Source organism: Centroberyx affinis, unplaced genomic scaffold (assembly GCF_046629955.1).
Source record: "Centroberyx affinis isolate AG114_WGS23_722 - 3 ecotype Tasmania unplaced genomic scaffold, CSIRO-AGI_Caff_v1 ptg002503l_1, whole genome shotgun sequence".
Taxonomy (NCBI): domain Eukaryota; kingdom Metazoa; phylum Chordata; class Actinopteri; order Beryciformes; family Berycidae; genus Centroberyx; species Centroberyx affinis.
The window spans coordinates 1-144179 of NW_027280725.1; the positions used below are offsets into that span (position 1 = coordinate 1).

Below are 144179 nucleotides of genomic sequence, written 5' to 3' on the forward strand. Positions count from 1 at the left end.
GTTAATCTCAGTCCTCTTAAACAGCTACTATCATTCACCTGCTTCAGAACATAACTTTTCAAATCACTTTGATTCATTGTAACATAGAAAAGACATTGGCTGGTTTAACTCCCTCCCTTGGCAGATATATTATCCTTTGGCTAATTTAAAAGGTAGCTTCTGAGTAAGCTCAATTGGCGGGGCAACTGTCTACGGTTTTGGCAGGCACAGGACCTGTGGGTTGGAGAATGGGTAGAGTCTTAGGAATGATCCCAAATTAGCAGCATACAGGAATTCAAGTATACTGCTTCAGAGTGAGGATGAGGAACAAGATATTGGTTTCTGAAAATGATTTTTTTTTTTTGTAGTTCATAATTGTTCATGGCTATGTTTGTTTGTTGATGTGTTTATTGGCAGTGCTACTGATATTAAAAGCCTAATAGCCACTCAATGTGTAGTGGAATTTGAAACCTGATGACTTTGGCGATCCCTTGAGTCCCTTGGTGGCAGTGTTTTACATCACTGTCACAAGGACAACAGTCATTTATGCAGGTGAATATTTTAGTTACAACTAGACTGGGCTAGCAAAGCAGTTTTGCATAACAGATGTGGAATTTATTAGGCTTGGGAAATGCTAACGAAACATTTTGGCTAACAGCCTACTATGATACTGAACGACAGCTAAGTGTAGTATAGTAGAGTGGATTAATCCTTCTTGAATGATGTGGTTATCCTGATTATTCCAGGAGTGTAGCAACTTAAATTGCAGCAACAGTCTTGTTGCAGCAATTTAACTTGTCTGTGTATGTTTTTGTACAAACAAGTAGAGCAATTCAAAGCGAGCCCTCTTCCTGTTTGGGCTGACGGTCTATCTTTGTGCCGCAAGTCAATCCTGCACATTTTGCTCCAAAATCGTACTTGGGGACAAATAGACTAAACACATAGAGAACAACACAAAGAATAAACCAATTTACATGGTGATGGTCTCATTTTTCTGCAACCACTAGACTATGCTACCAAAATTAATTTGAGAATGATATATTGAGGTATATTGAGGTCACTATTATTGATAAGTCATTGTAAACCCATGAGTTTAATATCAGTAGCACTGGCAATGATTACAATGCTAAAATTCAGGAATTGATGGATTTTTTTTATGTAGGGTTACTTCTGTACTCTCACAGTTCTTATCTGAATACAAATACAAACACCAATGATCTCAGTGATTAATGAACAAATATACGTACAAATACAAGTTGCAGCATCTCCACACACCCCTTGTTGAGACTCAGCTCAAGTAAAAACTGTCACCCTTGCAAACATGAATGGTATTACTGTAACCCCTGTCTCTCTTTCAGTTTTCTGCCCATGTTGTAACACTTACTTTGCAACAAGTTTAACATGATTCATGACCCCCCAGTACCATTACAGCAGTTCACCCCAGGTTACGAACCAAGAGTACCAAACAGTATAGTCAGTACAGTGTTCATCGCATGATGTATTGCAAATATCAGTGTACATCATCAACCCTTCTACACCATTCAAAGAATACTTGATACTTGATACTATCTTCTCACTCCCTCAATCATTCTTCTTCACCAACTCTATTTTTTCTAATTCTCATTCTTTCCTTCCTACATCCTTCTCCCTCTATATTTCTCTTTTTCTACCTGTCTTCACTGACTTGTCTTGTATTTCTTTCATTGTCCATCTCCCTCTGTCTCTTGCTGTACCTCTCTCTCCCCTTCTGTTTGTGTGTGTGTGTGTGTGTGGTTTGTGTTGTCAATTACTGCAGTCAGGGCTGTTTGTAATAACATTGATTGTCTTTAAGTTCCTGCAACTGCTAATCTGTTTTAGTGGCTGTGTGTATGACCACTGCTAAATACTGTTTTGTTTTGGGGTTTTTTGTATCTCAAAGTCTATAAAGTAAAGTAGGCTATCTTTAACTGGCTTTGGGGTGCTTTGATTACATATTGTTTGTGACTAAAGAGTTCAGGCTTAATCAGAAGTGAGTTTAATTGAAAGGAGTTCACTATTTCTCTAAATGGCATAGGGTAAATTGCATCCCAGTCTGCTATATTTACAATAAACACATTAGCAAAAACACCTCATTATTTCTATTGATTGGTCGAGAAACACAGTGAAGAAAAAGAGACTGTGTGAAAATGGAGCACAGGGGTTTGACCTGTGACGGCAACATTTTGCCTTTGAAAACTGGAGGTGCGAGGTGTATTGTTGTGGTGTGTGTTGCTAATTACTGCTTGTGTCAGAACTCTCAAGTATCACTTAAGCGAGAGCATTGAAAACATTGCTGCTGTTTTTCATTTTCTACTAAGCAATGGTACCTTAAATTTTCTTTGGAGTATTTGTGTTCCCACAGCTAATGGTCATTCTTTTCCAAAGAGTACATTCCAATCCCAGTGTTTTTAACACGCGTAGCAAAGTAGCTTTCCAGTCTGCTACAGTATCTGCCCTAAACACATTGAGAAATACTCTGCCTGGGAGCTGTTGATTGATTCACAAATGCAAAGCTGAGATCATACTGTCAAGAAAAACAAAGAGACTGTCAGTGTGTGTTGGTGCCTTACTTTGTGAAAACATAAAAACAGAAACATTTGTCACTGCTGGAGACATCCCCAATGTTCTGCTGGCAGCTTTGTAACAGTCACTGGTAGAAAATGAATATGAATGCAGAGCTCTCCAGTGTAATTACAACAGAATGATGCTGGATGTTTTGTCTGTTACCTCTGCCTTTTAGACACAAAGAAACATAATAAGCAATTTTAATGATTTGACATTTAGCACAATGAAATGCCATGCATGTTCCTAGTGATGATATATGTCTCAAAATGTCTTCAGAAACATGCAGGTGGCACTTTTTGGTGTTCATGGATGAATGCTGGTGGTTTTATCTGAATATGGTCTGGCATCTACTGGTATGGTCTTGCCTGGTGTGAGCTGGTCTGATTTACCAGCTTGGCCTGGACTGGTCTGTTCTGCTTTCCTCTAATATAGTCTGCTACCTCAATAGCTTACCAGAGTCAGCAGGTAGGTCTGGTACCTAGAGTTGTTCCGATACCGATACAAGTATCGGAAATGCCTCCGATACAGCCTAAAATGCTGGATCGGGTATCGGCGAGTACGTGAGTCTATGCACCGATCCGATATCACGTAATTTATTAGCCCCGAAAAAGTTAAAGTAGACTAAACCTAAAATAGTTTCACCGGGATAAAACGTCCGTTTTCCCAGAAATCTGTACTTATATACTACATTTATACTGTTACTGTGCTATTTAAAATTTTAAATGTGTTTTATTTTACTAAATTGTGGCTGCACTTTAACAGTTTTTTTTAAAGGAATTGTTATTTATTCCTAGATTTATTTATTTATGTTCTTTTTCAGTTATGACTGACTGTCAAACTAGATTATAAAGTTCTATGGCATTCATTCTCTGTATGTATTTGTTCATGTTTTACAAAGGGTTTAACCTGAGCCAGGCCATACAACAATGATAGCAATCATATCACATCCATACAGGGTTAGTAGTATACAGCTGTTAAAAAATAATAATAATATATATATATTATTTTTAACTCATTGGTATCGGATCGGTACTCGGTATCGGCCGATACACAAGTTCAGGTATCGGAATCGGTATCGGGAAGGAAAAAATGGTATCGGAACATCTCTACTGGTACCTACTAGTCTTTATATTTTTTATTATTTTTATTAAATTAAATGAAAAAGATGTGCAAATATAGCATGTTAAACATAAAAATTGCCCGATGCCGCCCTGATGCACAAGTTACAGTAATATTAAATGACGTGTTCAATCAGGCCACAAGATGCACATACAGTATAATATAATTCAGTGAATGATTTCCTCCCACACTCCAAAGACATGCAGGTCAGGTGGACTGAAGACTCTGAAATTGGCCATAGGTGTGCATGTGAGTGTGAGTGTGTTTGTCTGTCTGTGTGTTCGCTCTGTGATAGACTGGTGACTATAGTTTCTTCTGTCCAATGCATGCAGGAATATATCGCAGGCCCCCCTGTGACCCTGAATAGAAATACGCAGGTATAGAAAATGGATGGATGGATGAATTACAACTCTAAAGAATGAAACAAAGAAAAAACACTGGCACTGCCTGCTTACCCCCACCCTGTTCGCACCCTCCTCTAACGAGATATAGCTGATGTAGTTAAAGCACTAGTTTAATTACATGTAGTGAAATTACTCCTCAACACTGTCTATAAATGTGGTCTTTTCTGGAATCTGCTGGCCTGCTCTGGTCTGCAACTAATACAGTTTTTTGTAATAAAAACACTTTTGTGTATAGGCCTGAATGCAGGATAGATGCAGGATTGGGGATTTATACTATGACCACCATTTTAGCACTAAAGGAGGAAAGACGCAGGATAGATGAATTCTGGAGTGCTTCTATGACGGCTTCCAGGCTAACACATGACTCATCTATCTTGCATCAAGCTTTTTTCTGGTGACCCATATATCCAATTGTTTGGGGCTAATATGGAGGATCCCCTGACCAAATCGACCCTTGTTTCCTTCTACAGTATTCAGCCTGTCTTGCATTATGAAACTTTGGAGGCAGTAATAAGATAGCCAGTAATAATTACATGGGGAAATTCAGCCCAACCCAAACCCAGTTGAGACCCATTGGGTTGGGATGTAAGTGTGGAGCTCTAGCCTGCACCCAATATGCCTGCACACTAGATTGTCATTCCAACCATTGCCAATGACTGATAACCCAATCTGAGAGGTAATAAGGGCCGACAGCTTGGATCTGTTTTCACTACTGTTATTAAGTCCCTGTAGCTGAACAAGCACAGCAGAGAGTAATGGTGGGTGACTGATCGTTATCATCCTTCCCGAATTACTCAGAAAACCCCCTACGTCCATAATTGAATAGCCTCAAAAATACATAAACAAGCTGGATGAGTGGGTGAAGCAAGTGAGGGATGTGTGAACGTTTAAAATTGCCATAATGGAGGAGCTTCGTAAATACACATACTAGCTAGATGAGTGGGTGGAACGAGTGAGGGGCGTGTGCATTTAAAATCACCTCTGGTACCAAATCCGCACCATAAATGCATTAAAGACACATTGCAATAAACACATCATAACAGTGAGTGAGAGAAAGAGAGAGGGATGGACGATGGGAAAGATATGAAGCGAGCATGGACAGCCTGGAAAGAGGGAAAGATTGAGGGAGGGGGAGGGAGAGATAGATGATAATGTGAAAAAAGAGGGAGTGGAGATGAAAGGAAGAGGAATGGAGAGAGTGACTGGGCATGAGAATTACATCCTCCGTACAAAACACGCTATATAAATAAAGATTAGAGATAAGAGGGAGAAATGGAAGGAGGGAGGGGATATAGTAGAGGGAATGATGAAAAGAGGGAGGTAAAATGATAGAAATAGAGAAGGGGTAGAGAAAATTACAGAGGGCGAGGAAAATACAGTTGAATGCAGATAAGGATAGACAGATAGAAGGATGGACAGATAGAGGAAATGATAGAATGTGAAGGATGGATGGAGTGATATGAAGAAAAATCGGAAGCGAGGGATGTGTACAGTGAGGGGGAGGGAGATCGAGGAAATGCTAGCAACTTGTATTACATCTTTTGTACAAAATGTGATGTACACAAGGTTAAAAATAGGGATGGATGGAATGAGCGAAAGGCAAGGCAGAAAGAAATGGGAGGAGAGGAGTGGAACTGAAGGAAGGATAGAAAAGGGAAGGATTGGGCATGGGCAGAGTGATGGAGAGTGATGGAGGAATGGAGTGAGACAGAGGAAACAACAGGTGAAAGGAGGGATGTTGAGAGGAGAGACGGAGTGGTACAGAGGCTGGAGGAATGGAGATGGGGTAGAGTAGAGTGAATAATAGAGAGTAATGGAGAGAGATACATTAAACGGAAATGTGTAAATGGAGGAAAATGGACAGAGTGACGAACAGGACCTGAAGTGTTTATGTGCGGATGCACTGTATGTTCTAGCTATCCATGGTTTCTGCTCTGTGTCTTACACTGTGGGAGGATGGAGAACATAAAATATACAAATTACAGCATAGCTATTCTTAGCAATCTCATGAGATTGCATGCATTTTCATTTTTGGGTTTGTTTGCCTTTTAATATTGCTTGGCATCTTTGCTTTATTGGACAATACACAGGAAAATGCAAGATAGAAATAATAGCAATACATTTGAATGCCAATTTGAATTTGATAGAGAGAATAGCATGCATCAAAGGAGAGCCGGCTGACACGCCCTGTATTTTTCTAGCAATTGGACGCATCAGCATAAAACCAAGTGCCGTGGTACACTGTTGTTGAGATTTTACTTAGATGGAAAGAGTATCAAAGTCATGGAGGAGCAGGGGAGGAGCAGAGGGGAGAGGAGAGGCCAGGGGAGGAGCAGCAGAGGAGTAGAAGACAGGCCCCCCGCCTAATAGAGGTTCAAAGCTATTGATCAGCCTGGTACTCAGACTGGGCAGGCTAATACACTGCTGCCCACTGGTCCGAACACACACACACAAACACACACAAACACACAGAATGGGTTTTCAGTTGTGTCTCTCTCGCAAACACACATCTACACACACGTGTTCTAAAGTGGAAATGGTTCAATATTGAGCTGCCTGGTTAAATAAGGTTTTAATCAAATGGACACAAAGAGCAGATTTACAGTGTGCTCCTATACTTCTCTATCTGTCTGCCCATTTCTCTTTCTGCACAACTCTGCAGTATGTTAGAAATTATAATGGCGGACATCCTGGAGCACATATCATGTACTCACAGTAATATGTTAGTCCGCCTCTACAGCTGTGTCACCCATGATCCCTTTTTCACTGATATCTCTCCTGGCTCTCTCCTCTCTTCACTGTCAGGCTGAAGAGGAGTACTTCGACGAGTAAAAAAAAGACCATTGTGCTCAATAGGAATTTTGTTGTAAATGTGTCAGTCAATCAATACAGAAAGCAGAAATCCCAGAATAATGTCTATAAAAATATAGTGCTAATGGGATTCATCTCCTTTGTTGTTAGACTGGCAGTTGGTTATTACATGGCTTGTTAAAGGTCACATCAGCCGAATTTATGAATGGGAGAGGGGCATTATCAGCTAATCAGTGACGCTGTTCTCGGCATACTTTCTGTTTTGCCCTTGTCATATCCCATTTGTTGTACTTGAAAGAGTTATATGACAGTGTTCACTCTGAATCTGAATCAGTTTAGTTGTTAAAAAGTAAGTAAGTAAGTTTGCAGTTGCAGATTCACCAGCAGTGTCTTAACTTTCAGGCTTAACTGAGAAGTTTTGAAAAATCTGTGTGGCAGTGCAGTTGGTTCTGCCTACATTTTTGTAAATGCTCATATGGCTGTAGGGCGAGTGTGTCATCGTTCATGACATATCATTATCTGGATTTAGTAGGGGGGCAGTAGGGGTGGCCAGTCAATTTTCTCTGGGGGTTGGTGACACGCCCCTGGTTTGTTTGTCTCTTCCTCCCAATTGCCCGTTCCAAAAGAAGTGCTATTTTTATCCATTCTAATTCAATGTTTGTTTCTCTTTGTCTTCTAGTTGCCCTGATCCCAGTGGAGGATGATGGAACGGCTGTGGTTCTCTCTACTGTTGCTGGCAGCAGCCTGCAGGGGGCAGCCGTGTCCGAAGCGCTGTATGTGCCAAAGCCTCTCTCCATCGCTCGCCATCCTCTGCTCCAAGACAGGCTTGCTGTTTGTTCCGGCTGCCATCGACCGACGCACCGTGGAGCTACGGCTCCAAGAGAACTTCATCACTGGTAACATAACCGTGTGTCCGCCCTTCATTCCGTTTATCTATCAATCCACAGATGGAATATAAAAACTTTTGCATGGGCCCAAGACAGAGTTGTGTCTCCTTTCTTTATATGTCCATAACTCTACACACTTTACACTCAAATAGAATTCAGGCAAAATGGAATGGAAGTGAAATTTACTCAAACTGCCCCTCTATCCATCCATCCATCCATCCATCCATTCATCCATCCATCCATCCATCCATCCATCCAACCAACCAACCAACCAACATTTGTCAACACATTGGCTCAAGAAGATACCTGCTCCATGGATGCTGCTATGTTACTGACCTGACCTCAAGCATTCAAGCAAAAAGGGAATTTCCCTACGGGTATCAGTATTATCACAGCTTGTGAGGTGTGCTAATTTAGGTCCTAAATTAAAAAAAAGATGCAGCCCAGTATAGCCAAATCACATCCTTGATTCATCTTCTCTTTATACCAAATAATCCCTTTTGATACTTTGAGCCATACACACTGAAGTGTTGATTTATCCCTTAATTATTTGAATCTGGATTCTCATTGGCTCCCACCAAGGCAACCACATAATCTGCCTGGGCTTAAAATACATTCAATTCCATAGCTCACGAAAACCAAAGGAAGACTGCTTTCACAAGGTACAAAAAGTGAAAATGATGCACCACTAACAACTTTACACAGCAGTATTCTTTGAAGTCATGGGGCTCTATTTTAATGAACCAATGGCAACAAACGGCACAAAGCACAGTCAAAGACACATGGCATGAGCACACATGGCATGAGTGCACAGGGCGTGGCAACTGATTTCATGGCCAGAAGCGTGTGGCACAACTGCGGCGCAGTTGGAAGTGAGGTGGGATTAGAAGGAATACATGTTCAGTAGGTGTGGTAGGGGCTGGCTTCAGTCATGACCAATCAAATCTTTACCTTTGCGCTCTGACAATTTGGTGATGGAGAGAACAAAACTTATCCCAACAGGAAACTGATATCCATTAAATTCTGTTTCATTTTGTTCTTGAAAGAATATTTATTTTAGCTTGTCACTGTGCAAAACTGAACTCTGTATCTCATCTTGCGGCATACCTGATTCTCTCAGCTTTCACCTGAGGTTCATACTGTGTATTGCCAAAAATCAAATTTTACAGGAATTAATAAAAGCGTACTTATTTTCAGATTGTAAGCTATGCAAATTATGAAATGGGGTTGATCAGGTCTCATAGTCTCTAGGCTCATGAAGCTCATTCAGCATGACTATACAAATTTAAATTTGATGAACACCAAACTGTAGTTACAAAGCTTTCATGTGACAGCAGTCGAATAATTTCCTTGGCAAACATGATCATGGCTGTCTGTGAGATCAGCAACAAAAAAAAGTGTTAATATATCATATACATACTTACTTTATCTTCTACCACTCAGCTCAGGATGACCTTTATAAAATGCTATAGAACATTACAGTTACAGTTATAATTACAGTTGAGTCCAACCATTTCTGTGACAGCAACTTAGTGTAGCTCCTCACTTTCTCTCCATGGTCAAGAACTTCTGTTTATCCCTTGCTTCCTTTGTACTGTAAGGGAACGCTTAAGGGAACTTGTGTTCAGCTCAAGTTCGTAGTCACACAGTCTTTCCTTGTGTTTCTCCCCTTGCTCCTAGCGGTCCGAAGGAAGGACTTCGCCAACATGACCAGCCTGTTGCATCTGACTCTGTCCAGAAACACCATCAGTCAGATCCTCCCTTCCGCTTTCAGTGACCTCCGACGACTCAGAGCCCTCCACCTAGACTCCAATAGATTAACTGTGATCAAGGTAAGATTGCGGGATGGGTGGATGATTGACAGAAGGGAAGGGAGGGGGAAGAAGAGAGGGATAGATAGATAGATAGATAGATAGATAGATAGATAGATTATTATCCACATGCCATTTGTGATATTTCTCCCAACATATCCTCTTTCCTCTCCTCTTCTTTCACTAACCAGGATGACCATTTCAAAGGCCTGACCAACCTTCGCCACCTGATCCTGGCCAACAACCAGCTCCACTCCATTTCTCCCCATGCCTTTGACGACTTCCTGTCCACGCTGGAGGATCTGGACCTCAGTTACAACAACCTTGCCCAGGTGCCCTGGGACACGATCGGACGCCTGACCAACGTCAATACCCTCAATATGGATCATAACCTCATAGAAAACGTTCCTCAAGGGGTCTTCACAAACCTACACAAACTGGCCAGGTAAATAGATGGAAAGAGGGAAGGATGGAGAGATGAGTGGATGATGTGGGGAGGGATTGATACTGTATATACTATAGTCTTAAAGCGATCCCAATATATAATATATATAATGAAACATTGATCAACATGACTGTTCCCCACGTGCTCACTAACACACTCACCAACAAAACTAGCCAGAATAATCAAGGATTATTGACTGCTTCATTGACTGACTAGCTGCTGATGCTCTAGCTGGCTTACCGATTGACTGAACGACTGGTTGTTGATCCACTGTTGATCTCTCTCTCTCTCTCTCTCTCTCTCCACCCCCCTGCTCTGACAGGCTAGATATGACGTCCAACAAGCTGAAGAAAATCCCCCCAGACCCGCTCTTCCTGAGAATCCCAGTTTATGCCAAGTCCAAAGGCTCTCCCCTCTCCTCCCTGGTGTTGAGCTTTGGTGGGAACCCCCTCCACTGTAACTGTGAACTCCTCTGGTTGAGGAGGCTGACCAGGGAGGATGACCTAGAGACGTGCGCCTCCCCTCCTGACCTCAGTGCCAAGTACTTCTGGACCATTCCCGAAGAGGTGAACCACTGATTTTTTGTTTGTCATGCAGAAAACCAATGATGACTTCCACTATAGAAAATGTTTCATGACTTCGGAACCAAGCCAAACCTTTGATCATGTAAATAATAGAGAAAAAATTATCCTCAATGAGAGAATGAAGACAGTATTTTTGTTTCCCGTAGGAGTTTATTTGTGACCCACCAGTGCTGACCCGTAAGTCGCCCCGTACGGTGGCCCTGGAAGGCCAGCCTGCTGGCCTGAAGTGCAAAGCCAACGGTGACCCGGAGCCTGAAGTTCATTGGATCAGCCCTGAAGGACGACTAATTTCCAACAGCTCCAGGTTCTAACATTGTCCATATATATAAAATTTGCTTTTATTTATCCAGGATATAGCCCAATATGGCCACAGTCCTCTACTGAAACCTGCGGAGCGCCACCATTGGAGCAGTTGAGGGTTAAGTGCCTTGTTATAATGGCACCTCATATTCAGAGTTGAGATAAGCACACGTAGTTCAGATTTATCGACAGAATTGTGGGTGTTGGTATTCAGACTTCAGCCTTGTCTGTGCACCAAAGCTCTTACTGTGCACCAAAGCTCTTACTATGCGGCTCTGGAGCAGCTATGCGTGCGTGGTGGGGTTTCCCCAAAAAGATGTGTTCTCCAACATCTCCAGGACTCTGACTTCTAATAAGTCAGATCTGCTACTCGGTGTCTGCTCTGGTGGTGTAAGTACAGCAGCCACTGTGTGTTTTTGAATAGGCTTGCATCTAATACCCATTAAGACAACAGCTTCTTTTTATTTAGCCTAAGTGGTATTTTATTCAATATAGACAACCTCTTAAGCCTCAAGCCATTTCCAAATTACAGCACTTGATATCCAATTAAATAAAAAAAAACATACAGTATGAACCTATAATAGGCCTATAATGGAGCTGTATCACAATTCCATAATAGGCCTATAATAGGCTAATATTAGTTATCATAACTGGAAATATGGCTCAGCTTTTAGGCCTTTTTGATCTATGCTATGTTTCTATTTAGGCTTATAGAATTTTCAGTTTTTCAAAATTAAAGTGCTTCTCTTACTGTAAAGCGAATGTGATTGGCCGCCTGAGTGCGCCAATCCGCAAAAACCTACTAATGTCAGAAACCTGGCAACCCAGTTGGCAGGTGCGAGACTGGGGTATTTTAAATATTCTCCTCTGCACCGCCCTAACTCAGAGCTATGCACCCATGTGGCACGAGTCAGAATACGAGTATCTTGTCTCACATAGTTTCTGTCTTGGCTGAAGGACGTAGGCGCATGACTTATGTGCACCAACTCTGAATCAGAGCCTTGGATAGTAGTTTTTGAGGTCAGGAGAGTGATGTTCAATGTCCTCCCCCACCAAGCTTTCCTCAGCTGTTAAAGGTTTTCCATTTGGTGACCTATTGGGCACAAGTCCACAATATTTACGTTACCAGTTATTTTTTGCATATACAGCGTGAACCATAAAAAATGTTCATAATATTTTGAATTACACTGCCTTGTGCCGCAACATACCTCTGTAAGCAGGATGAAAACCTTTTTTCTGCAACATGATGTGCCACAATTTCCCCCCGCTGTGATGTGTACTTTATTGTTGGTATGTGTTGAAGATCTATTTAATTATATTTGCTATTCTGGTTTTGGATTCACACATTCATTTCAAGTAAATGATTGAATCAATTAGTATATCACTGTTGGCCTGTGGAAACATGACATGCTCCTCAGAGGGTTGAGAAAATGCTCCGACCTCTTTGGGCTTATGAAACCAAAAGAAAATCCACAGGATAAAGTCAAACATGCATTGTAATCAAGCTAAAACAAGGCTGTTTTTCTTAGTTCCTGAAAAGCTGACATTTTGGAGATACAGGGTTTTCACCTGACAGCGACAAAACCATATATCTGCATTATCATTGGTTCCAGAACCTTGGTTTTCCCAAACGGAAGCCTGGAGATCAATGTGACGGCCCTGAAGGATTCTGGGAACTTCACCTGCATTGCCTCCAATGCCGCAGGCGAATCCACAGGCAGGGTGGAGCTAGTTGTCACGGCGATGCCCCATCTGGCCAACAGCACGAGCCGCAGCCGCGACCCGTCCTCTGAACCCGCCCCCTCCGACATCCTAACTTCCTCTAAGGTGGCGTTGCCTAACAATGAGACAAGAGGGGCGGACCGGAGAGTTTCATTGGTGGAGCTGACAGGAAACTCTGCCCTCATCAGATGGACCAGTCAGAGTCCTTCATCAGGAGTCAGGATGTTCCAGGTCCAGTACAACAGCTCTGGGGATGACACACTGGTTTACAGGTCTGTCTATCACATTATCTGTCTCTCCATTTAACTCTGTCTGTCTGTCTGTCTGCCTGTCTGTCTATCTGTCTATCTATCTATATATCTATTATTCAGTTGCTCCATTGTTCTATCCGTCTATAGTATCTATGGTACCATCTCACTAATTCCATATACTAGCAAAATGTGATTGCATTGCAAGTGAACCGCTATTATGTGAATGCTTTGAGAAGAGTATTAATTAGCAGTTCTGTGTGTGTGTGTGTGTGTGTGTGTGAGAGAGTGAATCAGCAGCCATCAGCAGCTGCTATGAGCATGAAAACTGTTGACAGATGATACCAGTGGAGATTAGCCAGTCGTCCAGTCGTAAAAATCTAATCATCTGGAATGATAAAGACTTTAGCAGTGGAACAGAGCCATTGTCGGGTTAGCCAACGGATGAGAAGCCATGACAACATGCGGGGAGCATACTGTAACTGTCAAAAATATTTTTAATGCTTAAAACACAGAGCTTCAGTCGGTTTAATAAAGGAAGAGGGAATACAAATGTCTAATTTGATAGATTTCTGAAACAATCTGGTATGTTGTCTGATTTAAGTGGGCAAAACATGGTGCTGCACAAACAGCATGCTGTCACCCCAGTTCTAACTAAACTGGGAAGGAACACCCATAGAATTACAATGCATAGAAACAGCAGTTTATGGCATTATGGTAATCCCTTTTGATACTGTTAAGATTGCTACCATAGAAGTCTAATAATGTTATCATAGAAATGAGCCTCATTCCATGCACAGAATTTAAATGTGTAGAAAGGTCATTTTGTGGTAAATCATGGTAATCTCCTTCAGCACATTTAAGGAGGCTACCATAGAACTTTGCTAATGTTGCCATATTAAAGAGTCAGTTTGTGTGGACAGTGCATGAGATTTGGAGAGCTTGAATGAATTAAATAATTGGTGCCTTTGCCATAACAACAAATGACTTTCCGAGTGTCATGTATCAAAATAATGTCCATTGCAGCAGTAATAAACATTCAGTGGCAGAGATCAGGCTGGAAGTGATGAGAACACAAGGCCTATCGTTCCACAGCACTAGCTAGTGAGCAGATTACCTAACATTTCTTGCTAAGTTGCCATGTAGCATTATGCGGTATGCCATGCCAAAATGTTACATGTTGAAGCTGTTCAACTTGGACCGCGTTCAACACCCCTGCTGCTTGTGAGGAGTGTTGGGTAGGCTCTGAAATAATAAAATACAGTGGGGGAAAGTGTGCTAGTGCTTCTGCATCCGTTTGCCAGTGTCTCATCTTTCAAGAATGTTGATTTTAATTGCCCATTCTACGCATCCATAATCTTTGACTTAAAATATAAACAGGAGATGTCCTTGATTTGGGTTATGTTAGATGTTTCCTCCTCTGACTCTATTTAAAAGTCTGGTCAGATATGAAGGGTTTCTTTCCAAATGCTATACATCCATATTGGATAAAAAATGCTTCTTGAAATTCATGAGGCAATATTGACTCCTAGCTTCAATACTAACCCATAATGTGCTTAACTTTACGTAATGCCAGCAGTCAATATGGGAGAGAAGGTGTCATTGTTTTTAAATATAAAGCACACCTAGTGGTTTAAATATTTGAAACAATAAGCCTGTATGGACTTGATCTCATTCAGATCATCATTATTGATTCTCTTATATTGTTGGGTAGAGAGGTGCTATATAATATTTATAAATACACAATGCTTTGATTAGTCTCAGTGTGCCATCTACCAGTATGATTGGTTGATGGACCGATTTCTCTTCTTTTTAAAGAGTATGTACAGGAACATTTAGGTGCATGTCAATAGGGAACATGACCTTTTCTCTTTCAAGTCCTTCTAACCAATTCTCCAGCTTTTTCTTGTTGACTTTACAGCTGCAGTGGCATGCACAAAGAGCAGTTTGCATGTAATTGCGAGAGAACTGGCTGCACTGACTACCACAGAGAGCTTGAATGTGTTCCAATAGCATTACGTTTTCTCCTAAATCTTTGTGCTCTTGGGGAGTCTTCAAACTTCTCTCTCGGTTTGACACCCAAAGCACTGGCAACATTATCACCTAAATCTCTCCAAAAGCCTGGGAAAGCCCTGTTTATTTTCAGTTCTGTGGAGTTTTCATCTGTTGTGGAGTTGTCATAGCAACAGGTTGGGAAAATCTCTTAGATCCTGTTTTGAGTGACAGGTGGCTTCAATAGTATTGTGGGCAATACTGTTTTGGAGTACAGATGTACTCCAAATGAAACTGCCTAAAATCACATGCTATCTTCATTGACAGTCTTTGACTGTTCCCATGTTAAGTGAGTGATTTAATTGAAAATGTGATCACTGTGCATCAAATGACCTAGATGTGAATGATTTAGATATTTATTCTGATTGACAGCCGAGATTATCTCTCACTTAAAGAAAATCTTGAAAGCAAAACCAGTAATAACATATTATAAAATGTCAAATATCCATCAATGTCGACAGGAGAATCATCCACTTTTTCTTAATTCATGAAAAGTTTTGAGATATGGAAATAGAGGTTTCCACCGAACACTGATTATGTGATTACTTCTATGGTAGAGGACACTTGTTTATTCAGACAGTTCAGCTACCCATAGGAGACAAGTAGCCTTTTACAATTCTAAACATGGCAACCGTTCTCCTGCATAGCAACCGTCCATCTGTAACTGCTCATTCAACATCACAACTCATTAGTGAGCACAGTGGTCCCACACCCACAAAATATACTCCTTACTGGTCAGGTGCAGGACTGTCTGTGTGTGTGTGTGTGTGTGTGTGTGTGTGTGTGTGTGTGTGTGTGTGTGTGTGTGTGTGTGTGTGTGTGTGTGTGTGGGGGAGTGTGTCGGTGTCTGCGTATGTGTGTGTGGGTGGGTGTGAATCTGTAAATGAGCCTAATGTTACGTTAACCAGCTGTTTGTCTAGACTGTTAATTACTTTAAAACACACACACACACACACACACACACACACACAGAGTTATATAAGCATTTGCAATACTGATTATGTATCCTCGTCTTTGAGTGCACTCCCACCTAAGGTTCAGAACAATGTGGCAAGGCCCTGAACACTCTCACACAAAGTACTTAAAAGACATAAGACATAGCACACCCACTCAATCGACATTCATCACACACATACACGCATACACACACTTGTAGATGTGGAGATAGCAGTCATTCTCAACCTGGTTATTGAAGTAACCCAGTTTCCAATGCATTTAAATGTCATAACTTGGTTTGAATAACCTGGTTAAGCTTAACTCCAATAATGAGAAACCCGCTTAAAATCCCTGGTTTACTCCGATATTAAACAGGTTACTGGAGAATTGAAATATCTTACTACTTTCACTTTTGCTTTACGCCATCTGCATGAAATCCAACTCGCACAATGTTACATTCTGATGCCACCTAAGAAACATGGATGGTGGTGAGCTGTACTTACCCCTATGTATTAGAAGTAACTTACTGGGGAGCTGGCGGCCATATCTTCTCCTAAATTTTACTGGCAGACCATTCTGTCTGTGGGCAGGACACCACGGGTCGACAGGAATATTCTGTTAACGGGTGTATTCATGGCAACAGGGAAACTCAATTGCAGGGTATTAAAGGTTCATGTAAACAGCTTCATCCGATGTAGACCCTAACCGGAGTATGGCCAATTGGTGTATGTAGATGCAGCCACTGTTCAACAAAAGAACAGAGGTCATCATTTTTTATACCAGCTCTGCTCTGAGTGAAGAGATACGCTGTGTGTGTGTGTGTGTGTGTGTGTGTGTGTGTGTGTGTGTGTGTCTGTGTCTGTGTCTGTGTGTCTGTGTGTGCATGTGTGCATGGTTCTTCCCCTCTGACTTTCCTTGGTCAATATCCATTAGCAGGGGTGAAGAGAGAATTGAAGAAGAAGGAGAAAAGAGGAGAGGATACAAAGTGTTGAGGAGCAGAGGAACCAAGAAACAGGGAAAGAAAAAAAAAGTAAGGAGAGGCCACGTGAGCTTAGAATTTTACTTCTGCTCTGTAATGGTTATTTTACATTTGTTATACAGCAATCCTGCAATGCTGATCCCTATCACTCTCAGTCTCTAAATGGGTTGTGCATTTCAATAGGCTGCATCTGTAGCCAGTGCATCTTGATCTTTTTGTCAGAGGACCAGGGAAACTGTATGTGTGCTACAGCTGTGGCTGTTGTAGAAGTCCCACATTCTGCTGCATGCTTGCTGCACTTCTGCTGCACTGTTACTCTGAGACTCTGAGAGGAACTGCTCAGAAAATTTAAATTGTGTTCCCTTTTCTGCCATTGTAGTCCATATTTTTAAATTCATAGTGCAGTAGTACTATCACTTTATACAAGAGACAAGAGGATTTATTTGGCAAATCCAGCAGTATACTAATGCAGAATAGATACCATTTGTATCAGAAAGAGGGGGCTTCCACATAAGCTACCACTGTGTTTGAATTGTGTTTTTGAACACACCTTCAAAGCAAAAGATATCAACGATACCTTATTTATTTTGAATAATATTGTGATTCTTATGTGAGAACCTTGAAAAAGGTGTTTTGGATATTAATTTTAGCTATTATGCTGTAATCTTTAATGTAATAATGTTGTGAGAAAACCTTATAACTTTTTTTTGTGTTAATAATTTAGTTTGCTTTAATTAAACGTTTTTGCAGTCCTTTATGTGCTGAATAGTTCAAGCATCAAAATCCTCAGGCATCTGAAATCCATTCAGAATCTACTGCATACTAATTCCTAAAAGTATTACATGTATTTCTAGTAAATGGCTCCAGCCACAGCGTCTTGAAGATTAGTGATCCATACCCTGCCCTTTGTACCCATTTTATTTAACCTTTATTTAAGCAAGCAGCTCAATTTAGAAACATTTCCACTGTACAAAGACCGCCAATAGTCCAGAGATTTTCTGTGGAGTTCAGAGCATAAAGAGGGCTCTCCGACGCAGTCTCCAAACCCCCTGACTACATACAATCAATGCCGTTATTGCACCAAGGGTATGTGTGTGTGAGTGTGTGTGTGTGTATGTGAGTGTGTGAATGCATGTGCACATGTGAACCAGTGGGTAGTGGTGTATTAGTAGTGTGTGAAGCATCCTTGACACCTCCGGACTACATATGATGAATGCCTAAGTACATATGATGAAGTGTTTGTGTGTGTGTGTGTGTGTCTGTGTGTGTGTGTGTGTCTTTCTGTGTGAACCACTGGTTGGCAGTGTATCAGTTAACCAGTGTGTGAGACAATCCCCTGACTACATATAATCAATGTCTATTCAAGTGTGTTTGTATGTGTATGTGTGTGTGTGTTTATGCATGTGTGTACATGCATGTGTGTGCGTGTGTGTGTGTGTGTGTGTGTGTGTATGTGTGTGTTGATTGGTGTGTATTAGCTGTCCCAGTCTCAGTATACCAGACACATCAATGGCATCGAACCTCTGCCAGGCAGGAGGCTTCTCTTCTTAAGTCTTCTCTTTGTTCCTCTCCTTTCCTTTCCTCCCATACCCCCCCCCCCCCCCCTCTCACACACACACACACACACACACACACACACACAAACACCAAATACATCCTCTCTGTCCCTAAGTGAGTGCAGGAAGAAACTTGTACCTCTCTGCCAGTTACTAATTATGGTAATATTGCATGCATGCTGCTTTTTCTACTCTACATGTTATTGATGTTGAATATCACAGCACTTTTCGGTCCATTTACAAATGCCAAAATGATTCTACACAGACATATTACAAATGCCAAGCTTTGCACTCACCACTGCACATTGTATCAACAAATTGATGCTCTTTATTTAGTTGCAAGTTTAATTGCATGTTTTTTGTAATACTACAAAAGCACACACCCAATCTCACCTCCCTTCTTACCTGGAACATAACTACATTTAGTGCAAAATCTCAAAAGTTATGCAAAATCGCAAAACGTAATACCAAACCTTAAAAGTAAAATTCAAGGATTTAATTGTGGGCATTTTCACAGATGACCTCTTTTAAATTGTTACCTTAGTCACTCATATTACACTGTTTGTTCCTGTTGCATGTACGATGTGTGTAGTCTGGTGGTAATTTGGTGATAAACATTCATGTTATTGGACAGGTCTCGCTTGAAAAGAAGGTACGAAATTCAATGACATGTATCTGTATTAATAAAGAGATTATAATGTCTCTTCCTCCTTGTTGTCTCCTTGCTTCTCCTCTCTCCTTTGTTCTCCTTTCCTCTTGTTAAGCTTCCATTCATCTCCCCTTCCCACCCTTCCTTCCCCCCTTTCTCCCTCCTTTACTCTTCTCTCCTGTATTTTCTCCCCTAATCTCCTTTTGTCTTTTTTTTTTTATCTTCTATTGGTGTGCATGCATGTGTGTGTGTGTTGTATGTATAGATTGTAAAGGATGTCTATAAATGTATGACTGTTTATCTACTGTATGTGTTAATGTGTTTTCAGGAAAGACTGTGCGTGTGTTTACACAATGTCTGTGTGTCCCTCTTTTCTCTCCTTTTTTTCTCTCTTTTTTTGTTTTTATATTTTTAGCTACACCACATAGAGTTATTTTAGTGGTGGATAGAGTGAGAGAGAGAGACAAGAGGGGGGCAAGAGTGATTGACAGATAGAGAGACCATTGTATTGATGTTTCTTTATAATGGTCTCTAATGGACTTTTCCCTAGTGGTTTTAAATTGGTTTAACATGTTGCTGTAGTTTGCTGACATGTATGTTAAATTTGGTGTCCTTTTGTGTGTGTGTGTGTGTGTGTGTATGTGTGTGCATGTGTGTGTGTGTGTGTGTGTGTCTGTAGCTGGTTGATCTGTGTGTTAGATGAGCTTTTGTAACAAGAGACCACTCTGTATTAGCATGCTGATCTGTGATCAGTCAGAGGTCAGGCAGGATCAATAGCTGAGATTCCACCACAGGGTCAAAGAGGCCCCAGCAGGGAAAACACATCCTCAAGCCAAACAAGACTGCTATTGGCTTGGCTTGCATTGTATAGCCAAACACGGTTAGACCGAGCCAGAGCTATGTGGCTAAAATTACACTTGTCATTTCAGTATGATTTTTCAGATCCAATCATAAAGATCTGATGTCATGAAGCGTCTGCATTACATTTTCCCACTCTATTACTTTATACTGCTTGTGTACTCGTGATTGTAATACATCCAAGCTCTGTAGAATTCCGGTCATGATGCAAGCCTGACCTTGCCTGATATTCAGACTGCATGGCCATTTTGTTTTCAACTTTATTATTCTAGCAAGAGCGATTCAGGGGCTGATGCCAGGCAAAGCCTGACCACCTAAGGGACGTGGTCTGGCTCGCCGGACTGCAGTGTGAGCAGAATCTGACTTGGGAGTGGCGAGATCTGCCAATCAATGCCTCCTGTTAGAATGATAACAATCCCAAAAAATTGTGTTTTTAGTAAAACATTTTGGCCCTAAGGAATATGAATATAATCCAATAAAGAACATTCATTTTAACCCTCCTGTTGTGTTCCCATCGAATTGGACCGACTTAGTTTTCTCTCTGAAAAATGTAGTTCATTTAATCTGATTGTCATAAGGTTCCATGACTTTGTCCACACAGGGCATCTGAACACACAAAATAAATTTTGATAATTTTCATTAAATTTTGGGTGTTTTTTTGTACACCTGTGGTGTTCCCGGACAAAAATGACCGGTCATTAGAAATGAATGGGAGACTACAATTAGTGTATATAATTGAGTTCAGGCACATGCCCATTCATCAGATGGACACCCTTCCTCTCCCAGACCCCCACATGCATGTGTGTTTGAGCACACACACACACACACACACACACACACACACACACACACACACACACACACACACACACACCTCACTCCCCTTCTTGGCTTCCATGGCAACTCCCACAGGAACCTATCCCCAATAGAATCTTTCCCCCACAGGAACCACACCTGTTGGCATTCTCACAAACAATCGCAACATTGTTTCAATAATATATGGAACTTTTCTTGCAGCTCTGGTATATAAAGCTTTTTTGAGGCCTTGCTCACAATTCATTCTGTGGCAGCACAATGACCAAACAATATACTGTATGTGAGGCTATTGATCTTATCTTTGATCATGACACTGGTGAGGAGGAGAGAGGCCAGGAAACTGACAGTGAAGATGCAGTTAAGTTTTCATGTGTAGTTTTGGGCCTATGTCCTTTCTTTACTAATAAAATCATACCGGTCAGTTTTGACCGGGAACACAACAGATGTTATTTTGTGCCACTATTTAAAAATTTTAAATGGTTTCAAAACAAATGTCCTTGTTAAACTTTGACACAAAGTAGTCTGTGATAAATAGCACAATATGTTTCATCTGAGTATTTGTTATAGTCAAAATAATCCATACATTATGCTTTTTTTACTCAAAAACAAGTTGTATGAGCTCAGGTCAATGAGGCCTACAGGCCATAAATAGCAAATATAAGTTAAAAACTTGTAATGTTCACAAGAACTTAAGTTGATAAAAAGATCTAACACAACATTAGGTGATAATATATGTATTATTATGGATTTATAAGCAGCTATAATAGGGCGGCCATTTTGGACCGGGAACACAGAATTAATTAAAATGAAACGAACACAACAGGAGGGTTAAGAGATTAATTTTAAGTCTTTGGAAATGTTTAGGCCTTAGTTAGGCCTGAGGTGGATAGCTTTAAGGTACAGTCACTGTTCCATCAGTTATGCATTAAGAAATCCAGTGGACTGGATGGGATTTCTGCCCGCCTACTAAAAAGAGAAGAGCTTACCCTAGCTTGGTGTCCACTCTTTCAGCGCTCACTGGACTCGCACACTGTTCCTGCACTATGGAAAAAAAAACTGTTATCACTCCAGTTCCAAAGAAGTCCTGCCCATTTGAGAACAATGATTACAGGCCTGTAGCATTGACCTCAATTGTGATGGAATGTTTTGAGAAATATATTGTGTCTTTACTGAAAACTGAGGTAAACCCAGAGTTAAACCCTTGGCAGTTTGCTTATAGACAAGGAAGGAGCACAGATGATGCAGTCAGCAGTACCACCCACTTAGTCCTTAAACACTTGGAGGACACTAAGGCATATGCACGCTTACTTTGTATTGATTTTAGTTCAGCTTTTAATACTCTTCAGCCATATTTATTACTGGACAAATTGAAACAGATGAATGTAAATTATTTTATTATCAAATAGTATTTTTCTTTTTTAACTAACAGAGTCCAACATATAAAGGTAAATAAGGCAATATCTGACCCTAAATCTATTAGTACAGGGGCCCCACAAGGGTGTGTGAGCTCCCCAGTTCTCTTCACATTATACACGAATGGGTGTATAATGATGACACCGCCATTCTTGGCTTATTATACAGAGATCAAGACACATCACTTTACCACTCCGAAATCAAACAGTTTGTGGATTGATGTGATGCTCACCACCTTATTGTGAATGTGAAAAAAACTGAGGAGATAATATTCGACCCAAAGTCAATTGGTGACCACAGTCCAGTACTCATTCACAGTGTATCCATAAATCAGGTTCCTTCATATAAATATCTTGGTGTCCACATTGACAGTTCGCTCACATGGCATGTTCATGTTGAAAACCTTTGTTCGAGGCTACAACAGAGGATGTACTTTTTGAGAAGGCTTGGACTCTATGGTGTAAATAGTAAACTTATGTACTTGTTTTATCAAATGATTTTAGAGAGTATAATTCGATATGGCATACAAGTATGGCATGGTAACCTGTCAGCACAGTTAAAGTCTAAGCTCGCACGTCTCATCCAAACGGCCATGAAGATCATAGGGAAAAAAGAACATCACTATCTTCAGTCTTTATATGAAAAATCTGTGCTCAGGGAGGCACAGAAGATTCTGAATGACCCAACACACATCCTGAACCCAGAATTCGAGGTGTTGCCCTCAGGCCGACGGTTCAGGATGCCAAACTGCAGACTGAACAGGTACAATAATTAATTTATTCCATCCTCCATCAAGATATTAAATAGCAACAAGTAGGGGTACTATATTATTTTATTATTTTAAAGAACCACTGGTTGATTATACCTGGTTTTATTATTTGAAACTATTGTCTTTTTTATTACCTTTTATTATTTTAAAGAACTACTGTCTCACACTCAACATGTGAATTGAAGCATGTTTTGCATGCGTTTGTATGTATGATCTATGCGTGCATGTGCGTAGTGATGTTGACAAATGTGCCGTGTGATGCAGTGGCTTGGAGCCCAAGACAAGTTTCCCTGCGGGACAATAAAGTATATCTTATCTTATCTTATCTTATCTTATCTTAGTTGCTTCCACTTCTACTAACCCTTTGTAAACGTATGTCCTATGCTGGACTGAGAAATGTTGTGCCAGAAGATCCCTAATAACTATATCTGCATCAAAACATCATTATTATTGCACTCATTGGCGGTGTGGGAGTAGTTTTTCTTTCATTTTACATTTTATTGTTTAAGTGTGTGTGTGTGTGTGTGTGTGTGTGTGTGTCTGTGTGTGCAACTTTCAGATGTAAATGATAAAATAAACAAATTGTGACTTACACTAATTATTGTATTTACTCAGAACAAGGTTTAACACTTTCACTTACAAGAGAAATCATTAAAGGCTTGATATGCATACTATTTTTAAATGATGATATTCAGCCCCACCACCGCTGCTGCCGCACACGTGCATGCACACACCCGCCAGCCTCGGTGAATCATGGCTCCCCCACATCACAAATCCCAATTTTACCCCTGATCTTGTCAGTTGGGCCCTGATGTGGGAAAACGTTTGTTGACAAACACGCTTAGAAAGGATGTAACATATCTGTGAATGTCATTCATGACAACACATATTTCACCACAACTGGTGGCATATAGAGAAGGTGCCATGCACCCCCACACACACACACGCACGCACGCGCGCACGCACACACACACACACACACACACACACACACACACACAAGCCCTGCAGTACATACACACTCTTCCCTTTAAATAGATGTCTCTGCAAGATCTACTCTAAAGCTCACAGCTTAGATTCTCCTTTCAATGCGCACCACCTTGTCTGTCTGGACCAGGTGTGGTTGTGAATGCCAGAGTCGTTCATTGTTGAGCGTATGTGTATGTGTATGAGTCTGAGTGCTTGTACATTTCTGCGTATGTGTAAGTGTGTTGGCAGATGTGTAAGTGAGTGTGTGAGTGAGTGTGTGTGTGTCCAGGTTGATAGAAATAATTTAATTCGCCTCACGTTTGCCTCACCATGCAAGGGCAGGGAGAGGTCGATGTGAACCTTTTTTCAATCACACACACACACACACACACACACACGCACGCACGTACCATGCGCACACGTCAACCCAGACATGAACCCAACTGTCTGTGAAACCATCTCTCTCTCTCTCTCTCTCTCTCTCTCTCTCTCTCTCTCTCTCTCTCTCTCTCTCTCTCTTTCCACATTGTCCATGGTTTGTGGTTCTTGGGATAATGGACTTTGTTACATGGTCTCACAGAAAGATAAAACCTGTCCAGACGGGTACACTCTCCAGTCAGGTATATAATGAATGGAAACGTGCATTATGGACTGTTAGGGGCCCAAGCAATAGACGGCTGCTCTCATACCTATTTTGGTAACACATTACTTAAGGTGCTTTGTGAGATACCACCAGTGCATTATAAGAGTATAGCAAGTGTAACTGCACTATTTTTACATTATCATCACATGCCTGATAACAAGCTTTGACACTCATGTTTTGTTTTATTTGCCAGACTCAAGCGTCAGCCTTCTCTGATAGGCAGGGCTATTTTTTTTGCCCCACAGCCTTCCCTGTTTGCTATAATTAGTTTTGTCTCTCAAACTGTTCATGCTTTATTATATGAAAAATGATCATGCTCGATGTTTGCTCTATGCTCGCTTGTGTTTTTGGAAAAATTGGGTTAAACCATAGTGTCATTTCATTTACTATTCCACATCCTCTGGGATTAGAACCAACCGCTATTGCATGAATATAGAATAGACTTGGTACATGTGGTATGCAGTGCTGAAGCACATTAGAGTGCTTGGTATGATATTAATTATGTGAATCGTCAAGCATCATTAAGTTGTAATGTGAATGAGTAGTAATGTGCCTGTGTGTGTGTGTGTGTGTGTGTGTGTGTGTGTGTGTGTGGTGGGGGTAATAGCATTGGCGCAGGTGGTGGTAGCAGCTGGAGCAAAGCTGGGTGGGCTGAGGTGTGCCTGCATGTGTATGACTACGTGTTGAGGGGGTGGACAGGGAGAGTGTGCTTGCGTGTGTGTGGGTGTATGTAGCTTACAGTATGTGAAGCATACACAAGTTTGTCCATGTGTGACATGCATTTGACAATTAGTTAACATGTCAGGATTGTACTGGACAGCCTCAGATGATGACTTAGATGAAAACTGAGATTTGGTAAGAGAAATAAACAAGCGTCAGAGTGGTCCACTAACTGACTGATGTTAGAGGAGTAAATTATAATACCTTAGTTTTTAGTTTTAGTTTTTAGTTTTTGTAATGTTCATTATTCCATTTATGCAATGGCTTATTAACACAAAACATTCTTATAGTAAATTTGTAGTTTGGGATTCGGTTTTGTTAATTTTTGCAAAAACATAGCTTTTCAAATAAAGCTTTACATACATTTTTTATTGCTAGAAATATCTCTATTTCCCTTGTAACACCCACAGACCCAACTAATACCTTGAGCACAATTACTCCCGTCCCTTAACATGAGATTCTTTTGCAATAGCAATGCTATTTAGTAATAAGACAAGTCTTAGGAACGACCTGTTGACTTAGCTGTTGAGTGAATGTGAAACTGGGTAAGCTGCCTTGTCACTAACGTTGGCCATGGTTAGCAATCTGTGAATATGGTCTAACTTATTAACCATAGTGTGCTGCTAAACATGACATACTCCCCAAAATAGTCCCTGCTAGACAGCTCAGGCCACATGTGCATCATTGCGTGCTGGGAAGGCAGATTGTGTGATCACTCGTGTGCTGTGGAAAATAACTTGATATCAGGTACACAGAACTGTGACCACAAGAGTTTATCAAACATGTCAAACAAGTCAAACATTATTTTATTGTGCTCTATAACTGCTTGTGTGCTACTGCAGGGCAGTGGCAGCTTGCAAAGGTGGCTCTTGATAAGATGAGACCGGATACTATAACTTAAGGTAAGATGAATATTTAATGTTCCCCATGGGGAAATTGAGTCATGACCATTGACAGATTAACAGCAGATATTTACAATTTACAGGTTTGCCAATTTAAAGTCCATGCTTAATGCTAGCAAGCTAACGTTTATATGACTAACATGGGCAAACAAGGCTTGCTGTAAACGCTGAAATAGACCACAGCAAAACAAGATGCAAAGCTATTGAACTACATTGTATCAAGTTCACAGAATACACTGTGGTATAAGCTTTTGAGGCTTGCCTTTATAAAGCTGCTATACATTACACATTCAATTCAGTGAAATTAATTACTGCAGCTGGTAAGGAGGACTAAAAGGGTGGAACATAGTATGGTAATATTGAGTACTGTCCTATACTATGGATCGTCTCCTTCCATTTGTTCATCTGATTGTCCGTCCATCACACATGGTATTGCAGACGCTGCTGATTGGATTTTGACGAAACTTGGGGGAATGATGCATCTCACCATTAAATTTCGGGGGGGACTGCATAATTTGTGAGGGATGACATTTACTGTTGCCTTGTTAAACTTTACTTCAGAGCTAGGCATTTTCGGCCAGGTTTTTCAAGCTCCGCTGTTCAACAGGGCTGCTGGGTAATGAAACTTTTTCTTGTCACAGTAAAAAGACAGGACAGGCACTAACTTCTAAAAGGGAAAGGGAAAGCATTTCAAATCAAGCAAACATACTTTTCTATCTGTGTGCTGCTACAGATAGAAAAGGAGTGAAGGAATGGAGCGAGGGAAGAGGCTCTCGCCATCACCAGAAATGTTAAGGAGTCCACTTTCCGTCACCTCTAACTCAGTCTGTCATCACTTATTTTGAGTTTCAATAAAGCAAGCTGGTAACATTCAGAGTCTCCTTGGTTCATCCAATTTTGAAAATACCAAGAGTTGCCATGCACCTTTCTGCACTATAAATACACAAAACTCTCCAACAACAGAGTAGGAAAATATACACTTACATCACAATATGTGTATAGAGGACAAGACAAACATTGTGTTTACTATCAAAATACAGGAAAGGTTGTTGTAACCTTTCCAGTAGAAAGAGATACAAACTTTTAACTTTGGATTTAATGAGAAGTCTCCTTATATGGTGTCTGCCTTGCCTTTCTGTCAGTCACATCCACATCTTCTTTTTCTATGCATCTGTTATGGACACTGTATCTTCTCTCATCAGTATTCATTATAATCTGTGTTTTATACCCTGCAACAACGGTTATTGCTATGCCAATGTTTTTCATATTAAATATTAAATTGACTACTGCTCTAGGAGGCAACGAAACAGTGAGTGTACTTTCTTCTGTTTGATTCAGCATTAAATTACCTTGTTAGTAGTCAAGAACTTAATTTAATTGTGTTGCTACTTCCATTTAAATATGTTGCTACAACAGAGGAAGTTCAAGAGGGAAACACAAAAGCCAGCAGAGAGAACAGGCAGAGTTTCATTAATCTGATCTGCATTAGGCTGGGTCATAAATAGCCTATGAGAACTCAAATATGTAGATTATTGATAACATTTTTAACACAAATAAAGTCTGTACTAAACACAATTTCCTTCTGTCAATGCATGCATAATTCAGTGCGTAGCCAAACATAAACTGCCAGGGCCAATTTTTATTTTGTTTTTGTTTGTTTGTTTTTGGCAGTCAGGCACTACGGCCAAATCAGCATGTTTACCACACAAGATCAAAAGCACCATCTGTTCATTTGAAACTATAGGTTAACCAGTAAATCAACTCTGTTGACAACAGGATGCAAAAGGAATCACAGAAATGTTGTTCTGCGGTAAATTGAATGATATGGATAATGACTTAGTCTTGACTAACCCCGTTTAGCCCTGAATTAGAAGTTAATGAGTGAGCCCCGGCCAGCTGTGTGTGACCCTGGAATGGAAAGCAACATATTACCTTATGAAAACAAGAAGAGCAGAGCAACACGTTTTACTGTGTGGTAAAAGCTTAGTAGAAAACCAGAACTCCTAGACACAGTGGAGAGAAACATTGCCGGAGTTTGGTGGGTTTGGTCCCGTACACTCTACATCACTCAGTTATGAACTCACACTATAAATTTATTGTTTACAGTGGGTGTTTCGATGGCTACTTATGACGCAGCCCCATACAGATGCATACATGCATTTACACACATGCACACACATGACGGTTCGATTGATATGGGGGTTTGAAGGCTGACGCCGATACCACTATTTTTTTACTGAAGCTGCTAATAACTGTTATTTTGTACTGAGTATCGTCACATTTGACCATTTGCATAAAAATAACACAATTGCTTGTTTACCCCAGAAATGTGTTCTTGACAGGGTCTCTAACACAACATTGAATCCATGGGATACTAAATTTCTCCATTGAATTCCAGGATACTACTACTACTACTACTACTACTTATATATAAATAGTAATAATGCATACTTGTGTGGAATCCAAAATATGGCATGAGAATCAATTCAAACTTCATATCCATCATAATGGTGGTGGACAACACTGAAGGGCTGATGTATCGGTCCAAATCTAAAGCACACACACACACACACACACACACACATAAACAGGCCCAAACCCACTGGTGGCAATGAGTAGTATTTTTGCTGTGGGTCATTGTCATTTAATTGAATGACTCAGTATGTCTGAACTAATGAGCTTAAGGGCCTAATGACAAATGACTGTCCACACAAACACACACACACACACACACACACACACACACACACACACACACACACACACACACACACACACACACACACACGCACACACGCACACACACGGCTCGTACCTGCTGGATTTGTGCCAATTAAGAACGCAGAACTAATGAGTTAGATCACAGAGGCAAGCTCAAAGACACTGAAGACATGGTCTATTTAGTCATCTCTCCCTCTTTATCCCTCTCTCCCACCCTCTCACTCTCTTCCTCTCTCTTTCTTCTCCATGTGTTTCTTAAGTCTCTTTACCTCCTTTACAGTATGTTTCCTTCTTTCCTTCTATTTCACTCTCCCCTCCCTCTCTGTTCCTCTTCACTTTTCTCCTATTTTTCCTCTTTACCTCTCTCCCTCCCGTTTTTTTTTTACAATCTGTTTCTTTCTCCTTTCACCCCTTCCCCTTCCACTCTATCACTTCCTCTATCTCTCTTTGCTCTATCTCTGTCCTTTTCTCTCTGCCTCATTCATTGTTTTGCCTTCCTCTCTTTCCACCTCTTTCTCCTTTCTATCTCTGCATTTCTCCTCTCTTTTTCCTCTCCATTTCCTCTTATTTGCCCTCTCTCCTCTCCGTTCCTCCCTCCCTCCATCTCTTTCCTGCTCTGCCTCCCTTTCCTCTCCTCTGCCAGATATTTGCGGAGCTCAGCAGAACGCCGTCGGCTGTCCGACCCATAATCCCCTTGTTTGGCGTCTTGTTGGCGTTTTCATCATCGTCCCAAATCGATGTTTAATTATCCCGCGACACGCCCCCCACCCCCACTTCCCCCCAGTCTTCTCTTCCCCTCGTCATCCGTCCACTAGCCCCCCGCCACCCACCCACCCTCCAGATCTCTGTGGATCGAGGGAGTAATTAAAAAGACGGCATGACATACGGCGAGCGAGAGGGAGAGCGAGGGGAGAGGAGCGAAGGAAATGAGAGGAGAGGAAGGGACAAGAGAGAGAGGAGGGGGAGAGGATGGAAGGAAGGAAAGAGGCGGGGCAGGAGGCTAGAGGAGGAGAGGGCAGGGCAGGAGAAGAGGGGATTTGGATGGTAAGTAGGGATAAGAGATGAGAGCTGGTAGATGGTTTGCATCCCATAACACTTCATGTAATACGAGTAAACATCCTCATCATTAATGGTTGTCCAACCTTCTTTCTGTATCTAGGTTTAAGCTACCTACTAGTGTTTTATTCAGACTACCTTACGTGACAGCGGCTGTGGGGTTTTGTGAAAACATGACATAGCTGATAACTTTGGAAATGATTATTCAGGAAGAAGGGCTCATTGTCTTTCATGCATTCAACCTTAAGCTTTATGAATTGCAAAAGTGAACAAACACACAGAGCCCGGCTCTTATGTAGATGCTCCTCCTAAGCATCTGATAATACTGCTTATATGTAGTGTAAGTACTTACAGAAAATACATGACATTCCTTCTCTGTTTTGATTTTAATATGGCACTTTGATTGCAGAAAAATACAGCAGGCTGAGCACATCAATGCAAGGATCAATAGAGAACATGTCCAATCCATTCCAATCAGTGTAACCCAATCGATTATATTGCAGTCCAATTTAGATCTCTAGGAAGGTTGGATCGGATCAACAAAGTAGTAAGCTGTTTTTTTCCTTGACCTGTTTGCATCTGCTTTGCACCTGACATATAGTGAAGTTGCATCCATTTTCAGAGTGGTGTACCTTGATTAGAAAAGTCACTATTCAGTAAAGTCTGCTTTAATGATCACCGTTTTTAGGTTACCTGTATACAGACACATTTTATCCTGTGATTTCATTGACAATGATTTTATCCTATTTCTTCATCTCCATTCCTGTTGAACTCAGTATTACTCATTTCCATTACCTCATGAATTTTCTTATGCTTCATTAAGGCTAAGTGAGATTAAGGTGCAGTGAAAATACAGCTGCAGAGAGGAGAAAACATTACTGAGATAACTGCTACAAGTCATTGACTTCATTCAGACTGGTCTGTATGTAAGTGTGTGTGTATGGGCGGGTGAGCGGGCTTGGTTGGGGTCAGGGTGAAGGTTAAAGTTGGGTAGTTAGTGGTTATGTTTAAGGTTGGGGATAAGAAGTTATTGTAAATCAAAGCAATATCCTTGCAAATTTGGTAATACAGACTTGTTTGTGTTTCAGTGTGTGCATGTTTGATATACAGCAAGGACAGGATATATGAACTCATGACATAATGAGAAACATGACTTTAGTTGTGGGTCATATGAAACATGATTATAACACAGTATCGATGTTATGCTCTGTGGATGTATTGGATATCATGGAAAGACATTCATTTCCCATTGGCATAGACTTGAAATATAACACTCTCATTGCCTCTCTCTCTCTCTCTTGCTTCTTCGCTCCATTGCTCCTTCTCTCCTTTTCTCTCCTTCTGCATCAATTGCTCTTCTAATCCAAGATTCCTTCTCTCTCACACACACAAATGCATGTGCGTGCACACACACACACACACACACACACACACACACAGCAATCCAGTATTATCTTGTATTATGTCATACCTTTCTATTTTTCAAACTGTGCACTTTGTTACATCGATCAATACTATTGGCTGTTAGAGGCTATTGTTCGCATTGAGAGCCTCTCTCTCTCTCTCTCTCTCTCTCTCTCTCTCTCTGTCTGTCTGTCTGTCTGTCTGTCTGTCTGTCTACCTGTCTCTCTCTCTGTCTGTCTTTCTTTCTCTCTCTCTCTCTCTATCTCTCTCTGTCTGTCTGTCTGTCTGTCTGTCTGTCTTTCTCTCTCTGTCTCTCTCTCTCTCTATCTCTCTCTGTCTGTCTGTCTTTCTCTCTCTGGCTCTGTCTCTGTCTATCTCTATGTATTGCTTTTCTATTCCATTGACCCCATTAAGATTCCATTGTTGTGTAGTTGAACCCCTCAGAGGTTAAGCCGTGTAACATCTGTATACTAAAGAGTTTGATTTGTATAGTTGTTGTGTATTCTACCTCACAGTATTACAACACAATGGAATCATTGTTAGAGTCCATTCTCCTCGTACATTCTAAGCTCATAATGGACAAGATATACGAACATATAAGAAATATTCGGACCCACAGATACTAAGTGATTGTTTGGGATCGCATTGAAATGTTGCTGTATGAGCCCACTTATTTAATACCAATATGTTATTGTTTAAAGTGCCTAATTGCCATATGTGAAGACAAGTTTTTTCCGGCTTAGAAAAAGCGTGAGTTGTGTCCCTTACTCAAAACACAACATGTCTTGTGGCTACATTGAATTATGGACTATTGAAGCGACTGTGGATGGAGAAATTGGTCTCTCTGTCTCTTCTATGATGGATTTTTTTCTGTGTGATTGTTGAACATCGGTGCAAAATGGTGAGTCTAGAAAGAAACCTTTACTTGTTGATTGTGAGGGACTGACACCAAAACCTGATGTTTACTGTTGATGTGTTAGATACTTGAAAATGTTCTGCTATTTAACTCCATTGGAGCTGCACTGGAAATATTTTAATGTGACATCATGTCGTCATATTGGCAAATTACAGGCCGGCTTGACAAAAATACACCACCAAACAACAAATTTGACCCAGAAATGCAAGATTCAAGATTTTTTTAACAGGGCTACAGTGTTTTAGGGTGGATTTTTCCTTTAAATATTCAGACCCTAATTTAATGAGTCATTATTTAGGCCCCTACATGATTCATGCCAATATTTTAAAGTACTTGAACTTTCTTATCGAAATATATTTTAGAAGACTTAGGTCATTGCTCATATTAAACATTCTTAACCCCTAGATATTTAAGTAATCTAGCAATACCCAGGACATTAATGTTTCATCAATGTTTCTACTTAATTTCCATATTGTAGAGAGCCAATATATTATTTACAACATTTGCCTAACTCCTATATCATGACTGCATGGAGGTTAAGGTAGCCATAGGCATTGAATTGTTTGAGATCTAGCTACAGGAGCCTGTATGTGAAATGACAATGCATTCATGTATTTAACTGACATGTAGTATAGCTGAACTTGTCTTAATTATAGACATTATATCAATGTTTTAAAGTGTACAATTTTTACGTTGAGAATAAGTTGATTGAGGACTGCTGGTTCTGATGAAACTTAGAGGGATTGACATTATCTTCTGTTATTTTTCATCACCAGCCACTTGTGGGGAATGTTGAAGAAAAAATTCTGTATTGGTACCTCAATTAACCAAAAACAGCATGTTAGCACTCCTAATTGAAACCATTCTGTATGTCTGGTCAAAACTGGCATATTAGATTTCAACCAGTGATGATCATTTCAAATCATTTTAACTTCTGAAAAAGTAGGCTATTCTGCTCATAAAATATATTTTTGTTCCAACTCCATGAAGCTGGTTTAGGACAATCTTGTTAGTCTGAAGAATTATCACAGCACAATAATTCTTCCATTCAGTTTTATTCTGCACTCCACAGACGTCATTCATTATATTCAAAATTACGTCAGCCTAGACAGATATAGCTTCCAATGGAGTGTTCTGCCCATAAAATCCAGTGATTAGAACAGCTTAGCCAGCCACAACAGCTTCACAGATGTCCAGAGCACTAACGTTTTCTTCGACTCATCAATGATACATTTTAGATAGTTATACTGTATTTGACCTTTTCATCTCTGTAAAGTTGATTCAGGACAGTCTCTTGTAGCCTGGCATCTCTGCTACAAATGTCAGGTCTGCTACCTGAAATTAAGATGTAATTTTGACCTGTATTCCCTGGATGTCACCTCTCTTTAGAAAATAACATCAGGGAGACAAATAGCTTCAATGTAGAGCTCCTGTCCTTAATTCTCATTTCCATAAACATTTTTACGCATTTAGCTGGTGCTCTCATCCAGAGTGAATTACAATAACTTCAAAGAGATGCATACATTCATTCAACTTTTATTCATTAATTTTCACTTAGGACAGCAAGGGGAAATAGGGCAGAGGGAAGACCGAGAAGTAAGCGGTAAGAGCAAGACAGGAAGATAGAGTTAGACTTAGGGGTTAGAGTTGAGCGCAGATGAAAGAGGAGGGAGAGAGAGGAGATGGATAGAAGGAGGACAGAAGGGGAGAAGCATGAAGATTGGGAGGAAATGAAAAGGAAAAAAGAAAACGGAAGGAATGTAAAGGAATGGAGCAATTCTGATGATGAAAAGAGAGAGAGGAGGGGCAAAGGAAAAGGGGGAGACCGAAGGTGGAAGATAGTGAAAGATAAGAGAAGAAAGATGAAATAAAGGTGCAAAGGGGAGGAAGGAGGGACCGAGGACAGAGAGAGAGAAGCCTCATTAGGAGTGAAGACCTTGGCTGAGCTCCACACAGAAGACCAGCTGTCAGGGGTTCTCACAAGGGGTCCTATAAAACAGGCTGGGAACCACTGGCCTACTATCCTGCTCTGTGAATGAGTATGAGCGTTAAGACTCATCCTCTCAAACACACAACCGCCACTCCATCTCTTATTCATTCAGAGAGGAAAAGAGAGAGCGAGAGAGAGAGACGGAATAAACTCAGATGAATAATTGATGAGGAAAAAAAGCTTGTTTATAATAATCCACACAACAAAGAATACACACACACAAATGTCTACACATAGACACTCATGTATGACAGGCCTCATTTTGAACTTTAGAAGACACTTACCTGGATGGGGTGCTGTCAGTAGTAGGTCAAAGCTAATCAAATACGAGACAACCACAGGTCACTGAGTGTTTAGTTTGTTTCAGCACTAGAATTTCAATGTATTTCAGTGGTTCATATTTGTGTCTGGGTGTTATTGTTAAAAGGTGGATAGCTGGTTATATGTTTTTGTCTCGTATTAGTGCCTGTTCTGTCTGTGAAGCTGACCAATATAACAGCTTAAAGTGTCAAAAAAGCCTCAACAAACTCTCTCTATCTCTGTCTCTCTTGCACACACACACTCAGACATACACACATACATACAGCTCCTCTTGAATGTCTCTCCACTGTTATTTCAAGCCTTACTGCCACAATAAGTGGCTCACTTAAAAATAGGAAGATGTGCTGCAACACCTCCCCATGAGCTGAAAACAGCAGCTTACTTGTAGCCAAAAAAGCTCCAGTCAATACCCAAGTAGCCTCGTCTTTGGCTTCTCTCCCTGTGGTGGCTCTGGCTGAGGTGAAGCGACAATTATGGTATGTTCACGTTACGGGCTACAATAGCTACAAAAGAGTCTGGCTTACCAAGCTACATTGTCGCCAATGGAGATGACAGCGTTGCCCATGTGGTCGTGGATGTTCATATTGTTCATATAGTCATCATATTGGGTTCAGCAACTAATAATGTTATGCTGTCATAGCTGTGTTTTTGTCTTGTTTTTATTGTATTTGGCAAATAATTGTTCTTCTTGATTGAAATAATGAATCAGGTACATAATAATAATACATACAGTACATATATAATAATGCTGGGCTACTCTATCTCCCCTCTATTCAGATTTGTTTGCGCTTCACCGCATCATCAGAGCGTGGAAAACAGTTGAAGCCAGCTGAACTTTGTGTTGCCGGCTTCCATTGAAAATTAATGACTTCCTGTTGTTCCTGTTGTTGTTGCTGCTTAAGTTAAATTAACTGGACGGACGTTATGACAAGGAAATAAACTGTTCAAACTGGGACCGACAAAGAGAAAGGACTCTGCTACACCAAACCCAACATATAGAAGCATGTTATAAGTGGTTTGCTTAAAAAAGGTTTGGTTAAAGCCCCTATGTGTAAAAAAAATAGTTAATTTGACACCCTTACTGGTATTTCACTTAGCCTACATGTGTAAGAGAAAGAAAGCCAGCTGTATGTCGGTCTGAAAACCCTTCAGCTTCTGTCTAGCTCTCCGATGAGTGAACCCCTGGCCACTCTGGTCAGTCTGATGCCGTGCTTTGTCACGCTTCTTCGTAGCTCTTTTAGCCTCTTATAGAACTAGTGCTGGGCGCCGATGGGTCCGTCGGTCTCCCGGAGTTTGGTGACCAGAGTCTCCGGTCTGCCGTGTTGCGGGGGGCTGGGGAACAGGCACTTCAAGCCGATCAATCCATGGGGCTACCGGGAGCTCTGGGTCTCGCGCTCCCCTCCCTCTCCTTTTTAGCTCTTTTAGCCTCTTCTGTTATATGTTTTTTGTTTTGTTTTGTTGCAGAGGGTCCAGCAGTCAGAGACCTGTTACCACTATCTATCGATTAGCTTCACGCTGTTCAATTTAAGCAACTAGGCTGCATTCAATGTTTTCTTCCTGGTTTGGTTTGACTTTCTGCCATATCCGCCAGTTTGTATCCGCGGACACAGAGAGTGAAAGGGCCCTATCTTACACCCGGCGCAAAGCGCAGCGCAAGTGTCATTGCTAGTTTCTGACCGACGCAGTTGTCATTTTCACGCCCAGCGCCCACGTTGTTTAAATAGCAAATGTACTTGTGCCCATCTTTGTGCCCATGGGCGTGTTGGTCTTAAAATGAGGTGTGGTCAGGCGCATTGTTGGCGCATTGCTATCTTGAGGCAGCGGAAAGCGATTGCGCCATTGACCAACAAAAACCTGGTCTAAAGTCTGGCGCAGTATTTTCCTGCTATTTAAAGGCCGCATTATTCAGATAGTAAGATGCGTCTCTCTCTCTCTCTCTCTCTCTCTCTCTCTCTCTCTCTCTATCTCTCTATGAAAATTTGCACTTTACTTCGTTCCTGACATGTATTTTGTTGCCAAATTGACATATGCTTTCACCATTACGCAGTGCCAAATGCGCAACGTACATCACACATTGCCAATTGCTAAATATGCAACCTACAACCAAGAAAAACAACACAGTAAATATGTAAAAAGCACAGCCCAACAAAAAGTCATGAAAATAAACTGCAAAGGCATCTTACCTTCACCCGATGCACAACATAGGCCTACCCGACGCACACACACATTGCCATCGCGCACGAGCAGATCCGTTTCCTCAGCAGAAAACCGTTTCTCCAACTTGCCGAATCCGCCATTTAAATAGCAATGCACCAAGGTGCAAGCGCACCTGGCTCTTAAAGGGAATGGGAGATGACACTCTGATTTGTTGAGTTCATGTTATGCCCAAAACACACCTATGATCAATTAAGGGCCTTAGTACAACCCCTTTGCGCCTTGCGCCTTACTTTGCGCCCACATTGTGCGTCGTTTAACTAACAATTTGGATTTGGACATGCCCTAAATGCACTTGCGCCATGCGCTTTAGACCATGCGCCATGGATCATTTAAATAGGGCCCATAGACTAAACCAATTTTTCTACTGACAAACTTTTATGGTATCAAAATTAATCGGAGGATGATATAATCAGATGCAAATTCTACATAGGTGCTTTAAGATTATGGGAGATATTTGGGTTTTATCTTGTTGAAAAGCAATATTTCTGCCACAGGGCTTCAAACAGGTGCCTTTGGTGCTGTGGGCATTGTTTCCAACCATCTGACCATGCTTGACAACCACCCTCTAAAGGCACTTTACACTCAGGTTTTGTAATGAATTTTTGTTTACAAGGCCAGGGTGCAATGTTCTGCATGACTTCCTATGAATTACCATTACATTAGGCCATCTAGTTGATTCTGATTTGTTTCACAGCTACAGTACAGTGAGCAGCGTGTGCCTCAGTATCATTGGTAAAAGTTGGATATGTAGTGAAAATATATTGGTGTTAATAGGTTAAATGTCTATATGGGGTTATTAATAAATCTCAATTGCAGCGTCAGTGTGACATTAGTGGTTGAGTCATGGTAGAGGGTTTTAATTATTATTATTCTAATTTTTTTCATAATTCCTTTTTTTTTTCAGTTCCACCACTGCACTTGATTAATTGCATTTTACAAAAGGTAACTCATAAAAACACTGTGGTGGAAAATACCACCTGCTCCTGCTTGTTTTAGCCTGACAGAAGATTACTGCTGTGTTGAAAAGGAACATTAAATATGAAGTTTTAATGCTTCAACAATTTATGTTACAAGGTGTCTTAGGGAGTCAGCCTGTCATCAGCTTCTTTAGTAACATGACAATTTCTTGCCACCTCTTCTCTTAAAATACTGTAGGTGAGAACTTTTCTTGTCTTTGACATTCTGTCATGCCCTGTATGCGCCTTATTGCATGTGCACGCTGGCTAGTAATGAATATATTAAACATTTAAAATTAAAAGATAAATATAAATTAAATATGTAAAAAACTGAATTCACATAATTATTTAATTGACTATACCTTGCACCACTGCTCCTATAGGGCCATCTGACTTTATGAATTAGTTCTAATTTACGAGCCATACATGTTGCACATCAGACTACAGTTCCCATTGTTTAACCCCTCATATGTTTTAGCTGCTAGTTGATTCTGATAATCTGTTGTCTCACTGCATTATTTGTATTATTAGTAGCATTGTTATTATTATAGTATTATTAAAATCATAGTAAAATTATGTAAAGATACATTGTATTTTGCAGTCTGGGTGTGTTTAGCTGCTACTTGATTGTGATAATCTGCTTCATAGCTAAATGCCTTGCTTCTCTGTAGCCTTAATGATAAAATATATTTTCTAGTATTGCTGCTGAAAGGGATGGGAATATACAGTATATTTAGTGTTTGTGTCACTCGGTCCAGAAACTACATGTCAGGGGCAAGTTGATTTTGATTGTGTTGTTTAACAGCTAAACACTTTATGTCCCTCTAGTGTCCAATGCTAATGGCCTCACATGGGTACTGAGCAATCACTGTTAATTGGTGGAAACAGTGTTCCGTCTCTGCTAATAGGCTGATGTCTCAGTAGTGGTCTTTTTTAATAGGCTGATTTGAGCTTGTTGTACTCTGCTGGTGTGTGTGTGTGTGTGTGTGTGTGTGTGTGTGTGTGTGTATATATAAATTCATGTATGCTTGTGTATGGGATCTGTCGTTTATTTTCTTAGGCTAATAGTTTGGCAGATGTGTTAAGTATTCCTCTCTCACTTTCTTTCTTCCTCTCTCTCTATCTCTCACTGCATGTCTGTTTTTCCATATTTCCAACTTTGTCTCTCTCTCTCTCTCTATCTCTCTTTTCCTTTCTCTATCATTCTGTCTCTTTCCTCTCTTATCTCTCTCTGTCCCCATGTCAGTCTCTCCCTCCCCGTCTCTCGCCGCTCTCCTTTCGTGCAGCAAGAAGCCACAGTAATGAGCAGCTTTCAAATAATCACCACACACACACACACACACATACACACATCTACAGACACTTGCATACAGTCACATGCACTCATCACACATACTCTCTCAAATGCACACGTAGCAAGGTGTCAATGCTTATTATGAGGCTCATAAACAAGAAGATGGAGAGAGCAGGACAGAAAGAGGGGTGAGAGAGAAAAGCAGAAGAGAGAGAAATGAAAGAGAAGAGAGCTGGAGAGGAGAATAACAACTGCCTACTAACTCACAACTGCACTGCCTGCATGTCCGCAAATTCATAAATCTGTGAATGTGTGTATGTGTGCACATTTATAAATATGTGAATATTTAGTAGAAATATGTATGCGTTTATCTTCGTGTGCATATGTGTTCATGTGTATTATTGTGTTTATACTGTACTTACAGAACTGCATCTCCCTGTATTATTTTCCTCTCGTGCTTAGTTTATTAAAAGAAAACTAAACGAGTAGAATTTTCATAACAGATTAATCGTCATAAATCATCATAATCATAAATGAAGTCATTTATGAAGTAAAAATACCAAACATTTGCTGGTCACAGCTTCATTAATGCTAAGATTTGCTGCTTCTCTCTTTTCGCCGTTTCATGTCATTATAAAATTAATGTTTTGGGGTTTTTTTTGGCTGCTGGTCAGAATAAATCAGCAATTTAATCACTTTGGGCTCTGGTAACTTATGATGGGTATATGCCATTGTTTTAAAGACTAATGATGAATTGATTAGTCAATACATTCATTGATAATGAATATAATTGTTAGTTGCAGCCCTACTTTCCTCACAGATATGGCTCTACTTGGAATCACATTCATTGTGATCACCTGTGGGATGGTCTATCCTGACCCTCTTTTCCTTCTACTGCTTATCTGATGAAGGTCACTGGACCGAAACATCATGTTTTTGACAAACAAATAGAGATTATTTTTGGTGCTTTCTCATTATGCATTTTTATATTTAACGTTGCACCTCTTCTGCTGTTGCTCGAGCGTGGATTCCCTCACCACTAGAACTGCATGCAACCAAATAATGGTTGAATAAATAATCAAATATACAAGTTTTGTGTTTGTGCAAGCTCACTGTATGTGTTCAAGTATGCATGAGTGCCTGTTTGTGTGTATGCGTGTGTGTATATGCATTAATTCTATTTAGTTTGGTGTGCTTGTGGGTGCGTGTGTATATGTGCTGTATGTATGTATGAGGGTGTCCATATGTGTGGGTGTCTGTGTGTGACTATAGGCATGTCTATATGGATGCATTTTGTTTTTATAGCATGTTATCACTTCTGCTGACACGGTATTTACATAATCCAAGTAGATGACTTACAAGCATTGTGTGTGTGAGGGTGTAAGCATGTAACAAAGCCAGCTCCTGTCAGTACAGAACATCAATATTAATATGTTTCTCCCAGCTGAAACATCTAGCTAGGCCAACCGTCTGACTCTCCCACATTTTACTCCAATATCTTTGTCTCTGCTCTTTACCTGTCTGTTTCTCTTCCTCTGTGTCTCTCTCCTCTCTCTGGTTGTCTACTTCTCACCTTCTCTACCTCTTTCCTTTGCTATCTGTCTCTCTATCTGTTCTTTTCTACTCTATCTCTATGTCTTCTTTCTCTCTCGCTTATTACTTATGTAGAAGCCATGTGAATTCATGGTATTATCATGCATAAATTACAAATTAGGCCAATGATGGATAATCCTTAGGCATGTGTCTCCCAGTATGGAGTTCTTAGAGCTTTGAAAAAGATAATATTTTCTATTTACAGTAACAGCAAAGCCCATGGCTTTTTAAATAGATAATGTCTTTTGAATGGGTTTTGCAGGGCCTAGGGTCATGGAACTTACTCAGCACTTAAGGGACTATGGAAACTTTTGGTTCTGGTGAGAAAACAAAATTTTATCCAAATTAGAGTTACGCAGTTTTCATTTCACAGCAGCACTATAATTAAAACTAAAACATTTAGCAAGCCCGGATCTTCTGCTTGACAGTGTTTAACTGAAAACATGTTTTTTTTTCCCGAGCCCCTAAAACCTCTAGCATGCATCAAGTACTCGTTGTCATTGAACTCAAAGTCTATCCCAGCCCTTACAAGACTCCTAAGCCATTAACAAGCATCAGCCTCAGCCCCACTCTCTCCCCCTATGGCCCACTTAGATGGATGTAAAATTAGGCTTTAATCCACCAGCTGAACTAAATACATGCTCCCCAGTGTCAACACCATAATATTTCATCTCTCTCTTCTCCCACATTTATCCCCCCTCCCCCCTTCTGAAGCACAAACTTCCGCTTCTTTCACTCTCTCCCTCTACCTTTCTGTAACCTATGTCTGATAGATGTGCTGGACTTACACATACACCCACTGTCAACACCACACCGCACATTAAATAAATTTCATCTCCTCCCCCCCCTCTCTCTCTCTCTCTCTCTCTCGCTCTCTCTCTCTCTCTTTCCCTCGCTGTCTCTCTCTCTCTCTGTAGTTGATGGGCCTTGGGCGGTTTGCGGATCAATAGTTTTGATAAATGGGAGGAAATCTGGAGTAGTGGCTCTTGAAAATCTAACCTATTACAGCAGGGTTAGGAGCTAACTGGTTAACTGTATGTGTGTGTGTGTGTGTGTGTGTGTGTGTGTGTGTGTGTGTGTGTGTGTGTGTCTGTGTGTGTTACAGTGAAAAAGAGCCAAGTAAATGGCAAAATTCAATTTGTGCCAAAATTACTAGACTACAGACAGAAATGCAAATCGACAAATAGACAAGCAGCTAGACAGGCAGGCGGTGGGAAAGTCAGAGAATTAGACACACAGAGGGAAGCAGACAGAGGGACAGACAGAGACGAACAGAGAAATAGAGATTGCCTCAGTCTCAATTACAATCAAGGCATTTAGTAGGGTTAGGCGATATTGATTTTTTCATATCACAATATTGTCTCCATATTTTACCAGGATATACAATTTTACCATTGTATTGGGAAAATAATGTCCTGGGGTTGTGAGTCGAAGATAGTGCTATGTTTCTATCATTGTAGATGCCGAATGCCTGCTACCTCAGTCACAATAAGAACATAAATAGAATTCTAATAAATTTACAGTGCGTCTAGTCAGCCAAAACAGGCTCGGATGCAACATCATTGCTGACATCACACAGAAATAAGGTTGGTGGAATTTCCTCTCTTTAAGATGTAAGATGGAAATAGGCTGGGCAAGTCTAGACATGCCCGTAATATAAGTGTGTTTCTGGCCAAGTAGTCTTATTAGTCCAACAAAAAAAACATAAACACATAAAACAGTCTAATAATTGTTGCTATACCTCCAAGTTTCTGGCCAAAAAGACAAGCATGTTTACTTTGTCTGGCTTAATCTGCGTGGAAATTGGGTCAGTATATTCCCCGCCATAGCGAGGCGGCGCCTGTTGCATAAGCATTTTTGTGCAACTCTGGACATCAATGGAAAGCACTCACACATTTGGCATTTATATTTTTGTGCTTTGCTAAAATGTTTTTCATGCAATCTTGCCTAAAACTACATCCAAATCAGCTGGCTTTCCAACATCATCCTACATGAATCTGAAGAACTCCCAAACAGCTGCAGTGGCCATCTTTCTCATTTTTCTCAGCTTCCCCTCAGAGTGGCTGTTTCAGAGATAGTTGACAATTGCCTGAGGGGATAAAAGTGAATGTGTTGCACTCCAGCCGCGACTAGTGGCACTGTTATATATGTGAGACTTAATATACAGTATATAAAGTATAATGTGGAGTTTTAATAGAAAACAGATTGTGAATAATGATACCTTGAGCATTTCCAAATACAATAATAGTAGCCTATACAATAATATATGATAATACACCTCTTTAGCATTTAGCTAACATGGTCATCCAGAGTAGTGCCTGAATTTTAAATGAGACATATGTATGAAACTAACTAGTGTAGAAATAGAAATACGTCAAAACAGACATACCTGATTCTCAGACATTAGCTGCCAATTGCAGCTAGCCATCAGCCTCATGCATCATCAAAGACACACCAACATGTATGAGTTTAATGTGATATTTTACAGCACTAATATAATGGTTGAATGCCATTTTGCCTTGTCAGTCTAAAAACAATGTAATTTCCAACTTCTTGTGAATAGGATTGTGAATGGGATATCGTCAAACTGACCTAGTTTTGCATTCAAGACAACATTCCTCTCCATAGCTTGTAAGAAGCATTTTCCAAATATCAACCTGTCCACCACAGAGCCAAAGGCACTAGATTGGATGTAACAGATCTACAAGACTACAAGCCAATGGATGATGACTTCATTATTTGCCCTGTCAAGTTTAATAAATATGAAATCTATGAATTGGAAAAAAAACACTGACTGGTGTTAATCGCATAAATCCAAGCAGCCTAGTAATGAACAAGCACAATGGACAACAATACAGTGTGAAGAACTAGAAAAGAGGAAGGATTATTTTATTCGTCATGAAAACCACATGCACCTTCGCAGCTGCACAGCAAACAGGTACATGGCCTCATTAGTGGCTGTGGCCATCTGTTTGGTCAAGGGGGCGATAAGGGAGGACCCAGAGGTCATCCAATAGACACTCCTAGCCCTGTTTCTATTAACATGGTCTTAACCTTTAGCACCATGACCTCAACTTAATCCCTGTGTTAGGATTTTTAAGTTTGTCTTCATCCCGCTGGTCCAGAAGTGACTACTTTACATAAATTGATAAATGGGGCTCTGTCAGGCTCTGCCATGTAATTGGAATAGAAGTTAAAGAATATGTCATTGGATTGACTTGACTTGGCTGGTAGCATCATGGTTAGATACCTACAAGCTACAGCTACTCTTCATTGTTTCCAAATGCAAAATGGCTTTTCAAAGATGCTGCACTAGAGCCAATATAAAATTTGATCATTGTAAACAAAATGTCTCGTGTCTCCAGTCTGCCAGGTAGTTAGTCCTGAAGTACGGGCTTGTCAGGTTCATTCTCCCGTTTAGCTTGATTTGTTCGGGCTGCATAAAAACGATTTCCCTCCACATGAAACGCTATTATTTTGAACTTGAGACATTTCCCTTAAATCTGAGAAAATGTGCTTAAAAATTATATTTTGAATGTGTACTTCTATATATTTTAGTAATGTGTATAGTAGACTCCCCAGCCATTCAGAATGGATTAGGCATTTCCACAGCATAATGATCTTTGTTACTACAGCTACAGTATGATGTAGTATGTAAAAATATCAGCTTTCTAGCTGAAGATAAGAGGTGAAATCATTTGCTTCTTAAAATGTTATGCTTAAGGGTAAGTTTCCATATCTAACAAAAAACAAAAGCAGCTTATCATTAAGTTGTGCTAATATTGTGAGTGACTGAAATATATAGAGGCACAATCTTTGATTAAATGTAGCTCATTGGTTTTTTTTGCATTGGATCAGTTTTCTTTTACAGTAAAGAGACAGATTGTAGGCTATATCATGTATTGCCTGTGTCTGTTTATATTTTTATGAATAAGAGAGAGAAGAGGACAGAGACAGAGAGAGAGGAGGGGAGGAGAGAAATAAGAGAAGAATTCATAAGGGGAAGAGTGAGGAGAGACACAGCAACAGATAAGACAGACGGCAGACTACAATACATCACTGTAGGCCTCTACAGACAGCTGTTCAAAGTGTTTACCATGCTGCTTCCTTTACACCTTTCACCTGATGGATGCATTGTGAAATGTTAAAATTTCTCCCAGGGAGGATGCCCCCTGACCCCCCTACTATGGTTCTCTTAACTGCCTCTGGGCTGAACCCTTGAAATCCTAACAACGCCCCTGCCGATGGCAATGATTTTCATTTTTTTTGTAAGACTGATAGAAATATCTCTTTTTTGCTAGAGCTTTCCTGCTAATGTTAATACGGCCTATGAATCCATGGTATTGATACTAAAGCTGCTCTTTGAACTATGGACTCTGTGTGTGGTTTGGTGGGTAGGGTTGAAGAGGGGATTAGATTTTGAATGTGTGTGTGTGTGTGCGTGTGTGTGTGTGTGTGTAAATCCCTAACAGAGCTAGCTGACCTCGGGGTGGAAAAGAATGAGTTCATCCTGAAGATAAACACACACACTCTCTCTGTGTAACACACACAAATACAAATTCTCTCTCTCTCTCTCTCTCTCTCTCTCTCTCTCTCTCTCTCTCTCTCTCTCTCTCTGTCACACACACACACACACACACACACAGCTTGGTTGAATAATGGCACAGCGAGCGGTGTGCCTATGGGGAAAGCTGTCAGTTTAATTGAATCCAGTATTCTCCATCCTCCCTGCCCGCTAATTGATTCTGTCAAGCTCCTCTGCTTGACAAAGAGACTGACATTTTCCCCTGCGTGATTATGACTGTCATTGTGTGTGTGTGTGTGTGTGTGTGTGTGTGTGTGTTTGTTTGTTTGTTTCCAGCACATTATTTACTTAGAGGCACAGGCCACAGTGTGTGCGTGTGTGTGTGTGAGTGTGTGTGTGTATGGATTGGTGTGTTTCAAGCACATTATTAATTTAGATGGACAGGGCACTCCAGTTGGGCTAGTACATATCAACTCAGCTAGGAAGGCGACAGACCAAATCTACTGAGATCAATAAAAACACAATTCCTTCAAATTCAAATCCAGTTCTCAAACAATGATTCCGGTATGTTTCTCTTTCTGTCTCTTTGCTTCTCTGTCTCTTTCTGTTGAGCTGTCTATCATTATGACTAGGGGAGCATTTTACAAAAGTGTCTACAGCACCTAGACCATCTTTATTTCATTACATGTCAATGGGTGATGTATTGCATTCACTTCATTCCAATCTCCAGCCACTCTTTACCATCTCAAAAGATCCAAGCTTGCAGGATTGGCAGTGCTGAAAACACAAACACACACACACACACACACACACACACACACACACACATGCACACACACACCCACTCACAAAGTTTTGTCCAATATGCAACCTGGAACTGGCAGTTCAGCAGGTGGTGCAAAAGAGGGTGGGGGGAGGGAATTGCTGAATACTTTTTGAAAAACAAATTTTTATCTTCATCTCTGTCGCAGATGAACTCAGACTATGGAACTCGCTAGTGCTGTCATGTTCAAGGTCTTTCCGAAATTGTCAAGTCAAGACAACGACTTTATGACAATCAATTTTTCTTGAAGTCATTTCTGCTGATGACCAAGGGCCAGAATTAATTCTCACTGCCGGGAGAAGTTGAACTGCCTTGATTGATACATCAACGAAACAGAGAAGGGAGAACGCACAGTGCATGTGAATTCAGCTAGCATCCAGGGCGCCTGTCCCATGTTAGTATAGCTGTTTACTGACTTGTAATTCCCAAGGATGTGCTCTTTATTGTGATAGTTGGGTGGACAGTGCTGCGGCAAGGCATGAGACACTGGTGATGAGCACTGTTGGCTGAAGTATTCACTAATCACAGTGAGGGCCAAGCTTGTGTATGATGGGTTTTATACAGAGGTGTGACCAAGTCAACTTTGCTCAAGTCCCAAGTTAGTCTCAAATCTTGAGGCACAAGTCTCAAGTCAAGTCTCAAGTCTACATGTAGATTACCAAGTCAAGTCCAAGTCATTTATGCCAAGTCTCAAGACAAGTCTCAAGTCTAAATGTAGAACAGCAAGTCAAGTCAGAACAAATCGAGAGTCCAGTATCACTTTAATAGTAATAATAATAATAATAATAATAAACTTTATTTGTATAGCACCTTTCATACAAGAAATGCAGCTCAAAGTGCTTTACAACAAAGACATTTCATACATGAAAATAGACATAGAATGAGCATAACATAAGATGGAAAATAAAACCCACTGAATAATAATAAAAATAAAGTTAAGAAATAGAGTACATAGATATCAAGTAAAATACAACATTTTAAAAGAAGTGCAGCAGTGCATAAGTGCGAAGCAAAGTGTAAAAAAAAAAAGTTTAAGACCTGTATCAGGAAAGTCGTAGCTAGTTAAAGGCTAAAGGGAAGAGATACGTTTTTAGCTTTCTTTTAAAAATATTTAGTGAGCTGGCTTCCCTGATATCTATAGGCAGTGTGTTCCATAGCTTTGGGGCGTAATTGACAAAGGCTGCGTCCCCGATTTTCTTTCAGCTGTTGCTGGGAACCTCCAATAAACCAGCAGCAGATGATCGCAGTGTTCTTGAAGGCAAGTAGTGAACAAGGGAGTTAGAAATGTAGCTTGGTCCTAGCCCATTAAGGGCTTTGTACATAAGGAGGAGGACCTTAAAATCTATTCTAAATGTTACAGGAACCCAGTAAAGAGCAGCTAAAACTGGACTAATGTGCTCTCTCCTCTTGGTTCTGGTTAATAGCCGAGCTGCAGAGTTTTGAATGAGCTGAAGTCTCTCAGTGGTTTTTCGGGAGACCAGTAAAAAGTGCGTTACAGTAATCGAGTCGGCTTGAAATAAAGGCATGAATACATTTTTCAGCATCTTTTTGATTTATAAATGGTCGTACTTTAGCTATGTTTCTAAGGTGGAAAAATTATGTTTTTGTCACCTTGTTAATGTGGGACTTGAAGCTTAGATCTGAATCTAGGATAACACCAAGACTTGTAACCTCAGATTTAATCCAGGGAGTCAATGTTCCCAGATTATTAAACACATTTCCCTTTTTGTTTTAGGGCCGACTAGTAGGATTTCAGTTTTGTCCTCGTTTAACTTTAAAAAATTTTTGCTCATCCATTTATTTATTGCCAAAAGACATGTAGTAATGGAGTTTATAGCTGCAGCATCATTTGGTTCAGCAGAGATGTACAGTTGCGTGTCATCCGCATAACTATGGAAACATACATTGTGCTCTCTAATGATGTCACCAAGTGGCAGCATGTATAGTGAGAATAATAATGGACCAAGGCAGCTCCCTTGTGCAACCCCAAAGCAGATGTCATTTTTCTCAGACACATGATCTCCAAGACTGACGTAAAACTTTCTCCCTTTGATGCAAGTTTTGAACCAGTTTAACACACAGTCAGAAAGACCAACCAACTTTTGAAGACGATTGATTAAGATATCATGGTCAATCGTATCAAATGCTGCACTTAGGTCTAAGAGGACAAGAATTGAGACCTTATTTTCATTAGAGTTTAGTCTGAGGTCGCTGATTATTCTAGTAAGAGCAGTTTCAGTGCTGTGGTATGTTCTAAAGCCTGATTGAAATTCCTCCAGGATATTATTTTCTTTAAGAAAGGAGTTTATTTGCACTGAAACTACCTTTTCAAGTATCTTACTAATGAATGGAAGGTTGGATATCGGCCTGTAGTTGGTCAGTGCATTACCATCTAGGTTGGGTTTCTTTAGTAAGGGTTTTACAACAGCTGTTTTGAAGGCATCTGGGAAGATGCCTGTTTGAAGGGATGTATTTATAATCTTCAGGACATGACTTGAAACACTGTCGAACACCCGCTTAAAAAATGCTGTAGGTACAGGGTCAATACATGAGGTGGAGGAGTTACACTCGGTGACAGTCTTGCAAAGCTCAGTTAATGTAATACAAGTGAATTTTCCCATGGTTACATCTTTTTTACAGGGTTTGCTGAGGTCATCTGTGTTTACATCAGCAGCAATGCTGGTTCTAATTGAAGTTATTTTGTTATTGAAGAACAATGCAAGTTCTTCACAATTTGATGCAGAGAACTGCGGACAGGTGGGGGCAGTGTTGAGTAGCTGGTCAATAGTGGAGAATAATATTCTAGAGTTTCCAGCATTCTCTGTAATAATCTTGGAAAAGTAATATTTTCTTGCTAGACGTATTGCTTTGTTATAGACAGTCATGGCTTCTTTGTATATATTACAGTGAACTGTGAGCCTGGTTTTCCTCCATTTTCTTTCGGCTGCTCGACAGATTCTCTTAATCTCATTAACACTGTTATTGTTTAACCATGGGGAGATTCTGTCAGTCGACCTCTTTTTAACCTTTAGTGGAGCAACAGTATTTAAAGCAGATGACAAGGTATTGTTGAAATTTTCAACCATGTCATTTAAAGAGCAGTCAGTGCTGTATGACTCAAATGATTTCATAATATTAGAGAACTTTGCTTCAGCCTTGCTATCTAGGAATCTCTTAATATCTTAAAGAAAACGAAATATCTAGGACTTTTCAATGCAATGGTGGTGAATATGGTTTTAATAGGATAAAAACTTGGTAAGAGCATCATGAGTTTGATTTCTATAATCAGTTTCAACTTCAGTAAATTCAATCATTCCATACAAATTGAGAAAACATAATTTAAATTCAGTCGTCTGCTGGAACAAATCTCATCACATTCAATCTAAGTCATTTACACAAACACAAGGGCCCGGATCTACTAACATGTCACAATTCCAGGCGCAGCACAAAAGCAATAGCGGGTGAAATTTGTACCGCCAGCGCATGGTATCTATAAAGCAAGGAATCTCTGTCTGTATGTGTGTCCTTCGCATATCTCGAGAACCGTTCGTCCGATCTACTTCATACTTGGCGGGTGTATTGCTGGGGACCCAAGGACGTGCAGTGTCGGATTGGACACGCAACACGTTCAATATTAATAAACTTTGAATAAACAAGCGAACAGCACGCTGTGCAGCAACAGGGCTCAAAGCAAGTGACTGATAGCCTATGCGTATTTTGAACGGGCACTGCACTAGTAGTAGCGCACGCAAATCAGCAGAGGCACAGATAATTAATTATAATTGTGACTGCACAAATATAAGGGCCAAACAATGCGCACAATAGCCTATTTGCCGCAACGTAATGATGGACAAAAGAAGCGCAAATTTCTCTCCAGTGGAGCAGGAAGTGTTGGTGGCAGAGAAAACCACAAAGAGCTGCAAAGAAGAGATGCTTTACCCGCACGTAAAAAGTCACTCTGGAACGATATAACAAATAAAGTGAATGCATTTGGGCACCACAAGCACGATTTAGCGGAGGTAAAACCGCTGGTATGATATGAGGAGGTGAACCAAAATGCTTAGCACAAATAAAGCCAAAGAAGAGCCTTAACTCCCTTGGAGGAGCAGCAGGAGAGCCTGACTGAGACACAGGTGCCAGTGTGGGAGGGATGGAGACCTGTTGAAGGTATGAAGAACACACCTCTCTCCACGGAGAGGTTATTACGCACACATGTTTTAGCTGCATTGTTTACATCAAGGCTCTGCCGCTCAGATATTAAGTGTCAGCAAATCCAGAGAAGAGTGTGCGAGCGTGCGTTTTCCTTTTTGTATATTTAGGTAATAGTCTGGATATTGAGTGCGCGTTCTGCTACTCTGCCAATGACGTGTAAATGGTGTATTTTTAAATCAGCATACCCATTTAAACCTGATTGGAATTATACTAGGGATGCGATCTAATGTCTACATGTTATGATGTGTAGATGACTGTGTCACCTTGATCTTAGAGCCGGTTCCAGAGCCAGTCTCGTTGGAGCCATTCTGTGTGCAAAATGATAAGACATGCTTTTCCTGGGCCTTAAATTCCATGCCCTTGATAAATCACGTCCTCTGCCAATTTCCATAAAACCCTCCCTTAATTTTGTGCTTCATCCTTGGAACACCCACAAATGCATATGCAATTATATCAAACCGCAAAAAAGATCAGATCAACCCATGATTTCAGGCGCAAAATGTGCTGTGCAGAGAACTTTTAGCACCTGCAATGCAATCTGCACTGGCGCAAACATTTAGTAGATCCGGCAAGATCTTTTGTCAGGACTTTAGAAATCTTTTCAAGTCATCAAAGCAGAAGTCAAAGTCAAGTCCCAAGTCAGCAGAACCCAAGTCAAGTCAAGTCTCAAGGCTTCTCTTCATGCATCAAGTCAAGTCTCAAGCAATTACAACTGTGACTCGAGTCTGACTCGAGTCCAAGTCATGTGACTCGAGTCCCCACCTCTGGTTTTATAAAATAGGTACCAACATATGCACTGTTTTGCTTTATTTAAACACACTGTACTATACATGCATAGGGGTTACAAATAGGATAAAGCAAAATAAATGGTCAGCAACCTGATTTTTTGGCTAGAACTACCAATACTTGCAAACTTGACAACCTCTCAACCTAATTCCACTGGGGCCACATGTCTTAGGGTGCGATCACACCTACAGTTTGTTTTCTTTGGTCCAAATCATATTTGAATAGTTTACTTTGTATTGCTTTTTATTTAGTTCGTTTAGGTTCACACTGGCCAAATACAAGCAAACCAGGGCTTATAAACAAAATTCACATGGACAAACAAGTAGCTTGTTTACTGGACAGAGTTTTGGTAACCTGTCATCCCGTGTGATTAAAGATTTTGGCTGCAAATCCGAAACTAACTACAGACTTATCTGTGTTCTTTGCCATAGTTTACCATCTCTGGTCTTCACACTAGGTAACCACAGATGTCAATATCCATCCTTATACCCATAAAATCATATGGATCAATGGTCGAACAACAAATAACATCCTTATAAAACCAGATGTTTTGGGGTCGTTTCCTGTAATTGGTAATATTACGCTCTCACTTGTAACTAACTGCACTACAGTCCTCTTGGAAACAGACCGAGACCCGCCTTTCCAGAAGGAAACGCATCGGAGTTCGATTGAACTGGTCCAAACATGCTGGGTGTGAACGCACCCTTAGTCTTTTCTATCTGTCTGCCTTCCTGTCTATTTGTTGCTCTATGTCTGCCTGTCAGATTGCCTGACTTTCTGTGTTTGACTGTGGATCTGTGCACTTTATCTCTTTATGTCTCTTTATCTTCCTACATCCGTTCTACCTTTCCTCCATCTGACTAGGTCTCAAACATGAGTCCACCTCTCCCAATACAGTACATGCACACAACTAATCTCATAATAATCCCTGCCCAGATTATCTCTTCCTATTCGCTGTCATGGCAGCTCCCATCCAGTGCATTTGAAGGGGTGATTGGATGTGGAGTAGTACAGAAAAATAGAAAGAGAGAGAGACAGAGGGAGAGAGAAAGAGAGATTAGAATTATGGAATAGATTTACAAAGACTGCAGTAAATAACCTCTCCAGTCCTCATACAGACATGTCTTATAAAACAACTGCAACATCAAGAGTTTTACGGGTATTTAACTTCCACAGAGAAATCCTCGGAACAGAATCGGTGCGTCATTGTGCTCTATCAGACAGACAATTTTATAAAGAGCAGTACAGCTTGTTATTAGAGAATAGCATTATCATTGCTACGCTGCATTTACTGATTTATTGTATTTAACAGCAGGACGGAAATCCCAGAATAGAATCAAAGTAAAAAATGCTGTTCCTTATAACTACATTAGATAATAGACAGCGTTATAAAATACTATCATAACGTATTAGAATAGAAATCTGCTTGGAGAATAGATTATAGTTGTATCTCTAATGCTATCAGAGTAGAGGTTAGCTGGTGGCTGCTGAAGGTTATACAGCAGTGTTTTCACTATTAAACCTTTTGGTTTGGTTGGTTTGGAATCCATATCCTGTACATTAATTATACTGTACATTATCATTGTTTGTGTATTTGTCCTCATGAAAATAAACAATTCATACAGTATGCAGTACATCTACATATGAATATACATCGTAGCTACTGACATCTGCCTTGTGGCTACCAGTTGCTGCAGAGCTACATGTAGAAACTCAGTGGAGTTTCCAGAGGCATGACAGCTTTCAGCAGTGTGTTTTCATTCCACCATGATTGAAAAAAGTGTTGCTGAGGCAAAATAAATATTTTAGCATGCGCAAAGGAGGCATGTCTAGAAGCGGGAATAAGCAATATCACAAACTAAAAAATTGCACAGCGGCACAGAGGAGATAAGTATGTGCAAACCTAGTTTTATCTCTCTCTCTCTCTCTCTGTCACACACACATACACACAATCTAATGATGATGACATTCTGTCTTAATGATGTATGTTTTCTATGTGATGTCCTGTTGTGCAGCTGTGATATAAAATTCTGCTACAAACAGATAAAATCCCAGCACAATGAGGCAGGTGTGCACATAATAATGTGGCACAAATCAGCATGTTGCACTGCTTGGACAGGTTGGACATCTTCTACTGTACATCAGTTGTTCTTGGTAATTAAAATGATTCTGATTCTGATCTGTTACTTTGCTCATCCTTTTACAGTTGAACTTGCAAGGATGTGTGAAATAATTGAAAGCTTTTGCAGAGTACTTGTTAAGCATTCTGGAAAACCTGAGATACCATGTTATTTATTTTGTCCAGGACATCTTACAGTAGGACATGGTATAATGTGGTGGTACCTCATTACCATTACCAGCGTTAATACAAGAGATTAAGAGTAAGGAGGTAAAGTATTCCCATCCAAAACCTATTTGAAAATGGTTTGGACAATAGAAAAAAATGCCTGTATATGAAGCCCACGTTTTGTTAGAAACCACAATGTGAGAATCAGTCAAAAGTGTGGCAATATTAAATTTTTTTTAACACATTAGCATTTTAGTTTTCATCCGTTGTTCTCAGACATGGGGTCCGGGTTAGGATTAAGATAGTCTAGGGGTAGGCAAATTGAATCAGAGTGTAATGTTACATCACAGGCCATTACTTAAGTACAGTATTAATACAAAAGATGGCATTATGTTGTGTATTTATCCCACAAAGGTCATCTACTGTCCTCAAACATGAGGTTAGGCTCACAGTGTTAAGTCGAAGGTCATAACCATAGAGCAGCAGTAGCAGAGGAGATTACTTTTGTATTTATCTCAAAGGACATTATCGCAATCCTCAAACAAATGGGTTAGGCTTATACTGTAGGCAGTGGACCAAAGGAAGTGGAATGATACTGATGTAGTCATCGTCATTGATCAGTGAGACATCAAATTCCAGTGTCACAGTAGAGTTATGGCTTAGTGTTAAAGACTAGAACAGTTAGATTATTTATGTATGAGTGATTGTGATGCCAATATGGTGGAACTCAAGTCACTTAGGCAGCAGTTCAAGTCACTCAAAGCGCAGATCAATGAAAATTAATTTGGAACGGTTGAGCAACTTATTAGTGAACATCTGGATGAAATGAAAGCAGAGGTGGATAGAAAAATGAAACAGATCCCAGAAAATATGTAACTGTGTTGTGGATGTAAGCCACGTTTCTGCCATAATTGATCATTTATCATTAGCTGGATGGAGCTAAGTGTGCAGTCACCAAATTCAACCTTGATATGTATTTATCTCCAAAAGGGCATCCACTGACCTCAGATATACAGTCACTGTCATATTATTAGGTCGTAGGTCAATACTATAGAGCAGTGTTAACACAGGAGATTACTTCTGTATTTATCACATATAGGACATCGTCTAACAAAGGGCTGCAGTGAGCAGACTGCACTATATAAAGTGTTAAAGCGGAGCGTTAAGTCATGGGTCGTTGTTGTAAACAATAGTAACACAGGGGATTAGAGCTGCATTTATCTCATATTGGTTATCCTCTGCCCTCTGACTGTTGAGCGTGAAGGTCATGCATGTCATAGTATTAAATCAGATGTCTACTAGAGAGCAGTATTGATTCATTCTATCTTTTAGGCCCCAGTGTTAATAGTGGAGATTACCTCTATTCAGTTTGATATGGAGCATCTCTTGTCCTCCACTGAAGGGCAAAGCACAAAACACAGTGACAGTACCTGCACATTGCACAGTTAGATTTGAGAACTGGTCACAGGCAGTTTTTGGAGTTTTAATGTTGTTTCGGGAGGAGAACACCAATTAATCAACTGACCCACTTATCACAGCTCACACAAATGCCATTTGCAAAGCCCATCCCCATGCCTGTACAACCGATCGCCACAGACAAGCCTGACACTTCCTAATTTCTCATTTTCAAATCGCATTATTATTATTATTAAGATGAGAGGGAAGTGACATGCAAGAAACGGTGAATCAAGAACATTGCAGGTACATGGTATGTGTCTCAGCCTCAACTGAGCCACTGGGAAGACAGTCCCATTCAAAATGTAACAAACCACTTAACTCTCATCCCTCATTCACTTTGCCTTGTGCATCCCACCAATGGCCTGCCCCGTCAGGCCTGTTCAGTATCCTCTGTCTGCTACAGAGGCGTGATATTTCCTTGCTACATGCTACCCAAAGGTTTATCTAGTTAGATTCACAACACCTCCAAATATGTGTTCGTCATAATTGCGGTGGATGAAGGAACTAGTGAATTATACCTGCTAAACGGTTAGTATTGTTGTGATTTATCATCATCATTATCAGCAATTACAAAAGTGAGACTGAGACATGCTGCCACTCCCACCCCCCCAAACACACACTGAGTCTATATCATTATTGTACTTCATTAGCTTACAATGCTACTGCTAGAATAAGCAAATTATACAGTAATTGTCCTCAACAGTGAAAAACAGGCCACTCTGACTTTTCATTTAAAAGAAGGTTCTTGAAGCTAAATCAGCTGCTGTAAAATGGTTGATAATATTATTATGGAAATGTGCATCAGTTTGGTACCTACTGCTCAGAAAGCTTATGTTAACCATAGCAATCAGCATCATTTGACTGTACATTCCAGTGTGTACAGACAATTTTCTGATGCTCATGGAACAATGCTTATTTCCATGACAGTGTTGTTAAAATTGTATGAAAGCCATCTTAGTTGTGTCAAGGGACATACCTTGAAAAAGTCTATACATTATTCAAGTGTACAGCACAATGACAATCAACTTTTCTTGGCAACAGTGACACAAGAATTTTGGTCATGTTAAATGTTGGTCCCATGCCAGCCAATTATTTGTTTACTCCCATAAGCCTTAATTTTCTGTCTATTAATTCAAGTTCTGTGTCTGGAGAGCAGATTCTGTGGCAGAGGAACTTGATATTATTTATAGTATTTAACTCTCCTAAATCCTGGGAAAGAAATCAGTGACTGGCTATGGTCAATTGAAGTTCATGACATTTACTATACTGTTGTCAGTGTAGTAAAGGCTGTATGGTCAAGTTTAAAGATTGCTTTTAATTAGTGCAATTGGGTGTAGCTTATCACATAAAAGTTTACTGTCTCCACATCTTATGCGTTAGGTGGGCAATACATTATTTCACTCGATTTCTTGCCATTTCACCTAAGGTTTGAGGTGGCAACAGGACAAGCAGAGCAGCCCAGACATCCCTTTCCACAGCAACTTCCTTCTGGCTGATCAGTTGTCTTAAACAGAGAATCAGTGAATATAAGAGTTCTATCAGGAGGAATGATATGTGACAGCAGCTGGTATTTTGGTCCTCAAGTAGGGCGAGTTCATTTTTTTTTACAGATTATGAAAGTGCAGATTGTAAGCTTTCAAATGATGTGTCATACATTGAAATCTGAAAATTGTTGAAGAAGATATGCTTATTTGAATGTTGGTACACCTAAAATCAACATGCAGAGAAAATCACCCTCAAAGTTCTTGAGGTTTTTCAAACCTCTCACAGGCAGGTAATGGGTGGGAACAATAGCTGGTTAACTCCACCCCCAACCACTCCCCCACTAGACTACCTGTCATTATCTGTGACCCCACTGACAGATGACAGGTAGTCTAGTAGTCAGCTAACCCTCAGGAAACAAACTTGCAGGGCTGACATGTGTCAAGTCAAGTCAAGTTTATTTATAGCCCTTTATCACAAGCATGTCTCAGATGACTTTACAGAGAATGTGTCTAGCTAGATCTAACTAAACACAATCAATGGTGAACAAAATTATGTAGGACAAGCATAGCAAACTCCCAAGAAAAACCTAGTGGGAAAACAGCAGTCGTAATTCAGCGTCCAGGTGTCTGAAAAGGGGAGAGAGGGAGAGAGGAAGGGGAGAAGACAGCTGCACACAGAACACACGGGGGGATTACCCTGTGGCAGTTCACTTTAATGACTCATGAACATGATATCTCATCACTCAGATTGTGTTGCAATGAAGAGATTATTGTGTGACCCTTGACCCGCCTAATGTCGCCTAAAGGTCTGACTGGAACAAAATGTTAGTGAAATGAATTAAAGTAGTATTACAAGAGTGTGCAGGATGTCTTTCATCTTAATACTTCAACTTCAAATGCAACTTTTCCCCTTATCCAAAGTTTTTATTAAAAAATTCAAGAGGCACAAGGTTGTTCATGATTGCAATTTTACTGTGTTTATCTCAAAAACTGTATGGTTTACTTTCCAGTTTAATAATGAGTTGGTGTGTTAAGCACTGAGCATTGGTATGTAAGTATTAGTTGAATGCAAATAGTAAATTACAGTATGTAGATGAAACCCTCTGGGACTGGAGTTTCAAATGCAAACAATTTGTAATGACTAAACAAAACGTACCTTAACTGTGATTTCACTGCAATATATCACAGTCTGTCATGGGTTATGGATTAATTACTTGTCCTTACCTAGAGTAGGGACAGTGGAATCTGTCCAGTGGAATCCAGTGGTGAACTGGGGCAGTATGGCAGTCTTTGCACTGCATTTATGTTAACTTTCTGAGTTTTACATATCTCTAATAACTAAAAAGTGGCAAGTCACTGCAAGTTTGGAGCAAATTCTAGAATTTTCTAGAACTTTCACTTTCGTTTTCACAACGGGATGCTCTGTCAGATCGGGTGCAATGCAGCAGGAGCAGAGGTATTTTCTTCTCCACTGACAACACTAACACCAAGTGTGGAGAGAAGTCTGACTGATGCTGAACTACAAGGCTGCTCAGTAAAACTAAAAATTACCATTAAAAAGGAGCCAGCTGGAGAGCAGTCGGTATCAGCTATCTTAAAAATTAATCTGGGAATATATGTGTGTCATTAGATTCGTTGGAGGTGACAGCAGGCAGGTAGGCACTCGGCCCGCCTCAGTAATTTGTAGGTTTAACAGGATAGGCCTGGTGTTTTGGGTGGGAATTGATTTGTAGATCAATCAGGCAATGCAGGTACCGTCATTTGCAGGTTCTGTTTGTATATTTTTGACCATCTCCAAGATACATGCAGGTACTGGTCATAGTGCCTCTCTGAAATCCAAACAACAGAAATCCATCGTGGGGACAGAAAACTTCAATCTCTGTTTAGACTCTTACCTGAGGTAAACAGCAAAGGACATCAATCCACATCTCACTCTTCTCTCGCTCTGTGAGCTTTTGTTACACAGTGGGAAAGAGGGGGAGGGCTACACTGCAAGCTGATGGTTTACTGGTGCATTGCTAAATGACAGCTGAACAGCCAGCTCTATAATGTGATGCCAATTTGACAAACTTGAGATTTAAAAATACAATACAATAAATTAAAAAAAATAATAATAACGTTTTAAAAAAAAATCCTAGGCAGGGACAAATCTTCCTGGGCGGGCCACCCAGAGAAAGCCTGTGTAGGGGAACTGGAGTGTGCAAATACCACTGATGAAATTATGAAGCAACATATTAGCCTATCTTTCAGTAAGAGTCGTGATAATATCTTAATGAAAAGCCGACTGCAAATGCTGTTGTTGTACAGTAACTGCCACTGCTATGTTCTCATGGGATCAGCAATGTAATAGGATGACGCAACTGTATTTTTCTGATTGATAAGAGCTGCAGTTTAATTAAAACCCTCTATGTTCTTCTTTGCCAATTACTTGCTTGATGGCTTCTGCGTGATATGAGCGTAACCGATGTTTAGCACGGGTTAGACAGTGGCCACTATGTGATAAAGATTACACGTCACAGCAAAAATGTGTAATATATTCACATCACTAGTACAAACTCACTGTAAATGAATACATTTCACATACATTTCACATAGTTCATGACTTGCGAATGTTTTTAGAAAACATTCATGAAATTACCAGATGTGTTGAGGAATAAGATGTTACTGCTGCTGCTTTTACCCTTTCTTGGGAAACCCGTCCCCGAGAACACAATCTCTACAAAATAAAATTGAGCAACACTCCTTCCCCATTTTAGAATGATTGAAAGCTGCACTACTCCACTTGGGCAGTTTGAGACTGAATACTGAAGAATGAAGACAGATATAAATTCATAACGAATGTCAGGATAGTAGAAAGCAGGTTATTGTGACCTCTGGTTGTGACCGCAGAAGACTTGAACGGAAAAATGAGAAGTCCGTTTTCTGAAAATCATACTGTTTGGAGCTGTTAATCACCTCATCCAGTGCTTTGAGGTGTGAAATGTTTATTAAAGTCTGAGAGTGATATGCGGGACAGTGTGCAGGGAAAGAAGATTAGACTAGGTAAGATAGAGGGCTGTAGGACGAGAGGAGGTTGTGATATTTATGTGAGGCAGAGTTTCTACCATATTCATTCAGCGTGTGGTGGGCCACCACGGCAAGAAAATTACCGCTACTGTCAGAGTAAATGTGATATTAAATGAACATGATGGCTTAGCCCTAGATTCCCCCGTAACACAAATAAGTACAGGGACAATGTTTGTAGTGGGAATGGCGTGAGACCCGCAACCCACACTATAAATAAAACAAGGACCAAAACAGGGACAGATGTGGAGCCAAAACCAAAATTACCCCCAACCATCACTGCTGCAAAAAAATATAGAGGACACAGTGGAATGAGGTCAATATCATCCTTATCGTTGCTGCCTCTGGTGTGTACAACAGTAGAAGGAATGGGGAAATACTGCTTTGCTGAATTCTTTTCACCCCTATGGCATATAACTTTTCAGTGAGAGAGCAACAAACAAATCTAGAATATAAATATATATAATCTGGCTCAGAGGAGTGGGGAAGGTTGAAATGGGTGAATGTCGAGATTAAAAAAGGTCAACAGACGGATTCAGATTATCAGGATCCACTCATTAAAATGACATTAAAATGTTAAGGTTCAGATTAGGATTAAGATTTGAAGATTAGGGTGCAGATTTTAAATTGGAGATTGAGATAAAGATGCATGTTTATCACCTTCGACCCAGAGCCGCCTGAGGATCGGTTGTAAAATTGTAAAGTTCTTACCATGAGCTCATATTTTAATTTGAAAATATGTCACTGTGCCTCATACAAGAACCATACATATAATATTACAACACACAACATATTTGATTTTTCTTATCTTGCTTGATTTTTTTTTCTTATGTACAGTTTACACAACTTTTTGGCATGCATCAATATTCTCTTATTTTCTGATTTTTCGTAGGCAATTGAATGAAATGTAAGAGTGCTTAGGACCAGTTTTTTCATTACACACTAATTTTGTTGCTCTTTGTGCCAGTGTTTAAGTAGGTAAATAGTTTTTAAAAAGCTATTTACATTGTGAAAACACATGGATGACACACTGGAGCCAATATGAAATAAAGATTATATTAATACATTTGTTTTCGTTTCCTTCATCCATAATTTTATTAAGAATACTCCTTCCCTAAAACATGAGGAACATGTTAAATTGATTTGAAAAGGGCATTTGGAGTGGAAAACAAACAGGCAAGCCTAAATTCCACTCCAAGGATCTATAATTTGGATTGCTTCTTACCACCGTGCTCAGCTCCTCCTAACTGATCCAGCAGTGTGTTGTCTGGAGCTCTCTAAGTTCGGTCCAGGGGGCAGCTGGTGTTCGCACCCAAACGCAACCGCTCCAATTATGGCTGCAATGCACTCATCCATTTCTTATGTTTGGACCTTCTCCTGTCCCCCTCCTGTGGCTGCAGTCCTACGCCTGACATTTATTGCATCCAATTTCAAATCAAATAATTTCTTTTGAACTGCACTAAATGTGCAGTTTGCAGCCCATGCGGCATTAACTGCATTAGTTATTTCTTTCCATTGCTTTATGCTATTGGAGCTGTAACGCCACTGCTCACACTTGATAATAGGATCTCTGTCTCTGATGAAGAAATTATTTTTTTCTCCTCTTGTTGCCCCTTGATGCATCCTGCTTTGGGGTCTACTTATTTATTTATTTATTTATTTATTTTATCTCTGTTTACCTGTAAAATGCAATGGCCAGGATATTGGGGTTCACACGGTACTGATGTCTGTTGCCTTTATATGGGCTTACTGAGGCGTTTGTTTATAGTAATTGAAAATAGTTGGGCATGCGTTTCCAATTTAAGATGAAGTGCAATGCATCAATGGATTTTTGTACATAAGAACAGAATTGGGGGTCTGCGCACGTTTCCTGAATCTGACTTTGGATTTTCTTCCTTTTCTCTTGTTGCATTTCTTAAAAATAAATCTAAAGGGAAAAATAAGAAAACATTCATGCATGTGGACCATCGTGTTCATATCTGCCCTTAAGTTTGTGTTTCTTCCAAACAGTCGTGATAATCCAGGCCAAGGTTTCACATGGCGGATTGATGGCTTTGTAGCAAAGCACTGAAGTATTAGCTTGCTGTTATGTCCATGTAGGACACATAAGACAGAGGGAGACAATGAGCAAGGAGGAGAGGAGCAGAGGAGAGGCAGTGTAGAAGTAGTATGAAGTGAAGAAGTAGAATAATAAGAAGAGGAAATGGAGGAGTGAGTGAGTGAGGCAGGTGTAAGTAAAGTGTTACCAAACCATTTAATTGGCTATCATGAAACCAGCAAACTAGAACCTTAGTTCAGTTCAAGCACATTGTGCTTTTGTCTGATAAATTCATGTGCATTGTGGTCTTTTTACTGAGGTAAGAATAACTAATAATTCTCTAAAAGCGTTTTGAAATTGGTTTTGCAAAATTTAGAGGGAGTTAGGGAATAGGGAGCAGAAAACCTTTTGATAATTCTTGCATTTGAACACTCACATTTTCGTGCCACATGATTTGCATCATAATGGTATGAAACAGCCTTTACTCAGAGTAAGTGTCTGTGATTTCTACACAGCCAGAAACCAAGTGCAGTTATCCCATAGAAGTAATGGTTACACTACTCTGTGACTGTTGTAAAGTTATTAGCCATGTCAGTGTGTGTGCTAAGCTTAAGGCTGGGCTTCATCTTAAACTAAGTTTATATCTTATTGTCATTGCTAATAGAGAATATGTCTGATGTTTTTATTACTACTTACGTCTGATATAAAATATTTTAAGTGCAAATGTTCTCACCGGGTTGAGAAAAAGTCTGAGATCTGAGATCTGTCAGACTGTAGAATGAGTGTGTGTGTGTGCGTGTGTGAGGGAAAGATGTATTGGGATAGAGCAGCTCGTAAAGGGAAAAATTAGAGAGCAGAGGGTGGAGGGGAGATAGAGGGTATAATAAAGAGCGAGGGGAGGAAGGTGTCGAAACACCGCCTGAGTGAAAATCTAAAGGATCCAGGGACACAGTATAACTTAAAAATCCTGACTCAGTTCCCCAGGGGAAGATCTAGGGGGACGGTCCACCTCCTGAGGGGGGGCAACAGGACAGGGCCATGAACCCACAGGATCCCAAGAGAGGAGTCCACACAGAATGATTAATTATGTGGTACTTATTTTCATAATTAGGGCTTATAACATCAAATTCTGTCCCTTGAGCCCTGAGAACTTCAGGCTGCTCTGCTCTACAAAAAATGACAATCTATGAATGTGGTTTTATCATGTATTCAGACTATTTCAATAGACGGTTATTTCAATGAAATGATGTCACTTTTGGACAGATGCTTTTACTTGGTTTAAGAAATCTTTTTGTTTTGTGATAATTTAACATGTTTGTCCATCCATCCATCAATCCATTCATCTAAGCTCAGTTCAATGACACTTCTGTGTCATTTTTTGCAGTGTGTCTAGGAGGAGGGACAGCGCTTTGTGTTGGAGGGATTCAGCTGTCAACCTTTTGCCCTGCTCTGTTCTGTTCTGCCTGCACTGGAGGAATAATTGGCACATTAAATTATTTAAAAACAGCCAGGGCGTATTATCATAAATATTCACTTGACGTTCTGCTTAGATCAACAGTCAAAACCCAGAGCTGTGACTTTCTGACAATCGTGTCTGTGTGTGTGTGTGCGCATGTGTGTATGTGTGTGCGTGTGTGTGTGTGTGTGCGTGTACGTATTTTGAGGGCCCAAGGACAGATTGATGGGCAGTATTTACAAACAAAACTCCCTCCTGTCAGTCAGCATGACTGAATGTAGACAGTGTGAAAATGTCAGGCTCATGCACAGACACAAACACAGGCGCGCACGTGGGCATACACATCTATATTGAAACATGGAAATGTCAGCCACACTAACACTGGGAATGACACTCATGCACGTGAGCACACATGCACGCGCATGCACACACACACACACACAGAGGTCTCAGGTTGGCGGTGCGGTGCTCTCGGTCAGTCTGCTGTTATAACAAGCGCCTCTAACGAACCTGTCACGCTCTGTCTTGACAAGACAATAAGGACTCGCTAGCGAGGTAGAGCTGCTGATAACGGGTCTATTAGCATCTATTAATGCCATTTGTGACCGCAGACACCGAGGCAGTCCTCAATCTCATACTGACTACACCTCTTCTATACAGTCACAATGGCAGCTCTCATGCTGGAATGGATACCAATTGCTGTGCCAGTGTGTGTGTACATCACTTATCCTTGAAATATAATTGTGTGAATGGTTAAACTAATGTCTCTCTTCTATATAATGGTTGGTTATCTGGCCGCAATTGTAAGAAAAAAAGACATTCAATTGTGAAAATTAATATTCGATTGTGAAAATAAAAGCAGCTCTTCCGCAGCTGTCTGCCTCGTGAGTTCTTGCATGGGCCTGGGCCGCTGTACTGAATGCACTGCATGATGGACAGGAGTCACACAATGTCACTTTCATTGATTGAAAATGAAATGTAGGTCAAGCTGAAACAAGCGAGTAATGAAGTTTTACGGTATAGGACATTATTTTATTTGTTTATTTTGTAATGTGTAGGTATGTAGATCTTTTAAAAGACATGTTTATGTTGAAATAAATATACCTATACAAGTAGTTATGTCTCTCGTTGTATTGGTTTGCCCTCTTATGGACATAATGCGCAAAAATAGATATTCGAATGGTTCGAACCTATGTGTTTTTTTTAGAAGGAATCAACATTTTTGGCCAATTTTGACAGCCCTAGTGTGTTCCTGGTTTCAAACTATGACACAAGACTGAAACTATTACCCATTGTTTTCATAGTAGTAGGCATGCTTGGATAATGTGTATCTGAATGCCATATCACATTCTGTCTAAACTTGTTGTTGTATGCATGCAGGTCGGCATTTGTGTGTGAATGTGAAACACATCACTATAGGGATCAGAGTGTTAAAGTCATAAAAAAAGATCACACAGCCTGACACAACCTGAGTTTCTGAGATCAATGCCAAGTGTTTCATTTATGGAAAATGCATACTTTCTACTCTGAATACTACCATAACATAAAAAGTAAAAAGTAGAGCCACCAACTGTTCAGTTCCTGCACTTTCTGTTTTCTGTTTAAACTCCAAAAGGCCAGCCAGGGACAGGGGTTGCAAATCAGCCTTGTCTAGAAACAATGCATTTTGTAATTTATATATGAAAAGTTTAATGCATTTTTCCTTGTTAATTAAATGAGTAAATAACAAGAAATAAAATAATGAATTAGTTTCAACATCAAAGTAATCCAGCACACACCAGGATTGTTCAAATCGACTTTTTAGTTTCATTCATATAAAATATTGGGGTGAACAACGCGTTTCGCATTGTGGCTTCTTCAGGTCCGCTCTTCACTTGATTGGCATCAGGTGTGGGTTAACAAAGACTTTCTGTGCCAACAGGTGGTAATAATTACAGATCATGTGACAACACAAATTCCAGATCATGTGACAACAGAAGTCATCACTATATCACAACATCAGTTTTACATTACTTACAGTATTTGATGAGACAAACACACAAGGTAACGATAACAAATACAACAGTAACAAATAACATCATGGTCAAACTGTCAAAATATCAAAATGTCAAAATATCAAAATATCATGGTCAAACTATTTCTTCTTCACACACTACAAGTACCATTTCCACAGATGGGGCCACAAATTGACAACAATATCATCACAACACAACTCTACATAGTCATCTAATGCCTTATATTAGGTAGGGGAAGGTGTCAGTGCCAGAGGAGATCTATAGTGCCTCATCTCTCCCTATATAAGGAATCACCTGCACATACAAAGAGAGGTATGTTAATACATCATAAAAATGGGCTCAGATCAAGCATTTCATTCAGACCATTAGGCTCTACTGTGTTTAGGGTATATATCCAATATGCTTCCCTCCTCAGTAATTGGTTGATGATGTTGCCTCCTCTTGGGTTAGGCAAAACTTTCTCAATGCCAATAAATTTGAGTGAAGCAGCAGAACCATGATTTCTTTCCCTATAATGTCTGGCTATTGCATAATCCATATTTCCATTTCTTATTGCTGCTTTGTGTTCCACAATTCTTAATTTAAGATTGCATTCGGTTTGGCCTATATATATGAGACCACATGAGCATTTGAGCATATAAATCACATGTGTAGCCATGCAATTGATAAATTCCTTAATGTTATATTTTTCACCTGTATGTGGATGGTTGAATACTTTTGTATCAAAGGTATTTTAACAGTGTGTACATCGACCACATCTGTAGTTGCCATAAACTTCTTGAGAGAGCCAGTTGGTTTTAACAACAGGCTCTCTGTTGCTCCTGGTGTGCGCTGGATTACTTCGATCTTGAACGTTGCATTGCTCCTGCTCTAGCTGCACCCTGGATGAGTAGCACGGCTGTGCACAGGGCACCCATAGATTCTCATACTGAATTAGTTTGTTAGCCGTTTCACCCTGTTGTTATCGGTAAACAACAATTCTATGCTTTCAAGTACATTCTTTTGTTTGTTGACATCTGTGGTTTCTCAAGGACTCGGGAGGGAACAGTGTAAAAGTCAGCATTGTGAAAGTGGATTACTTGTAAAAAAGTTAAAGAATGTTCAGTTTAAAGTTATGTATGCTGAAAACAAAGTGTGAGGTGTACTTGTACATATTTGAATTGATTTGATCTTGTGGTGTGGGAGCAATAAGGGGTTCAAAGTCTTTCTTATGTGTTTATAAATAAATAAATAAATACATAAATATTAATGGAGTTTCATTCCAAAAAAATGTGACATGGAATTCGAGAAAAATATATATATATTTCTTGCATGAAAGAAAAAATCACCATGGACTATTGTGGATGATTTTAGCTTGAAATACGTGTGGAACTCAGGTGGAAAATTTGAACTGAACAGTTTGTAGCCCTACTTTTTACTTTTTGTGTTACGGTAGAATTCATACCCTCGAAAAGGCCATGGAAAGCAGGTGCGTGTCATTGTGGCTTCCTGAAACAGCCGATAATGTGTGAAATATTGCTTCATGTCCAGGGCGAACAGTCAAGCAATGACTGTTTGGAGAAGTTCTGCTCTATGGAACAGAAACAAGGAATACGCTGAGGAATCGAGTCCCCAGAGAAACTCTCCAGTACTTGTTAATAATGCAGCTCCCGATTATGTCTCTTGATAACATCACAGACTGGAGCCTAGCTTCTCTGATTTCTTACTTTGGGAGAGATTTGGATGGAATGATCTAAAGTCATAGTAAAAATATGTAGATTCTGCTCTGCGGTTGGATTTTCCATTGAAGTTTGTATGCTGTCAGGTGGTGAATTGGGCTGTTCAGAGAAGTTGCGCTTTGAGGTACAGAGGCAGGGAATAACCTGGGGAAATGACAGCAATCTACGGTAATTACTAGTCTTCGATTGCGATGGTGTTGAAAGCAGTTAGAGATGAAAAGCCAAGAAAAGAAGGCTGATGAAAGGGGAGGAAAACATGTCAATAAAAGATCTCTGTTAAAATGTAGAGATACATGAGAAAATAGGCCTGGCGGTTTAAAAACACATTGAAACAAGGATGATGGCTCTCAACGATTTTCTCTGAACCAATTCACACCTAAAAAGAATATGCAGGAGATGGCAATATTACCACAGCTATTCGGTATTCAGGGTAAGATACATGTGCTGACAGATTGCTCTCTGGCTTGCAGTCTCTTGCAGGCCAAATCTTACAAACCTGCACTGAGCATGTGTCTTGCTCCCCGGTTCTAACTGGTTGAAGTGAAATCTCTTTAGGTTCTTACTGGGGTTTAAAAAGCACTTTCTCCTGTTAATACTGGGGAGCAATTTGTATTATTAACAAATTTTAACACCAGAACAGCAGGGGAGTAAACTATGTGTACGAGAAGAATGGACAACTTCGAAAATGGCAGCAATCTGTGGTAATTATAAGTGTGCGAAGGTGGTGGTGCTGAAAGCAGTGATTAGGGATGAAAAGGAGATGACAAAGAAGAGAGGGAGCTGATGAATGGGGAGGGGAACACGTCAACAGAAGTTTAAGTGTTAAATGAGACACATCAGGAAATTGGCCTGATCGCTGAGAAATGTATCCAAACATGGGGATGATGGCTTACCATCATGTCTGTAAGGGCTACTTCACAGTAGCCATGTTTACACACACCAGAAATGTGATTATAATGCGATTAAAGCAATACTGTAAGGCAGAGCCCATGTAAGCATCATACTCTGATTATATTAATGTGATTATGCTCTTAATCAAAGTAAGCATAACCACAGTAACATATGGAGTAAAGCAGTTAGGACATGTATACGCCGTAGTCACATTTCTTGAACTGTGGCCAAGTTGTGCTTGTGCGTAGCTCATCGAGTTATGTAGAGGTAGCAGAGAACTGTTGTCTGTACCGGACTAGATCAAGGGGGGATTCTCACCCATATCTGTCATCCACAGCTGCTGGTAAGATGTATGAGGGCCTCTCCTTTAGGTTGATTAAATCCCTATAGCCACCTGAAGGCAGCAGGACAGGTCAATCCTCACTCCGTATATCCTCGTCCAAAAATGCCGGGGATGCATCAGTTTCATGAGTCATCTCCTTCTTTTCAATAGGTTTCCTAGAAGTAGAGCCTGAAGCATTACATTTTTTAATTGTGATAGAGAAAGGCCTATGGCTGCGATGAACAACATGATGTGGTAGAGCACTGTAATTGTTTTGGTAAAATATGATAGTGGCAGGACAGGAAAAAAAAAAAATATATATATTTTTTTTTAAATAAAAAATAAAAATAAAAACTTGATAATAATTGAAATAAGCCAAGTCAAGTGAACATGATTATTATGGGGAGTTGTCAATTTATGCAATAATGTAAACAGCTTAATCGAACTATTGCCGTTCTTAAAATATTGGCAATAGTCACATTATTGTGCGCATATAAATGCATCCAGTGACTGAGATGAAATGGTGTCTGGTAATCTGTTGATATGGCTGATTTAGCCCAACTCCAAAGAAAACAATGAAACAGTTTAGCTGTTGGAATGACAGAGTCTAGCAGTCTTTAAGCTGTGTATGGGCACACATGTATGCGTGCATGTATGTATGTGGGTATGTGTGTGTGTGTGTGTATATGTGTGTGTGTGTGTGTGTGTGTGTGCGTGTGTGTGTGTGTGTGTGTGTGTGTGTATGTCTGTGTGTGTAAGGGTAAACAGACGAGCAACAAAACATTAGTGACTGTTGATCTGTGTGTATTTGTGTATGTATGGGTGTTTGAGTGAGAGTGGCAGAGTAGTGCAACCCATTAGCCTTGTTTAGTGTGTCTTTGGGTCAAAGTAGTATGTATGACTATGTACTGTATGTATGTAAGTATGTGTGTGAATCTGAATAGCGCAGGAAAGGAATCCATTAGGCAGTTTATCTGTGTGTGTGTGTGTGTGTGTGTGTGTGTGTGTGTGTGTGTGTGTGTGTGTGTGTGTGTGTGTGTGTGTGTGTGTGTTCGCGGGCGTGCGCGTGGTTGAACCCATTAACTGAATAAACCACCCAGGATGATTGCAGTGTCGACTGGGTTTGCTGAAGCATTTTCTGCTTGGCCCAGCAGTTCTTGGCCTTTTTAATGTCATGGCACACTTACCCAAGACCCAAAACTCCAAGCCCCACCTAATTATTGATTGGCTGTAAATGTCACATCAATCCCAGCACATCTGTGTAACAGTAGTTGCAAAAAAAGAAACAGATGCCGGCCAAAGAGCAAAAAGCCATATGCTGATTTCAGTACTAACATACATAGTATTATTGTGTACTCACTATACCTGTCCATAGGTTAATACACTGGTTAATACAGTGAGAAAAGGTTGTTGTAAAGTAAAGTGTTACCAGATATATTATTAGTCATATAGGGACTGATCAGATTTATGAGACCATTTCGCTTCCCTGTACTCTAGAGCACCAGTAGAAAGATGCTGTTTTTTTGTTTTTTTTTTATCTTGCCAAAGCTTGAATTTGAGTATGATTAGTTTAGTGCAGTTTAGCTACTTGCAGTGATAAAAATGATAAGAAGTAATAGGAATACAGTGACAGAACACACAATGATAAAAACAGAGAGAGAAGATAAATAAATATGCCAGGAGCTCATAAGAAAACCTCACCTTAAGCCAAAGAGGAACAAAATCAAGCTGGCAAGGTTAACAGAAAACAAATGACAACAAAACACAACACTGAGGACAACTTTCTGTTTCACTTTACTTTAATTCCTCTTACATCACCCTGTCAAACCAGCATATCCTCACCTCTTTGGACTGATGACATATTACTGGTGCTTTAACTCAGTTCAGTTCATTCTAAGAAAATGCCAATTTCATGTAATTTTAGAGCAAAATCATCCATAAAACTCTCAGCAATATCACTGGACATGTAGTTGGTTATACTTAAGTGTTTTCACTAAAGTGGCCCTTTAAGAACTATAATAGAAGATGGTTGGTGATTTTTGTTCAGCCAGTATCCTCACACTAACTCATGTAAATATGTACGCAATTTGGTCACTAAATGAGTTTGTGCCCATTTTATTGGAAAAAGGAACATTCAGCAATTTAAACTTGACTTAAAATTTCCTTTATCACAAAACAGCTGCATGTATAGTGTGAAAGGATGCTACCCAAATCCACGCTTGGTTATACAGGCATGAAAGCTGCGAAAATTGTCACAAATATTGAAGCTTGCTTCTTCTGTTTCCATGCCAATTTAATTACAGACTCAATCAAGCCTGTGCCGTAATTCCTTTTGAGTCAGTTTGTTTTGTGGGTAAGTGTACTTTTGGTTACCTCGCTTTGAGTCATGAGAATCACACAGCTTGTGTTTCCACGAACAGCAAAAGGATGGTGCAAGTTTCTACTTATTACTATGGAAAGCAGTGTGTTAGACTACATATATTTTATTAGAAGCCCACACGTGCCCTATGCATTTCACTTAAGTCCACAGCCAAATGGGGCCTCCTGCTACCAGCAGCTGGCTTCCTTTAAGTCTCTTCACCATTAAACAATGACTTACCACCCGTCCCATTACGGCCCCTAAACACTCCGCTTGGACATTAACCCTCAGATTTGCGAGTTTGTGCGAGCCATGTCCAAGGGTGCCCCATTACCAAGTGAGCCAAATTAAGCGTGGGTGAGTGGCTGTTCAATCCTCCAATGCTTCCTCAAAATTGAGGCAATTAAAGTGCTGGCTTGAAAGCAATGGTTGCTCCAGCTGGCGTTGTGATGCCAAAAAGAACTACCGCAAATAGCATGGCAGAGGAGACAGTTTCCCACAAATGTAATAATATAGCTCTAAATGAATTGGTTCTAATAATAATAATAATGATAATAATAATAATAATAATAAAAAACATGGTTGGAAAACACGGTAAAACCATGGGGAAAACATTAAAAAAAAGTTTTCATATTTCCCCCAATATGTCATACAAAGTTGATATAAAATGAAAGAGTAACCTCTCAGGTAGAAACATCTATTTTACAATTTCATCATTCATTTAAATAAAAATATTAAACAGTCTCCCCTATAAAACTCCCCCTGAAAGAAACATACTAACAGTAATTAGAAATTGTCTGCACCCCAATCTGATGTAAAGCACCAGTGATGCCGCGCCTGTGAGCGGCCCTTTCTGATACGTCACTAACACTGTCACTCAAAATGACAAGGGAGTGTTTGGGGGTTGTAATGGGACGGGAGGGATAGTTTGTCTTACTGCAAAGATGAAAAGAGAGACAAACAGCCTGCCATTATTCTGTTCAAAAACATTTAGGGGGCCTCCCAATCTGCAATTTGTTGAATCTTAACGAGGCATAGGGTGGTGCTATTTTGCTTCACATTTGCTTAAAATATCCCCTTAAAATAGCCTCCGGGAATCCCAGCCCATCTCAGTTCTCAGCTCATGTGGTGTTGCCCTTTGGCAAGACAGCAGGGCAGTGAGAGTTTCCTGGTTCAATTCCTACACACACATCCACACCCACAGGGCTATCTGCCAAGATATACCTCCTGCATGCGGTTCAATGCCATCGATGAGCTTGGCGCTGAGACTGGGCCACCCAATACATTGCTGCCCACTGGTTGACACACACACACACACACATCTGGCTTACGATCAGTGCTATTTCACTCTGACTATATTGCAGAACCTGTTTCTGTCCCTGCAGAGCTGGAAATACATTTATGGGGCAGGGATGGGCATGGGCAGGAAGAGTTATATAGGAGGAAAGTAAAAGAAATAGAGGAAGGGAGAGCGAAATATGATTTATATGAAATGTAGAAATGAAATATGGGTGTTTGACAGTTCTGCTAGTCATACTGAACGCCCCTAGAGAAGGGAGAGGGGGGGGCACTGAGGTTATCACAGAAAAAGCAGTGCTACTATTTACCTGGGAGAATTTTTCTATATCTCCCTTAGGAGAGTGATGGTAAGAAAAAGCTGAAGCTATTTGCCTTCAGAGAGACAGAGAGAGAAGATGACAATGGGAAGAATCAGGAATCAGTTTAATCAAAGAATGATGATTTCTACAGCTGTGGGGGAGCGAGAACTGAGTGAGTGTTTGTCAAATCACAGGCTTATGAATTCTAACTCTGGGGAAATAAGGGAGATGAGGTGGCTAGTGTGCCACAGGCTGTGCTGCATGGAAATATATAATGATAGTGCATGTGTCATTGCTGCAGCTTTCATGTAACACAACACAAGACAAGGCAGTAATACAACAGGATGTAATATTAATTCATTTTGGCAAAAGGATTTCTTGTTTTATAACTCCTGGTTCCCTGTTTGATTGGTACAGTGTGGAGCCAATGAATAGACAGAGTTGGGCAGAGAAAGGTTTGCATTGGCAGCCATGTTAGCTCCCTGATCCTGCTCCGTGGCAGCTGTTAAGCAACCTGGGTTTCTATGCAAGTCAATTAGGACATCCAAAAATTGTGATGTCATTGAAAACATTGTTCCAGGATATTATTACATAATTTGCAGGCAGAAGGGAAAGCAACATGTTGACCATACTGTTGCCTAGAGTCTCTCACTGCTACACTATTGATTGGTTTAATAATCCAGTATTTCTACTGATATTGTCCATACTGCTGAGTTGTCTGAGTCCTTTACCATCAATCATGCACATTTCTTTGTGTGTCCTTGAGTTTTATTTGTTAAGCAAAATGAATGTTTTTTCTTCTTTTGAACTCTGTTTATTGGGTTTCATATTCATCTATGGAATGCTGATGCAGTGTGTCAAAAGAAATATTAAAAGTCATAGGCAATATAGAGGAAAAGGATATAGAAGAAAAAAAACATTTAATTTGTGCTTTGTCCAAGAATAGTTGTCAAGTTTTCAGTTTCAGAGCTAATGAAATGTAAACTTGTCCTTCTCCAGTCTGATGTGCTGCATTACATTTCTTATCCATGAAATATAATGGTGCAAATGGTTAAACTAAGCTGTATCCTCTCTTCTAGTTGACATTTGGCTAACCAGATGCATTGCACGTGTGTGTGTGTGTGTGTGTGTGTGTGTGTTACCTCTAAAAATTACAGGTATCCCATTGTATGAGTGGCTGCAAACTGATATAAATCTTTGCTGCGTGATGTGTTAATGTATTAATTCACTTTGTTTCAACTTCTCACTTTCCCCCGATACTAACCTCTTCCTTTCCTCTTGTCTGCTTTGGCAGGATGATTCCATCCAGCAGCAACGACTTCCTGGTTCGTGACCTCGCTGCCGGGCGCACCTACGATCTTTGCGTCCTGGCTGTGTTTGATGATGTCATCACGTCACTGACAGCCACCCGTCCTCTGGGCTGTCTGTCGTTCACCACAGACACAGAGTTCAGCCAGTGCCAGGCCTTGCACAGCCACTTCCTGGGTGGGACTATGATAATCATCATCGGTGGGATAATTGTGGCGTCCGTGCTGGTTTTTATTATCATCTTAATGATTCGATACAAGGTTTACAGCCACCAAGGGCCGGGGCATGGAAAAGCAGCCATTGCGGCGACGCCGCCAAGACCACAGAGCAATGGACAAGGAGGAGGTGGGCAGGTCCAAGTCCTCCCTCGCTCTGCCTCCAAAATGATTGACAGTCAGGACGAGCAGCTGCTGGGGCCGTCCAGGGCCATGTCGCCTAGCAACACCCTGAGAGACACTGTGGCATTGGTGGAGGAGGAGAGCAGCGGACGGGGCATAATGACAAGGACTGACTCTTTGGCCAATGAGGAGTTGCTGTCGCCCACCAAGGCCCGCCTCTCCTCCAGGGTCGCCATCGAGATGAAAAGCAGGCCGCCATCTGTTGCCAAAGAGCCCACCTCCCCCAAGGAACTGGCAGGTAGTAGAGAGAAAGAGAGAGAGAGAGAGAGAGAGAGAGAGAGAGAGAGAGGAGGCAAGCAACAGAGCAGAAAGGAAGCAGTTCAGAGAGAGGGGAAGAGAGATGAGAAGTTGTCGCTGAGAGAGAGCAGAGAGAGAGACACAGAGAGAAGTGAGAGCAGAAAATACAGTCAAACAGAAAGAGAAGGAGGATGGGAAATAGACAATGTGCAGTTGAGGGTGTGAAATTGAGCGAGATAATGACTGAGAGTGGAAGAGTGAGAAACTGACTGAATGTGAAAGAGAGAGAATGGAGAAGGGAGATGTGGACTGGAAGGTAGTGAGAGACGTTGAGAGAGGGTGAGACGCTCGTCCGACTGTGTGTCTGCAGCATGTAGTGCTGTGTCACCCTGTCTCAGGGGACGGGGTGACATCAGATCACAGCTTCTCCGACTGTATGAGAAAGGTTAGCGTTCTTTAAGTAATTAAAGCCGGGCTCTCAGCTCCCTGATGCAGCTAGTTTTCCCTCGTTGTTGTATGCATTTCAGGTTTGGCTTTTTTTCATTGTGTAGTATTAGATTTACTGGTGGCTGACTGGCTGATGCACAGCGGCGTGCCATGGAGAGCTCAGGTGTGCATTGAGATTTTGCACAACAAAAACACAGTGTGAAACAAAAATCACATTAACCTCCCTAAAATCGAATTAAACTACCTTATAATCATACATCCCCATGCGGGTTGTATTTTGTTTTCAGCTCTTGCAAAATACATGGCTTTACTTCTGAATAATGGATGTTTAGACATGACACTTAGAAAGGTTGTTAAAATGAAAGATGCTGCCAGACACCTTGACTTGAAGGAGAGACATAGGCTGACATATCAGACCTCACCACATCAACTAGAGTATGTATTGAAAGGGTTAGGGCCATTTATATAACTATCCCTAGAGGGTGAGGCTTTCACCGTCCCAGAAAATATATTTTTAAGGCATTTTATGCTTTTATTTCTTCTTTGCACTTAGATGGTACACAGCACAGAGTACCAGGGAACATGGAGCAAGAGACTGAGGGGGGCATGACATGCAACAGCGGCCACACTCAAACCCATGACGTTGTGACCTTGTTGCCATCAACTGTACTTTCTGGGGATTTTTGCATTGCATAACGTTAGTTAGCCTGTTTCTCTGTGGTATGGAAAGCTCTGAGGGCCGACGTTAGAGGAGAGGGATGTGAACGTGCACTCGGGATCACACATCACACCACAGCTAACATTACTCAGGATGGTGTTCTTTGTATAGCTTCCATTAGAGCGTTAGAAGCAGTTAGACTTTCAGCACCCTGAAAGGCTCGTTTTCTGTAAAAAATGACACAACCATAGAGCTTAAGAGTAAAAAAGGAACATGGTCAAGAATACCAAAGTAGGGCTTATTGTAGGGTTGGCTGGAAATCCAAGAGACTCTTTTTTTCTCCTTTATAAAAAGTTAAAATGTCTTTAATTCAGTGGCACACCAGAGGAAATTTAAAGAACACGCTTTCCTTCTTGTTTTTGCTCATTGGCATAAATGGATATCGTGTAGCATTAGCTACACTATTACTATTACACTGTTGGCCTAAGTGAGGGTGCACTATTAGAGGAAATGTGATGAGGCCATGAATATCAGTTCACTCCATTTGACCTTGTACTAAAATAATTTGTTATTTCTATGATCAGGGGGTCTCTTAAGGCCTTTCTTTTGCATTGGTTAGTGACTTTCTTTGCCTTCTAGGAGGGCAAAGGTTACAGGGTGAACTGTATTGTAGCCTTTATCTTCATTCTGAGTTTGTTCTGCTTCAAACTCAAATCAAATGGCTGCATTCAAAGCTAAGTTCTGGGCAACTTTCCTTCAAAGCCACTGCCAACTCTCACTCAAAGAGAAAAGTCCACTCTAACAGAGAGCTATTTATTTAACATTATTCCTTGAGCAGTTTAGCCTTGATTTGTAATGAAAAACATCTCTGTCACACGTAGAAATAAGAAAGCCAAGACTCTAAACTGTGATGTCATCAGAAATTCTCTGGAGATGTTCCAGTGACGGTGAATGACAGGCTGAACTGCACACTGAGTCAGGACCAGGTGTGTTGGACTGATTTGGCTTATTTTCAATTTCAGAAGTGTCCGCACTACTTGATGTTTAGTCTTCCATTCAGTGTCTTTTGATGACGTCAAAGATTAAACTCTTGTGCCGGTTGCATAAAATATCTCCAGTTTCCATCATTATGAGTCTCACTTAAGTATTTTATTTTCCTAACTATTGTGGTTTATTTACAGTATGATACTGTTTAGGGTTAGGTGTCATTTTCCATAGAGCGTTTTAGAATAATTTCAGCCTTAACACTTCAATTAACTCTCTAGTTACCATGGCAACCTGCTATTTCCACTGGATCGTCAGCAGAGATCACAATCATTTTTGACTTTTGTCTTAAAAACTCACATTTTTTTAACCTCATCCTTACTAGTTTTCTCCAAATCTGTTCATCTTCTTGGCTACAGCCAACAGCAGTAGTGGCTAGTGGCTCACTGACAGGAAAATGCCGTCAGCTGGTGGAAAGTTAGCAGGAGGAAACTAGCAAGCAAGCTGTTACTTGGTTAGCTGGCTTGAACCCTTCAAAACCCAACAAAACATTCTCTCTTTTAAAATTGTATTTATTGGAAATGTCAGCAATCACATAACTGTGATTTCACCTAATGTTTAAGGAAAGGAAATAGCAATAAGTTCCTTTATGCAACACAAAATGATGATATTGTGATACATTTTTTTCCTTTACCTGAAAGAAATTGTATGATTATATGCAATGCAGTCAAGAATAAGGTAACCATCAAGGAAAGGTTTAGAGATAAATTTTAAGGTGTTTTTATACATTCAGGCACTGATTCTACGGATCCAAATGTTCTGGAGAGAGTTGCTCATGCTCATAAAACTAGCTTGAACTGTTCAGTATTACTGGAATAATAGGAATCCACAAGAGCATGTGAATTCTCTTTTAGGGTAGATTTTTCCTGTACTAAGCCCACTGCATTGCACTTCCCCTTTAACACCAATCCACTCAGGAAACGAGGGTTTCATTAGAACAGATAAATGAAGACACCATTCCACATGAGCGGCTTAAACAGCTGAGTCGAAATACTTTATCAGCGGCTGATATGTCATTCAGTTGGCCTTTCTGAATGGATTGAAATGAGATGTCGCTGAGCCCCAACTCTGATAGCGGGGGGGGGCGAGAGATCTGTGCAGAGCGCAGCAGCTTAGCCAGTGAATTCAGGGAAAGTTTTCACCTTTTAGAAACTCTACTGACCCACTTCAGACCTGTAGTGGCTCTGACATCTATAACAGATTTATGGGCTTTGTTCACATCTCCATCACTCATTATTGTATGAAAGGAGAGCTTCAAAGTTTTTTGATCATGTCAAATGTCATATTGGCTAACAGGGGACCATGGATATTAATAGGCTTTAGACACCATATTACAGAAACAAGTTGTTTTTCAGTTGTTTTTCTCACCTTTGAAGCTAGTTAAGGGGAAGTCTGTGGGGAAATAGAGTTCAGCCAGTGTTCAAAGGGTTGATGGCCAAATTGGAGTTACGCAGGAGAGCGATGGGGTAGTGCTCATTAGGACTGTAACTTGTCTAGAATTTCGCAAACTGTGATCAGGAACTAGCTAGAATTTTACTTTGTTGCAGTATTGAGGTGCCACCACATGAACAAAGTCAAACATTTCCCCCATCGGTCTAATTAACTGTTCCAACTTAATCCCACCCCAAATGACTGCAAGTATGCAGTATGACTGAAGTATGTCAAACTTCTGTAAAGAGCTTCCACAGAGCATGACAGACTTTAATAAGACAGATAACAAAACAATGATTTATCCAAAAGAAGTCACAGCTGGCAGTCGTGTTCTTTGTTTTCTAGCTTTGATTCCAAGATCATAAGCACATTGCGGGCAGAGATTTGTGTTTTGGTTAGCCCCAGCAGGAGCTGAATCCCTAACATACCATGTTACCATGATTTGCAGGGAGCCAATGTGGGAGCCTGTTACATGGATCCTTTTAAGTACAGCTATAGAATTCAGAGAAATATTAAATATCAAAAAGAAGAACATTAATCTTCCTTCCATCCCCCTTTTTACATCTGAGCAAATCACCCACTGTGTTTACACATTTGTAAACACTTTAAGACAGTGAGTACATATGCACAGCAATAACATCGCTGAACCCTACAGGTGTTGATGCCTTTAACAATGGGTTTCGTACTCATTGATCTGTGTAGAACAAGAATAGATTATCTGCCACTGACCTTTGGTTCTGTCTACACAGAAATCAGATAATGAAGAAAGATGCATCTAATAAGTAATTGTGTGAAAATGTCATGCAGGCCCTGCATGATTTTACAAGATTATAAAAGGGCCAGCAAACACAAACTGTTGGACTCTGCCTAAATTGCATTACTTTGGACAAAATAATTTGTTTTAAGCTCAGTCGATTAAATTTCATCATCAATTTAATCATGTTGTGTTACATTAATTTCCATAAAAAAGATCTCAAGGTACACCTGATCTCACTCAGTTCACTGCATAGAAGTGTGCCTTAAATTAGGAATGAAAAATCACTCAGATAATGCATAGCATTGTTTTTACAATGGGAGAAAGCCTTGCTGTAAGTTACTAAAGGCCATGAACGAATGTAGATGGCAAATCTGTTTTATGATTACAATATATTTTCTATGATACTTTTGTTCCATATATCCCATCAAAATCAAGGCTTGTAACCCCAAATAAAGTTTTTTTCCACTGTGTAAAGATTTTGCTGCCAGCAGTTAACGAGCCAATATTACAAACAGATGTTTCAATCTGCAAAAAAATTATATTAATTTGCAAACACCTCATGATGTCTGATTATCTTGATAATATCCTAAAATGATAATCTGATAATACCCCTTAGTGTGCCTAAAAGGGCGTACACACTGCGAGCGACCTGCTTGATGTGTCACTCTATTCTGACTGATTGTGTGCGGTGTGAGAGGCTCAGATTGCATCTATGCAGGAGTCTGCAGCTACAAAGTCATGTATTTTCTGCTGCTCTGTTATTGCCTGTCACAATGTTACGTTTCAGTGAGTTCAATGAGCTAGCTGGCAAGCACTAATTATTAATCTAAAATAAACAGAAAAAAATGAGAATTAATTTCAAGCTTACCCTTGACCTCAGTGATGGATGCAACAGTTCCCCAAGCAACGTTTTTGACTTTTAGTCCTGTAGAGAACTGGGAAGCTTTGGATGGCTGTAATCAACTTCTCATCCATTTTTGCACTTGCCAGGTGGAATTATTGTTCATAGAATGTAATCACATCAGTAAGGAGACAAGGAGGCACACAAATCGGATTGGCTGTTGACGCCGATGGCCTCAAAAAGTTCAGCAGTGGCCAACTTTTCTCGCTGCCAGGCTTGTTGACCGTCCACACATTGGCCGAGTCACTCCGGTCGCTCGGCTCTATGGGAAATGAACGGACTTCCGATGACTTGTTGATTGTGTCGCTTGCGGTGTGAACGCAGGGTTGCTTTCAGACCAGCAATGATTCTGTAGGAGTAGGTGTCAGTGTTTCACAAAATGATGGATATCTCATTCTGGAACAAAAGTCTTTAAAGGAAGCCCTGTGCTGTGCCTACAATGGGAGAAAAGACTAATGTGTTTGTAGTGGCTATTGGGGCTTCTCTGTGTCTGTGATGTGTTTCACTGGCTGCTGCATTGCAGAGAAAGGCGACATTGATCTGATCAGAGAGAGCTGCAGTGAGTCAGAGCGCCTGAGGAATAGTGCAACTGACAGATACACAGAGAGACCCCATTAAGGGCACACGGTTGTCTAAAATGTGACCCAGCATGAAAAAAACAGACACATTGTGGGAGATTGGTTTTTGTGTTTTGGTTTTTCTAATTGATTTATTTGCATTCAGAGGTTTAGATTGGCATGATACAATAATAGGAGTAAATTAATTATTTGAATTATTAAATATGATTAATTATAGAATCAAAAAAAGTACATTTTGATCAAAGTTTTTCTGATTTAAAATGGCTTCTGTAAAGTTAATTGACCCCCATATATTTTAACTGAGAGACTTTGTAGCAAATGACAAGAAGCATAGATGATTTGATAATGTACTTGAAAATTAGCACTGTGCCTTACATATACAGAAGAGAAACGCTCACTGCTCTTCAGTAACAGAGTACACAATACAGAACATTTTGGCATTGACAGTGTCACCTTGCAGCTTGAGATCTAGGTTGGGGCCGGGATGGCAGGCAATCTGCTGCATGTGGGTCTACTATTGTAACCTGAACACGAAGTAGAACATTTTAATCAGTTGTAGGAGTAATTATACGAGGGACACTTGAATGTGTGTGTGTGTGTGTGTGTGCGTGTGTGTGTGTGTGTGTGTGTGCTGGAGGCTATCTTGGAGGAGTACAAATGTCCCCAGAAGGATAGTCAACATAGGAAAATCGTCAAGTATAACACAAGGATGGGAATGTGTGTGTACGTGTCTGTGGGTGTGAGTCTGAGTGTATGCTTGTACGTGTGTGTGTGTGTGTGTGTGTGTTCTCCCTATGGCCCACCCATGACCCTGTAGCCTGTCTGTCCTCCATGTATTTTAATCTATCATCACTCCTCTCAATGCCATCCCTTATGCCCTGCCTCATTCTTCATCGCTGTCTGTCTCTCTGAATTCATCTCTCTCTCTCTCTCCTCCTCCTCCTCCTGTCCCGATGTGTTTCTCAACCTCGCTCTATCTTTCTCTCTTCTCACTTTCCTTCTTGCTCTCTCTACTTTTGTCTCTCTGAACTCCTCTCGCACTCTCTCTCTCGCTCTCACGCCTCCATCTACCCCCTCTTACTCCCTGCTCTTTTTCTCTGCGTCTGTATTCATGTTGTTCGCTGTTTCTCATGGCTTGTTTCTCTCCATCTCTCTCTCACTCTTCCCCTATCTCTCTCTCTCTCTCTCTCTCTCTCTCTCTCTCTCTCTCTCTCTCTCTCTCTCTCTCTCTCTCTCTCTCTCTGTTGTCTGTCTGTCTCTCCACCACCCCCAGCAGCAGATGACAGGCGGCCTCGTAGTGTCGAATGGAGCGCATTTAAGATCTGAGGGTCTCTTGGCCTCGCAAAAGAGAGAGCGCCAACACTACACACCAAGAGTAATGACTGCCACTTAAAACTGTATAACGCTCCCTTTATTTCTTCCTCCGGTCTCCCGTCTGTTTCTCCCCGTATGTCTCTCACCCGATGTCACCGCTCCTCACCTCTCCTCTCCCTCCCCACTCCTGCTTCACACTGGCACTCTCTCACCCACTGATTTCTCTCCCTCTTTTGCCCCCCCCCCCCCAACGCTTCTCGTTGTCTCTCTCTTTCATGTCTTTCTTCCCACTGCCCTCTTTGCCTTCCTCCCTCCCTCCCTCCCTTCTCCTCTTTTGTTTGTTTGACGTTCACTTTTCCTTTATAATGATCTCACTCCTTTTCTTGTGTCTCTTCTCATCCTAACCTCTGTTGTTTTCCTTCCCTCTCCTTTTCTCGCCCTTCCTTGATTCTCTTATGCCCTTCTCTTCCTTTTCAATTCCCTCTCTCTCCATGGCATTCCCTCTTTCCTTTTCTTTTCCCTAGCTCCCTCTGTCTACCTTCTGCTCACACATCCTTTTTCTCTTCTGCTGCATTTACAATATACAACTCCTTATTCCTGTATTACCTTTCTCTTTCCAGTGTGTTTTCAATTTAGAATACCTTTGCTTTCTAGTTATTTTTCATTTCTCTTCCTCTCTATCCATCTCCGTGCCACTAGTGCCCTGTCTTATCGTCTCCGCTTTCCGCCTTCTCTTTTCTCCTCTCTCCTCTTTCCATCACCCCATCTCTTCCATCCATCTGCCTGGTACAAAGAGTGATGGAGCAGAAGAGAGGAGAGGAGAGGAGGATGATGGAGGAGAGGACAGTGGAGATGTGGAGTAGTTGTGATGGATGAGTACAGACTGAGGCATTAAGATGACACAATAAGCGCTGGTTGTACATAAATGCAGTTAAGAAATATCCCCCCTGACAAACACAGTTAAGAAATGTTCCCCTGACAAATACACACATTACAAATAACAGCTGTGGACGTATACTGCCACAGCAAGCGCAACTTCATCATTCTCCATTCTATTGCAATTCTTCGCTTTCCCCTGACAGCAAATCTTGCTTGTGCAGACATTTTGTGGAGGCCATTTTGCCTCCAAACAACAAGCACACGATTCACAAACATGTTTGTACAAAAGAAAACTTAAACTGATTTAACAAAAGTAAAAAATAAAGACATTTTAAAGAAGACTTATTAAATGTATTTCTTAATTATTGTCTTATAAACTCACCATTTTCTAACGAACATTTTAAGAACTTTTTGCAACTTAAGAAAGAAATTAATATCTACTTATGTCACCCTTTATATGACAGCAATTTTTTTCATTATTTAAAAATAATCATTCCCAACCATTGTGGGCCATTTTATTGTGTCTATTTGCATAACTTTTTGGATTTCAATAGCAATGGGGCAAGAAGCCAGAACAGTCATTACATTTCCTAAACTTGAAATAAGTACATAAGACATAACACTAATTACAAGTTCTTATCTAAGAATAAGTACAAGCCTCAGCATCAAAACTTTCAATTAAAACCTCTGTTAAACTAGTAGTTTTACCAATGAATTATAAACCTTGCCCCTCTTCCATTCTTCATTCAAATTGTCATGCTATAAAGTCAGGAAAAAGCAAGACATTTCAATCTTTACTTTTAAGAGTTCCGTTTATTTATATATACAGTATTGTGCAAAAGTCTTAGGCACCCAAGAGTTTTTATATAAATTGTGTCTTAGATGTTTATGCATTTTTTTCCTGCATTAGTGTGTCAGCAGATTGCTCTTTATAGTACATTTTTTGATATTTAGAAACTTTTCATTTAATTATTTTTGAAAGCATCTTCGCTTTACTTTTTTTCTTTTACATGGGCCTAAGACTTTTGCACAGTACTGTATATTTTTTTCTTTTCCTTTAGGAAGAAGCATAGCTCAAATAATTATTTCCTCAGAACTTTCTGTAAATCAGGCCTGTAGCAAGAGATCGGGTTGAGTTCAATTAGGGACCAAAAGAGCAGAAGTTAAAGACACTGTGTAACTGCTGTACAAGTACAAGTTGAGTACAAGAGTTGTCCCTAGACATGAGTAAAACCAGTCTTTTGCATTTGCTAGGCCTCTGTTTATTTTCTACACAACATTAAATGTGTTGAAAATAAATGACTTGTAGTTCTTTAGGTTAGTTCTGTTCTAGTCTTCTAGAGCGCTGATGTCTTAACTAAATATCCTTTTGTCAAAACCTGATGTTCTGAATGTTCTATTCTAGATCACTGATGTTCTGTGTGTCCCTTTTAACCCCCCCCCCCCCCCCCTCCCCCTTTTCTAAATGCTCCCTTATAGAACACAGACGATGTCCTTGTTGTTTTAGAACCCTGTTGTGTCATTGTACTTGATGCCCATTTCTGAAACATACAGTAATGTTTTAAAGACCCCATGAAATGGCATCTTTACTTCCTGGATTTGACGCATTTCCTGTAGAAAGGATATTGGGGTGGGACATAATGCTTTTGAATGGATCATTCAAAAGTCTAAACCAATGGAATATGAGTCAGGGAGAGAAAGGCAATTTTATTTGATGGGAGGGTTGCAGATGGGCGGGACTGTTCAACAGTCTGATGGTTTTATTGGTTAGACATGTTAGAAATTAGATAGTTAGAAATTTATGGCTACTAGTGCAGCATGAGGTCACCATTAAAGATACTGTGTTTTCCAGGAAGTAAAATACTTGGGAGTTAATTTCATGGGGACTTTAAATGCTCTACTTCCAAAACGCTGATGTTCTTGGTCTCCTGTTTTCTAGAACCCTGATGTCGTCGTTCTGAGGGGCAGACACACAAAGTGGACGTCACCACCGTGGACAGCTGGTGAAAACCCTGAAGAACTAAGGCCCTTGCCCCCCTTCCCCCTCCTCCCCCTGTCTTCTGTTTACTGTACCCATCACTTTATTTCCATGACTACCATGGGGTCATAGACCTGTACTGTCTGGTTCAGCCAGTTGTTATGCTAACCGGTTAACCTGGTTCTCTTGTCTGGACTGGATGACTATATCAAGATCTGGTGTCTGTTTGGCTATTGACTGGCCAGTTGCTGCAGGATCCGGCTGCCCATGTGATCATTTTAATCAGTATTATGGAACTGCACTCGCTAAATGCTGAATTATCTACTTTAAAACATCTGTATCAGTGTGGAAATTGATACAGTGTGGCTAGATAATAAAAAAAAAGGCATCTGGATATGTCTCGACATAAATATGGACAGAAAATATGAGTTAACTTATGACCATATGGAGTAGCATCGACATGCATGGACAGATAATAAATTAAATGGATAAAAAACAGATGGACAGACAATGAAATCGCTGAACAGTAAAAAAAAAATGGATGAATAGATAATAAAACTCAACCTGGATATACTATAGGATGGATTATCAAAACAGGTAATAAAATCAATAAATAAAGCATCTGGATGGGTCTGGTTTTGGATATGAACATATGTTACACACATTAACTGCAAAGACATCTCAGTCTTTCTGGATCAGCAACCAAACGTAAAGGACTCTGAACATGGCTGGCTCTAAATGGCTCTGCTCTACTAATCCCTGTGGAATAATACAATTCTTCTTGAGCTGAGCTGAACTGTGCTGATCTTAGCTGAATTGAGCCAGACATACCCGGACTGAACTGGAACTGGAACCGATTCAGAACTGGAAGTAAACCTCTGAACTGATCTGGTTTGACCTGGACAGAACTGGACAGGACTGGATCCAGCAGATCCTGGGTTAGAGTTGGAGACTGGACACAGAATCGGATTGCTGCAGCTGGATTAGGACGGTCTGGTGTGGACTAAACTGGACTAGACTAGACTAGACTAGACAGATCTGTTATCTATTGGCCTAGTCTGTACACACATCTACTGGTGTATCTACTGCTCTTGACTGGATTGGACTGGTGTGGTCAGGATCTTGTGGACCTTTACCAGCTTCTGTCTCATCTCTCCAGGCCTACTTAAACAGGTGAGTAATCTGCATATTAGCCTATTAACCTAACCAAACGAGCAGCCAAATGAGAAGCTCTCTCTCACCCAAAGACCCAGGCTCATTAATTATTGTGCCATATGGTAACCCACAGGCAGTCACCTTGGCCCTCCACCAATTTTGGGTCCTGCCCCAAAGCTTAAGACACACTTACGTTCACCAGTCTCCCCTCTTGGCATGAGCGGCCTAACCTAATAAGGGCCCCGGTCTAACGAGCGCCACCTAATTGCTGTCATCTAGACAATTAGAGAGCCACCCTGGCTAAACGATCTGCCTCATTACTACTCCATTGACAATATCACAGCAGGAGGCAGGCAATTTTGTCTTGCTTTCTTATGTCTTTGTGAGTCATTCTCTCTCTCTCTCTCTCTCTCTCTCTCTCTCTCTCTCTCTCCCTCTCTCTCTCTCCCCCTTTGTTTCTCTATCTCTCACCATGTGTCACTCTCTCTGTGTTGGTCTCTTGTTTTGTCTGACCTGCCTGGGGCAGTGACACAATACTAGTGTAAAATATAATAGGCCGGTAAGGGAGATGGTTAGGTGCTAACTCACAGCCTGAGGGATGGACCTTGCCTCTACAAGAGGGGTCAGCTTCACTTTTCAGTGTCTCTTTAGTCATGGAAATAGACAGAATTCAATACATCCCATACCCAAACTGGGGGGATTAATTTCAAAATGTAATTTCAGATTGACTGCAGATTACTGCAATACACTGTATTTTTAATCAGGATCTGTTAAATAATCAAACTTCAGTAATGTAACCTGATTACTGTTAACCATTTTTCAATCATTGTCCAGTATTAATGGAAACATTAATAAAACAACGTTTCATTTGTTAAATGGGTATCCATGATCTCACAGTGTGCCTTTTAACCCATCAGACATGTTCTGAGTAATTCAAGTATTTCCAAATCTTTTCAGAGTGACAGTTTGAGGCTGCATCATATAGAAATGGAAACGACTGATATACTGTTCGCAGACTAAGAGTAGAGAGTAACTAAGTACAGTTATTCAAGTTTGTATTTAAGTACATTTTGCTTGTACTTTACATGAGTATTTCCATTGTAGAAGACTACACTTTACTTTTACTCCTCTTACTTTCAGTTTGGTCAGAGAGAACTGATCAAATCTGACACATGCATAAACACCCACACACAAACTGTAGAAGGATGTCTTTTGGATGGGGAAGGAGGGAGAGGACGAGGAGGAGGAGGACAAGGGAGGATGATACAGGGAGGCAGAGGTAATCAGGGTATAGCCAGAGGTAATCAGCCTGAGATTTGCCCTGATGGAACTGGACAATTCTGGCATACAAGCTCTCGGTGGTTATGTTTTGTATCCCCAAATCATCAGCATAATCATAAATGTTCTACATAAATCTCCTATCTACAATATTTTCTGTAACTGTCAAATATGACTAATGTGTCTAATGTGTGGGATGTGTGTATAAAAGGCTGCCTCACCTTGGGACCAAGCCATGTCAAATGGAGCTTGTACTGCAAAATGTCAATGGCAAAATCCATCTTTTTTTTTTTTTTCTGAATTCCAGTCAAGTATGATTCATGAGGTTCTAAAGTTAATGCAGGACACTGATAAAAATCAACACTCACAATTATTCAAGACTTTTTTCCACATCCATCAAAGGTTGCTGGGCATCAAACTCATGTTTAAAACAGGATGTCACAGCCTTTGTGAATGTCAAGTGTATCAGTCAATATATGCCCTAAATCAGCTTTTTCAACTATGGGCTGGGGCCCAAAAAGGTTGTATGCCTGTTTTTGTGGGGTCTCCACATTAAAAGAATATTAGTATTAGTTAGTTAGTAGTGTTAGTATTAGCCCCCATTACAATGTAAGATAGATAGATGTATTTCTTGGTCCTTTCAGAAATTTGTTGTGTGCCTTACAGCAATCGTCAGACAACTACAATGACAACTACAACTATGTTCTCCACGATGACACTAAATCCCAAGCAAAAAAATGTCAAAACTCCTGCCCCAAGTAAAAATAATTTACAAATATACAAACAAATTGGCAAGGAAAAACAATACATCACCCTCGTCAGAGAGCCCCGTCATCACTGGACACAAGCACAAAATTCTATTCTGCTAGCATCAAATTGGTAAAATGCAATTTTCAGTGTTTCGTTGCTTGGAAATTATGGAAACATACAGTGATTTCTGTTGTGTTTGGATTAGAGAGCAAACCATTTTTTTTTAACAAGGGACAGGTAGAAAGCTATTATAGAATGTTGCAAATACCTCCAACAAACTGTCTCCAGTTTTTATTTACATTTTAATAACAAAGTGATACGAGCACTTTCATTGTGCATTCAGTGAGTGCAATGATGATGAAAACAAATCATTCTACCTTTTTGGCCCTGTAGATAGAAACAGGAATAGAATCAGAATGGGAACTTGTGTGTGGTATCACAGTAATCTCCTTTGGTACAACTAAGACTGTGTGTGTGTGTGTGTGTGTGTGTGTGTGTGTGTGTGTGTGTGTGTGTGTGTGTGTGTCAAGGAAGTGGACAAGATGCTCAAATAAACAATCGCATGCCAGCTAGGACAGGGAAGGGAAATGTTTGTTCATGTAAACAGCTTCTGGTGTCTGACAATTGCAATCACATTTATATTGTTCTGAGAGGACACACAAGTACACACACACACACACACATGCACACACACACACACTCACACACAATGTAAAACAAATACACAAACTAGAAGCATTGTATAAAAATAGATCCCGTATGAAAAGGGGCTCTGTAAAGTGCACAACGTCACAGAGTGCACTCAGTTGTGTTCAAGTGTTAAAGGAGAATACCGGTGTATCTTAGATGTCGGTGATGTCACATGATTAGGGTTTACGGTTAAGTCTGTTTTCTGTGTGAGGGAGAGAGTTGTTCTCATTCACAAAACTGAGTCGATGGACCCTAGGAATAAAATATTGAGTAATAAATTGAGTGATATTCCCTATAAAGCAAGCTCATTGGCCGGTGGGTAGGTGATCTGAACGGATAGAGGTAATCCATATATTTTACCCTGAACTCCCGCAGCCATTTATATTATGCTTCATCATCACAAAACAGTGACATATTGTGTTGCACTGGTGGGATGAGGAGGAACAACAGGGATGGAAGAATTGGTAGAAAGGGCACTTACACTTGGTACATTACTGTGATTTCCTTTGGTAAAATCCATATGGTTGCCATGGAATTTTAATGATTTTATTGTGGAAATGAGGATCATTTCATGAGGGAACAGTCGTGATTCCTAGAAAGTTGAAATGCCTAACACAATTGGCGCTGTAAACCCAGCAACATAATGCCTTTTTTACCAGCTCTGAGTCTTTTGCACCAAACCAATGATTATTTCCATGACAACATTCTTCAACATCTTATTGCTGCCTCTATAAGTGCACCAGCTAAATTTCCACTCAAGAAAGTTACAATTCGGAAGCCCCCTGCTTCATTCTCTGCTCTGGAGGCAAGGCAGTGACATTGTGTAGGCATTGTGTAGCCATTGTAACTGTGACACTGTAAGAATGGTGTAACAATGGAATTACTCCTGTACTATTGCCCTGCCACTGAGAGATTTGTTCAGGAAAGTTGAATTTTGCTGCCTTTTCAGCCTCCCAAACCCACTGGGAATGATCTGGAAATCAGTTAATTGATGATGCGAACCAGTTAATTGACACAAGTTTTATGTTACAGCATGGTTATTTAGTTCTACGTGACAGCATGTGAGTTGTAGTATGGCGGGGTTTCACTTGATGTGACAGCTTCCATCTGTGGCCATTTTGCAGCAGCCATTATGAGTCCCTCTGAGCATCCATTTGGGTTATTTCATTTAGTGAGACTAAATTGGGAAGGTGAAAAAAAGAAAAAACATAGAGTGCAGTTGTTATTCCAATGCTAATGTAGGGTAGATGTTGTGTTCACTGTATGTGGGCTGATAGGCCATGCTATGACTTCAGTTTAAGCAGCATCACACATCTGGTGGCTGATACAGCATGTGGCTATGCATTCATTCCGGGATTGGGATAATACTGTCTGATCTCTCTCTCTCTCTATCTCTCTATCTCTCTCTCTCTCTCTCTCACACACTCACTCACAGAGACACACACACACGCACGCACACATACACATACACACACAGACATTAGTGGAGTAGAGAAATATTGTAATATGGAGATAAGACCCATACATAAGTCTTCTCAGAACACACACACACACTCACACACACACAGACCTAGAAATGACCCTGGGTTGTCTGGCGCATCACTGTTTGATCAGGCTCTCATTACAACTGATTTCACACTAGTTCCCCACTGTGTGTGAGAGAGAGCGAGAAAAAGAAAAAAGAGAAAGTGTATGTGCATTCATGCGTGTGTTCATGCATTAGACACTCTATATGCATATAGAAAGCAAGTGTCTCCCTACTGTATTTATTTGTTTGTGTGTTTGTGTGTGTGTGTGTGTGTGCACTCCAATGCAGTCTAACCCCTGGTGATGTAACACCAGTGTCCTACATGAGCATGACAAGGTGAACAGTGCCTGCGGTAAGGAGGAGAAGAGAGAGAGAGACACAAGGAAGGAGGGAACAGAGAGAGGAAGGCCAGGAGGAGCAAGAGAGGGGGAAAGAGGATAGATTGAGGGAGCGGGGGGTGGGGGGCTGAGAGAGGGAGGGAGGAAGAGAAGGAGACAGGAAGGGATGCACAAAGGAAGGGAAAGGAGAAGAACAGGGAAAAAAGATAAAAGGAAAGAGGAAGCACAGAGAGGATAGGAAGAGGGGATGGAGGGATGGATGAACAGAAGGAACAGATGTAAAGGGAGTCAGATGTGACCGGAATTGGTGAGAATACGGTGAAAACAGATAACGAGGGGGAGAAAGAGATAGAGAAGAAGAGGGGCAAAGAGATAATTTACAGTTTGCATTCATGTGTTTGTTGGTATAGTTTAGGTTGAGATGTATTGGTGTTCTATTTTGTATGCATGCTTCGGCAATGCAAAAGCAAGTAAATACTAAACGTCAGCCCCCACGAATGATGCAGAGTTGCTGTCGGGCAATAAGTAGAACATTACCTCATGTTTCTTGATTGATGTACAGACAGTTGACATCATTCCCCTCTGATTCATCAAAATCCGATCAGCAACATCTGATATATTTTGTGACGTACAGACAATGAAACAAAAGTTGCAGTGCCCCCCTTTAGAGCGATCAGTGTAATTGCTCCAGAACGGAGCAATGACACACATCATTCCCCGAAGTTTCATCAAAACTCAATCAGTGATATCCAAGATACTGTGCGTGACGGACGGGCGGACAGACAGATGGACCGAGGGCCGATCCGTAGTCCCTCCCCCCGATTTCATGGTGGGGGGACAATGATCTTATCATGCCAGTAAAGTTCCTTGAAATGGAATTGATTGAGAGGAAGAAGAGAAAGATGGGAGAGAGGGGTTATAGGCGATAAAGAGCTTTATAGGAAATGACAGGAGGAGAAGTGAAAGGGACATGGCCATAAAGGGAGGAGGAGAAGAATGAAGGGGATAAGTGATAAGAGGAGAGCAGGAGAATAGAAGAAAAGGAAGAGAGAAGGAATACGGGGGGAAACATGAGGAGAAAAATGAGTGGGATGTGTGGAGGATTACTCAGTGTGTGTTCAGCTCCAGCTGTATTGGGCTGTGAGGTGTCTTTGGCCCCTCACAAAGACAACACGGTAGTATGAATAATAGATGACACAACAGGCTACACACACACACACACACACACACACACACACAAGGCATGCTTATTTTTGTCTGCATGTGCATGTTTTATTGTGTAACTCCCTTTACCCTTTTCAGTGGCTGGAAAAGAATATCTTGACAATGAGGCAGATGATGTGCTCGGTTTAACAAATAAGCAAACACACACACACATACACACACACACACACACACACACAGAGGGAGATGTTCTTGGAAAGATCCTCTGACCTCAAATTCATATTCTTCCCATAGGACATGTGTATGTATGTGCGTCCTTTGAAAACAATATGATCTTACTGCACGTGTCTTTCAACGTGAGTGCGTGTCTCTCTTTCTGTATACGTACTGTATGTGTCTCTTTACGTATGTGTGTGTCTGTTTGCACATCTGTGCTTGTGTATGTCTGTGTGTGCCGGTTTCAAGTTGTTTGTGTGTTTGTGTAAGTACATGCATGTTTGTGTATGTGTCTGCGAGATATTCAGTGGGTGTGTATCTGTCTCTACTAAGGGTTGCACTGAAAAGTTGACAGCATTTCTGCTAGTCGCCTACACAGGAAAAATGTCTGCAAAGCTGTGAATAGTAAACTACCCTAGACTTAAGAGTACTTAGAAAATGTAGTTTTCTGAGAAATATTTAGCAATCAAATAATTTTCAATACTGTATTAATTTTGAAAGCCACTGTTTTGTATGCCAGCAAAAGTGCGAGTGCCATTGAGATTTGTGCTGCTTGAAATCTCAGTTTTCCAATGTCACATTGTGAAGGCCAGTATAACGCAGCCTCTTCAGTTAATGAAAATAACTGCCGCAGATTTGTGTATCCAATGGTATTCTACAGCACACTTATTTTGTCAAATGGACTGGTTTTGGAATATGAATTTCAGAACAAAGAACATGAAGAGTGGCGCTTCTAATTTTCTCATAGACCCCCACTATGAAACTTTGCTGTAGCCTACCAGTGCATTTACATTGATCTCAATATATTTGCTCCATTTCTCAACAGCCAAAACGATAGTTAAGTATTGTAACTCTAGTTCTATGATCACAGGCAGAGCCCTCTAACGGGCTCTACTGGCTTAGCCACTCATCTAGTCGCCTCAGCGCACTGAAATTTGCATGCACGTGCTCAGCCAATCAGGATGAGCCTATACACCCTCTATGGGGCCTCGCACTATAAATGGCGAGTGGCCCCTCATTCAGCATCTACTAAGTCTTCAGCAACTCGTGGAGCGGCAGAGCGAGCTGTTAGAGGGCTCCGCCTGTGATCATAGAACTAGAGTTACAATACTTAACTATCGTTCTATTTCATCCAGGCTTCGCCCTCTAACGGGCTCTAATGGCTAAGGGGGTGAAGCCCGATGACTTCACTCCCTGCCGAGACATTAACACCAACAACATGTTGTGTCATAGCCTGGATTGACTGTAACAATGCAATAGCTCAGCCAGATATGGTTCCGCTCACACCATGTCTATAGAATGGGGGGCGTGAAAAACCACCGCTACACTTAATCATGTTGACAAACAGTAAGGTGTATCGCTGGCCAACCCAGTGACCGGTCTCCATCGAGCTTCAACACAAGAGACTCAGGCCTAGTAGGTCATTTCTTCACAGGTCTCGTGTACCAGTACTGAGTACAGAACCGGAGAAAGACCCAGACACATCTAACAGATAGAACCTGGTGAATGGACAGGGCGTCGACCCGGATGCAGCTGTGCAGATCTTCTCCTGCCTTCGACGCAGCCACATTCCGTGTTGAGTGCAGGAGGGTCCCTACCTGCCAGCACATAAGCCTGTGATATTCCCTCACAGGGCCAGTGGGCAAGTCTCTGCTTTGACAGGGGCTTGCCAGCCACACTGTCTGCATAGCACACAAAAAGCTGTTGTGTGCGCCTCACCGTGGCTGTGCGTTCCACATAACATGCCAACGCACGCACGGGGCATAAACGGTGCAACCTCTCCTCTCTCTCCTTACCATGAGAAGGAGGATAGAAAGCCTCCAGCTGAATCGTCCTAGACTGAAAATAACTATTTCTTGGGTGCAAAAGACGGATTCTGTCTGAGTGCGGCGCCACTCAGGTCCCCACTTATCTGTGATGGACCGAAAGAGCGCACAAGTCACTCACTCTCTTAGCTGAGGTCAAAGCAAGCAGCAGAGCCGTCTTGACCGACAGCAGCTTAAGAGAAGTCTGCCTAATCGGTTCAAAAGGCTCCTTAGACAGACCCTCCAAGACCAAAGGCAGTTCCCAGTGGGGGGCAGTGGAACGCACCACTGGGCGTTTTCTCCTAGCCCCCTGCAAAAAACATTTGAGCATGTGGGGGTGGCCAAAAACCGACCTCTCTCCAAACCCCTCATGGCAGGAAGAGATTGCCGACGCATACACTTTAATAGTGGAGTGCGCCAACCCCTTTCCAGCACGCACTGGAGGAAAGAGAGAACAGATCCAGTTGAACATTTCAAAGGAACAATGTTCCGCTCCCCGCACCATTTCTGAAAGCCCAACCATTTAGCCTTGTAGCTATCAATGGTGGATTGAGCCCTCGCGCCCTGGATGGTCTGCACCACATCCGCAGCCAGTGCAGCCTGCATCAGTCTGTCCCTCTCAGGAACCAAATCCTGAGAGGCTGTCCCAGGCTGGGCATTGCGCGTATCGCTCCATTCGCCTGAGACAATGCCCCCCAAAACTGGGGAACTGTCCAGGGCGGAGCCACCAGCAGCTGTCTCATCTCCACGTACCACGGTGCCGTTGTGCGGTCCGGGGCCACCAGAATGAGCGACAGTCTCTCCACTCTCACTCTCGCCAGCAGGGGAGGAATGAGACGGAGGGGAGGAAAAGCATATAGCAGCTTTCCTGGCCATGGCGCGTGTCCGAACGCATCCACCCCCAATGGGGGAGCGTCTCGGGGAAACAGAGAGAACCACAGGAGACAGTGGGCGTTCTGCCGGGTGGCAAACAGGTCCACTTCCGCCCTCCCGAATTGGGACCAAATCTGGTCCACTATGTCGGAATGTAATCTCCATTCGTCCTCCAGGGGCCCGCCCCTTGACATGCGGTCAGCCCCCGTGTTCTCCAGGCCTGGAATATGCAGCGCCTTGAGAGAATGGAGGTGCTCTGTGCGCCACAGGTTCTCGGCAGCCTTCAACAACGGTGCGGATCGCACTCCGCCCTGTCTGTTGATGTAGGCCACCGTCGGTGGCCTACATCAACGGTTGTCGGTCCTCACTAGCACATCCTTCCCCTGTAACAGAGGCAGGAAGTGCTGTAGGACCAGGATGACTGCAGTCAACTCTAGTAGGTTGATGTGCTGGTTTGTCCCTGAAGGCCACACACCACTGACTGATTGCCCCAGGCAGGTTCCCCCCCCAACCCGCCAGGCAGGCGTCTGTGAACACCGACACATAGGAGGTCACTCTCCCCAGTGGTGTTCCCTCCTCCAGTATTTGGGGGGTCCCCCAATATGCCAGGTCCTCCCTGGCTGTTGGGGGGATGGTTACCATGTGACGTTTGTTATGTCGTAGATCCAAACGCAATCTGGTAAACCATCTCTGAAGGCGTCTCATATGGAGCAGCCTCAGTGGAACCACGGAGTGAGCCGCTGCCATGAGACCCAGGAGCCGCATGACGGTCAAAGCCGTCACTGTTCCCGCCCTGTCTCGCCTGCCAAACCGCCTCCAACACCTCAACACACTCCAACGCCTGTTGGCTTGTTATGGGTGCGCTCTTTTTTCATTTGATGGCAAAACCTAACCTGGTTAAGTGCTGCACAAATTGCACTGTGTGGAAAATAGCCCATTCTTTCGAGCAGGCCATGAGAATCAGGTCATCTACATAAAAGAAGACCCGTATTTCCTGGCAGCGCAGGGGTGCGAGCGCCGTGTCAACACACTTCGAAAAAGTGCGGGGGGCCAGGGAGTAGCCGAACGGTAGTCTGTTGTACTCGTAAGCTACCCCTTGAATGGCAAAACGCAGGAATTTCCTGTGTCTCGGCACCACTGAGACATGAAAGTAAGCATCTTTCAAATCCACTGTGGTGAACCAATCGCCCGGCTGTACCAATTCCAGCATCTTTTTTTACAGTAAGCATGCGAAATGGTCTCTGGGTGATGCATGTGAGCAGACAGAGATCCAGAATTGGTCTCATATCTCTGGTTTTCTTGGGAACCAGGAAATAACCGGAATAGAGACCTCTATCTCTGTCTTCCTGGGGAACCACAGAAACTGCTCCCTTCTGGAGTAGTTCCTGTATCTCCCTGGAGAGGGCGCTCATACCTTCCTGAGAAGTTATGATCGACTCTCTCACTCCTGTGAATGGGGGCGGTACGCAATGGACTGAACTGGAGTGAATAGCCCAGTCGTAACGTCCTGTCCATCCATTCTGTCAACACACACTGGGTTCGCCACTCCTGATAAAATTCTGTCAGGGAGCGAGCAGACAGTTGTGGAGCGGAGGAGAGAAATTCTCTGTATGCAGCCTCAGCCCTCGCCGCCGCCGAGCTGCCCGGTAGGGGCAGAATGGCCCATAGGGGGCCAGAGGCAAAAAGGGCTGGAGAGGCTCGGCAGCCAATGAACGGCCCGCCAGCATCTGAAGCCCCGCCTCCACACTTGCATAGCCGTTGTCTGATGCCGCTGCTATTTGCTCAGTGGCAAAAATGGCATTAGAGTCAGCAGATGATGTTCTCGCCATAGACTGTAATACACAGTCCCCTTTGACGTCTGCTATTCTCTTCGAGGCGGAGTAGGCGGCGGAGAGGGAAAATGCCGTTGACAATGCTGTGTGAGAAAGATTGTCCTCACACACGTCCGCTTGCCTCTGAGGGGAGGCAACGATGACATCAGCAGAACAGTCCAATAAGTGGGGGAGCAGAGTATTTTGAAAACTTGTCCGCTCTCACTTCGTATACACTGGCCGGCGTCTAGGAGAAATCAAGCCCACCGTCGGAGACAAGAGGCGGGGGGCCGACCTCTCGTTCGAGCTGAGCGGGCGACTGATTCCCCGTGCTTCACAAAGGATCTGCCGTCTGGAGCTCATCCGCCGGCCGAAATGGTTGAGAGGCCGCTCTGCCGTCATCGAGTCCGCGTTCTTGTGGACGAATGCATCCCGTTGTCCCGAAGCATGATCGGGTGGGTTAACGTTGCCGATACCAGCCTCCAACTCACGCCGACTCACGAGACCGGAGGGCGGGGAGTGGTTACGCAACGCATCAGTTGCCCGCCACTCTGGTGTGTTTTCCGTGTGGAAGACAGGCAGAGTGGTAACCCACCCTGTTGTCCCACGGGACAACAGGGTGGGTTGGTGATACTGAGACCATCAGCCGTCCCATTTCGGCCCAAAGACTGGGGGGGAAAGGGGTTACCGAACCACCAAACGGATCGCTGCTCTGCTGCGCTTCCCGTGTGGGAAGAGAGCAGAGAGCAAAATGATGACTGCGATCGCCGCTCTGGCCGGTGTCCTTTGTGGGAGGAGGACAGAGAGCAATCGGCAGTAAGGGTGGTAGGGATAGGCTCTTTATGGAAGAAGTAATTGGTTTTATTACAAACAAAAACATCATTCAAACAAGGCACAATGGGAACATATCCAGGAACATTGTGGGGGGATGCGCAGACAACGCCACTAACACATGGCTGAACAGAACCCTCGCAAGCTGAGTCGGTTCCCTCCTCTGGCATTCAGTATCACTTCTTGCTGCGCTGGCTTGTTCCAGGAACAAGCCAGCGGTCGACGGGCGCACTGGGGTCCTCTCTGGGCCGGTGGCGGAGGAGGAGCGTTGCCGTCAGAGCGAGCTGGTGGTGGGGCGGGCTGCGTCGCGGACAGCAGAAGAAGACACCAACGGCAGATGCCGGCGCAACTGAGCTTTTTCCTCCTCTAAGCATTGGAAACGCTGCGTTGCCAAGGTGACGGATGCGCCGAAGAGCCCATTAGGCGACAGTGGAGCACCCAGCAGGTCTTCCTTGTCCTTCTTCTGAAGGGCTGTCAGACCGAGCCACATGTGCCGAGTACCGACGGTAGCCAGAGCCATGGCGCATCCAGCAGCGGTGGCGATTCCCCTGGTTAAATTGTTCATCTGTCCCGCAATACGGGATACATGATCCAATTCAGAAGCGGAGACACGGTGGATAAGGACACCCCCAGCAGCCCCAGGTTGTTGGCCATGGCTGCCGTCTGGGCCGCCAGGTGAAAAACTTGCCATAAAATTCCACCGTCTCCTTGTCTCTGGGTTGAGGAGGAGCATGTCTCCTGCTGCCAGACCAGCTGGTTGAGCCAGGAGAAAAATGAGCGGCCAGCACGTCATCGAGCGGGGGAACACCAGAAAGCACTTTTTCCGTGGACATTGGAAAAATCAGAGAGGCCGGAGATAGGAGCCTTGCAGCGGAGCGGCTCCTTCCAAGATGCTTCCACAAGCCCAAACCTTGTCCAAGGCTGGAGCGACGAAGACCGGCTTGGTCTCTAACACCAGCCGATAGACTCCCTGGGCCAGGCGATTAGCGGCGTGAGGGTGTTCGGGGGGCGGAAGCGGGATCCCGGCGTTCTCGGCGGCCATCCTCATCACGTTGGGGAAGTCTTGTTTCAATGATTGAAGAGGTAGAGCGGCGGAGGTGAAGGATGCAGCCGTGATGGAGACGGAGGAGATGTTGTCATCGTTTATAGTGCAAGGCCCCATAGAGGGTGTATACGCTCATCCTGATTGGCTGAGCACGTGCATGCAAATTTTCAGCGCACTGAGGCGACTAGATGAGTGGCTAAGCCAATAGAGCCCTGTTAGAGGGCGAAGCCTGTGTGAAATAGAACAATACTTCAAAAGGTGAATTTGTGCTGAATTAATTGGATAGCTTTATTAGGGGCTGTTGTGTGAATGTTTCCCAATATTCATTAGTCCAAATCTGTCAGATATACATAGCAAACTGCTGAAGCTGACTTGCACTTCTGGTTTAGAGCAGCAGAACAATCATTAATTGTCTCTAAAAGGCTCTGATGCAAATGAGGGAGCTGAAATCATATTGATAACTGTGTTAAAAATTAAACACTATAGGACCCACAACTAGTTGACATTTCATCAGCTACTTTAAATGATTTATTGACCTGTAAAAGTCAGTAGTCGTGCAAGTCAGAGAAGCGTGTTTGTGTGTGTGTGTGTGTGTGTGTGTGTGTGTGTGTGTGTGTGTGTGTGTGTATATATAACAGCAGTGGCTGCACAACGAGAAGCTATAATTTCAGGCTGCAGTTCTCCCACTCAGCATTAGTTGATATATAAAGTTCATATATAAAACACACTCTCTCACTCCCTCTCTCTCTATCTCTCTGCACCACCTTTAACTGCACCTCATCAACAACACAGCACTGGAACTGTTTGATGCATGGATGCAACTTCAACAAAAGAAAAGAAAAAACTAAAAAACAGCAAGTGGGATAGCACAGTTCAGCAGGTTTGGGAATGATGCTGCAAAACAGAAAATACATTGAGCAATTTCAATGCCTTGAGCTATGTGAAGTATTTTCCCAACACTAATTGTAAAATCTATTGCAGTTGTACATTTGACAGTGAAAACATAGTTATTGTTATTATATAGTGTAGTACCCAGTATAATAGTATACAATATAGTAGTTTTGTACTGAGTATAGTACAGTAAACTATTGCATTATTGTAGTGTATTATATAGTACACATAGTATACTGAGTAAGTGAATTAAGGGAAGCTGAGATTGGGAGGAGAAGGAGGGACAGAGGGGAAAGAGAGAGGAAAAGAATGAGGGATGAAGGAAGAGTTTAGGCGGGGACAGGAGGGAGAGAGGAAGGAGAAGAGACAATGAAGGGGAAAGGGAGGGATGGAGGGAAGGAACAAGGAGCGGAAAGGAGGGGCAGAGGCAGAGATTGGAAGGGGAGGAGAGGAAGAAAGGGGGACAGAAGGTCTAATAATGGAGGGAAGGAGGAGGAAGGCAGAGGAGGAGAATAGATGGGTGCAGGAAGAGAGAAGCAGGGCCATCTGTGGCTGTAATGTCTGCAAGCTACTATCATGCAGTAGGAATACACAAAAACCATCAGCACATTTATCTCATAGTGCAACATCGACATCTGTAATAAAGTATGAAATGTTTCACAATTGGTTATTTGTTTTCATGTCAAAATTTGAATAGCAGCAACACTCAGATGATTATGTCATAATGTTCTGAGCAGTAGATGAAAATGTGGTAGCGCTTTGCGTGGCGTGTATTGTTAGGTATCAGGCACATACAGATTATAAGAGTATTATAATCATGTGCCCTACTTTTACATTATAATCACATTAGAAAATTAGATGCATTTTAATGCAATATGGCATATGTTGTAATACATTCTGAATCTGGTTAGACTGTGATATCAGATGTTGTTTGCTATATAGTTTCCCCAGAAAGTACTTCAAGGATTTGCATATTGTATGCATTATAGCATATTTTGTCTTTTTTTTTTATTCTAATCATTATACCCTACTCATAAATTCCTTATATGCCTTGTAATGCCTTATGAGTGACACTTAATGTAAAGCGTTAATGAAGTGCCTACTAAATTGTTGGCAGTGCAAGCTTTCACACATCTATCGACTGGAGGGAGTTGGAGTTAGCAGCGCTCCACTCTCTCAGCAGAATCCCATTTCCGACTGCAGGGGGAGAGAAAATGAGACTGCTGTTGGATTACAATCGTGAGCGGGTTTTAGGTTTTAGCTTTGGACTAGGCCTTTTGGTGTTATATTGGTATATTGGCGGCTTTACACAGAAAAACGCTGATGCAGTATATTTATATTGGGAGGGAATGAGATGATGGCGAGATTCCGGAGTGTTAAAATTAGAGATTGGCGGCTTCTAGGTCTTAGAGACAAAATGTGCTGTTAGTGCCCTATTGGTTTATTGGCGGATTCAAAGCTTTACACAAATAATGGTGTCAGGAGTAATGGAGTGAAGTTTTGTACTGAGAGACTAGGTTTTGTGTTAAAATGTCAGGTTGAATAAATCTGTGGATTTTAGTGGGCTTTGATGGCCTTGTGTTGGTGTTAAATGCTCAGTTTATTTGAGGATTGTATTGCATTGAAAGGTTAGGTTTGGTGTCATGTCTTGGTTTGAAATGGTAAATGTGGTGAAGGTTTATTTTGCATTAAAATGTTAGATTTTAATGTTTCTATTTTAATGTTTTTTTTTTGGTTTGACAGTCTTATTTAGTAATGACATGCCAGGTTTAATTAAGCTGTGTGTCATATTGTAAGGTTAGGTATGATAAAGATTTGTATTCTATTTAAAAGTGATGTGAATTAAGCTGTGGTTCGTACTGAAATGTAGACCATCTTGTAATCAGGGAGTGATTTGAGGGAAGATGAAGTGGGATGGCTTCTCTCTTGTTGACACAAATTGTTATTCTACCAAATTATTATTATATTATTATACTATTCTGAAATGATTACACTAATCTCGCTCGTTGACAAAATATTTCAGGGGAAGAGAGTGGGAAACAACATTTTATCTGCCCACCATCTCTTGTTAAATTAAATGAAATCACCCATGTGTTGCAATGCATCAGGTAGGAATGGCAGTGATTATTTGCATCATTTGAACCAACATTTATTGCAATTTGTATTTTCACTGGCATTTAAAAAAAATGATAACTGTCCAACTATTTCAATGATAATGTCCAATCATTCTGTTTCTACCATAGTATTTGGTTATAATGCTAAACCCCCAATAAGCATGAAAGTTGGACCAGGTTTTTTCCCCCCAACAGGACTAGTTGTAATGTGACAGCATGATTCTAGTATGTTCATGTTACATGACTAATGAGGCCAGCAGTTGAATTTAACAAGGGGGTGGTGGGCAGGCCTATTGCTTTCCCTCACATTTTCCCATAAATCTATAGTCACTTAGCAGGATGCATTTAATAATTTGTGTTTACAGGGGAATCAACGTCCTATTTCATTGAGTGGTGCTGCTGTTTCCGCATTCAGTGCTTCCCATCATGGCTTCTGTTCCCGACGAATCTTATTTTAACATCTAACATGTAGAAACATTTGTTTCACCTGATGAGCAATGCATTTGTGATAAAACATAAGAACTAGGGGGTCAAACTGGTTGATTCTGCTGGATTTGGACTCTCATTAGTCGAGACCGATGAGTGCTGAGAGTGTAGAAGTCGAGAGGTTGACTTAATCTTTTCAAATATTTTGTGGCAACAAAATAAATGTGAATAAACAATGTGGGGTTGTCAGAGGTGTCCAAAAAGTTGTCCTGTATATCATGGCCTTAAGATTGGCAGGATTTACACCACACCTGGGCAAACACTGGTGTGAAATACAGAGATTTGAAGTGAATGATTAAACAGCCTCAGAAGTGGACAGGTGATTTGCAAGTTAAGGTAGATCAAGTGCTCCGCATGTATTTGAAGTGTAATCAGCTGCTGATTTAGCCAGGACTGTTCCACACAGATGGAACTGGCAGAGAAAACAGCTGGAAAAATATTTAAAAAAAAAGAGAGAAAGACACACACACACACACACACACGCAGACAGACACACACACACACACACACACACACTGTACACTTAGAGCTCTCTCTGTGACATGCCAAGCACAAATGTGCTCCAGACAAACAACATATTCCTCCCAGCTAAATAGGACATGTTTTGGCTGGATAGGCTTTTACATAAATATGGCAGCTAACGGGTGTTATTTAAATTTTTTAGCCTGGGACTCAAATAAGATATTAATTTATTTTTGCATCCTGGGGCAAAGACTCATTAAAACATTATTCTTACTCTTGCCATGTGGAGACCTACCCCAGATTGTGACTAATTTAAGTTTGAACCCATAGTTTAAGAACCACTGGTAGTGACTAAAATGAGATTTTGGTAGTGAAGAGTTTCTTTTGAGATTAAACGTTTTTTAATTAATTGCTGTGATATACAGGTGGGAGATGATTTTATCAAACTAATTATACTGTCTTTCTTTCTTTTCTTTTTCAGACCCAGTGATCAGGAGGAAAGATGCACACCTGGGACAAACATCAAAAAGTCAGACAGACACAAGGAAAGACAGAAAAACAAACAGATTAGAGAGATTAAAAAAAATAAACGAGTGGGGCATCAGTTAGCCAAATCACCACATCTCTTTCTGTGTCATAATCATCATCATTATTATCATTTGTCAGTCTTATCATAATTCATCATCATCATCATCATCATCATCATCATCATCACTGTCATCACTGAATAAGTTTACAGGCACAAGGTCTTACATTGAAAATCAGAATAACAAAGAGTGTGATGAATAACAGTGGGATGTTGAATATATAAAGGCACGCACTATCACCACCATTACAATACTATTATGTAGTCATCACGTTCTCATTATTATTGCCATCATCTACATCTTCCCTGTCTTTATTAACGTTATCAGCACCATCTTCATTTTCATCACGGAGCGTGTTTACATGCACACAGCATGTAAATAGGTCATATCCCAATTAACATCCTATTTGGAATGAGTTGCATTTTCATATCCCACTCATAAATATCCCTACAGTATAAATTCATCATCAGAATATTCCAAATATTATAATGGGGACAGAACTTTCACACAGAACACAAGCAAATGGTAAAGTGGTTGCCTCAGTATCCTGGATTCTTCACTATCTGGAGACAATATTGTTATATTCTAAGTATTGTTTTCATGATTCTCATATTTTAGATGAGAGTTATTCTAAATGGGATATGTTGTTTATAAGCGCCATCTCAGAAATGTGTGGACATCTCAAAAATGAACAGTATGTATCACTGTTGTTATGATCACTGTCAACATCATCATCATCATCATTATTGTCATCATCATCATCATCGTCATCATCGTTATGGTTCCCTGGTGAGATGTAATTTGGTACAAGAGCAAACGGACTGAGAACCTCAAACCCCCTGACCCATCCCAGCAGAAACACACAGAAAGAAAACACTCATAAATACACACACACACACACACACACACACACACACACTTGGTCTCTCACTTTCCCTTCTGTGTTCCTCTCACTTTTTCTTTGGGCTTTATCTTTTGTATGTGTATATAAAGCAATTTCAAATCTTATAGTTTTGTACATGTAATTTTTATGGTGTGTGGGTTTTTTCTAATAAAATAAAACAAAAATGGATGAATTCCCCCTAGACTGGCTGCTTTGTTTTTATTCTATTTCTCTTTCCTCCTTTCTTTTAGAGAATGAAGGGGTTGAGTTGGGACTTTTACGGGCTAGAAATCCCTTGCAACCCCGTCAATCTGTCATTTATATAATTATGTTGCAATTATGCTGTCACAAAATAACATGTATAATAAATAACAATAAATGTTTCTCAACATGTTACCAAAGTCAAAAATATGTGGTGAGGTTGAGGGTTCACAAGTACACTGTAATTATGAAAGAGTGAGATGTAATATACAGTTTTTTCACCCCACCACTTAGGTGAATACAACCGAATTTCAACTTTGAAATGTACTCGTGGCCAAGTTGTTTGCTGTGGGTGGACAAATAAATATATAAATAATAATAATTGCTGTACAATTCACTCAATAGTAGAATATCTATAAATATAGAAACACATAGATATGTTACTCTTATGCCCTATTCCTGTTTACTCTGGCTTTTGTTTATGACAGAAAAATATAATATTCCAATTGTCAGGTTTCTACACCAAAGTGATGGATATACTGTACATATCCTTGTACAATGGCCAATGGGTGACAGGCTCCCACAGTATGCACCTACAGGACAAAGGATATTTCATTATATGCAGAGCAAATAAAAGCGCACATTACGCCAAATTCCAGGGTTCTTCGTCAATTACTGTAGAACAGCGAACTGAAACTCAATAATGTGCAATTGGAGAAGTTCAAAAACACAGTATGTCAATTATGGGAAAAATGACTTCTGCATGTTTCATTAAAGTTTCATTATAAATCAAACATCAGTTGACATTCAGCGAGCAAACTAGCTGTTTCAACATTGGCAAAACAAATTGAATACATGCCACTTGTAGAGTAGTATATGGATAGCAGCAGTGTCGTTAGGCCTGGGCGTCCGAGGCTACAACCCTGAATGTTTTATGAATAGCCCCGGATCTCAAAAAAAAAAAAAAATGACAGATGAATAGCCCCGGATCTATTCATCTGTCATTCTGATCATGCATTAAAGCCCTCGAAAATAATATGATATCGTTGATCAAAAACGCAAGCAGGCTACGTTTTGGGCCCTCTGTGTGTCATTCAAGCAGCAGATCTACTTCACACTACTTGGCACGTGTGCATTTTGTGTGAGCGCGAGAGAGAGAGAGAGAGAGCGCAACGGTTACAGGGCTTGTCATTGTTGGCATCTGGTGGTAGCTAGCTAGCTAATTCACTAAGGCAAGATTTGAAGGCTATTGATATAAGAAGCTTTTTCAAAAAGAAAAAGGATGAAGGCAACGAGGCGCAGGCGAGGCTAGAGGAGGTGGAAGAAGAGTTATCTCCTGTTGTAGCAGCAGATGAGTCAGGACGTGACAGTGCCACTGCCTCATCTACAAGTTCAGGTTGGTGAAGAAGAGGGCTCTTTAGCTAGCTAGCTAGTCTAGCTCAGTGGTTCTCAAACGGCACACCTTTACATATGATTATAGCTATGTAAATCATCATAAATAAGACTAATTCCAAGGCACACCTGGCCAGCTCCCAAGGCACACCACTGTGTGACGGCACACAGTTTGAGAACCACTGGTCTAGCTAGCCTGCACTCACTGTGATATTAATGTGGAACATGGGCTAAGCATAGAAAGAAAGGGGATGACCTTACTTTGCCTTTGTAGAATCCAATTGATAGGTCCTCAAGCCATAATTTGTTTCCCCTGAAGCATATGTAAGAAGCATATCTGGCAATATACAATCTAGCATATGACTGTTTCATCAACGTCAAGGCTCTTATTTTTTCTTAGGGTTTTACTCGCTGCTGAAAATAAAAATAATAACGAAGTTGAATGAGAACTCAGATTGCACTCATTTTGTTTATTTTGATTTCATGTTGTGAAAGCCAGCCTACGCACCTGATCGGAACCTTTTGGTAGAGCGCAGTGTCTCACATCTTATATTCATTTTACTCTGAAATAACTTGAAAATGGTGCAATTATCGTGTGAAAATCGGAAGATTTCTGGGCTGGGCTAAGCCCCCAATGTTTCAAAATCCTAACAACGCCTCTGATGGATAGGCTTGCCAAGCATACAGATATATAGTTAGAAGACTGTATTTTGTTCCATGAGCCATATTTTAAATGGAGCCCTGTTTATATTGATCAGTATTCCCCTTTAAGGGAATTGATGGCATGTAGAACGTGAGCTCTAGTATGTTCCTCTTGTTTCTTCCTCCCAGGTGCTAACACTTCCTGTGAACATAACCTAAATCTGTCTGGTTCCCCTTCTTCCCTCCTCTCCTATTATCTCCTCCTATCACCTCTCCTCCCCTCTCCTATTCCCTCATCCCCCTGTGCTTTTCTCCCACCTTCTCTCCTCTCCTATCCTCCAATCTCCTTGCTGCTCTCTATCTCTCCCATGCTCTGTTTTTCCTCTCAACTTTAATACCCAATCTGCTCTACACAACTCCATTCTGCTCCCCAGGTCTACTCTGTTCCTTAGTTCTTTGCTCCTTAGTTCTTGGCAGGCAGCCAGCCCCAGATCAGCTCCCCGCCATTTCTGTCTACCGCTTTCTCCTTTACTCTCATCACCACCTGTTAACTCTATTTCCTCTACCATCCCATTTCTCCTTTCTATCTGTATGCACGCACCATATGAAACAGAAAGAATCAGAACGGATGGGGTGTAATGCCAGAGAAAGTAATACATACCCTTCCCGGCAGGTGTGGAAAAAGGGACGGACTGCCCCTGCAGTACCAGAACACCTAAGACAGAATAAGGAATGGAAGGAGAGGAAAGTTTAAACATACAGTTATCCTATGGGCTATAAAGCTATATCAACAACTGTAGAGAATGGGGTACTGGTGCCTGAGGTCTCATTTAGAGAAAGGTCTTACTATTAAATTTGATCACACCAGTGAGCCTATAAAGAAAAGGTAGAGTTCATTTTCCAATCTTGAAGCTGAATCATGGGTATGGTGATACAATAGATACGAGTACCAGCCCAAAGAAGCTGTTTTTTATAAAAAGGTCACCAGTGCATGTACACAGACTGAAAGGTGGCATATGTACATAATAATAAAACAAGAGGAACAGGAGCTGCCTAATGTCTTGCAATAATCACCATGATATATTAAACATAACCAGTTATGCTAATGAGATCAATAATTAAGCTAATTAATGCATGAATTAGCAAACATTTATACAGTATGTCAACGTATTTGTCTTCAAATAGCACATGGGTGGTGTTAATATGAACTCTGTATCTTAAAGCATTAAGGATGTATAGTAGTTTCAAGAAAATACAATTTTCTCATTAATATGCTAATTTAGTCTACACTATAAAGGGAACCTGTGGTGTAAGCATGATGTTTCTATCATGTATTGTTATTGAGTTACTGTGCTCACAAGAATGCCTATACACAGACAGACAGACAGACATAGATGCCACCATGACTTACATTAACATAATGTCCATGTACCACGGTGGCAGGACATAAAAAAACAGGAGAAAACAAGAAAGTTTGCCACAGTACCTTGCACCCCATGGTTACCACAAGAGTTGGGCTAGCACTTAGTAAAATACAGCAGGCCATGCTTAATGAGAATTATCAGCACTGTTGGAATGCATATTTAGCAGATTGTTTGGTGGAACCTGCCCATTGTATGAAGCCTGATTGCTAACTTAGATTCTTGTTTATCTGTTTACCCCAACCACGTACTCCATACTCTCTCTCCAACCCCCCCACCCCCCCCCCCCATCTCCCTCTTCCCCCCTTTTATCTCCTCTTATCCATCCATCTCTATTTCTACCTACCTACCTAACCGCCCCACCCCGATCCCTACCCCCCTCTTGAAATAGGTTTCCTCTTTATCTTTCGCTTGTTAAATCCAAACCTTGAAAGGCAGAGCAATCGTTAATTTTCATTGGTTAGGAGATTAGCTGCAAGGCCATAGAACTCTCATCTCTGATTGGGCAGATGGGAACGGGTATTTATTTATTCATTCATTTTTAAGAAACTGGTAGCCTTCAGCAAAAAGCCTTGGAAATCACTCCCTCTGTGTGTGTGCACACACGCAAAGCTACATGCACATATGCAGGCACACACATATTATGCACACCGACACACCCACATGCATAGACACACACAGCACTGCATGCATGTGCACACACTCACACAGACATAGAGGCACAGTCACATGAGAACAAAAATACATGCACACACACACACACACACACACACACACACACACACATTTGTATTATTGTCTCCCTCCAAGAGGTCTACAGTGAAAGAGAGATTCCAGATTCCATTGAATTTCGAAGGTTGTTGAAGTTGCACATTCAGAGGTGTTCTGAAGTGTAGTGACTGCCTAACTGTTGCATCTTCTGCCTGTTTTTCTAGGCTTGGGTGACTTTTTGAGTGCTTAATTTTCTCTCTGTTTCCATACGCCATTGCTAGTAGTTGTCTGAGTGTTTATTGGGCTTTTTTTTTTTTACTTCCTGCCTGTTCCTTACTGACTGCTTTCTGTGTTTCTTTTTTTTTTTAAGATAATCTTTTGCTAATATTTGATAGTCACAGACAGTGGAGAGAGACAGGAAAGACTGGGAGACAGTGCCACACCAAACTTGAGCCCAGGACATTGTGATCACACTGCATGTGCCCTTGCCAACTGAGCCACCAGGAAACATGTTTTCAGTGTTTCTTATTGGATCTACTGGCCAGCTATGAATTAATGATTATGTGAATTAATGAATTTATGAAGGAAAGGTGTTTGTATTCTCTTGCTTACTGTATTCCTTCTCACTAACTTCCTCGACTCTACGCTGCTGATGCTTGGTGTATTTACTGAATGAATGAATATTGAATTTGTGGATTCGCTCCTGCTTAATGACTTGTGGATAAAATTAATGAACAAGTGGCTGCTTCCTTTTCTGCCTGGTCCTTTTTTTTACTAGCTAACAAATTATAGGATGGCAACAGATGAAGCTCCATAGAATTTCAACTTATTCCATGCTTGCTGCACTGTTGTTGCCCTGATGCTCCTCCCACAAGAGGAATTGTTTGGCGAAGCACTGCTGCAAGGTAGGGAGACTTCTACATTGTGACTGGTTGGATGGACTTTTTTTTTCAGTTGAGACAACCAGCTTGCTAAGCAAAGAGAGCAGGGGTGATGGAGTCAATTGTTTTTAATCAGCAGAGCTCAGTGTTTTATAATAAGGGGACCTCATGGTGTTTTTCATTTAATCTTCTACAGACAACCATCCCAGATGTGTTTTAATGAGGACAGCTCACAGTGAGAGATAACCGAAAAAACTCTGCTCTCCCCTGGTTTTATCCTAGGTTGGATGCACACCACAAGATCTCATCAAGTTTAGTTCAACTAATTAAACCCAAAGTTACCGTCCTGTCCCAGCCCAAATTTTCCAGATGAGGGAACTGCTGTGAGAAAGCCGCTAAGGAAAAACACGATGATGGTTGATTTTGAAAACGATTTTCTGAATATGGATGTGTGCGACTGCTTAATTGGGGCTAAACCTTGTCAAAAGCATGTAGTGTTTGTCTAGCCCTAGCAGGAATTAGCAGGGTGCTGTTGCAGTCATCTGCATCTGAAGGAACAACATGGAAACCTGTCCAACCAGTAACATGCTGATTTGTGACACATTATTATGTACACACCTGCCTCATCATGCTGGGATTTTATCTATTTGATCTATTATATCTAGTATTTTACATCATATCTGCACAACAGGATATCACATACAAAACATAGATCATTTAGACAGAGTGAGAATCATCATTGGATTGTGCAGTGTGTGCGACAAAAGAGGTTTTTACATATTTTTTTTGTGTATGATATGGCTTATTCCCACCTCTAGACATGCCTACTTTGCATGTTAAAATATTTATTTTGCCTCTGCAGCACTTTTTTCAATCTTCATGGAATGAAGAAGCACACTGCTGAAAGCTGTCAGACTGCTGAAAGCTGTCAGACCGCTGGAACCACTGAGTTTCTCCATGTAGCTCTGAAGCAACTGGTAGCCAAGACAAGGCAGATGTGAGTAGTTGCTATACAGTGGTAGATCTACATATATGCATATGTCGATTTACTGCATACAAATACAATGGTCATTTTCCATTTTGTCAGTCTTTTGGCACTGGTGGCAGCAGAGAAACCAGCAAATCTTTGACCTTCTGACTACTAGGTGGCCTCCCTAATCAATCTTGCAACCTGCTTCAACTTGTACATCAAAAACCAACCAACTGACGCTGTTATCAAGGTAGAGTGGATCTCATGTTTGTTGGAATAGTAAGCTGTCACTATTTCTTTCAGTTCTCTCTCTCTCAAACATTGCAGATACATTCATTACAACAGGTTGTACTCAGACCTGTCCACATGCCCCTCTTAGGGCCGATCACTCAGGACACGTTTTGAAGGCTGAACAACGCAAGGCGCACTGCAACTGTTGTGTTTTTGTGTTGTTGCTAGGCAACTACAGATTCACCATCAGCTGTCAATCACTCAACCAGCTGTAGTTTATTGTGCTAGCTAGCATTAACGTGATTTAGCTAAATTATACAATTATTATAAACAATAAAATTGAGAAAAGATTACCAGAAATTTTGAGTGCAGTACAGCCCTGCTGTTTTCTGTTTAGATCGTGGTAACTTTGTGAAGTCCTAAAGCTCCAGGTGATCGGCCATGTTTATTTTTTAGAAGTCACCCACAGAAGTCCCGCCTCTCTGTTGATCCGATTGGACTGTAGGGGGAAAAAACAAGAGTGATCTAGGCCGCTGTTTTTTTTTTCCAACTTGGGCCATTCAAGGCACTCTTACAAAAACACAAGGCCGCCCTCTGCTGCTAAAAATGCATCTTGTCTGATTGGGCCACTAGACTGCATGTGAAGTTCTGTCAGCTATGCTGATGGGTAAATATATGTAATGTGTAACATGAAAGCATGTATACACCAAGTGAGCTTCTTTGTACATGTAACCTACCTGGCAAACAACGGTGATTCTGATTAAAGCCACAATATGCAACTTTTCGCCTTGAGTCAGTAAAATATATTGTTAGTCCTGTCCTCCTCTGCCTCAGTTGGGCAAGTTCATGCCCCAACTGTTGTCACTCATCTTGATGAGCTGTCGACCTTGAAACGGCATCTAGCCTGAGGCTGAGGTAACTGGCATCCATAAAGCCACAAAAGGCACTGAAGAAGCAAAGCAATCTGCAATTTTAAAAAAACTAACAAAAAAACAACAACACTGATGTTCACTCTTCAGTCTTAGATTCTTACCCCTTTCTGCCATTTTTGTTGTTGCTATGACTTCCCTGCTGTGTGGCTGCTAGCCTCACCTTGATAGCACTGAACAGCCAGTTTCAGGCCAACGGGGGATTTATGTATGTAGCCTACTCACAGGTTCAAAGACACAAACTGATAATGTATAATGTGTCCTATTTATGTATTGTTATTTTAATCTCAAGCAGTCACGTTGCAGCTTCATCAGGATAAACCCACATTAATGCTTTAATCAACTAGTAGCTATACAGATATGATTGCAATTAACATAACCAGACATGACTCACAGTTTTAATTAAATGAATTCCAAGTCTGCAGAAACATTTTCTTACCTTTTAAGCTACGTACAGTAATGGGAAGTTAAATTCATCTGAAGGTTAAACTATATCTGCAGACACTGTGGAGGGAAGGAGAGAGTTCACTATAGGAATACACTTTGTGAGTGTGTGTGTGTGTGTGTGTGTGTGTGTGTGTGTGTGAGAGTGAGAGAGAGAGTTTGTGTGCCCACCATTTTTGTGTGCATATATCCATATACATACATGTATGTGTATATGAGTGTGTTACGTTATGTGCATGACTGTGCACACTCATGTATGCTTGCTTGCGTGTGTGTGTGTGTGTGTGTGTGGGTGTGTGTGTGTGTGTGTGTGTGAGAGAGAGATGTGCCAGGCTGTGGTTGGTATCCAACCATTTGGCAGCTGTGTGGCATTCCTGTTTGACCTGGATTGCAGCACAGAACCATGTAGTCTCTCCACTGTCTCTCTCCTTGTATCACTAGCTGCAGTTACATGCACACTTTTTTTCATTCTGATTGAAATCATTCCGATTGAAGATTTTGGGTCAACTGTTTACATGGGATGTGATCTAATACGGTCTGGTGTTTACATGCGCCGACGCATTTAATCGGAACAGCTGTGTGACATGCGCAAAAGTGATGAATATCACGTGCAGTGGTGGAAAGTAACTAAGTACATTTACTGTACTTAAGTACAATTTTGAGGTATTTGTACTTTACTTGAGTATTTCCATTTTATGCTACTTTGTACTTATACTCCACTACATTTTAGAGGGAAATATTATACTTTTTACTCCATTACATTTATTTCACAGCTATAGTTACTAGTTACTTTTCAGATCAATATTTTATATTTAAGACATTTGATCATCTTTATAAAATAACTATAAAATAGCATTGTTATAGATTAGACTACCCAAAAGTATAGCTAAATTGTTAAGATTAGCTTCATGTTGACAACTTTAAAATGCTGCTTACATGTATGTCAATAAATCAGTATTAACATTCCAATAATTTATGAAAAATATAACTCTCTAAATGGGGACAGTTTGCATAATGAGTATGTTTACTTTGATACTCTAAGTACATTTTGCTGCCAATACTTATGTACTTAAGTAAGATTTTGAATGCAGGACTTTTACTTGTAATGGAATATGTTTACATTGTTGTATTGCTACTTTTACTTAAGTAAAAGATCTCAAAGATTGGTGGGAGAGAGTTGTACTTTTGGAAATTTCCGACCTTGAATGGAAGCAAAACTTTCGGATGATGCGCCGATCATTCACAAAGTTGTGTGGACTGGTGGAGGGATTTATGGCTCCAGATGAAGTCACCGTCAAAGCTCCCATTCCCTGTATTATGTGTGTCGCAATTGTTTTGTACAGACTTGGTAGCTGTGCAGAATACCGCCTTGTCGCCAATCAATTCGGCATTCACAAAAGCACAGTAAAAAACTTCACATATATGTTTTGTAAGGGCATGTTAAAAAGGCCATTGATCTGGATGCCAAATGAAGAGGAAACGTCAGAAATCACCAGGAGATTCGAGGCAGCGCATTTTATCCCACAAATCATGGGACTGATAGACGGTACACACATCCCTATCCTCCCTCCATCAGATGGCTACAAAGACTTTTAACAGAAAAGGCTGGCCTTCCTATGTCCTACAGGCTGTAGTGGATGACAAATGCTGGTAAGACATTTCTTAAACCCGTTTGGCCTACTCACGTCTTTTCCAATACCTTAACATGGCTGCCAGCGTTTTCCTTTTATTTTACAAGATGTTCCAATATTTGTTCTCAAGATTTATTGAATCTGAGTGGCATCTTGGTAGGGTGGGTGGGGTAATGTGAAAAATGGTGACCTGTAAACCTGGCATTGTGTCTGTTGTTTGCCTATGCTTTTCACCAATAAAAACTATTCTGAAAAAAAAAAAAAAAAAAAGAATCTGAGTGGCATCTAGTGAGCTAACACTAATAAAAAAAAACAAGTCTCTTTGGTTGTGAATTATGGGATGATAAGGTTATGATGTACTCTACATAACTCTACTCATACACATACTACATAATCCCACTATGCAAATAGCACTATTGGTCCTGGACTGCAATAATTTACAACAGCCACTTCATGACACAAGTGTAGACGTTGTCTACATTTGTTCCTCCCCTTACAATAGACTGTCAAAAATTACTTGCCTTGTTAAATAAAATGCATGAGTAGAAATGCAACAGAAAGTGTAAGACCCTCAATATTGGTTTTTTTTTTTTTTTTCTAAACGTGACTGCATTTGACAAAGATATGCAAATTGTGATGTAGGTTCCTAGTTTCAGGAGCATCAGCTGTAAAATGCCAGGAAGTGCACATGATGCCAACTTTCTCTGTAAGTCTGACCTCTTCCAAAGGGCTCACCTGCTGCCAAAGGTAAGGCTTCAATCAGCTGATATTAAGGTTATTGTTGGCAATGACATTCCACACATTTGTTATATTATCTATTGACACATTTTTCAGTATCTGATTTTTCAGTATAGATGTTTGTTTTGAAACAAACATCTATGTTTGTTTCTGGAACAAAAGAAACAAACATCTAACTATGTTTGTTTCTGGCTGCTAGCTTTAGTCCTCTATCTCTCTACACCCTGCAGTATCTCTCCATCACTCTGTTTTCACTCGTTCCCTCCCTTCCTGTTTGCTTCCCTCTATTTCTTTCTTTCTGTCTTTCTTTCTGTGAGACGCCACCTGGCAGAGGACAGGCAGGAGGGAGAGAGGGATGTGAGATGAGAGGAAAAGGACAGAGGGAAAGAAGATGGGGTTGGGGAGTGAGGCAGAGCAGAGGTAAGGGAAGGGAAGGATTTTTCTTTTTTATTTCTCTGTGTTCAGCCAAGTGAGGGAACAACTGGGATGCTGGCCAGCTAAAAGACTATCAAAGAAAACACACACCACACTGTGAAAGGAGAACACGCAGACACAGATACACACACACACGATTGGCTTGTTGGCGGAGGGAGACGAGGGAGCGAGGCGAAGAGGCAAGTGAGTAATGAGAGGGCAAGGGAGTAAGAGGAGAGAGGAAGGAGAAGATGAAAAGGGGTAATGAGAGCTGGGAAGGAGGATGAGGAGAGCGAGGAAAGGAGTGAGGGATTGTGTAAAGGGGGGATGAAAAGGATGAAAGCGGCAGAGAAGGAGCGAAGGGAAGGGAGAAGGGGAGCAGAGGAGAGGAGTGAAAGGAGAGAGGAAGAGGAGAGGAAGTGGAAGCAGGGTTGGATGGAATGATGGATGGATGAGCAGATAGATAGACGAATGGATACCTTTTCATATCCATCTTGCCACCTCAGAGGATATATTCAAGCAACAAAGGTAAAGATGGAGACGGAGACAGTGTGAGATGGAACGAGGAAAGATGGAGAGATGGAAGGAGGGGTAATTTAAGAGAGGAAGGAAAGATAGGAGAGGTGGGAATGAAAGGAAAAGTGGGAGAGGCAAAGGGGGTGGAGGAGGGAGAAGTAAGCTGATATAGAGGACAGAGGAGGAAGGAAGGGAGGAGAAGAGAGGCATTCCACTTTTATCCCACTACAGCTTGTCCTTAACACACTGCGGTTAATAGGACACGCCCCTCGAGAATAAGAGAGACAGAGATGTAGACAGAGGGTAAAGGAGAGAAAGATGGAGAGATAAAGATATAGATATATAAATAGATAGTGAGAAATAGAGAGAAGAAGTGAACGAAAGGGCAATACCTCAATAGATAAATGATAGAAATCCTTAACCATGCATACCATCACTAGGTCACAGATAAGGCTGAGTGTGTGTGTGTGTGTGTGTGTGTGTGTGTGTGTGCGTGTCTACCTGTACAGACAGATGAAGCAGTTTTTACATCTGATTACCATGCTTTCTGCCCTCCTCCTTCGCCTTTCTTCCACCCCTCCTCCTTTCTTTCATCCCCTCTTTCATCTTCTTTGCGTTTCATCTGTTGTGTAAAAAAGATCTTGCCGCTCTTTTGAAACAACAGCGGTTTGCATAATGAACTGGTACAGCGATGTTTAAACAGCACGGGTCGATGGTGAACTCAGCCCTGTCTGTCTTGTTTTGAAGTGTATGAAGGAGAGCAGTGATTGACGAGTTCACGTTCAGCAGCACAAGTCATACACTGCTAGAGGGAATTTATATACCCTTATCTATCTATCTATCTATCTATCTATCTATCTATCTATCATTAGTCTTTGTTCACTGTTGACTCATCTACAGTATAATAGTGAAACTACATTGAAGCCCTTGGATGTCAGGCATTGCCTTTGGTTATCAGCTAAGTATGTGCTCCTGACCGTGTCAACTGACCCTGTTGCATTGTTTCTGATGGCAACCTCCCCAAAGGGTCCAACGTAAAGATTCATCATTGCCCAATTCCTAAGGTTAGGCACTGGTGTTCCCACAAAACACTAGTTCTATAGGCTACAACAAAACAATGTATTTAGGATAAATTAACTTTAAAGCAAATAAATATTGTTCAATTCAAAACCTCTTGATTTGTCTAGGTGTTAATGATGAAAAAATATTGTTTCTGATAATATACTACTAACTAGAAAATAAATTTGATGTTAAACCATAGGCATGCATTTACCTCAATTTTATTTTCAGAGATGATAGCAATCTGTCGACAGGCATTGGATGGTGACATTGGATTTTATTTTCAAAACCATTAGTTAATATTGGCTGCAATTTTTGCCAAGGAAGTTGGGTAAAATAACAGACATGGTTGCTCTGGATAGGATAAAAATGGTGAAGGAACAGTTTAACCTACCACGAAAAGAGCAACAAAAAAGCAAAAGCAATCCAATACTGTCTACTGTCAGAGATTGGACTGTTCTCCAAAGCACAGATATCCCTCAACGTGTAGATGGAAACGGAGGCAAAGGACATAACTGGAAACTGGAAATAAGGGGGAGGCAGATACCACATAAGAAGACTTCCCATTAACCCCAATGCAGGTAAAATTAAGTTAAGATTTAAATAGATTGATTGATTAAACAGATGAACCAGTGGCCTAATGGATAAGGCATCAGCCTCTGGTGCTGGGGATTGTGGGTTTGAGTCCCATCTGAGTCATATAGACTTTCCTGAATTTCCCCAAGATGATCAATAAAGTGCTATCATATCTTAAATTAAAAGTCCAACCTGTAACTTATTTACTAACTTATTTAAAGTGTGAAATTCACATTTCCGGTCTCTTCTTACTGAAGCTGTCATAACTTTTCATGTATTATGACAATAAAATTGTATTTTGTTCTATGTCATATTTATTATATATTTTGTTGTTGTTTCAGATAAACAAATGCATGACCATTGAAACCCTCTTGTTGTAAACCACTACACCGCTCCTTTCCTATCCCTTGCTTCCAGGTAGGCTCCAGGTACTCATCTCCGTTTCTGCAGTATGTAGTGATGAGGTATACTGTATATATTATTTGTGTACAAAAGAAGAGGATTGTGGGAGGTGAAATTTCCAAGCTAAGGTGTGAAGATTTATAGTTTATGTTGTTTTTTCTCAGAATAATGCTGCTTATCTTAATTAGTTACTGCTCAATACACAACACAAGATTTATAGAAATGAAATGAAATGTTCTGTGTTTTTGTGATTTTGTGTATATACTGTGATGAAATTTGACACACAGAGGAATGAAGGCTTTCAACACTGACTGACTGACCTGGATTTGCCTCTTGATGACTGCAGCTCCATGGTGATAGCTCTGTGGTAAATATAAAGTAACACAATATACTGTAGCCTACATAATAACATATACAGTAACATCTCAAAAATTGAACAGACTGTGTGCCATAGTGGCCTTGCTGTGTGTTTTAATTAGTACAGTACACACACATACAGTCATACAAACACAACACACGCACACACACACACACACACACACACACACACACACACACACACAAAGAGCAGCCAGCCCCATTGGGAGAGTGGTTTGCCTGCCAGACTAAAGTTTGAATCCTCTAGAGGCTCAGCTCAGAATTTGATCACCACAGAGGCCATGGGCATACTCGAAGCTTACACATGCACCACACACACGCACACACACACATGCACACACACCCACCCACACACACACACACACACACACAAGCACTCAACCAAGCATATACTGTACGTGCAAGCATATGCACAAAATAAATAAGTCACCCTCTCCCCTCCTCTTTGTGTCTGTCCTTCTCTCACTTTATCTTTCTTTCTCACTTTGGCACTTTGGTAGGTTTGATTCCCTGTGGAGACTCTAGGCCGTTATTTACTAAGAGGTGCCCTCATTAACTGTGCGCAAAGGCTTAACAGCTTAAAAGCTCAGTCTGATACAGTAACAAAAGAAAGACGTTGATCCAATTTAGCACCTGATTTATGAAGACCACTTATACAAATCAAGTCAGTCACAATTTTCCAATTAGAATACCTGAGGGGCAACCATAGTCCCACATGCTGCAGCATTGCTATCAATGCAACAGACAGTGCAGGTGGGAGAGCAGCCTGTGATCTCCCCACTGTAGCTGAGCCAGAAGCCAAGAGATGAAGGGCTGTCAGAAGTTTTGTCGGTGCGGGTATGGCACGACTCCTCTCAGTCCAAGGTTCTAGTTTGTTTATTTCATCAACCAGTGATAATAAGATATGACTTTGCATTTGAAAGAGTAATTCTCAAATGCAACATCCTCTCTCTTATTTATTTCTTATTATTCTCTTTCTTATTTTCTCTCTCTCTGCCTGTTGTGCCTTTGAACAAATACCACAGCAGTCATGGTTTCTCATGGTGAGAAGCTCGGACGTGCCTCCTATGGGCATTAAATACTTTACGTGCCGCAAATATGTAGCCTACATTTTTGTTTAGTAAATGGATGGGAGTGATCCATTTCAATAATCTCCTCCTCCATATTTGTGCACTAGCATTGCCACTCCTCAAAATACATATTAATTAGGTCAAATGAGGTAAACGTGTACACACACAGGCTCACATTCAGGCGCACACATACACACACACAAAGATGCACGCACAGGTACACAGACCCAGGCATGGAGGCATGAAGAAAGATTACACACACGCACACACAAACACAGATCATGATCATGAAAAAATAAAGAGAGAACATTCCCGAATGCTCCAAGTCGTTGCTATGCCAACCATAAGGAGGGAGCGGGGTAAACAGACTGCTTTTTGTCTCTTTTCTACCAACCTTGAGCAACCATATCTGCACTCTTAAAGCTATTCATGCTTCTTTTTTTGTTTATGCAGTTTTTCCATTAGGTCTTTTCAGAACAAGGTGACAAGAAAGGCTGTCCTTTCAGGTTGATTTTCAAAAGAAGTTAAAGCCACAGGCAACTGAAATCAGTGACAGTGTTGTGTTGTTGCCTTTTGGGATGTAATCAAGATCACGAAAGTTTAAAAAAGAAGTATTCTTTTATAGAGTGAAGCCTTTTTTTTCCTTAACCCATCTCAGCTTTTCACTGGGTGGGGTTATTCAGAGACAATCTCATGTAAGAGAGCCAGAGCACCAATAAACATTTCCTCGATTTCAGCAGTGCTGCTTGTGCATTGTGATTGGCTCAGAGACATTCCAAGGATCTACTCGCAGATGTTATTGTAAGTTTATTTTGTTTACATTCTATTGATACATTACCTGCATTTGTGGCTCATTGACACTCCAGGCACTTAAAGTACTATGGCAGACTGCATACAAGACCAAACTGGACCAATGATCAATTCAAATGGCTGTCTGGATTTCTGTTCTTCAGCTTCACCCTCTCAATGCATTCAGAGAAACCAGTCTGGACCCTCTGGCCAAAGAAGAAGGCACAGCAGAGTATTGGAAAGTTTATAACTGGAGCCAGTGGTGTCAAACTAACTGGCTAAACTTCCTAGCGAGCACGCTGCCACTCCACAACAGTGAAAGCAACTCTTCCTCAGACCGCAACTCCTCACAGCTGTTTCATTTACATGACAGCCAGAGGGCTTATTAATGTGTAACTGATGATAAACTATTGACGTTTCCTCATCGTCCCTTCGTCATATCAATTATCTTAATCATTTGTGAATTCTTCCCACAGTGTGTGCTCTGTTCCATTGCAATAGAACGGGACTGGAGTGCTGTCTGTGTACGTTGCATAGCAACGGCATTAGAGTCTTGAGGACTACAAGTTGTGCTATACTGTGACATTGGCACTGCTGTGCTGATCTGGCAATATTTCATGCTATAGCACTCCTTGTGTATAATTGCAGTGAGAATTTAATAAAGGACATGTTAATATAAAATGACCCAAATTATCACTGTCAGTATTGTGTACATTTGACTAACCCTTTGAAAAACTCTGCCTTTGTTTGTCAACACAACCAAACAGATTTAGAATTTCAAGCTACTTTCTGGTGTAAAGATGTCACCGACACCCAGGTTATGATCTGATTGGTTGACAGTATGCATAGTTAATCAGGTGTCCCATAGTCTGTCAGACAATAGCATTCCAGTTACTTTCCATACTAGCCAAAATCTCTGTGCATCCACTGTTGCTGTTGCCAAATATCCAACACTGGATATTTGTTCCCCAAAGATACAATCATAAGGAAGTAGGCACTACAAGCTTTGTACCATCTAACCATCAAAAACTGAAAACAATAATGCTGACTGTGTTAGAAATCAACATCACACTTTTCCTGACTGAGTTGAACTCATTGCACTAGATCTTTAAGTAACCTCCTCTAAATCATCATCATCATCATCTGGTTCGTTGGGTTCATACATATAAGGCTGTATTTGACCAGTTCTACCTGTTTTGCTATGAGAAAACGTTTAATTTTATGTTGGGTTTTTTTTGCAAGTAAGAGTATCAATGAGAGATATTGCAGGTTCATTTGCCCAAATATGGGATTCCAGATAAAACTGTGAATCAATGTCCTTCCCAGCCTGATTTACAGGTGAGGACGCTTCAGCTCTCTCTCCAAAAAACCACCACACAGGTAGACCCTCTTCAGTTTGCATACCGTGCTGGCAGAGGAGCTGATGATGTAAAACTATTCATGTTGGAGACTATACATAAACATCTAGAGAGTCCAACAGTTAAGACTCCTGTTTGCTGACTTAGCTTTTTTCCAACCTCACATTTTGGCAGATAAACTATTCAACCACTCTCATTTAGATCATCAGTTAATTATTTGGATCATGGCCTTCCTCACTGATGGATCACAAAGAGTACTGGTCAACAACACATACTCAGATCTGCTGCACACCTCCACTGCCCCCCCCCCCCCAAAGGTTGTGTCCTCTCACTTCTGCTCTTCATCCTCTACACCAGGGGTACTCAAATACAAATCTTAAAGGTCCACAAAGAAAATGTTCAATTAGACAAAGGTCCGTTTATTAAGGTCAGTCAAGCTTTTAACAAATTATAATTAAATTAACTAGAAAATTTCAGGAAATTTTGAGTGTGCCTGCTGCTTGGTGCGCATCTCCATCCCTCGCACACACACAAACACAAACAGCATGACAGTATTAAACAGTATTAAACAGTAACCTAACTGTCCACCTAGCCAATCACGGGCAGGTGTGACAATTTCTGCCTAGAGACCGAGTCACTAGTTGCTATGGATACAGGCCCCCCTGTGGCGGGAAACTTTGAACTAATGTTTCATTAGCACTCACAATAAGCCAAGACTGTCCCCGAACAAATCCCTGTATCTCGAAAAGTAAAGCTTGCATCGAAAATGTTTTTTCACTTTGAGCGTCTCAAGACTTCACTGGCGACACTGATGTATGACACGTGTCTGTATGATTTTAAAAAAAGGAGCTGTGATAAAATATAAATCACCTTCTTTTCTTCTTCTCACTCTGGGTTTGAGCGGTCAAATTACATGGAAGCGGATGGGAGTGTCGGACGGCACTCCCTGCCCTTTTGGGCGATTTATTCAAAAACCGTGGGTCCTATTTCAATGGAAGTAACATTGGGTGAGAGAGGACAAAAATGCCTACAATTTGGTGTATAAATCTTGCTTGTAGAGTGGAAGCTGTGGGACTAAGATGATAATGTTTGGAAGATTTCTGATCAAACTTGAAGGCGTGGGGCTAGAGTGTGTGACGACATCACGTGCTCTAGGTCTGAACATTCCGCGCAATACACACCCATTATAAAATCTGAAACTGTCCAAAAGTCGTATAAAACGTAATCTGCGATTGCGTAAAAACCGTAGTAGCTATTGAAAAGTGTCTTTAGACCAACAGAGTTCAAAGTCTTGTGACCCGTGTAAACTTTTAATCATGTTTCTGCGACAAAGTATGACCGAGTGGCGTGGCTCCAAAGAGGGGCCGATTTGATGAATTTGTGCGATTTTTTTTCCGATTCTCCATTCATTTCAATGGGCCGAAAATCGCACGTTTTCGCACTTCGTGCGAAAACTTTACGTACAATCTCTAAGAAAAGTCATAGCACTTGATTCCCGTTCAAGGCGCACGTTTTGATGTATTTTGAGGGGTGTCGCGGCTACGCTGCGAGACTAGTTACATACCGAAGTTTTGCAAGGAAGAATAATAATAACTAGAAAATTTCAGGAAATTTTGAGTGTGCCTGCTGCTTGGTGCGCATCTCCATCCGTCACACACACACAAACACAAACAGCATGACAGTATTAAACAGTATTAAACAGTAACCTAACTGTCCACCTAGCCAATCACGGGCAGGTGTGACAATTTCTGCCTAGAGACCGAGTCACTAGTTGCTATGGATACAGGCCCCCCTGTGGCGGGAAACTTTGAACTAATGTTTCATTAGCACTCACAATAAGCCAAGACTGTCCCCGAACAAATCCCTGTATCTCGAAAAGTAAAGCTCACATCGGAATTTTTTTTTCACTTTGAGCGTCCCAAGACTTCACTGGCGACACTGATGTATGACATGTGTCTGTATGATTTAAACTAAAGGAGCTGTGATAAAATATAAATCACCTCCTTTTCTTCTTCTCACTCTGGGTTTGAGCGGTCAAATTGCATGGAAGCGGATGGGAGTGTTGGATGGCACTCCCTGCCCTTTCGGGCGATTTATTAAAAAACCGTGGGTCCTTTTTCAATGGAAGTAACGTTGGGTGAGAGAGGACAAAAATGCCTACAATTTGGTGTATAAAGCTTGCTTGTAGAGTGGAAACTGTGGGACTAAGATGATAATGTTTGGAAGATTTCTGATCAAACTTGAAGGCGTGGAGCTAGAGTGTGTGACGACATCACGTGCTCTAGGTCTGAACATTCCGCGCAATACACACCCATTATAAAATCTGAAACTGTCCAAAAGTCGTATAAAACGTAATCTGCGATTGCGTAAAAACCGTAGTAGCTATTGGAAAGTGTCTTTAGACCAACAGAGTTCAAAGTCTTGTGACCCGTGTAAACTTTTAATCATGTTTCTGCGACAAAGTATGACCGAGTGGCGTGGCTCCAAAGAGGGGCCGATTTGATGAATTTGTGCGATTTTTTTTCCGATTCTCCATTCATTTCAATGGGCCGAAAATCGCACGTTTTCGCACTTCGTGCGAAAACTTTACGTACAATCTCTAAGAAAAGTCATAGCACTTGATTCCCGTTCAAGGCGCACGTTTTGATGTATTTTGAGGGGTGTCGCGGCTACGCTGCGAGACTAGTTACATACCGAAGTTTTGCAAGGAAGAATAATAATAACTAGAAAATTTCAGGAAATTTTGAGTGTGCCTGCTGCTTGGTGCGCATCTCCATCCCTCGCACACACACAAACACAAACAGTATGACAGTATTAAACAGTATTAAACAGTATTAACTGTCCACCTAGCCAATCACGGGCAGGTGTGACAATTTCTGCCCAGAGACCGAGTCACTAGTTGCTATGGATACAGGCCCCCCTGTGGCGGGAAACTTTGAACTAATGTTTCATTAGCACTCACAATAAGCCAAGACTGTCCCCGAACAAATCCCTGTATCTCGAAAAGTAAAGCTCGCATCGAAAATGTTTTTTCACTTTGAGCGTCCCAAGACTTCACCGGCGACACTGATGTATGACATGTGTCTGTATGATTTTAAAAAAAGGAGCTGTAATAAAATATAAATCACCTCCTTTTCTTCTTCTCACTCTGGGTTTGAGCGGTCAAATTACATGGAAGCGGATGGGAGTGTCGGACGGCACTCCCTGCCCTTTTGGGCGATTTATTCAAAAACCGTGGGTCCTATTTCAATGGAAGTAACATTGGGTGAGAGAGGACAAAAATGCCTACAATTTGGTGTATAAATCTTGCTTGTAGAGTGGAAGCTGTGGGACTAAGATGATAATGTTTGGAAGATTTCTGATAAAACTTGAAGGCGTGGAGCTAGAGTGTGTGACGACATCACGTGCTCTAGGTCTGAACATTCCGCGCAATACACACCCATTATAAAATCTGAAACTGTCCAAAAGTCTTATAAAACGTAAACTGCGATTGCGTAAAAACCGTAGTAGCTATTGAAAAGTGTCTTTAGACCAACAGAGTTCAAAGTCTTGTGACCAGTGTAAACTTTTAATCATGTTTCTGCGACAAAGTATGACCAAGTGGCGTGGCTCCAAAGAGGGGCCGATTTGATGAATTTGTGCGATTTTTTTTCCGATTCTCCATTCATTTCAATGGGCCGAAAATCGCACGTTTTCGCACTTCGTGCGAAAACTTTACGTACAATCTCTAAGAAAAGTCATAGCACTTGATTCCCGTTCAAGGCGCACGTTTTGATGTATTTTGAGGGGTGTCGCGGCTACGCTGCGAGACTAGTTACATACCGAAGTTTTGCAAGGAAGAATAATAAAAAGAAAAAGAAAAATAAAAAAAATAATAAGTATGAGCAATAATAAGAGTGTGCTCCTTTGCCTTGCAAAGCAGGCACACTAATAAAAATAATAAGTATGAGCAATATTAAGAGTGTGCTCCTTTGCCTTGCAAAGCAGGCACACTAATAAAAATAATAATAATAATAACTAGAAAATTTCAGGAAATTTTGAGTGTGCCTGCTGCTTGGTGCGCATCTCCATCCCTCGCACACACACAAACACAAACAGTATGACAGTATTAAACAGTATTAACTGTCGACCTAGCCAATCACGGGCTGGTGTGACAATTTCTGCCCAGAGACCGAGTCAGTAGTTGCTATGGATACAGGCCCCCCTGTGGCGGGAAACTTTGAACTAATGTTTCATTAGCACTCACAATAAGCCAAGACTGTCCCCGAACAAATCCCTATATCTCGAAAAGTAAAGCTCACATGGAAAATGTTTTTTCACTTTGAGCGTCCCAAGACTTCACCGGCGACACTGATGTATGACATGTGTCTGTATGATTTTAAAAAAAGGAGCTGTGATAAAATATAAATCACCTCCTTTTCTTCTTCTCACTCTGGGTTTGAGCGGTAAAATTACATGGAAGCGGATGGGAGTGTCGGACGGCACTTCCTGCACTTTTGGGCGATTTATTCAAAAACCGTGGGTCCTATTTCAATGGAAGTAACATTGGGTGAGAGAGGACAAAAATGCCTACAATTTGGTATATAAATTGTCCTTGTAGAGTGGAAGCTGTGGGACTAAGATGATAATGTTTGGAAGATTTCTGATCAAACTTGAAGGCGTGGAGCTAGAGTGTGTGACGACATCACGTGCTCTAGGTCTGAACATTCCGCGCAATACACACCCATTATAAAATCTGAAACTGTCCAAAAGTCGTATAAAACGTAATCTGCGATTGCGTAAAAACCGTAGTAGCTATTGGAAAGTGTCTTTAGACCAACAGAGTTCAAAGTCTTCTGACCCGTGTAAACTTTTAATCATGTTTCTGCGACAAAGTATGACCGAGTGGCGTGGCTCCAAAGAGGGGCCGATTTGATGAATTTGTGCGTTTTTTTTTCCGATTCTCCATTCATTTCAATGGGCCGAAAATCGCACGTTTTCGTACTTCGTGCGAAAACTTTACGTACAATCTCTAAGAAAAGTCATAGCACTTGATTCCCGTTCAAGGCGCACGTTTTGATGTATTTTGAGGGGTGTCGCAACTACGCCCCGAGACTAGTTACACGCCGAAGTTTTGCAAGGAAGAATAAAAAGAAAAATAATAATAACTAGAAAATTTCAGGAAATTTTGAGTGTGCCTGCTGCTTGGTGCGCATCTCCATCCGTCACACACACACAAACACAAACAGCATGACAGTATTAAACAGTATTAAACAGTAACCTAACTGTCCACCTAGCCAATCACGGGCAGGTGTGACAATTTCTGCCTAGAGACCGAGTCACTAGTTGCTATGGATACAGGCCCCCCTGTGGCGGGAAACTTTGAACTAATGTTTCATTAGCACTCACAATAAGCCAAGACTGTCCCCGAACAAATCCCTGTATCTCGAAAAGTAAAGCTCACATCGGAATTTTTTTTTCACTTTGAGCGTCCCAAGACTTCACTGGCGACACTGATGTATGACATGTGTCTGTATGATTTAAACTAAAGGAGCTGTGATAAAATATAAATCACCTCCTTTTCTTCTTCTCACTCTGGGTTTGAGCGGTCAAATTGCATGGAAGCGGATGGGAGTGTTGGATGGCACTCCCTGCCCTTTCGGGCGATTTATTAAAAAACCGTGGGTCCTTTTTCAATGGAAGTAACGTTGGGTGAGAGAGGACAAAAATGCCTACAATTTGGTGTATAAAGCTTGCTTGTAGAGTGGAAACTGTGGGACTAAGATGATAATGTTTGGAAGATTTCTGATCAAACTTGAAGGCGTGGAGCTAGAGTGTGTGACGACATCACGTGCTCTAGGTCTGAACATTCCGCGCAATACACACCCATTATAAAATCTGAAACTGTCCAAAAGTCGTATAAAACGTAATCTGCGATTGCGTAAAAACCGTAGTAGCTATTGGAAAGTGTCTTTAGACCAACAGAGTTCAAAGTCTTGTGACCCGTGTAAACTTTTAATCATGTTTCTGCGACAAAGTATGACCGAGTGGCGTGGCTCCAAAGAGGGGCCGATTTGATGAATTTGTGCGATTTTTTTTCCGATTCTCCATTCATTTCAATGGGCCGAAAATCGCACGTTTTCGCACTTCGTGCGAAAACTTTACGTACAATCTCTAAGAAAAGTCATAGCACTTGATTCCCGTTCAAGGCGCACGTTTTGATGTATTTTGAGGGGTGTCGCGGCTACGCTGCGAGACTAGTTACATACCGAAGTTTTGCAAGGAAGAATAATAATAACTAGAAAATTTCAGGAAATTTTGAGTGTGCCTGCTGCTTGGTGCGCATCTCCATCCCTCGCACACACACAAACACAAACAGTATGACAGTATTAAACAGTATTAAACAGTATTAACTGTCGACCTAGCCAATCACGGGCAGGTGTGACAATTTCTGCCCAGAGACCGAGTCACTAGTTGCTATGGATACAGGCCCCCCTGTGGCGGGAAACTTTGAACTAATGTTTCATTAGCACTCACAATAAGCCAAGACTGTCCCCGAAAAAATCCCTGTAACTCGAAAAGTAAAGCTCGCATCGAAAATGTTTTTTCACTTTGAGCGTCCCAAGACTTCACTGGCGACACTGATGTATGACATGTGTCTGTATGATTATAAAAAAAGGAGCTGTGATAAAATATAAATCACCTTCTTTTCTTCTTCTCACTCTGGGTTTGAGCGGTCAAATTACATTGAAGCGGATGGGAGTGTCGGACGGCACTCCCTGCCCTTTCGGGCGATTTATTCAAAAACCGTGGGTCCTATTTCAATGGAAGTAACATTAGGTGAGAGAGGACAAAAATGCCTACAATTTGGTGTATAAATCTTGCTTGTAGAGTGGAAGCTGTGGGACTAAGATGATAATGTTTGGAAGATTTCTGATAAAACTTGAAGGCGTGGAGCTAGAGTGTGTGACGACATCACGTGCTCTAGGTCTGAACATTCCGCGCAATACACACCCATTATAAAATCTGAAACTGTCCAAAAGTCGTATAAAACGTAATCTGTGATTGCGTAAAAACCGTAGTAGCTATTGAAAAGTGTCTTTAGACCAACAGAGTTCAAAGTCTTGTGACCCGTGTAAACTTTGAATCATGTTTCTGCGACAAAGTATGACCGAGTGGCGTGGCTCCAAAGAGGGGCCGATTTGATGAATTTGTGCGATTTTTTTTCCGATTCTCCATTCATTTCAATGGGCCGAAAATCGCACGTTTTCGCGCTTCGTGCGAAAACTTTACATACAATCTCTAAGAAAAGTCATAGCACTTGATTCCCGTTCAAGGCGCACGTTTTGATGTATTTTGAGGGGTGTCGCAACTACGCCCCGAGACTAGTTACATACCGAAGTTTTGCAAGGAAGAATAATAATAATATTAAGTATGAGCAATAATAAGAGTGTGCTCCTTTGCCTTGCAAAGCAGGCACACTAATAAAAATAATAAGTATGAGCAATATTAAGAGTGTGCTCCTTTGCCTTGCAAAGCAGGCACACTAATAAGTATGAGCAATAATAAGAGTGTGCTCCTTTGCCTTGCAAAGCAGGCACACTAATAAGTATGAGCAATATTAAGAGTGTGCTCCTTTGCCTTGCAAAGCAGGCACACTAATAATATAAAATTAAATATATAATATATATAATATAATATAAAATTAAATAATATAAAATATATACAATTAAATAAAACATAAAATTACATATACAATTAAATTAAATTAAATCTACAAATCACCATTTCCCCATTATCCCCATCCCCCAAACCCAGTTCACACACCCAGCCACCAAAGGTGAATCAAACCATCCCAAGAATCAAAGTCCAAATAAGTCCAGAACTATTGTACATTGTGTCAAACACTGTTGCTTAATGAGAGAAGTGGCACCTTTGGTCTGTTGCCAAGACTTTGAACTTTGGCACAAAAGGTGTGATGGCCAGGCAGAGACACTGATGCAAGTGTTCATAGCTGCGGTACTTGTTCTTCACCATGTTCATTGTTGAGAATGCAGACTCACTGCTGTAGGCTGGCCACCTTTGAACACGCCATTTTAGATTGATTCACGTTCCAAATCTAGACTAGTAGCTAACTGCTGACAAAACGAGCTGCACTGTCAGCTTGATTCCACCGGTCTTTGTTCTCTTCTCTTGTAAAAATAAAGTTTGAAAAAAAAAGTGCGGCTCTACAGTATGACGTCGCGTCCGCGACTCACCGCTGTCATGGAGATGACGGGACGCTGAATGTGATTGGACCAAACCAAAGCAGAGTAGACGTCCTCACACAGACAGTGGAGCAGTCGGACATTCAGAGCGCTGCTCGCAGTGGAGAAAGCGGATAATTTTGACTTGTTGCGTTGCGGCTATGTCTCGCAGATAATACAAATAATACATATGAAAAGTATAATTTGCTCAGAGTCCAGAGACAGTTGTGGTTCGGTCCGGATCCGGACCGGAGTCCGGACTTTGAGGATGACGGCTCTACATTGATGACTGCAGGAATACACATCCCCACTGCCATCTGGTGAAGTTTGCACGCGACATGGTGCTCCTCTCCTTGCTGTCTGGCCCTGCGTATAACCATGGGGCTGCCCTCCATGAGTTTGTAGAGTGGTGTGACAGCTCCAGTCTGGAGCTTGTTTCTAAGATCAAAGACATGGTGGTGTCCTGGGCAGCCAGTGGAGCTGGTCCAGCAACACAAGTACTTAGGCACCATCTTTGAGGATAAACTGAAGTTTGATGCCAATACTGAGGAGATTCTGAGGAAGTGCCAGCAGCGTCAATACTTTCTGAGGAAGCTCAACTCCTTTGGTGTCAACAAGAACATCCTCACTAGTTTCTACTCCTCCTACATAGAAAGCGCACTAACGTTCTCCTTTACCTGCTGGCTCCATTCCCTGGCCATTCAGAACAGAAAACGGCTACAGAGCGTTGTGAACACGTGCTCAAATATTATTGGGCACCCCCTGAGATTTCTGTCTTCTCTCTGTGATCAGCAAATCACACGGACAGCGAATCGGATTATACATGACCCCACCCACACTCTGTCTGCAGAATTCGAGTGGCTGCCATCAGGCTTCTATACGCTGCCCTGGATGCAGGACTCAGAAGAGGAGGACAACCTTTGTACCAGAGGCTGTCCTCCTTAGCCTGTCCCCACTTATGAGCCAACCTCATGCTGGATCATCATTAGCTTGACACATGCATCCCCTCCTTGCTATGATATTCCATATGTATATGTATTTATTTGCACATTTTGCACATAGTGCAAAATGTTGTTGTTGTTGTCTGTGTGTTGTATTTCATGTCCTACTGTGCAAGCCCTTTTTGATTGCCCCTCGGGAATAAATACATTTTTCAAATTGACTTGAATTGAATTGAATTAAAAAAAACCATGTTCATGCAGTAAATGGCCTTTCTGGTCTTTCTAACCTTGGTGAATGGGTAAAAAGATACTCGATGTTGACACCAGGGTAAAATGAAGGCTATTCAAATCGACTTTCCCTGGTCGACAGAGGGCATGGAATGCCAAATGGGCTCACCCATGTTCAGTGTTTCAATTTTATTTGATTGGGCAATTGCATTCACAACAATGGGCAGACAAAATATATTCAAATTGATTTGATTACATTATATTACATGAAACTTTAATGATACCCTTGGGGAATTTGAGTAAGAAAGCGCAGACCAGGGTTCATTTTCTACTAGTACCCACCTGCACACTACTGGACTACGTGTTGGCATGTTGGACTTCAAAGTTATCCTCAAATATGTCAGATTTTCCCCTTTCTCCTTTTCTTTCACACACACAGCAGCCTGCTCCTTATTAGGAATAAGAGTTGAGAGTGCCAGCCTGGGGGTAGGACGATTCATTTCCCCTGGAGGTTGTGCGTGCTCTGATCATGCGGACACCCTCACACACACACACACACACACACACACACACACACACACACACACAGACATATAGGGCGCACAGGTAATGACATGTGCTGTGCACCCAGGAAATGAGATTCCTTCTGACCGGATTGAGTATGCTCTCTAAAAATAATAACACATGACCTCTGAACCTTTAAATCATGAGCATAAAAAAAGCATAAATGAGCACATGCTGAGTTGAGTGTGTAGGCCTATGTATTCTTGCACGTGTTAATTTGTGTGATATCTTCCCTTGAATAAATCCAAAGAGCTCTTTTTATTTCTCCACCTGTTTAAAATATATGTAGAGTGCTTGATCTACTACTACATTTGCAAATCATCTGTCCACTTCTGAGGTCGTTGAAGTGTCTGGCAAGACAAATCAAGCATAGAGCAGACTTCATCTGAATAGCACTGTAGTTGAACACATTTTAAGTAAATCACATAGCATGAGTGATAGTTTTACTTAAACTTATAAGTGACATGCTTTTGAAGCTGCTGGAGCATCTGGTAAGACATGTAAACAAAACAACACCAAGCAGAATGCAGACAATTGGATTTTTTCTTAAATTAATACATAATTAAAACAGGAACAATGACATAAAACATTCTAAAACACATTCTAAAAGTGTGTGCACAATTTGCCCTCATTTCACAAAAAAATAGCTCAATCTACAGCTAGTCCCACTGTCAGCCTTATTCAAATCTAGTTTTGTCCATGTCTGGTGGGTAAATACTTGAGCATTGGAATGGAACTCTGTCTCTATTCCCTGACAGGTTTAAAGGCTTTGGTACACAAGCAACATTTGAAGGTAATGGTGATGAATAGCTTGACAGTTTGTCCAACAGTTTCCTGTGGTGTCACTAATTTCCCTACATTTTACTTTCTTACAGCCAACTACTGTATGTTATCCACTTTGTTTCTGTATATGCCAGTTCACTTCTTTTTACAAAGGCGCTTTTTATTCCACATATCTTTATAGTTTAAGTTCAGACACACTCACCAACATGGGCACTCTGGGGACCAGTTGTCTCCTCCATTTTAATTTACGAAACCTCCTTGAATTCTACTGCAATCTGTTGGCTGCTTTTATCGAACCAAAACCCTGATGCTGGCATAGAGGCTGAGGGTTGCTAAGGGAGATGCATCCCATTAACTTTAGGCCCTGACCCAGTCCTGCACTCCAGGCTGAGCTCCGCACTCTGCTACTACTGGATGCTTAGCTTTCCCTTTCCTGCAGTGACCTGGTCATCATCGCTCCACCTGACCTCAACTCTTCTCCCTGTTGGCTCGCCAGAGGTGGAACGACCTTCCCCTTGCATGCCTTACGTTTTCAAACCTGAAAATCGGTCTCGTCGAGGAATACTTAATGTCCCCTGCTCTCCCTCCTGAATCACACCTTCTCCAGTGTCTTCCTCCAGTATGTGCTTTAATATGCTCCTGTCCTGAAGTAAAACAAATACTACCCACCTCTTATTTCATTACCTAGCATATCTATATCATGCATGATCACTTTGAAGCATCTGTTGTCAGTGATGTTGCTCTGATGATCCTTGCACTCCTTGCTACTGGTTGTTTGTAACGTTTGTGGTCTAAGAATTTAAGCATATTCTATTGTTTCACTTGTATGTAAGTCACTCTGGATAAAAGCGTCAGCTAAATGTCTAAAGCATACTGTACATTTACATCTCTCTAGCTCTCTCTCTCTGCATGAGGAGAGTTATTCACCACAGCATCTTATTCGTCTTTAGTGAGAACTTCATGTTCTGTTTTCTTCTATTCAATCTGAATAAGTGTCCTTGAATCCAGGGCAGACTCAATGATGTCTGCCTCTCTCTGTTTCCATCTAGCCTCTATTCTTCACCTTTCTTTCTCTCCCTTCTTTTTTCCCCACTCTCCCTTGCCCTCCTCCTTTTACTCATGCTCCACCCCTTTCTCATACTTTCTTTAAATTTTCCTATCTTTATCTCTAAACTACTCATCCTCCACCTCTCTCTTCTTACTCTACAGAGAAATACTCAGAATACTACTATTTTGTTTGTGTGCCTGAGATATATTTTAATAATATACACTGTTTTTCTTTTAGTCTAATCACAGAAGCCAGAGAAACATATCATCTTGAGGTGCTATGAATTCATTAGTGTCAGGTTTGTAGTTAGGACCCAAAAGCGGAACACACCAGGCAGAGGCAGGGGTAAAAGTTCAACGGTTTTTACTGAGCCGAAAACCAAAGTCCAAATCCAAGTCAGAACCAGATAATCCAAATCAAGCCATGCAACATTACAGAAACAGTGAGCTAAGACAGAACGGTAGGCAGGCGAAAAAGCCATAACAAGCTACGGGCTACAGGAAAACAGGAAACAGGCTGGAACTACACGCAGGAAAAAACACAAGGTATATATACACCATCTAGCTAACAATAAGTGGAGACAGGTGTGCTTTGATGGGCTGGCAGAAGATTGGCTGGTAGATGGTGCAGAGGAGGCGGAGACAAGGTGGAACAGGTAAGAGCGGGAAACAGGTAACCAATCATTGGAGCTGAAGCAGGAGGGGCTGGATGGGAACTGAACACAGACACACAGAGCAGAAAACAAGACAGGCAAAAGGCAAACACAAAATGAACTGAATATGCAAAAGAGAAAATCAGTGGACCTTGACTGGATTCCTGACACATTAGGACATTTTGGTTGTTTTGTTCTTATTTATCTTGGGCTTTTTTTTCAAGCTTTCAGGGCTTGTTGTGCATACGCACTCCCGCATCTCTCTCTCCCCAGTCGGGGTACACACGGCAACTGTTAAATACTACAGAGTCAACATTTGTTCAGGGCAAAATAGACTTTGAAAAACACAGAAAAATGCAAAAGCTCCTCTTTCGATCCTGAATTAGGGTGAGGCAGAGACAGAGGATATTGAAAAAGGCAGAGAAAAGACAACGTTTTTCCTTCTCCCACACATTAAAACGTGTACAGAATATGGCTAATCAGCAGCTGACGAGGAATATCAAAGTAAGCGAGCCAATTTGTGAAAAAGGAAGAAGAAAAAGATGCATAACGAAAAATAAAAACGACTTAGACCATAAACCCCATCCAGATTGTGTCTTCACAGGGCTCCGAGAACAAGACACAATAGTAAACAAGACTAGGTCAAAACCTAGTATATGGCTGGACCATGTATGAGTGTGCCACGTGCCACAGCCGACCAATGGTGTAACTAACTCCGCTGTTGACAGGGATTAAAGTGGGATTTGGCAGGTGGGGGAACCCTGTTTCGGAGGGGGGGGTTCAGAAAAAAATAGTAATTTAAAACAAATTTCCTGCATTTCTACGTGGGGTAGATACATAATTGGTGGGGGGTCAGAAAAAAATAGCAATTTAAAACAAATTTCCTGCATTTCTACACCACCTAACCTCTTGGATTAAGTGAAGAAACAGCAACCCTGTATAATGTTAACCAAAAATGTAAAATGATGTTATATTACTAGATTTCAGCATTGAGGTGCTTACATTCATGATCTTGCATAGGCATACTAACCTAAAAAACCTATTATTGGGAATCATGAGAAAGTTTCAGAGCGACAGACACAGAGCGTCCCCGTAACCATAGCAACTCACTCTCACTCCTGCCTGCCTGCGCACGGCGCGAGAGGAGAGGGAGAGACGCAGAAGAACTGCTGACTCAGATTACTCTGAGCAGCATGCATGGGAATAAATTACAATATAATAATTATATAATAATAATATCATATATATAATAATATAATAATTTGTGTATATTTCTCGCTATCCAGATGGTCTGAATAACTCTGCTGCACGGTGCTGCTCTGTCTCGTCTGTCCTGCTGTCAGTTTCCTTTTTTCACGTCACAACGTTATCAGTTATGAATTTGTTTTTCACTGCATTAGAAAATGGACTTGTGGCGTGAGAGCGTGTGAAAAATGTCAATTGCGTGAGTCTCTCAGTCAATGCGTGAGAGTTGGCAGCCCTGTGAACTCGCTTGTCGTTATTATGTATGAAACTGCCAATCAGATTTATTTACTTACTATCTACTTACTATCTTATCTATTTACTTTACTTACTTATTTATTTAGGTGCCAACGCCGTTCCGGATCGTTCCGGCCCACTTTAACCCCTGGCTGTAGACTGCTAATACAGAATAATAGTCCATACATCCATACTGATCGTTCCAGCGCGTCCCGTCTCTCTCTCCACCGCTGTCGTCTCCACCCACGGCCCGCATCGATCCTGTCGATCCAAGCGCCAGGCGCTCTGTTACCCGTCGGTGCCGAAAACACTGTTCGCCAGACACCGGGGGCGCATCGTCGTCGGGACCCCGGCCGAAATCTCGGCCGGATCATCGGGAACAAATCGGCGCCCAGCTAGTGGCACTGGCCGGAACCGTGGCCCCGGGAAACTTCGGGAAGGTCAGCAATAAGCCCTCGGCGTGATGAAACCTCCATGCTTGTTTGTGTGTCTCTCTCCCCCGACAGAACAGAGGGCTTCAGGTGGACTGAGCTCGCGCATATGCATCGACATAAACGGTGATATGATATAATTGTATAGATTCTACTTTAGCTTCAGCTTACATGCATGATATTGGTCAGCCTGCTTACTGTGTGGGAGAAACGGGCTCCTGATCTCAGCGGAGAAACTAGATAGCGGAGAAAACGAAACTTAAATTTCTGGCTCTGTGACGCTATGATGTGCCACGTGCCACGGCCGACCAATGGTGTAACTTGATCACTCAGTCACTCACTCAGTCACTCAGTCAGTCAGTCAGTGACAGACATTCGCGTTTGTAGGGCTGGCCCCGCTGTTGCGGTCCAGCCAATAAAGCCAAAAGGGAAGGGAAACTGATTTTCAGGATGCTCTCCTGTACCACCTACTGCATGGAGGTTTCTTGAGTACACCTGTGTTTAAATGTGGCTTAGAGCCCAATCCAGACTGTGATGTACTAACACCATCCAGGTTGTAATACCATGCACGCACTAATACTGCATTAATAATGTGCTTATTGAAGTATTTTGATTATAAGATAACACAGGCAGAAGATAACACCAGTAATCTTACTCTTGTTATCAAGCATTCAGATTAAGAGCTAATTAACAACTGGAATACTCAAATGTCACATATTTTATTGCCAATAATACCAAAATACATTAACCATATTACATTGATTGATTCCTTGACTGATTGATTGATTTTATTTCCTTGGCATCTACGCAAGCTGCAGTCACATCCCCCTTCAGAATAACAACTTTTGTTGAAGTGCTGATGCATGCAAGTTTTAGAAGCAATGGTGACGGGCAAGATTATTACAAGAAGCAATCGTAAGAAGGGGAAACATAATCAAAGTCGATTACACGGTGTCCTTTAAGGAACAAAAGTCTCATCTGATTCCAGTGAAGTGCAAGACTTAGGCCCAGATCTACTAGAGATTTGCACTTTTGCACATTAAATATCGGAACCAAAAATCTTGTTTTTTGATCTACCAACACAGCACATAGGGCATTTGTGCCTGGAAAAATGTGGCAGTCTGGATGCCTCTGTTTTTTGTGCTTATTGCAAATGCATTTGTGGGTGTTCCAAGGCTGGAGCACAGAACAGAGGGAGGGAAATATGGAAACTCGCAGTGGATATGATTTATCAGCGCTGGAGGCACGCAATTTTCTGTTGATTGTGCATGCTATTTAAGAACTGGGAAAAGCCTGTCTCAAAACTTTGAGCACAGGCAAGCTTGGTAGTAGCTTTGTGATTGCATCACCAAACAGTGTCAGGGGACTAGTCTAAATGTATTTAACTTTTTAATAGGCTAGTTGGAATAAATGTCAGTTTATAACTGCAGTAAACAATTACAATGCTAGGCTTGGGATGCTTTGACTGTAAAAAAAAACAACACCATCTGTATTCTCTTTAAATTGTAATCTGCTAGTTCCTTATATTATTTATTTTTATATTTTTTTGCGATATCTGATAAGAGTTCATTGCTATGGTGTTTTTGCACTGCACTTCTCAGGAATCACTTGCCTTAAGCTGATTTCTCCCAGTAATAACAGTATTGGCATGCATGTAAACGTTGTCACCAGTACTGTGATGTTTTTTTCCTTGGATTTCCTCTTGATGAATAATAATTCACAATGATAATTAATAATCACATTACATTCATTCATTTAGGGGCACAAAATATGATGAGTGCAAACAATCGAAGAACTGCACAAAGTTTTAATGGGAAGAAAGTGTCACAACATAGAAACCACCGTTAATAATTGCAGGTTCTAAGCCGCAGGCCACAACAACACCAAGGAGACAGTTTAGGGAAGGGATAAGGATGAGATTTTACTCTTAACACCAAGATGACAAGATAAAAACGTCTTGAAATGGAAAAAAAAAAAAAAAAAAACACTGCTTAATGTGTCCTCTTACTCAAGTGGGAGTAGTGTGCAAATTCAGGAGATAAGTATCAAACAATTATAATGGGGATAACTACATTAGCCAGTTACTATAGGATTTCAGGGGTACTTTAAAATACTTAAAATAGCAGCATAGGCCTACCTCAGGATTACAGGTGAATATTTAAAAGCTGTAAATGATAAAAGTTACTTCAGGATCAAAGACAAGTATTAAAATAGGCACAGCAATGTAACTATAAATAGATCAAAATGAAATTTACATTAAAGCAAAGTTACAGCTTCAAATCGTTTGAGCCAAGAAGTAAATTCTTAAAATCCAAATAGGTTTATTCAACTTGGTACCGGTCCGTGGAATTGCCTCCACTTGAGCTACCTTGCTATTACATCCTCTTTGGTCCGTCACGCCCTCTCAGGAGCAGTGACTCTGGAGGTAAACAACAGGAGTCCTAAGTGTCTAAACCAACAAGGAATACAGCCCACTCCCACAACAATGCCGCAGACTGGTCAAGTCCCTTCACTGATGGAAGCGACGGCCCATCAACTCAACCAGCCAGGTCCCGGGAGTCAGGAAGCAACAAAGTGGAGGACTTCCTCTGGAGAGGGCGGCCGATGGTGTGTGGGGTTTCCGTGTGGCAGAGAGCGAGAGTCCAGCAAATCAGGGCCTATAGAAACGAGTGAGAACCTAAACCCGGCAAATCACTTCGCTGATGAAATTAGTGGTGGGAGGTGCTGGTTAGCTACGGAGCTGTTCTCTCAGCTCAGTTCATACTGTCACTGCACTACTGCAAATACACTCGCATTGAAAGTTTTGGACGCACCTGATTGAATGTGCTATGTGTTCATTTCAAGACGTTTTTTTCTTTTTGATCGAAACGCTTATGCTTAAATGCTCAAAATGTGTGTCTTAGACTAATATAAATAGTGAAGTTGATGTCTATGTATGAATTTCTTTCCAAAGCCTTTGCCTTTCCATCACGGCAAAGGGTGGCTACTTTAAAGAATCTAAAATATAAGATAGTGCTGATTTGTTTAACACTTTTTTAGTCACTGCATAATTCCATTTGTGTTATTTCATAGTTTTGATGTCTTTACTATTATTCTGAAATGTGGAAAATAGTAAAAATAAAGAAAAATGTGGTGTGTCCAAACGTTTGACTCGTAGTGCAGTTCATATTACACTAAACAGAAGTCCATGCAATTTGCACATTAACACACACCAGTATATCAAAAGCTACAAGCCAATAACTTTTGTCACCCGTGACGTGAAGCAACGACAGAGCTCACTGGTCTATAGTCCAAATCAGAATATTTGTAAACAAACAGATTGGCTATACTTCCGGGTGGATAACTCGCACCTGTCGGCAGCGGAAATCGTTTGTTTTAAGCAGCGGTAAATACGAGTCAACTAAACAAAACATTAGCGATTATGCTGAAATCGGGTGTTTGGGGCTGTAATGACAAATATAGCTTGGTACATAATGGATTAGGTTTAGGCTTTTTCCATTTTAAAGCAACCTAACGGAATCGGTGGATACAGATAATAGTTTACATGCCGTCTGCAGCTACAGAACTGGGGACAGGCTGGCAGCAACCACTCATAACCGGGTTTTGCGGCAGGCATTTTCTTACAGGTCAGTAATAAAAATTATAAACGTCGCTGTTGGCTAGCATAACATGCAAGCTTGCTAGAGTGACAGTAATACAGTCTCTCAGTTTTGCTAGTCTCGTTTGGGTCTAGCACAGCAGTAGCTCCGTTGTAACTGGCACTGCACTGCCAGTCACAGCACTGCCAGTCACAAGGTGTTCCATTAAAAACCATTCAGGTAAAATCTTTCACTTCATGTAGGTAAGGTTTCCTGACCAAAATTTTGCCAACATGATAAGCTTTCTGAAATCCTTGAGCCCTTTTCTGTTACACGAGTAAAACATATTGTCAAAGTGCCACAAATGTTTTATCTGCACGGTTTTTAATGGACCGCAGTTCTAGCACAGCACAAGTAGCACAACACACACAGTGGTTTGTGATCTGGCTTTGCTATCATACCCTGCTTTACAGACAAGATGCTTTACAATCGAGTCTGAAAGTAAATAACGAACAGAATGAATGATTGGTTTGAGGTTGCTTTGTTAGATCAGCATATATTTAGGTTATGTTAGGTTATACGCTAACAAATATCAACAGCAACGACATCAGGAACGTCTCGTTTTCGGTGGACAGCCAGAACTACATAATGTCTGTGTATTTCTAATCACAAGAGCTTAAAAAAGGGTCTCACTTTGGTTAAATAACACGAAAAATACTGTAGCACCGATGCAGCACCACTGACGTTATCCACCCGGAAGTAAGTTCTTTGTTGTTGTGACGTCACGCTGTTATGGCCTATAGGGAAATGATTCTCACTTGGGGTGCGTGAGGTCCCAGGTTCACATCACGGACAAGCCCTGAGGCTGTAGCTGTGTGTAGCCATCTGCCTTCTGTGTGAAGACAGAGGCTCCAGACCGCTGTTACCATGTAGCACACATCGCACCCTTCAGATTCCTGAGCTAAGTTAATCCATATCTCTGTATGGATTCTCTCTCAAATATCAGCATTTAGTATTGAAACAGAAATACATTAAGTTTGAAAGAAAAAAGCAACAATTGATTAGGGCTGGTGGTTACAGAGCCTGTCTTTTATCCAGACAGCACGGGTTCAAGGCCTGCGTTGGGAAACATCCACCCTAAGCCAAGCATTACATTTCTCCCAGCTCCAGCAGCACTGCTCTGTAGCTGACTGTGCTCTGCAGGCATCAATTAAGCATTACTGTGCTTTAGAAGATATAACAGGAACAGGTATAACAAGAACTATGGGAGAAGTGATAATGGCTTGAATTACATGGATTCAAAATAATAGAGATGTTCCCAAATCCAAATACCATCGTTGGCAAAGCACACATAATGCGTTTTAAACAAATGTTCCTTCCGGATTTTTAAATATTATTTTGATGATTTAATAGTATGCTTAATAAAAACATATTTAACTGAATAGTCAACTTTTGTCAATTGAACTCAGAAGAGAAGGGGGCAGAGTTTGTTTGTGTTCCTCAGTCAGTCTGCTTCTACCGCAATAGAGAGAGAGAGATATAGAGAATTGCCTGTCTGTTCGCTCGTTTGCTATGGAATAGTCTGATTATTTTGATTACTAATTTAGCAGTAGTGATGCCAGTACTTCTCTCTTATTCTGTCCCAGCGGGTCTGCTCCTCTGCTCTGTTGACATACAACAGCTTGTTTGACTGGGAGTGGAGTGGATTAAGCTTCCCTTTCCTCGGAGCGTCTGCTCAGAACAGAGTCCAGACTACTTGTCGTCACAAAATACAACTTAGAGGAATTCGAGTAGGGGCACAGCAGCCAAAGATATATTCCTTACAGGGATAGGAAGCTTTTGATTTTTCTTCATGTTTAGTTATACCAGAATATGCACATTAAACAAAAGTAGAGGTAAAATGAAAGAGTTTTTAAAAAAAAAAGGTTGATACAAAAACATATAAACAAAAAAAAAACTGTATGCTGTTTCATTTGCAAGATTTTTTTGCTTATTGATAGGTCATGGTAAAACCATGATTTTAATGCTTTAAGCAATGGCAATGATTACAAGGAGAGGCATTTTCAACGTTTGAGTCTAAACCACATCCACGTCTGGTTCAAGCACCGCCCACTTCCAGATTTAACCAAATACAGATACAAATACTTTGGTTGGTTGAACAAATACTGCAAATACAAATAGCAGCGTCTCCCCACACCCTTACAAAATAAAATGCACAGTGAACAACAGAAATCGATGAATGCTGGTACATGGGTTTCCATTCAAATCAATGTCAGAATGACGGATGCCTTCCCATAATATATCCTATATAGTTTTCTCTTTTTGTTTAAATTACTTTAAACAAAATAAATCACTTTATTAAATAAAATACAACATTTCATCCCCAAAAATTAGGGGATCCTCTTCAAAGGTCTTGAATGAAGCGGCCTTTTCATGGTTCGAAATCCAGTGAAGCAGTGAGACAGATATGAGGATGGCAGAGAGCAGATATGGCCCTTTATATACAGATAGAGAGATCAGGATGAGTGGTGATGGCAGATAAGAAATGATGGTCTGGGACACAAAACGCACACACACACACACACACACACACACACACACACACACATACACTGGACTGGGATGACTCCAGCCACAGGCGGTAATATCTCAATCAAGTCCCTCCACCAGCTCTAATCTCTGTTCTGATTGGCTGGCTGGATTGCTTATCTATGATAGGATCATTTCGATAAGGCTGTCCTCTAACTAGACTCTGATGACTTGTGAAACTTTCACTGTCTTCCCCTCTGTGATGTTCAGTTCTCTGCTTTTATCTTTTCCTGTCTTTCATTCTCTTTCATACAAGCGTACTGTTGCCACAGCTCACTGTGTTGTTTATCTAAAACTGCCAGCAAGATATGCAGACGTGTGAAAAAAACAGTGAAAAAAACAGTGATGCTTTAAAAATTGACACTCAAATAGCAATCACTTTCCTAACTGGCCATGCTATCACCAAAGTTTAGTCAAAGAGTGATCATTTGTGGGACGGTTTTCCGTCCTCTTCTGAATGTTTTTTGCTGAGGACTACGGCGAATAGTAAGTCATTTTCAAAGCTCTTTCCTCTATCCGCCCCTTGATGCTCCTTTTACTGCCCCTCATTGGCAGTAAATGGAAGCTGGCCTCTTAATACCAAAACCCCCTACTGTCAAAATTAAAGGGAAACTTCACTGATTTTCAACCAGCATTGTACCATTACAATATGGGTAGTATATGCAAATGAACAATGTTTAACTTCCCTCCATGTTGCCTGCACCCAGAGCTCCCCCCTCATTTGCCGGCAAAAGTCTGCTGGGTGACGCAAAACGCGTCATCCAGTGGACTTTGGAGATCGGCCTTAGACTACAAACTACGTTTCCGCATTTTCTGTAGTGGTGCCTTCAAGGACAGTAAAATGTGGGTCTCCCAAAACACTCCCGTCCCATGCTACGCTAGCGATAGGGAAAAGCAGACACTAAAATATCATACTACTAAATACTTTAAAATATCAGTATATTTGGAAGAAAACTGTATACTGTTTGGAAGAGGAAGCGACCACCGGACCGGAGCTACGTTTCAGCCGCAGCTAAGATAAGCTAAGCTTATTCATCCAGAAGAGCTGAATGATTCATCCAGAAGAGCTGAATCTAACACAAAAAACAACTAGCTTTACAATATAATGTCAGAGCAGAGATGTGGTGCCACTATTACAACTTATGAGGCCAAATATAGTGCTGTGGAATCAGACAAAACAGTGTGGAGGAGAGGGCGACCACGGGAGCTGTAACAGCGTCAGCCGAGAGAGACGCTCTGCACCGGGGGCTGAACACCTGTGAACGCCCGGTGATGATCGTCAGGGGGACAGACAGAAAACTCCACGCTGCAACAAACTTCACGGTGCTTTGGTGAACCTGACTTTGTTTTCTGACAGAATATTATATCGGACTTTGCCAACTCTGAATACAGAACAACAGCAAACAGTGACTGTGTTAACTTTAACTGTTACTTGCGGCACCGTTCAGCACTCCGAGTTGATCCACATAACGTAACTGACTCCAGCGCGCTGGTTTGTTTTATGATCCTTTGAAAACGGGTGCAATTTATCCAGACTCAATGAGGAAAAACGTTTTGTAAATGAAAATAAGCCTCAGTAAAGAGATATAATGGTACTTTGTCTCTGCTAACTTTGTCTTTGGTGCTACATTGGCCGTGAACACACCGTCAGAGTCAGTGACGCGTGCAATGCATTCTGGTTGTTGTAGGATTCCCCCTTAAGAGCGATATGGGGAATCTACAGCTGTTTTCTCTGGTCATAGGGCTCCAATTTCAAAAATAATTGCACATTTCTACTACATGGGTGACCTAGTTTTAATAAATCATCATATTCACAGCAGTGAAATAGGCCTTTAAGCATTATTGGCTACGTACACACTGCCAGAATTTGGTAGTGACAACCAAATTTATGAATGAGAGTGAATTTGCATATGTCTGGTACACACTGGAGCAGAGCAGAGTAAAATTAGCGGACTGTGTATGTACAGGTAACAGGAGTCACTCCACTCCTCCGATCTTGTGATGGTTGTAAAAAATGTCTGTAACCATAGTAACTTTTACTTACCTACCATATTGCCTGTATTTTCAGTTTACTTGGCACCAGTAACACCAGTAACCAGAGGCGTCAATTTATCCATAAGATCTTAATAAACCGCCACTGACAGTGGCATCATATTCTCTTTTTCCACCACATGAACTTGATACTTTTGACCGCAACATTTGGGCACAAGACCGCAGAACAGACTGGATAGAAAATGAGAATGTCTCACAACACTTACCTCCATCTCAAAATAACAGTGATAATGTTACATAACGTAACGAGTGTTGCACCTTACGTCACGTAACAACCAGTTGTTCAGTCCAGTTCTGGCTCACACTACTCGGACTAACCGAATCCGTTCTCAAATTCAGTAGTCAATACCTGAATTTTCAGGTAGTGAGTATGGTTGTAGAATGTGGTTCTTTCTTTAATAACCGAACTGTGTGTGAACTTAACAGGATTAAGTTCCAATGAGGAGTGACAGCGTATGTAGCAGTGTGTACGTAGCCAGTATCTCTTCTCCTCTAGCTTCCCCTCCCTATCCTCTCAACATTGACTTAAAGGTATTTGTCTGTGTGAAACCTTGCACCTCCAGTTTTGTCATTTCATTATTGTGTCAAGAGGGAAAAACAACCATTTTATTCTCAATTCCTGAAAAAATTACATTTTGGAGATAGAAAGTTTAACCAGGTCACCAATGATATCAGCAAATAGAGGAGGCAGGCTGCCAGTTAATTGCCCAGCTGAAGTAAAAATTTGAATAGTAGCGAAAAGAAAAGCATTTTGTCCACTGAATAACAGTTATCAATACATCACTAATGTCATAGCCTTGGTTGAGCACAGCCTTATGCTTGGATGTGAGAGGAAAGGGTTGAGCGTGGGTATTTTACTGGGGTAATATATAATTAATTCAGCCCCATGCATTTGGCATCACTAGAAATTCTCAACACCACTCGCTCCAGTCTTGATAAGTTGTCTACAAATTTATATGGAGGAATAAACCTAATATAAAATGGTATTAAATGGCAGCATACCTGGATCAATCCAGAGAGGACCCATACTTTCTCTCTTTTATAATGTCATTGTTTCTAGACAAACTTTGTATTTTTTGTGTTTTATGTGAAGCACATTGAATTTGCCTAGGTTATGAAATGTGCTACTTAACTTTGCCTGGCCTTGCCATACAAGTAAGTTTTTGCAATTACAAATCAAGTGACAGAAGTCTCAGAATTCTTCATCAATGCCATTTTTGTGGTAATGTCACTTTAAAATACATTTGTCATGTAAATGTAAACTGTACACCTATTTTGTAACTGTATTAGTGAACTGTAAATGTTTTTGAATGCAAAACTTGGTGTGTAATCCCAGTGTGTGTCGCCTTTCCAATGGCGTGGCAAGCATTTGCTCAAGACCAGCCGGTTAGTATGAACTGCTGTTGTCGGGCAAGATTCGAACAGTCTTGTAGCCTGACCAGGAACTTAGCTTCTGTTTCAGTCAGACTGCTTTCCAAAATTGTTCCTACTGCTGGACTGCCAGCCGAGACAGATGGAGACAGAGAGAGAGGTGCAGAGAGGGGTAGAGAGAGAAACAGAAGTGAAAGACAGATAAAGTTATTCCATTTTTTTTTTCCCAGTTCTCCAGCTGGGTTGTTAGCTGGCATCCTGCCTCTACTGGAATGCTCATGACACAGATAGGATCATCATATCATTGCACTCATTAGGAATTCAGAGACAGCAATATCACAAATACCGAAGATTAGAAAGCTTTTCTTAATATAGCTGGGCAGTTAGCTGGCAGCCTGCCACTTCAATAAGACTCAGCTTTTGCATATTATCATCACATCATTGAACTCACTTAGAATGTAACAAAGGCTTACATTAGCGAAGCCTCTTAATTTCAGATGCAGTCGAATAGTTAGCTGGCAGCGAGCCACTATAAAAAGGCTCTTAAGGCAGGATTTACGCCGGCATAAATGATCTTTTTTTTTTTTTCTCATCATTAGAGCACACATCTGATCCTCTCATGGCTATCTAAACTGGGAGGAACCATGTGGAATCTGACTCTTCCATGTTATGTGAGAGGAAGACATCAGTTCTGTACCATGAAGGGTAAAAAAAAAAATCAGATTTTCTGTTCTAGTGCAAATGCAGCCTAATAGATTCACAGGGAGGATAATTACGTAGGGGAGACAGACTAACCAGCCTTAAAGGATAATAGTGTTTTTTGGGTCATTTCCTCCATCACACCTGTTTAAAAGTGCATTAAGCAAAAATTTCTCACCCACAGCACAAAATGAGTATAATATTTCTGCAGGGGTTTGATGGGGTTGTTTTGAAATAAACCAGAACCCCCCCCCTTGCATTTCCAGCTGCTCAAAGATGGAGGATGGTGTT

At 41.2% G+C, this 144179-nt stretch overlaps 1 protein-coding gene and 1 pseudogene across 1 annotated transcript; one reads left to right on the forward strand and one right to left on the reverse strand.

The window, feature by feature from the left end:
• The first annotated feature begins 7596 nt into the window (after positions 1-7596).
• On the forward strand, positions 7597-80743 carry LOC139656640 (leucine-rich repeat and fibronectin type III domain-containing protein 1-like protein). The gene is made up of 8 exons (XM_071534233.1): positions 7597-7792; positions 9464-9615; positions 9786-10039; positions 10362-10605; positions 10770-10927; positions 12537-12917; positions 72953-73602; positions 80691-80743. Exons 1-8 carry the CDS (start codon positions 7597-7599, stop codon positions 80741-80743), a joined length of 2088 nt encoding a protein of 695 aa, XP_071390334.1.
• Positions 80744-93117: 12374 nt separating this feature from the next.
• Positions 93118-94150, reverse strand: LOC139656639 (uncharacterized; annotated as a pseudogene).
• Between the last annotated feature and the right edge of the window lie 50029 nt (positions 94151-144179).

What these genes read in the sequence shown, in the direction of transcription:
- LOC139656640 (XM_071534233.1), top strand. Translation starts at nt 7,597, where the DNA reads ATGATGGAACGGCTGTGGTTCTCTCTACTGTTGCTGGCAGCAGCCTGC. An exon ending in AACCTACACAAACTGGCCAG is followed by an intron (nt 10,040 to 10,361) that starts GTAAATAGATGG and finishes CTGCTCTGACAG; the next exon opens with GCTAGATATGACGTCCAACA. An exon ending in CTAATTTCCAACAGCTCCAG is followed by an intron (nt 10,928 to 12,536) that starts GTTCTAACATTG and finishes CATTGGTTCCAG; the next exon opens with AACCTTGGTTTTCCCAAACG.